At 36.1% G+C, this 144,179-nt stretch overlaps 6 protein-coding genes and 1 non-coding gene across 14 annotated transcripts; 4 read left to right on the top strand and 3 right to left on the bottom strand.

Annotated features, from left to right (window-relative positions):
• Positions 1 to 24,164: 24,164 nt before the first annotated feature.
• LOC125671206 (transmembrane 9 superfamily member 4-like) lies at positions 24,165 to 58,455 on the bottom strand. Of its 3 annotated transcripts, none has more exons than XM_048906738.2 (21): positions 58,394 to 58,455; positions 51,529 to 51,642; positions 51,095 to 51,197; positions 48,512 to 48,555; positions 48,316 to 48,428; positions 48,044 to 48,146; positions 44,128 to 44,180; positions 43,911 to 43,952; positions 43,447 to 43,547; positions 38,335 to 38,487; positions 38,140 to 38,210; positions 37,621 to 37,753; positions 37,366 to 37,447; positions 36,614 to 36,689; positions 36,372 to 36,455; positions 35,465 to 35,560; positions 30,917 to 30,996; positions 30,754 to 30,817; positions 29,624 to 29,743; positions 27,586 to 27,675; positions 24,165 to 25,700 (listed from the first exon to the last, which is right to left on the bottom strand). In XM_048906738.2, exons 1-21 carry the CDS (start codon positions 58,403 to 58,405, stop codon positions 25,551 to 25,553), a joined length of 1,884 nt encoding a protein of 627 aa, XP_048762695.1. In that variant the 5' UTR covers positions 58,406 to 58,455; the 3' UTR covers positions 24,165 to 25,550. The 3 variants fall into 3 exon arrangements, with proteins under 3 accessions (XP_048762695.1, XP_048762696.1, XP_048762697.1); XM_048906739.2 differs by having other exon boundaries at positions 58,338 to 58,432; XM_048906740.2 differs by lacking the exon at positions 58,394 to 58,455 and adding an exon at positions 58,240 to 58,356.
• Positions 58,456 to 61,302: 2,847 nt separating this feature from the next.
• Positions 61,303 to 66,844, top strand: LOC125671213 (40S ribosomal protein S20). The gene is made up of 4 exons (XM_048906747.2): positions 61,303 to 61,444; positions 64,400 to 64,496; positions 65,952 to 66,151; positions 66,744 to 66,844. The coding sequence occupies exons 1-4, from the start codon at positions 61,442 to 61,444 to the stop codon at positions 66,798 to 66,800; spliced, it is 357 nt and encodes a 118-aa protein (XP_048762704.1). The 5' UTR covers positions 61,303 to 61,441; the 3' UTR covers positions 66,801 to 66,844.
• LOC125672473 (small nucleolar RNA SNORA53) lies at positions 65,656 to 65,847 on the top strand. Its single transcript, XR_007369008.2, has one exon. It is a non-coding gene; the product is annotated as a small nucleolar RNA SNORA53 (small nucleolar RNA).
• Positions 66,845 to 72,887: 6,043 nt separating the features above from the next.
• Positions 72,888 to 92,495, top strand: LOC125671205 (serine/threonine-protein kinase PLK1-like). 6 transcript variants are annotated; one of them, XM_056163134.1, is made up of 15 exons: positions 76,430 to 76,448; positions 76,567 to 76,680; positions 77,004 to 77,507; positions 82,146 to 82,253; positions 85,207 to 85,323; positions 86,520 to 86,737; positions 86,827 to 86,922; positions 87,058 to 87,333; positions 88,613 to 88,724; positions 88,868 to 89,018; positions 89,157 to 89,231; positions 89,325 to 89,487; positions 90,097 to 90,226; positions 90,447 to 90,566; positions 90,898 to 92,495. In XM_056163134.1, the coding sequence occupies exons 3-15, from the start codon at positions 77,277 to 77,279 to the stop codon at positions 91,105 to 91,107; spliced, it is 2,007 nt and encodes a 668-aa protein (XP_056019109.1). In that variant the 5' UTR covers positions 76,430 to 76,448; positions 76,567 to 76,680; positions 77,004 to 77,276; the 3' UTR covers positions 91,108 to 92,495. The 6 variants fall into 6 exon arrangements, with proteins under 6 accessions (XP_048762692.2, XP_048762694.2, XP_048762693.2 ...); XM_048906735.2 differs by lacking the exons at positions 76,430 to 76,448; positions 76,567 to 76,680 and adding an exon at positions 72,888 to 73,209; XM_048906737.2 differs by lacking the exons at positions 76,430 to 76,448; positions 76,567 to 76,680 and adding an exon at positions 72,934 to 73,213.
• Positions 92,496 to 97,059: 4,564 nt separating this feature from the next.
• Positions 97,060 to 109,388, bottom strand: LOC125671211 (vacuolar protein sorting-associated protein 72 homolog). The gene is made up of 7 exons (XM_048906744.2): positions 109,293 to 109,388; positions 107,620 to 107,738; positions 104,461 to 104,610; positions 102,827 to 102,914; positions 101,271 to 101,465; positions 100,908 to 101,055; positions 97,060 to 97,852 (listed from the first exon to the last, which is right to left on the bottom strand). The coding sequence occupies exons 2-7, from the start codon at positions 107,728 to 107,730 to the stop codon at positions 97,585 to 97,587; spliced, it is 960 nt and encodes a 319-aa protein (XP_048762701.1). The 5' UTR covers positions 107,731 to 107,738; positions 109,293 to 109,388; the 3' UTR covers positions 97,060 to 97,584.
• A 9,049-nt stretch (positions 109,389 to 118,437) lies between these two features.
• Positions 118,438 to 122,415, top strand: LOC125669067 (uncharacterized protein K02A2.6-like). The gene has a single exon (XM_048903513.2). The coding sequence runs from the start codon at positions 118,438 to 118,440 to the stop codon at positions 122,413 to 122,415; it is 3,978 nt and encodes a 1,325-aa protein (XP_048759470.2).
• An 18,328-nt stretch (positions 122,416 to 140,743) lies between these two features.
• On the bottom strand, positions 140,744 to 142,904 carry LOC125671208 (growth hormone secretagogue receptor type 1-like). Its single transcript, XM_048906742.1, has one exon. The coding sequence runs from the start codon at positions 142,902 to 142,904 to the stop codon at positions 141,702 to 141,704; it is 1,203 nt and encodes a 400-aa protein (XP_048762699.1). The 3' UTR covers positions 140,744 to 141,701.
• Between the last annotated feature and the right edge of the window lie 1,275 nt (positions 142,905 to 144,179).

Below are 144,179 nucleotides of genomic sequence, written 5' to 3' on the forward strand. Positions count from 1 at the left end.
AATCAAATCAGTGTTATTACAGTGGGAATGCATTACTTAGGCATAAGCCATTTTAACATGCCTTCCCAAAATGAATGCTGAATCCCTTGACATACCAAACGACTTTGGAACTGTCGCCCACAGCTAATTTGAAAATAAGGCATAATTTCTTCGTTTATCAAGCACGTTATTCTCCATGTTAGTAACGATACGATTGAGAATTTGAATTTCAAAAACGGCTCAATTATTGATAAACCCCAAAAAACCCACAACAGGACATGTAACTGAGGTGTGATTTGACTTGTCTAAACACAATTTTCATAGCAATTCCCTTGGGAGCACACTATGAATGTTGTTGATAGGAATATTGCAAAGTTTCTCAAAAACTTGAAATCTCAAACACTTCGTAGAAAATTACATGTATTCAGTAATGTAGCGGATTTCTGATTTAACATAATATGAAAAGGTGAATTTCACATTCCAAATATGCTAAAGATTTCTAAATTACCATAACAAGAAAATATAATCTATAGCGAATCTTATTTTCATTCTTGGCCTATGAACGGGATTCTCGTAAGTGGAGAAAAATGTGACAGTTCAATTTATTATCTTTACACTTCACATGCAAAAGAACCGCTTGATCGTATTTCCATGTGATTCGGACGCCAACGTTCGCATCTGTCTTGACACAAGTACATTTAAGCGATTGGCCATGTAATTGATCAAGGATCTGAAGATCACGGAATGTAAAATTGGGGTTAAATATGTTAGATTTCCACATCATCTGTGGACGTGATGAAGTTTGTACATGTTTGGATCCCTACCAGATTCATTGAAGAAGTTATATACCAATCAATATTAACCACAATTATATGCATTTATTGTTACTTAAACGATCTGAATTGTACTGTAATAAACTGTCTATGCCGAATATTGCCTTATTTCCGAAAGATCTCACACTATATTACGATACCTGCAACAAGACAAGTTGGCCTCTCTCGAAGATGCCAAAGTAAATAAAACCACTCAAACTTCGTTGCAAAGAAAACATTGAACTTCCATTTGTATAGTCCTTCTGTATAACTCTCGTCTGTACAGAAAACTTCGTTATAAACACCGAACTTCCATTTGTATAGTCCTTCAGTATAACTCGTCTGTACAGAAAACTTCGTTATAAACACCGAACTCTTCGTAAAAGTCATCGTTATACTGTACAGTGTTTCATCCAATTCAGGCATACAAAAAACCCGTGACGTATAAATGCCTGAATACTCAGTGAATATAGTTTTAGTGCAGTAATATTGAAATTCTCAATAACAGCCCAATTAGTGCCCGAAGACGAATCCCACACGGCGGAAAGGTATTATTATAATATGATTAATCACCTATTAGGATATACATTGCCTATGAACTAATTTCTACAGTTATCTGCGTTTTGTCAGTAATAAGCCACGATGGTTTCATTGTTTGTAATTCCCTATAGAAACCACTGTGATACAATTTCAATCATTGTTTGTAATTCCCAATAATAACCACTGTGATACGATTTCAATCATTGTAATTCCTGACAGAAACCGCTGTGATGCGATTTCAATAATTGTATGTAATTCCCGATAGAAACCACTGTGATACGATTTCAATCTTTGTTTATAATTTCCGATAAAACCACTGTGATACGATTTCAATCTTTGTTTATAATTTCCGATAAAACCACTGTGATACGATTTCAATCATTGTTTGTAATTCCCAATAGAAACCACTTTGATACGATTTCAATCATTGTTTGTAATTCCCGATAGAAACCACTGTGATACGATTTCAATCATTGTAATTCCCGATAAAAACCACTGTGATACGATTTTAATCATAATTTGTAATTCCCATTAAAAACACTATGATACAATTTTAAGCGACGTTTCAACTTGATATAAAATGTGAAAAATGAAGAGAAAAAGAAACAAATTATAAATCCATGTATAAGGATTGCGTGTCTAGTTTCTAGTCATATTATGGGATCTATAAACAATGTAAACATAGGAATATTTTTGTATAATCGGCTTCCCCGTTATGCAAATTATCCCAGTAATACAATAGAGAGAAAATACATATATTTATGCTTCTGTATATTTAGCTGCGATGTGTTTGTTTGACTCGTCATGCAATATAAAACACAACACGAATACTGGCATTTCGTCAACAAGTGGCTTTCGAGTAAAGTTATCCATTTCAACAATTATCACACCTCTAAAAGAACCGTGCATTTGATTACTAAAAATATGTCATGTGTTGACCCCTAAAACGATAGGGGTCAATAAAATTCCTTGAGGGTTAATATGGCCGCTAACTATCCACAGGTATCTGAATTTTGATCAATAAAATGAAAAAAGAAATACATGTATGTATAATCTACATATAAATACACCAAGTATGCAAAGACATTTTTACCCCCTTCTCGATTCAAGTCCGATTCAGAAGTCATTTTGTGACGTCACGGCATGGTGGGAATGCTCAAAATACCGTTATAGTACATGTATATCCTGTGCCGGAGAATAGGTTAGTTTCATTTAATTTAATAACATGAAATCACATCTCCGCATAAAAAATGTTGTAAAAGGGAAACCAAAACTGCACAAGAGTCAGTTAATTTAATATATTCATTAATTCAGGATCAAAACAAACAACATGCAAATAAAATTTCTTTATTTTTTTCTCTCATCACAATTATATATATTACTAGTTTTACCTAAATTTATTTGCAAATTTGATCAATCTGATAAGGTCAGATTATTCGAGTTAATGACCACCGTCTTTAATAACTTTTACCTACAAGTCACATTGATGGTCTTGGAAATACTTCAGTTACCGAGTGACAGTGGCAATAGTCGAATCTCCGGCGGCTTTAAAGTGGTTCCAACCTCCTGTGACGTCATAAGATTTTGCAAAATCAATGATTTATTTAGATTTATGCATGATAGGAAAATAATTTTTGTTGGAGTCTTTTCCAATAGTTCTTGTAAAAAATATTTGTTAGGCAAGATATATATCATAGGTCTAAGTTATATACAAATAACCAATGATATATTTAAAAATATTGAATTCAAGGGCAATAACTCTGTGTTCATATCATCTTGAATACTATTATATCGTTATAACCAGTTTTTGTGAAATTTCGATAATTATGCTGTTTAAGGAAAATTGCAATTTTCTGACATTGATATATGATTCTGTTTAAGTTATGTCTCGCATCTTAAAAAGTATCTTATTTTATAACTCATTAGTTTTGACTCCAAATAATTGAAATAATTACACTTATACTTAAATTATCAGATAATAATGTGAATATGTAGTTACCTTAAGGAATCGGAATGAGTGGCTCCGGGAAGGAAAACCCCAACAGCAAACGACCGGTACTCCGGGGCAGGGGGTTGTGCTTGGGCCACCAACCCCAACACACAAAACAAAATAACCCCGGGCCGCTACAGAAAAAAAGGTAACAGCAAAATCTACGGAAACGACCTAGGGGAGAACACATCAATTGGAAAAATCCACCAATTCACCTCCCTTATCCGAAAACTGTCTCAAGTATAGGGTGTTGGGAGTGATAGAAAACTTTATAAAATCGGAAGATCAGCACAAATATCTAGATAAGTGGACAGATATAGGCTACACATTCTAGGTGTTAGCGAGGTTAGATGGATAACATCAGGTTCAGTGGTTCTAAAATCTGGACACACTCTTCTATACCCAGTACCTGCAAATGAAAATGATAAACGTCGCGATGGAGTTGGAAAAAAAGCATCGCGTTTAGAATGGGAGGATTATTGTAGCTCGTTTCATGTCAAGAATTCAAAAACTTACCATCATACAGTATTAGTTACCAACAAACACGGCAGAGATTTTTCAGGATTGCGGCTTTAATTTGTTTGACCTTAAGAAAAGTGGGGGAATATATTGACTTTAAAAACTAGTACAAAATCTTTTTTCTAGACTTATCTCCCACTCATCTTTTGAATTGGTGGTTCTAATGCGAGATTCATTTATTCATTAATTTATACAGTTGATTTTGTATTCTAATCGTGTTCTTGCAGTAATCATATCATTATTTTTCGTTGTCGGCACTGTTTATCATATTCGATTCCACAATGGTATGAATTACCAAATAATTCTTTTTAACTTAATCACTCTAAATCATTATCTTCCCATCATTTTATTTCACAATTACGTTGTTTTGGAAGTTTTCTCTCTAATTTTTTCTAATTTCTACAATTTTGAAAAAAATAATTCTATTTTCATCCCGACCCGATGATGGTACAAACTCTCTACACCATCGTCTATAGACACGCTTGCAACGAAGACATATATTTCTTTCCATTCAGTATATCAGTGTTCCATTCATGTTAAAAATGTAGATTATTAATATTTGTTGATAGTCAAGGTGGGCAGGACACGCCCCCTCGGAGCAACTTATCCGAGGACTCCGGCAAAATGGGTCCGGGCATAGCCCCGGAGAAATTAACTGGGACCTTTAAAGCCCTGCCCAGGTGTGGATCAGGGCCCATCCTGAATTTCACACCTAAAGTTAATCCTAAACGGGGAGCCCGAATTTACCCCCAGTGCAAACCAGGGCACAGTGCCCTGAGTCACACACCCCAACCGGTAGTTACGGGAAATCCCCCCCCCCCCGAATTCACCCCAAATGTGTACTAGAGATACCCCATGGTCTCTCACCCCCCAAAACAGCACGCCAACAGAACTCCCCTCCGGGAGAGGCTTCCAGGAGAGTGATCCCCTCCTCCTCACCCGATGACAAGTTCCACACTTCCTCCTCGGCTGGGGCCGGCTCTAGGGGAAATTAGGGGATTAACCCCCCTCACCCCAAGGCTGATCCATGGACTCCCTCTCAGCCGTGACTGGCTCGTAAGCATCCTCCTGGGCCGGAATGGGCTCGAGGGGAGATTGGCCGTCCTCCTTAGGAGTCCCAGGCGGAATCGGGAGAGCCACAACCCCCGTAATCTGAGCCACTGAAGAGGGCCTCGCTCTAGTGCTTGAGGAACCCCCCGATGATAAAGCCTTCATCGAGAAGTCCCTCAAACGTTTACCATCCACCCGCTCGCTGGTGGCCAACAGCTTGTAGGCTTACCTCGAGCTAGGATCCATGTAGTCAACAGGACAGCCTGCGCCCCCCAGTGGAGGAGGAGCGCGGAGTGAACACTCTCGCGCAACTCGTAGACTGGGGTAGGAGTTTTCCCCACACTACGGCACAGGCTATCCATCGCCTCTACCAAGTCGGGAGTAAGCCCGTAGTGGACGCCAGCTCTAAAAGAGAGGCGCTCGGACCGAGGAGTGTCCTCGCCTATCACATCAGGACTCTCCCTAATGGAAGAGATTTCCCGAGAAGGGGGACACCACGGCGACAAGTGAGTTAGAGTCACATGCTGCCAGAGCTTCCGGGTAGTGACCCCACAGCCCAACGGACAGTCGAACTCTCGGTTCGAACGACCGGGACTCGGAAGATCAGCCACCTTTCCGACGTCCTGGGGACACTGGGGCGTCTCTCCTGGGCCGGAACCGCTTTCTCATCCAGCTCCTAGGGTCGAGCCCTCCTACGACTCTGTGTCCCGATGTCTTCTGCAAAGAAAAACAAGAATGGGTGAATCACCCATACTCTAAGAGAAACAAAGCGGACACACATACCGATCCATTCTCTCAGGCTCATCGGAATTCATTCCCAAACACATCTCATGAGACAACTCCTCCCACCTGTCGCACTGAATCATAAGTTTATCATTGTCCACCTGCCGGCAGATGCAATAGTGCGGTTCCTCTGAATCGGTAGCGGAGTGGACCGAAAACCCTTGGCTAGCGAAGATGCACTCAGAAGATACCTGCGAAGGTACGCGGTGTTTCCGTGGTCTTCCCCGTTTCTTAACAGGGATACGATCCTCAAGGGGGGGGGGGGGGGGCAAGGCGCAATCTGTGAATCCGGGGATTCCTCAGAGGTCCCCGTCCTTGGTGAGTCACTAGGTTCCGGACCGGCATCTGTGGGCGTTCCTGAGAGAGCTTCGTCATCCTGCTCCGAGTCCAAGTCCTTTTCTCGGGCTTCAGTGAGGTATGTTTCGATCATCGCATTTCTTCATGCAATCATGGTTACTAACATGACCGTGGTCCTAGTGCGAACACGATATATGTGGGCACTAAGCTTCTTGGCCACCATCCCACATTTCCCTTTTACTGCGACCGTAACCAGAATATAAACTGTATCTCCCTCCAGATAGGATCGAAACCAAACCTTAAGGTCATAATCTCGCTTCAAGTGCTCCTCTGTGGTACGAAGTCGGGCTCGGATTGTCTCGTGAGCTACCTGGATGAACTTTTCCATATTCACCATACAATCCTCCAGGTCAAGGTCGTCACCTCGCATGGGGGGAGTATACATCAGATCCGCCGGGGTGTTAGTCTCCCTTCCCAACATCAACTTGTTAGCCGTAAACCCAGTGCTGCGGTTCACAGAGGATCTCGGGGCACCTGCTATCTGTGCTAAGTGTATATTCCAGCTGTTTTGGGCCTTGTCTATGTAACACCTGACAGCGTCCATCAGCGTCCGATTGTATCGCTCAACCTGGCCTTTGGCAGAAGGGCGGTAAGGGGTCGTCCGCGCCTTGTGAATCTTCAGGAGCTCACAGACTTCCACAAAGAGCTTACTCTCGAAGTTGCGTCCCTGGTCTGTGAATATCTGGAATGGGCAGCCGAACCTGGCAAAGAACTGGTTCACTGCTGCAAAGGCGGTCACACTCTACCCACTCTGTAAATTGATCCACAATAACGAGCATATACTCGTTGCCACTGTCAGTCTTTGGTAATGGGCCCAGAAAGTCCAAGTGTACTCTTTCCATGGGAGCTCGAGCGTGATACTTTATCATCTCTGCTGTAGCATGTCGCTTATTCCTACTGCAGGTCCCACAAGTGCCCACAAAGCCTTCTACCTCCCTCATCATGCCATACCAGAAAAAGCGTTCCCTAAGGCGGGCTTTAATCCTGCTAATTCCCTGATGGCCTGAGGCTGGGACATCATGACATAACCTGAGGACTTCCTCCCTCAATTTCCCGGGGACTACTAATAGCCGGTTCCTCGGCTCTTCCTCCTCTACCAATTTCCGAAGGACTTGGTCCTCATCCACGATCACTGGTATTAAACTGATGATAGTAACGATCGTTACTATCATCCCAAGATGGCGGAAGGAAATTCCGGAAAGACCACGTTTACTTATTATATCTATTTGTATTGTTTATTTGCGAATGATATGTAGGTAAGAAATATCATACACTAGCAACAATTACGATCAGGTGTTATTTTATCTTTTATACGGCTCATATGAACAGAAAATTCGTCGTTGAAAAAACAGCGAGGATGATAGTAACGAAAGATCTTACGTTACTATCATCATTCATTCCGTTACTATCATCCTCGCTGTTTTTTCAACGACGAATTTTCTGTTCATATGAGCCATATCAAAGATAAAATAACACCTGATCGTAATTGTTGCTAGTGTATGATATTTCTTACCTACATATCATTCGCAAATAAACAATACAAATAGATATAATAAGTAAACGTGGTTTTTCCGGAATTTCCTTCCGCCATCTTGGGATGATAGTAACGATCGTTACTATCATCAGTTTAATACCAGTGACGATGAAAGATTCCCTATCGATCCAATAGTTCTTTAGTACAGGTCTCCCTCTGCCGGCTCTTCACCAGCTAACAACCACTGGCAGAATAACTTTATGTCAGAATCCTGCTGCTGGCTTTGCATCATTTCCTCCGAGGTCATGCCCACGAGAGATAGGGAACCACTAGAAGAGTCCGTAAGCGTCCTGACAACAGCTGGTATATGGGGGCTTGTGAGCAACCGTTCCTGGGTCCTTAACGGTCCACATGCCGCGTTGTATTTCTCGAAGTCTACCGTCTGATAGAATAACCTGAAAATTTCTCGGAAGACATAGTTCCATGCCGCTTCGCTGACCTGGGTACTGTGGCCCTCTAGAGCACCTCCAGGATTACACTGGGTCAAGTTGACTTCTTCGCCGATGCTAGTCGGCTCCACGAAAGAGTCTCCGTCTGATATGGATGCCTTTGAATAAGACAAAGTACCTGGACGGGCGAAGAGAGCCACATCATCAACCTCCTCCATAAAGGTGTTCCGGGCCTGGTGAACTTTCACGCACTTTAGGCATCCCCCGCAGGGCAAGTCACTGGAGTGAATGGCGTAAGCGGTATTAGAAGCACAGGATGAGTGCGGCAGTCTGGACAGGGCATCAGCATTAGTGTGGCGCCGTCCTGGGCGATGCTGGATTTCCATATCGTACTGGCTGAGTTCTTCCAGCCAACGAGTCAGTTGGTCTTGAGGGGACTTAAAGTTCAGCCACCAAATGAGACTGACGGTCTGTCCGGACCCTAAATCTCCTTCCCAGGAGGTAATGGCGGTACATCCGAGTAAACCTTACAACCACAATGAGCTCTTTCCGCGTAGTGCAATACTTTCTCTGGTCTATGTTCAGACCTACCGACTCAGTAGGGGTCGGCCACACTGTATACTTTCCGGACAGAGTCCAGCGCCGGCACCCGTGATTCGGCGTCCACAGACGATCTTATCACGCTGCCTTCAGGGATGGACACTTCATTGTCCGAGGCGTTGATAATACATGTCACCGCTGTCCTCCCCCGACTACAAAATCCTCAACTTCCTTATCCAAACGACAAAGACATAGGATGACTGAGGCAGCCGGTACCCGGACAGTCTTAATTAAGGAAACTTGGGCCTCCCGTCTCTCCCCTGGACGTCCGAACATCATGCGGACAGTCTCCTCTCCCAGGGTCATGGTGCCACGCTCAAGGTCCAAATGAGCCTTTTGCTGGTACAAGAACTCCATGGCCAGTAGCATTTGGTCCTGTAGAGGGTACACATGCAGATCTACACTATGATCTACGAGTTCCTCGTAGACCCGGGTGGATAACACACTCACCTCCCCCTCAGAATTCGCCACTGCCTGTACCGCACTCCTTGGACTACCAACTCGACCATAAACCCGATGGTTGGGCATATCTGCCCGATTGGCACAGGCAAGTCTCCATGGGGTTCTCCCACATGCCGGAAGGGCATGTCCTCTGTCCCGCTCTTGGCTCGGCCATTAACCACCTCCACCCCGCCTTCCTCCTTGGGCTGTGTCTGATCATGTGCCATCACTAGCTACGGGTATTCCCTAGGGTTGGACGCGGTATCCGCGCCCGCCTTCTCCCTCTAAACGGGCGAGGGTTCCAGATCCGCCAAGTTCTCCGAATCCTCCGGGGAGTCCTCCTCATTCCCCTGGTTCTCTGCCCCAAATCCTGGCAGTTCCGGCACCATGGTTTCCTCGGGGGGCTCGAATACTTCCGACATATCCCTGGGAGAGTGCTGGTACTTGTCCTCCTTGCAACCAATAATCCAGTCCTCGGATTCCTCCTCCTCCTCCTCCTCCTTCTCCTCCTCTTCCTGAAGTGCCTCCTTGAACCTCACCTGGAGTGTGCCCATGCTGGAGTGGCGCATGCAAGAGGGCGCCGGACTGTGCCCTCTTCCAGTCCGACTTCCTGTGCGAGCATCGCATGATCCTGACCTAGCTGGGGAGCACTCCGATGTCAGCATCCTGACCTCCCCCTGCGTAGGGCCTCCACCAGACAGTGGCGGGCGGGTCTTTGCTCCCTGTCCCCCTTGGTTCCGACGAACGCAGTTTTGGCCTTAGCCCTTGACCTTTGTTCGCCTACGATACCCCCGCAGTTCCGGTCAGTCCCTGTTTAACTGACCCATGGCCTCGCACTTAAAGCAGACTGTCGGTTTCTGATTGGCGCTTGATGGTGGCGATGAAGGTATCCGAGGAGAGGGGCCGCCCTCGGAGTTCCTTCTCCAATTCCTCAAGGCACTGGCTCATCTCCTTCAGCACTTTGTCAGAATGGGGGGGGGGGGGGGAGGTCTCATCAAGGGCCACTTATCTCACATCCCTCTTGGACTTGGATGACTTCGTCTGCCGTAAATGCTGATAATACTGCATTCTATCGACTGCTTCCTCAACTGTCTTGGGCTGGCCGCCCAAGGCGTATAATCCTCCGTTCCTATCCTCAGCACCGTAGCACAGCCGCGGAATGGCATGAGCGTGTACATCTGGCACGGATGAGAAGGCCTGTGTGACCCAATGTCTTAATGACTCTCCCATATACTGTGACGCCGACTGGAAGTTTAACTGATGTGAGAGATCCGGCGCCGATGACCCCAAAACGCTTCTCAAATCTCCTGAGGATGTCGGCCAACGAAAGGTTGCGATCAGTATCCAGCAACAGTGTATAATAATCGCTCGCCGTCCCCTTCAATGAAAAACAGAACTGTCCATGCTGTTCCAGCTCGGTCCGATATTGGCTTCGTGCCAGGCGATCGAATTTGTGCAGAAATGACTTCCAACTGGATTTTCCATCGTACCTCAAATCCTTGTACTTCGGCGTGTGTCTTCCAATGCCCGTCGCGTATCCCCCGCACCATAGTGCTGAGGAGCCGTCAAGGTAGTGTGGGGCACCGGTACGGGCCCCTGGGCTGACGGTCCAAGGAAGGGCGTATGTGTTTCTGGAGCACGTAACTGCGATCGAACTTGAACTACTCTACCATCATCATTCCCCAACCCACAGGCCAGAATAGGCGGAGGGCCCCTGTTATTGATAGGGATAAATCATCATGGTAGGGTGGGGCATACGTGTGCTAGCGTAACCGCCAAGCATGGGAGGTATCGAAGGTTGGCTGAGGGGGGGGGGCATTCCCCCAACCCAAGGATCTTGCGCATGGGATGGGTAGACATGTGAAGGTGGGGACACTGTAAGGAGATCATAGCCCTGTCTGGGGCTGGTAATTCCCGTGGGTAATCGCTCCAAAAATGGGGCGACTGGAGGATACTGTCTAGGAGTGGGACGCTGCAAGCGTGAACCCAAGCCTCCCTGGGGCAAACCCTGACTAAGCTGGCCTAAGGCCTGATCATCAGCCCATGAACGATTGGGAGGGGGGCGAAGGCCTCCTTGACCCTGGGGTGTAGGGATGCAGGGAGGGGGTGTGACATTCCGGGAGACTTCTCAAACTGGTTATATAACCATAATCCCCCTAACTGAAGTAGGCCTTAACAAGACATTAAAAATAACTGACCCCCATAGGGGACAAAAAATCCTCCTCCCACCTATTATAATCCGTAGACCCTGGGATGGCAAGTACAGAACATTTCTTCGATGAACCTAATCCAATTCAATTCAATCACACCTGCGACGAATACCCCAATCTGAGCTGCCACCCTCCCTAGACCCAATATGGGAGTCAGTAAACCCCACTCCCCCTCCTGGGGCACCCCTAAACCTACCCCCTCCCCCAAACAGGAAGGCAGGGACAGAGTGACAATGGTATCGTGACCGACCAAGGGTCTCCCTTGAGAAAATGGCTTTAACCCGGGGCCTGATAAGTTAGCAAGAGCCCCCCTAACACCAAGGGTTATCAAATCTACCTGAGGGTAACTATGAAAACACAGGGGTATGCCGCGTTACCGCTACGGTGTCTGGGTGAGTGCGCAACCCCAACCCAGACAGCGCTTTGTCAATAGATGTATCCATATTACATAAAATATGCACAAAAATGCAAATGTCAATAATCTAAATTGATTCTGTAATTAAGTAAAAAAAAAAAAAAAAATAGAAATTAATCACTAAAATCGAATTCTGTTTCAAAGTAGAATAATTCCAAAAAGTCCAACTTAGACTTCCCGCCAATATGGCGGCCAAACAACGCGGTGTGGGAAAGGCAAAAAAAATGCTATGACCCACTAGGGTAACCCTATGGCCCCGAGTTGGGCGCCAATAAAGTAACTACGGGGTTAAGTGACCCAGTAAATCCGTGAGTATCCCACAGACTTACCCTTGCATAACGTTGGTCTTGATCGGGCCTAGATATCTCGGAGGGAAAAACCCGTAAGTGTTTCCTTAAAGTATTATCTCAAATCACATATTTAAACTCGGCAAAGTCTTTAACATCTTTTCAAGAACCACTGGGCCAGAAAAGTGGAGATTTACATGAAAGTATCCTGACATAGAATCGAGTTTGTTCAAATCAAGGTCTCGGGAATAGGGTGGGACCACAAGAGAGAATCAAAGTTTTACATGCTGATATCTGGGGAAAATGTTTTAAAATATTCTTCTCTAGAACCACTCTCTTGATCCTTTGGGGCTAGGTTAGGGCCACAATATGGGGTCAAAATTTTTCATGGGAATAATGGGAATGAATAATTTATAGATTTAGAGATCGCAGGATGCTATAACTAAGTATTTACTGGTTCAATACTGATTCCATTGGTGCAAACAAATTACAAATCTATTACTGAACCCTATCCATGTATAAAAATTCAGTATTTTCGCCAATGATTTAAAAATTTAGTCTCTAACATCCACTGTTTAGTTTCATTTTAAAATCTAAGACCAGACCTTGAAAATTATGTAAAATTTTAGAAATTGACATTACTCCTAATATGTCCTTTTAAACTCTTCAAATTCGATATCATGATTTCTTTTTCGTATATGAAGTGCATAAAGGTAATTATCTATTTCCATTACTAGTATTAAACTTTTTTATCTCTAGTGTTAGAAGACAATATTATGTATCTATTTTATGTAATGGTTGATTTGCGTTGCTTATGTTGTGTTGACACCAACAGACAAAAAAAGTTTAATTGAATAAATTTTAAGTGCAGAAAGATCATGTTTAGAACACTGTAGCTCAATAAAAAGCTTTTCGACCCCAGTTTTTCTTTTCAATTTCCTAATTCTCCTTCAATGTAGAAATCAAAATTACACTTCCCCAAAAATTGACATTACTCCAAATCTCAGATGCGGAACCTCTTTACCCATTATTGAAAACAAGGATACTCTAAAAGTAATATTTCAAAGGTCGAAGTCGTGTGATTGATAGTCTGCATATGTACATGTATTACATATGCAATCAGTGTAGTTTCTTGTTTAGTTGGTTGATATTCCTTTGAGAATACTTAATAATCCACTTAATCCCCTATTTTGTCATGCATTGCTGCAGGTCAAGGTCATTTATCTAAGACACTTTTATTAATAACTATAAAAATGCAAGTGAACATGTACCGTGTTTTACTGTATGTATAAAACAAACTAAACTATAGAGGATTTTAAGATGTGTTTACAATATGTTAACAAGCGAATAGGGTAAATTTTATCTTTTTCTTGGAGAATCACCTTAATCATGTGGTAGATTCGACCTTGACTTTATTCATCAAATATGAAGTCTTTATCTTATTAGTTATGGCGAAGAATTAAGTTGCTGAAGACAGAAAGACCAAAACGATCTGCGGAACATATGTAATTAAGTCCAGATTGTTAAGATTGACTAGTGTTTCGTGAAGACGATAATAAGCATGATGATCGAGATCAATTTTGGTGTCAGTCATTGCATTGTCTTTATACTTCAAATGATGTGTGAGAAATTCTCGATTCTGATCCTGGCCTTTTATCGGCGTGTCTCGTGTCCATGTCGGATTCCTTCATAAGATCTGAGCTGGGTAATGATTGCATTGTTAATAGTGGGCAGGGACATATAACTCTTTTGTTATTAAAGGTATAATGCGTACTTATGATTTTTTGTTTCTGTTTCCAAACTAACAAGGTGAATGCACTTATAATAATAATGACATATAATAACCTGTATAACGTAAACTATTTGATTTCATCCCAGACTAAAGGAATAGTTCGACATTTTTAGTTCATTCTTGACTAATTACCTCTCGGGCGTCTTTGAATAATGTGTGCATACACACGTGATCCCGCGGGAAAGAAAGCTATGGTAAGTTTTGGGATCGAGTTAATCAGTTGTAGACATAGAAGTAAAGACACACGACACTGAATTCATTAGGCCAGATTATGAGTACAACACTATTATAACGGGTAGTTAGATAAGCACAGATTCAAGAATTGGGAAAGAAACTTTGTAAAAAGATAGACTGTCTTTTGAAACTATTTTGTTTGAACTTATTTTGTTAGTCATTTGTTTGATCATGATAATAAATGACATGTTCACTTAAATTGTTGTTTTTCATTAGACATTTCAATGATTATCTAGTCACCAAAATCTGAGCTACGGAATGCCAGAGTTTTTAGCTCGTATAGTATACGGGTTTTTTTTCTATTTCAAACACTTTAAACTAGAGAGAAAAGGTATGGATTAACGATTTTTAAAAAATATTCGTACAAGTCCACACTTCTTGTCAAATCTTTCCTTAATGATGGTTGCCTGCGTAAAGTTAATTTGGTTTACTGCCTTCAAGGTACATTTAACAAATTTACCAATTTCGTAATGTAAACATTGGAATATGTCAAAATAATCTCTAAATATTAAATACTTCTTCTTATCACTCAAATCGAGTCACCTGTAAACGAGGAAATGACAATTATTTCTACTATTTTAATCATTTTTGACAATTATATCTGATCAGAATCATCAGTTTGTGAATGAACAGATAAAGGGATAATTATTTGTGTTGTTATCGACTTAACGACATCTTTTCCAGAAGATCGGTCTTGATTTGTTCGCTTTACGCATTTCCGATTTCCGAGCCCGTGTCTCTTAAACTCGCGTGAGTCGTTTTATTTGCATCTCATCCGGCAGTAAATTTCCACTTCTTTCTAAGACATCCTGTCGCGTAAAATAGGGGTGTTGCACATTAACTTTCCATTTAAATGATGAAATATCAATACGTCTCGCACTCCAACGATTTCTTCAAATGAATTTTGTAATCGGGTCCTGCCATTATCGCCTCGCCATACCATGCGCCATTGGTCTTGGGAATAGCCATGACATACAAAAGGTAGTTTTGTTGTCAGAAACTATTATAAAGATAATTGTCTAATTTAAGGTAAAAAAAGAAGTGGTTAAATATAGTCCATCGCGTTTCAACGCAGCATAGAGACGTAGCTGAAACAGAAGCTGGTAATCCAATAGTAATTTGTTTTGTCTGTTGTCTATATTGATGTCATAGAATTTTCTAGAAGATTGATACTTCAATATATGTAATGACAATTCGATTTGATTTTGTGAACAGATAATACTTTACATCACAAACTACACACGTTTATTGAAACACGGAGATAAATCTTATACATGTAATTCTCGTGATTATAGACATTGTATAGAAAAATAAATAGACATTCAATATATACCAAAGTCTCCGAAATGAATAATTCGAATTTCCTTGTGTACAAGATTTAAGCCATATTTCTGGTTTGATTCACACTTGGCACCCAGTATGTCTGTTAAATACCTAGGAGTATAAATTTAAGATGATTACAAAACGCCAATTACGGGGTGCTTTCTTCAGTCCCAGAGGGGTTGGTAACTTTGAAATCCAAAATTTTCTTTCACCTACATTTAAAGAATGTTTCTCAAAGTTTTACAACCACAACGGACAGGAACGGACCACACGATGTCACGTGATAGACTGAGGCGAGGTCAGAATCATTGTAGATACAAAGTTCAAATTAACCAACAATACACTGAGCAGGATGTGCTATCTCCAATCGAACACAAACAGTAAAGAATAAATGCATTATAAAAGTACTTCATAATTTTGAAGTTTTCTTTGAAGTCTTTGTAAATCGGTCGCATAATAATATATAATCAAGTGAAAATCGCATTTACTATCATATATTGGTCGTTGTGCCGACATCATTACATCATTCCCATGGGCACTGATTCTGTATGTGTTAAGTGGTACTGTTCACTGCCAAAAACGATTGGTCATTAGACAGTCGTCTCTTGCTGGTGCATTTTAACGCAGGGCATCTAGAAAAGGATTGGTTAAACTGGGTAGATAGCAGAAACCATACATAATGACGTTCAGTAATTGGATGAAAACAAGGTGCAAGAATCCATACTTGAAAAATTAATGGAAGGAAGACACATTTCTGTAAATGAAAGACTTTCCAATCTTATCGGCATTTTCGAGTCGGTTGTTCTCGGTAATCTTTGAATACGTCCATAGATGCCCTATATAATAATTACAGGAATTTGCGTGACAAAGAGAAACGCAAATATTATTTCAACATTGGTGGTGACAGAAGTTCTGCTGTCTATAATTTGCTCTGTATGGAAACACTAAACGCGACTTTCGTTAATCCTTTCCAGTCCTCAAAATAGCCGACCTAAATTAGTAGCATAAAGTAAAGTTATCCATTCGAAAAAGCAATTTAACCACAGTTTGCTTGCCCGGATCTTGCAGAGGAGAGGAAAGAAAAGAACATTTCAACATAGATGTATTATTGTCTTCAAATAATTCTGCCATTTAATTATGTTTTGTTTCGAATTCAGCTGCGGCTTTGGTCTTTAAAACTGCTGCTTACATACACTTCTAAATGTAGGCCACATTAAGTGTCGATCAAACTTTCTTACATCCAAGTGTACATCACACAAACGTTCTTATATCCAAGTGTATATGGAGCGCCAAATTAACATAAACTCAAATAATTGAAGATATCTTTAATTATTTGAAGATATCATCAATTCAATTATTGCTCTCTTTAATTGAATTAATGCGCGCATTAAATCAATTATTGCTCTCATCAAATGAATTAATGCGCGCTTCAATTCAATTATTGCTCTCGTCAATTGAATTAATGCGCGCATCAATTGAATTAATGAGAGCAATAATTGATTTAATGCGCGCATTAATTCAATTATTGCTCTCTTCAATTCAATTGATGAGAGCATCAATTGAATTAATTAGAGCAATAATAGATTTGATGCGCGCATTAATTCAATTATTGCTCTCTTCAATTCAATTGATGAGAGCATCAATTTCGTGGAAATATTGCTCACAATAATTAATTTAGAGCTCGGTATAAATAATTTGATGATCTCTTTAATTCAATTGAAGATATCTTTAATTATTTACAATGCTTTTGTATAAGGAATTAATGCGCGCATCAATTCTTTTAAAGAGAGCAATAATTCAATTAAAGAGATCATTAATTCAATTGTGGATATGTTGAATTGAAGATATCTTTAATTATATAGTTGCTCTCTCTAAAAGAATTATTGTTCTCTTCAAATGAATTAAAGATATCATTAATTCAGTTGAAGAGAGCAATAACTGAATTTATGCGCGCATTAAATCAATTATTGCTCTCATCAAATGAATTAATGCGCGCATCAATTCAATTATTGCTCTCATCAATTGATTTAATGCGCGCATTATATCAATTATTGCTCTCTTCAATTGAATTGTAGCGCGCATCAATTCAATTGTTGATATCATTAATTCATTTGAAGAGATCATTAATTCAATTAAAGCGCGCTTCAATTCAGCTGAAGAATTAATGCTATCATCAATTCAATTAATGCGTGCAATAATTCAGAATTGAAGATATCATTAATTATTTGAAGAGATCTTTAATTAAATTGTTGCGCGCATCAAATGAATTGATGATCTCTTCAAATAATTGAAGATATCTTCAATTATTTGAGTTTATGTTAATTTGGCGCTCCATAAGTGTAGGCCACACGAACTCACTTATATCTAAGTGTAGGCCACACAAATTCTCTTATATCTAAGTGTAGGTCACACAAACTTTCTTACATATAAGTGTAGGCCACACAAACTTTCTTATATCTAAGTGTAGGCCACACAAACTTTCTCACATCTAAGTGTAGGCTACACAAACTTTCTCACATCTAAGTGTAGGACACACAAACTTTCTTATATCTAAGTGTAGGCCGCACAAACGTTCTTTTATTTAAGTATAGGTCACACAAACATTCTTATATTTTAGTATAGGCCACACAAACGTTCTTATATCTAAGTGTAGGCCACACAAACGTTCTTACATCTAAGTGTAGGCCACACAAACTTTCTCACATCGAAGTGTAGGCCACACAAACTTTCTCACATCTAAGTGTAGGCCACACAAACTTTCTCACATATAAGTGTAGGCCACACAAACTTTCTCACATCTAAGTGTAGGCCACACAAACTTTCTCACATATAAGTGTAGGCCACACAAACGTTCTTATATCTAAGTGTAGGCCACACAAACAATCTTCCATGTAAGTGTAGGCCACACAAACTTTCTCACATCTAAGTGTAGGCCACACAAACTTTCTCACATCTAAGTGTAGGACACACAAACTTTCTTATATCTAAGTGTAGGCCGCACAAACGTTCTTTTATTTGATTATAGGTCACACAAACATTCTTATATTTCAGTAAAGGCCGCACAAATGTTCTTATATCTAAGTGTAGGCCACACAAACGTTCTCACATCTAAGTGTAGGCCACACAAACTTTCTCACATATAAGTGTAGGCTACACAAACGTTCTTATATCTAAGTGTAGGCCACACAAACGATCTTCCATATAAGTGTAGGCCACACAAACTTTCTCACATCGAAGTGTAGGCCACACAAACTTTCTCACATCTAAGTGTAAGACACACAAACTTTCTTATATCTAAGTGTAGGCCACACAAACTTTCTCACATCTAAGTGTAGGACACACAAACTTTCTCACATATAAGTGTAGGCCACACAAACGTTCTTATATCTAAGTGTAGGCCACACAAACAATCTTCCATGTAAGTGTAGGCCACACAAACTTTCTCACATCTAAGTGTAGGCCACACAAACTTTCTCACATCTAAGTGTAGGACACACAAACTTTCTTATATCTAAGTGTAGGCCGCACAAACGTTCTTTTATTTGATTATAGGTCACACAAACATTCTTATATTTCAGTAAAGGCCGCACAAATGTTCTTATATCTAAGTGTAGGCCACACAAACGTTCTCACATCTAAGTGTAGGCCACACAAACTTTCTCACATATAAGTGTAGGCCACACAAACGTTCTTATATCTAAGTGTAGGCCACACAAACGATCTTCCATATAAGTGTAGGCCACACAAACTTTCTCTTAAGTATCATTTTCAGACGTTTCTTCCGTGTATGGTTAACCCCATTTACTCTGGGAACGAATGATCCGCTGGAAAACGCCAGTCACGATATCGATGCTGGTGGCATAAAAATTTACAACACTATGTATGAGTGACATTTGTCATAACGATCACTTTAACTTACAAGACACTAAGAGCAGCTTGATGCAGATGTTGCATGTCTTTACTAAACTGGACGTTGTGGACTCCTTTGTTTGCTATTTGAAATGACGATATCTAACACAAAACATGGGGAGGGGGGGGGGGGTGTCTGTTTGCAGCTTGCGACCCATAAATATGAGGTTAAGTACCGGTAGTTGGTACTTGTTCTTTGGTAATTTGCAATGGGCATTCACGTGGATACATCGATGGACAAATTATGCACACGGTTCGTAGGAGGTTCCTGGTTCTAACACTCCTGCCAACGCTTAACCTAACTTGTTGCACATCGAAAATGCATACAGGAACATGATAAAAAGGCACAAAAATTCTTGGAATTTCTTGTCTCACTTCACGCCCTTCCTGCTTCTTCTCCCTTCCTGGTCTCAACTCACACCTTCCTTCCTTGTCTCACAATACACCTTTGTTCCCACTATGTTAGTAGACTTCTTTCCTAACGACTTGTACTTGTGTGAGCTGGGAGAATAAGAAATCTGTTGGCGTCGATATGATAGCGGAAGATCACAACACAAAGCAGAACATCTGCTCAGAGTAGAGAAACAAAAACATTTAATGAATGAAAAGAAACGAGAAACTGAAGTATTTGTAACACTATTTCAATGACCCGTCATACTTATTTCTAACCTTCAGACAGGAATTTAGTATGCATGAATAATATTTTCTTTCGATGAATCTTTAACACACATTCATGTGTTTATGTGTACTCTGTCAGATAAAATTAAAATACATCGGTTTCGTTTCAAATTCATTCAAAATCAGTTTAAATTTTAGGTCTTTTTTAAGTCTTCAATTTTTCTTTACAAATATCAATTATTTTAGAATCAATAGCACTAAACAAGATGTTATTTAAGTGTTTAACACATAAACACTATATAACAAGTTTGTCCCACCCTGGGGTCAGAACTCTTATTCCGGGGATCATGAAATTTACAATTTTGGTAGAGGCCTTCCTGCTCTACATCACTATGCATTTAGTTTTTCTTACACGTGTGCGGTTCTTGAGAAGATTTTTGAAAATTGGTCAATTTGGGACAGTTTTTGCCCCGCCCCTAAGGCTGCAGGAATCCTGAAATTAACAATTTATGTCCACCTTGTTCCAAATATGTTTCATACCAAATTTAAAAAGAATTGGAATGATAGTTATCAAGAAGTTAAAAATGTCTATTGTTCACACATTTAATAACTGATCATTTTGGCCCAACCCTAGTATCAAAACCCCTACCCCTGGGACCATCAAATTTACAATTTTGGTAAAGTACTACCCAATCTTTCTAATATCTATTTAGTTTCAATTTAGTATCAATAGCACTAAAGAAGGTGTTATTAAGTGTTTTACACATAAACACCAAGTTTGGCCCCACCCTGCAGTCAGAACCCCTACCCCGGGGATCATGAAATTTACAATTTTGGTAGAGGCCTTTCTGTTCTACATTATTATGCATTTAGTTTTTCTTACACGTCTGTAGTTCTTGAGAAGATTTTTGAAAATTGGTCAATTTTGGGTAATTTTTGCAATGCCCCTAGGAATCCTGAAATTTACAATTTATGCCCCCCTTGTTCCAAATATGTTACATACCAAATTTGAAAAGAATTGGAATGATAGTTATCAAGAAGAAGTCAAAAATGCCTATTGTTCACACATTTGATAACTGACCATTTTGGCCCCACCCTGATGCCAAAACCCCTGGGATCATCAAATTTACAATTTTGGTAAAGGACTACCTGTTCTTTCTAAATATCTATTTAGTTTCAATTTAGTATCAATAGCACTAAAGAAGATGTTATTTACGTGTTTTACACATAAACACTATATACCAATTTCGGCCCCACCCTGGTGTCAGAACCCCTACCCATGGGATCATGGTACAATTTTGGTAGAGGCCTTTCTGCTCTACTTATGCATTTAGTTTTTCTTACACGAGTGTGGTTCTTGAGAAGAAGATTTTTGAAAAAAAAAAATGTGAAAAGTTCACAGAAGACAACAAATTTTGATCAAAGAGCCTTTTGATTAAGTGAGGTTAAAACTTTAACCAGCTGTCCACAAATGACACCAAGGGTATGTAAATAGCTCTCCAAACAGTGTGTCCCAGAGATCTAACAAGAGGTACTGTGAGCAATGCTCACTAAGAATACCCCCCGCTTACCCCAATCTCCCAAAGGGTGTTGGTAATAGGTATAAACTACCTCTTTTCTGAGTGTAAAAAACAAATGGCATGACAAACCGAACCATATTGCTACTTCGATGTCCAGTGCACGTGACCTTTTGACCCCAAAATGAATAGGGAACATCTTCATCCCATGGGTAGTCCATATGTATGATATGGTGACTGTAGGTGGAAAGGATAACGCTTTAGAGCCTGGAAACCATATTGCTACTTCGATGTCCAGTGCACTTGACCTTTGACCTTTTGACCCCAAAATCAATAGGGAACATCTTCATCCCATGGGTAGTCCATATGTATGATATGGTGACTGTAGGTGGAAAGGATAACGCTTTAGAGCCCGGAAACCATATTGCTACTTCGATGTCCAGTGTGCTTGACCTTTGACCTTTTGACCCCAAAATTGATGGGAACATCTTCATCCCATGGGTAGTCCATATGTATGATATGGTGACTGTAGGTGGAAAGGATAACGCTTTAGAGCCCGGAAACCATATTGCTACTTCGATGTCCAGTGCACGTGACCTTTGGACCCCAAAATCGATAGGGAACATCTTCATCCCATGGGTAGTCCATATGTATGATATGGTGACTGTAGGTGGAAAGGATAACACTTTAGAGCCCGGAAACCATATTGCTACTTTGATGTCCAGTGCACTTGACCTTTGACCTTTTGACCCCAAAATCAATAGGGAACATCTTCATCCCATGGGTAGTCCATATGTATGATATGGTGACTGTAGGTGGAAAGGATAACGCTTTAGAGCCTGGAAACCATATTGCTACTTCGATGTCCAGTGCACTTGACCTTTGACCTTTTGACCCCAAAATCGATAGGGAACATCTTCATCCCATGGGTAGTCCATATGTATGATATGGTGACTATAGGTGGAAAGGATAACACTTTAGAGCCCGGAAACCATATTGCTACTTCGATGTCCAGTGCGCTTGACCTTTTGACCCCAAAATCAATAGGGAACATCTTCATCCCATGGGTAGTCCATATGTATGATATGGTGACTGTAGGTGGAAAGGATAACACTTTAGAGCCCGGAAACCATATTGCTACTTCGATGTCCAGTGCACTTGACCTTTGACCCCAAAATCGATAGGGAACATCTTCATCCCATGGGTAGTTCATATGTATGATATGGTGACGGTAGGTGAAAAGGATAATGCTTTAGAGCCCGGAAACCATTGCGTCTACAGACGGACGGATTGACAGACGGACAACCCGATTCCAGTATACCCCCCCCCCCCCACAACTTGTTGCGGGGGGTATAATAAGATTGCTATGCGTAGCAATAAGTCCCCCACCGCAGCAAAAAAAGTTGAAGCAAAAAAGTCCCATATCTCCTGTAATATTTGTAGAATCAAAATTGCGATGGAACATGATCAACTACATATTGTGATCCTGCAAAATTTGAACAAAATCCGTACAGTGGTCTCTGAGGAGTTGCATCCACAAAGTGTCCCTATAGTGTACCATGTACAGATTCAACAAAGTCCCATAACATCTCTAAAATTTGTCGAATCGAAATGGCGGCGAAAATAATCAACTACGTATGGTGACTAACAATCCTACAAAATTTGAACAAGATCCTTTAAGGGCTGTTCCAGAAATGATCAAATGGGGGGGGGGGGGGGGTTCGGGCGGCAAACGATATTTTTTTGTGTGGGTGGTCGTATTTTTTCATATTTTAATTGGTCCGTGGTTGGACTGTTAAAAAAATATTTATTATGGGTAGTGGGTAGTTTCTATTGTTTTATTTTGTGCCACGTGGGTGTTGAGTTTTCAGAATATTTTTATTGTCGCTCTTGTCGTGTTGGTTACAAAACGTCGGAGGGAAAATTGAAAACGTGCTTTCGAAATCGGAAGTAACATAGAACTATTCGAGTTGTCGCTCTTTTCAGCGCATAACTTTCCATTACGGCACTCTTCAAATTAGAGGCGCGTTTAGTAGGGTCTCTTTGGACGTGATGGCGGCGAACTCTGTTCTGTAGATTATTACAGTTTACAGTGCATCGATTTTGGAAATATTTTGAAACCAATAGGTATTCCTTTTTCTAATAAAAATAGGCAAACCTTAGTTGATTTATACGAGGGTACCGATGCGTTATATTTATCAGTCGGTGTGATGGTGATATAGAGGCCTCCGGACGCGCGCGGGCTCCATTAGAAGACGAACGATTCGTGGAAAAACATATCCATACCCATTTCATGATAATAGCATCGTTTGGACTCCCAGTCTTTCTAACATTCCCGCCATAGATGCCTTTGATTGTTGATGTGACATCGTTTCTTCAGAACTACTGTGATACAATGTCGCACAGGCATTACCGCGTCATTGACTAGAATGTTTGTCCCGAAAACCTCGCGAGATTTGTACCGTTTTCATTTTTAAAAATATTTTTGTGGTGGGTCTGTTTAGTTTTTTGTTTTTTTTTATTAGATGGGTCATTGTAAAATGAGTTTATTAATTTGATGGGTCATGGGGTAATTTTTTATTTTTTTTTATGAGTGCTTGGTATATACAAAAGGTGCCTCCCGACCCCCCCACCCCCATGTATTTATTTCTGGAATAGCCCTAAGCAGATTCGTCGGAGTTGCGTTCACAAAGTCAAGTGGGATGGAAGGACGCACAAACACCGGTATTTCTATGTCCCCTTCTGCGTTGCAATGGGGGACAAAAAAAAATAATAGAAATTCCTGGATAGTAATCAAATATTGCTGAAAGATGTACATCAATAAAAAGAAAATACAGGCTTGAATTTGAATAAACCAGAATATCATTTATATACACTCATTTATTCTGTATCATGAATGAAAGTACTAACATTTACTAAAATGGAAAGTCAATAGTATTAGTTTATGTGATCATAAGAAATTGGATTGTTTGTTTTCACTTGCAACTTAAAAACTAATGATTCAATATTCACAACAAGAAGCATTCTCAGACTCTTCTCTGCTAGCATGCACGTACAAACACACAAAAATTCTCAAAACAATGATGTTCTTTTATCACAATGCTAAGACTGCTTTTCATTTCATATATAATGCAATGTACAAGGTTAAAGTGATTGGCTGTATCCTAAATTATACTATACAGGATTAATGCAAGATTAATACTTAGGATAGGGAATGTTTATATCATTTGTAAATTCTTTAATCAGATCATGGCTATTCTGAACTGAATATTAACATAGCAAGATAAAGTACAATCCATCTGGAAAACTAGAATAGCAAATCATTCAAAAACTTTGGAAAATCATAAAAGCTGAAGAATTCAATACATGTCCTAATATTTAAGTTATATCAATGACATTGAAAAGTCATTATAATACCTGATATTGAAAGGTTATACTTCATACAGGTAAAATTTAACACTTCAAGCAAATGTTCATATACATGTACAATCTACTCCAAGGTCTCCATTTATAGTTCTCTATCAAATTGTGCATACAGAGCATATTGACTTGCATACCACTCACTCCATCATCAAAATGATGTATGACAAATACAGTGTCACACTTCAATTCTTACTCTGTCATGAAAGTCAATTTCTTTCACGTTACTTTTTTTTTAAACAATAATAAATATAAAAAAAAAGAAACAAGACAAAACAAACCCTCTCTTCTTTGAAGGGAGCATAAAAAAGCAATTAAATAAATTTCCATCACTTTGCAACCGTTCTATTTCCAACAATAAAATGTACATACATTCAAATCGAGAGAAAATGAAAAACCACGTGTCAATGAAAATAAAACTGAAGTGTATGCTAAAAATATCAACTCTTGAAATGAAACCCACACTTATATCATAGTATACTCCCTCAAACCAGCACTGATGAATCTGGCATAAATAAATGTACATCAAATCTTAACCTTTAACTTACTCATGTGGAGGTGAATACAACTACAGATCACATAGCATTTGTAGACATTATATATGAAATCACATTTGATTTTATCATGAAATACCCCATAGTTTTGCATTTCTTTCATATAATGTAAACAGGAGCCATTTTGCACTTTATTCGACTTCACATGTAAGATTCTTGACCATCTCCATCATGTCTTGTTCCCGTATGATTAAGAACAAACCACATATTCCTTAACTGTCAATATATCAGAACTGTAAATTATAATTTCAGTGGCTTATATAAGCACACACGTTGATCAATCTATTTTTATAGCCCCATATATTTTTCGAATGAAGAAATATGCGGCATAGAATCCAATGGTTCCTGTTAGAATCCAGAAGGTGAAAACCATCAACAAAGTGTAACCAAAGTACAGAAGTGTAGGAATGAATTCTGTGATTTCCAGCTGAAACATAAATGTCACATCATTTGATTATTCATGTTTGACATATACCAGGGTTGATACTTAACTAAAATTTCCAGGAGCCACATGGGCTCCTGAAACGTTATTTCTGGGAGCCCATAACAAAACACACTAGACCACATCTGATGAAATATAATGCAAGAAATCCACAAGACATGAGAATGGATCATACAAGTATATTTTGTATGCGTTTGATTCATTATTGTTTGAATGCATTGTAATATTTAGAGAGGCTGAAAATAGGTGTCCATACTTTTTTATTTTATATAATACGTATAAATATACTATACCACAAAAATATTCATCATTAAATTATTTGCATTCGAACCCAATATTTTTTCAATTTGTTCTGACAACAACGCTGCTTTCTTTGTACTAACACTAGCTTTCTATTTTTTCCTATTTGTCATTATTATCATGAAGACTGCAATCGTGCTCTCTTTTTTTCAGTAAGCTCAAAAACTTCCAGCTGTTTTGACATTAGTGATCTTGCCGATCAACTTTAGTAAAAATCGAGCATGGTTTTTTGTTTTATAAGAGGTCTCCAAAATGCTTTAAATTAAGCTTGTAAATAACTCTAGAAAAGTGTCTAGTCGCTAAAGATATACATGTACCGATTACCAAGCCCAATACAATTATGAGAGATTCCTGTTCACAAAAATCACTTGCCATGTGGGTGAGCTAGAACACCAATTTAGGTGCCCACACAAAATTTTACTCCCAATTGGCAAGTGGGTGAGTGCCAAGTCTAAACCCTGCATACATCATTTTCTACATCATGATATTCTCAATAATTCATAAAGCATGCACACAGAAATGTGAATTTTGCAAGAAATTATAAATTTACTGTATGTGTGCTTAGTTTAGCAGGATTCAAATTTTAGCGCCTTTGGTGGCGAAACAGGAGCGCTAAACCATGGTTTCACCAAAATATGAAAATTTCGATTCCTTCAATATCAAACACAGAACAACCACTAAATCATGATTGTGCCAAATTTTGAATACGCTAGAATAAGTACTCATTCAGTCATTGATAGTGATGGGCAAAAACCATCATCGATTATCGGTAATAATCGGACACATGTAATCGATTAATAATCGATTATAATCGGTATTCTTATTTAAGTGGTTTTTCCCTCTCAAAATAGATAGAAGAATCATTAAACATTTGAATTCTTCTTTGTTTCTTTGTTCACAGGTAAATAAATAAGAATTTCAATATATTAAGTAATGGAATTTATTTATAATCACAATGTCTCAAAGATATCAGAGACAGACTCCTTTATTTGACTTTTGAATGTCGTTGTTGTTAACGTCCTTCACTTCTCCTGCCATTTTGTTTGCTTGTTTTTTGATTGGGTTTGACACACAGAAAATAAAATCTGAACAAAATTGAAGTGATTTACAGATTGTTTTTATTTTATCAACGATGTTGGTGACTTTTATTTTGTAATCGATTATTAGCATCATAGATCTCTGAACGACTAACAATCGATCATCAGCGACAATTGATTCATCACTAGTCATTGCTAAACTGTTTATCAATTCATCTATCAAAATGTACACAAAAGTGAAGGTTGTAAAACTTTTATAAAATCATTCTCATACTCAAATGGAGTACATGCTCAAGATTTTTTGAGTATGCCTTGGAGCTTGCTCACAGTTGTATTCAAAACAAATGTGGCTGAGTTTAAGTATGAGTATGGTAAAAGTTTTATAACCTCCAGGCCAGCAAACATTTTGATCATTAAAACACCTATTACACCATGTACTCTTGGATCATTCATGGTAAAACTCTGTACTGGAGTAATGTCGGTATTTACCAGTTGTATTTTTAGATATATGCACTCATCAAACCTTTACATACCTTTGTTACAAAGTAAAATATTGAGTATGCAAACACATAAACTGCAGATCCTCCAGACACAATAAACGTCTTCCACCACCAGTGGTAATCCTAAAGAAAAAGTATAGTACATGTATGTAAACTATAAAGAAATGAGGTCACAGGCCCTTAACTGCTCACATGAGAATCACATGACAGAAAACTAATTAGAAGTACTGCCTTTTGAAATCATCAAGTGTGAATCTTTTGAACTATGTTCAGTGGATGTTGTCTGATTGTTTTTAATTTTTTTTTTTTTGGTGGTCATAAACAATGATCATTACTTCTAATGTTACCTTGACCAAATGACATTCTTACATTTATCAAGTCGCAAACAATCTTTATGCTAACTGCTTGTAATGTCTCGCCCATACAGAATTATCACATTCACTCATACAAAAGTGTTGTTAACTAGAGGTGCAAATGATTCACCGCGATGCATTGTAAAACCGCGATTCTGTCATCAAATTGAATTTCTATTCACAACCAAGAAAATTCAGTTCAGTTCAATATAAATGTGTACAAGTTATCTATCTACTTCCTTTATCTTTTCAACGATGCCTCTGAATTGGTTAGAAAACGTCCCTAAAACAAACAATATGGTGGGGCATGATGGTAATCCAGTGCTCAAAATTCCTTTACCTAAATCGCTTAAATCGAAAGTGTGGGAGTATTTTGGTTTTAGATAAGTAGTAGAAGATCAGACAAAATATGAGCTTTGCTTTGATTATTCCCAATGATTTGATGTAATCATGTAATATGTTCCATTGGGTGGTTAAACAACTTTTCGAGTCAAAGATTTGTATCTATTTTACTGATTCTGTGGTAGTATAAACCCTAATTTCTTTAAGCGTCAAGGAGAATACTTAAATAGTTAAACAACTTTTTATCAATTCAATTTAGTCAAGAATGTTCAACATTTGTTTATTTTTTTCTTTTCCTTTTTTTTTTTTAATGATGACATTTTATCAAAATGTGTCCTTTAAATGATCTATAATGTTTGTGCATCATTGTGATTGAAAGTAAATGTGGAATAACTAAGTTACAATTCAAATACAGTGGGCATGTAAATCGAATCAAAAAAAAAGAAGAAAGAATAAAAACAGCTTAAATTGAAACTGAATCAGTTGTGAATCATTGCAGCGATATCTTTAACTCTTTATACATGTAGCAGTGACCTTGACATTGGTTAAGTGACACTGACTCAGAGTCAAGGCAGACTGTCTGGCCATAAATAATCTTTGTGTCATGTACATGTATGGGCATCTTGTTTTTCTCCATTACAAAATTGTGGCCAATGAGCAATATCTTTACTCTTTCCTACAAGTAATGTTGTCCATGACCAAAAGTTATTGTTTGGTCCTAAGGAACCTTCAAGCCTCATATGAGCTGATGCATTTCATTTAAAAAGTTGTAACCTGAACAAATATTACAAATAATTCTAACTAGTGGCCCTCAACTTGGCCAAATGACCATGGCTAAAGATAATGACACATTATTTGATCATAAGCAACCTCTAGGACAAATGTTAGCTTATAATAGTTTCAATAAAAGTGGGATGGACGGAGAGACAGATGGATGGACATACCGAGAGACATGGTGAATCCTATGTCATCCAAATTTAAAATGCAGGGAAAACAACAATGTGCCCAGTTTGTCATTTAGTTGTTCAAGAGGATATTCAAAGATGTAATACACTTACATGTATCGGTTTCTATCTATAATTTCATACCAGTTTCCTAATCTCCATTCATGTTTTAATTTGCTAATTATACATGTACATGTAGCTTTTCAAATTAATATTTCAATAGCATAAAACACTCCTGAAAAAGTCTCTATGCATATTATTTAAACATTTTGATAGAGTTCTAAGGTTAAATGATACAAACCAAAAATCTATGCACATCTGTCATAAAAATGAACATGTCAAAGACACAGACAGTGTGACAGTGAAAACTTCTTATCTTACACAATACATGTGATGCTCAGCAAGCTGGTAGCATGATGTCGCAAATCTTACCTCACCACAGAGTTGGAAGTACACCATCACAATGGAAATCTGAGACACAGAGATGACCAGAATGATGAACACGAGAAACAGGAAACCAAACAAGTAATAAAACTGGTTCTCCCAAATTGCCTGTAAAATCAAAAGTAAACACTAAAACTGGTTCTCCAAAACAAAAATAAAATAAATCGAGATGTGTTTGTGAAACACTGATGCCCCTGTGTGGCAGCAAAGTAATTCTGGTACTCAAAGGAAGGTCTTGTTACAAGGAATACACATGTGAAATATGAAAGCCTTATCACTAACCATTTAAAAGTTGAGGCCTAATTTAAGTATGTCAAATTCGAAGGTCAAAGTCATGAGGTCAAAAATTTTGGAACCAAAAGAAAGGTCTTGTCACAAGGAAAAGATGTGTGAAATGTGGAGGCCCTAGCACTAACCATTCAAAAGTTATGGCCAAGATTCAAGTTTTTCAGTACATCAAACCCTAAAGTCAGAATCAAAAAATGTTGCTACCTAAAGAAAGGTCTTGTCAAAATAGAATACACATGTCACATATGAATGCTCTATCACCAAACATTCAAAAGATAAGACCAATGTTAAAGTTTTTCTAAAGTATGTCAAACCTCAAGGTCAATATGAAAGCCTTATCACATCCATTCAAAAGTTATGGCTAAGGTTAAAGTTTTTGCATACCGACAGACTAAAAATTATATCCCCCCCCCCCCCCCCCCCCAATTATGAGGCATAAAGTATACATTCAAGTTACGCTTATGAACATTTTCACAGAAACTGATGACGAAGCAGGAATAATTCTTCCTAATAACCCAAGAAACATTTATTCATACAGAGATATTGAAGGATGTGGTAAGGGATTTCAAAATTTCTTTCAACCAAGATTTCTTTATGCCATAAGCACTACTACTACATGAGTATTAACATAAAGACTTGTTTTCTGAAGTGGATGATTGGCTCAATAAATGTGTGATGTTTGAACAAGAAAATTGATGAAGTATTTTTTTCAAGTCTGAAGTATTTAACATTGCTGATCCATTCAAATTCATCCATTTTAAAGTCCAAATAAACAAGAATAATATACATGTATAATAGGTATCAAACTTTGTACTTATTCATAAACTTACTGTAAAAATGAAGAATAATTCTATAAACATAGCTCCAAAAGGCAAGATACCAGACATAATGATCCTGAAAAAGAGATGCATCTTTAGAATTCCTAATCCAAAGCTGATTTTACTTAATTTGAAAGACATTTGAACTTACCATATACCATTATTTGAGACTTACCCTAGAGCTGGGTTCATATACCACATTTGTTCAGGGACCTGTCTAGGTATTTGGTTTGTTCTTACTGGATGCTCATATGGCTGAAAATAGTAAATAAAGACATTAACTTCATTTTTGTTCCATTTTGCTTAAATGTACAATACTGCTACCACATTGCAACAGTGTTGATAGTAGATGTCTTACAAAAAGCAAGGGGCATTGCCAAATTTTAACTCAAAATTTTATTCTATTCTCTTTGATTGATTGTTGATATAAACAAGAGGCCCAAGGGCCTTAACGGTCAACTGAGTACCATGTGCTGAACTGCATATATATAGTATGTAAATTGGTCATAGTTTCTTCATAATTCATTGTCAAAGAATTGATGATAATACAACTGCTCTGATAAATATCAAAAACATCATCCCAAGTAAATAAAAAAACAAGAGATGTTTGTAAAACACATATGCCCCCCATGGTGCAAAATTGAAAAGGGTTATACACACACACATCATTTAATTGAGAGTAGTATCATCAATTCAAAATATTGAGCAGACAATATTTTCCTATGTCAAGAGTGGATTGACCATGTGACCTAAAAATCAATAGGGGTCATCAACTCCTGAAGATGTACCAGTGTACCAAGTTTGATGTCTGTCAAGCAAAGGGCTCTCAAGATATTGAGCGGACAGTATATTCCTATGTACAGTTTAACCCTTGACCTTTGACCATGCGACCTCAAAATCAATAGGTGTCATCTTCTTTTGAAGATGTACCAGTGTACCAAGTTTCATGTCTGTCAAACAAAGGGTTCTCAAGATATGGAGCAGACAGTATATTCCAATGTCCAGTTTGACCCTTGACCTTTGACCATGTGATCTGAAAATCAATAGGGGTCGTCTTCTCCTGAAGACGTACCAGTGTACCACGTTTGATGTCTGTCAAGCAAAGGGTTCTCAAGATATTGAACGGACAGTATATTCCTATGTCCAGTTTGACCCTTGACCTTTAAACATGTGACCTCAAAATAAATAGGGGTAATTTTCTCCTGAAGATGTACCAGTGTACCAAGTTTGATGTCTGTCAAGCGAAGGGTTCTCAAGATATTGAACGGACAGTATATTCCTATCTAGTGTGACCCTTGACCTTTGACCATGTGACCTCAAAATCAATAGTAGTCATCTTCTCCTGAAGTCGTATCAGTGTACCAAGTTTGATGTCTGTCAAGAAAAGGGTTCTCAAGATACTGAGCAGACAGTATATTCCCATGTCAAGTTTGACCCTTGACCTTTGACCATGTGACCTCAAAATCAGTAGGGGTCATCTTCTCTTGAAGATGTACCAGTGTATCAAGTTTGATGTCTGTCAAGCAAAGGGTTCTCGAGATATTTAACGGACAGTATATTCCTATGTCCAGTTTGACCCTTGACCTTTGACCATGTGACCTCAAAATCAATGGGGGTCATCTTCTTCTGAAGATGTACTGGTGTACCAAGTTTGATGTCTGTCAAGCAAAGGGTTCTCTAGACATTGAATGGTCAGTATATTCCTATGCCCAGTTTGACCTTTGACCATATGACCTCAAAATCAATAGGGGTCATCTACTCCTTAGGATGTACCAGTGTGCCAAGTTTGATGTCTTTCAAGCAAAGGGTTCTCAAGATATCGAGCGGACATTATATTCCTATGTCCAGAGTAGATTTACCCTTGACCTTTAACCTTTTGACCTGAAAAACAATAGGGATCCTCTTCTACTCATAACTAACCCACATATGAAATATCATTATCATCAAGTGAATGGTTCTCAAGATATTGAGCGGACAACACATGGTCTACAGACAGACCGACAGGTGCAAAACAATATGCCCCCTCTTTTTCAAAGGGGGGCATAAAAAAAACCTGTATGAAGTTCTTCTTACCTGTTCAATTAAACCCCTTAAACATATCTAGTTTGCAATTGCAAAGCTCCATACTATTTTCAACAGTTTTCCAAAGAAATATGGGGGCATGATTTTTTCTACAGATATCCCCTCCCCAGAAAAATTCTTACTATATAAACGATACTAGGGGATGAAGCAAATTTGCAAAAAATATTAGTAAAACTGTAAAGTCAAACTTGGGGGTATTTTTATATTTTCTAAGGAAAATAGGTTAGTGACTTATTAGGACATAAAACTGTTGCTATCATAAAAATATCCTAGGCATACTACATCTGTGATACAAGGCAATATTTAATTGAATAAAGTTACTCATCATTGTCCTCTACAACAAGTGTAATATTGTCAAAACTTTGAACAAAAACTTGCATAGTATTGCCCATGTAGCCTATTTATAACTTAGCTGAAATATCATATCCAAGAGAGAAAAAACAAACAATTTTTTGTGTGTTCACCTAGTATTATCAAATCTTTGACAACTCATTCAACCTCTACCAAGCCCATTACAGAGCGACAACTCTCCCTGTGGCAATTCTGTTTTTGAACTGAGTACAGCAAGGGAAATAAATTGAAGGCATTTTATATACAGTTGAACTTTGGTATCTTAAACACCGATATCTCGAATATCATGGATATGTCAAAGTGATTCGGAAGTCTCAGCCATTTATTCTTTAAGTGTTTTACCCTTCATATCTCAAATCCTTGGATATCTCAAAGTTTTTTCTCAGTCTTATCGAGATAATGAGGTTTGACTACTTTCTCCAAGTCATCACTTGTACACATTCTAAGTGCCGCATTTCATTTTAATGCACAGATATGTGATCCACCTGTATATCTACGCTATGTACCATTTTTGTTTGACGTTAAGAAGTATTACAGAGGCAACCAACAGCTAATTTATCCCACCACAAAAAATTACTAGATCAAAATTATTTAAATGCTTAACCAGTTTAACATTCAATAAGTGGAAAAGTGTCTGAACAAGATGGCAACGTTTCCTGTTTACAAATGGCTATGTATGAAAAAATTTCCTGGCGCCAAACTATTACTATAGCTAAGCACTTTCTCAAAGATTATATTTCATTTACCCTGACAGTATCAAAGAAAAGACATTCTATATAATACTAATTGCACTAAAACAACTCAATACCTAACACAGATCACGGTTCGGTACATTCACCAATATGAATATGGAACTTGAGCTTATATCAAACCTACTTGTGAAAGCAAATCCCAAGTGAAATGTATTTAATGTCCTCATCTATAATGATATTGAGTAGGACTGTGTGGTGCACCGAAAATTTCGGTGCACCACGATTCATACCATTCGATTCGATGCATCGATTACAATTTCCGGATTTTGGTTCGGTTCGGTTTAGATTTTACATACACCAAAACAACAAATATGGCGTCCGAGTGATGTGCAGAACATGTGGTTTTTTTATGCAACAGGGATTTAAATCACTACTGTGTTGAGAGTTAGCATTCTCACCACTCGGATACTAACAGAATATGGTCCGTAAGGTCATTGCAGTTTATCTTTACATGACATATAGCATTTCTGTCAGTGGTGGAGTGAAATCAACATCGTAGGTAGTGACACAGATTTGACAGATAATATGAGAGAAGTAAATCAATAAAGGAGAGATTTTCAAAGACTTTCAATTGATAGTATTGTTGAATTTTTATGTATCAATAAAAAAAATATCATATACATTTTAGATTCACTATAGATTTGTTTAATAATCCAAAACTTATGCAGCACATTAATATAACAAATTTTAATAGACTATCAATGTTTTCTTTTTTCTATCAAAGTTATAAAATGCCATTATAAATAGATATGATGTTTACAAATGACGACATATAGTAATATATAACTTGAATAAAATCAATCAAAGATGCTACTCATTAAAATTGTTAATTTTTGTACTATTATTAGGTTGATTGATTGATTGAATATTGTTTAACGTCCCTCTCGAGAATATTTCACTCATATGGAGACGTCACCACTGCCGGTAAAGGGCTGCAAAATTTTGGCCTATACTCGATGCTTATGGCCATTGAGCAGGGAGGGATCTTTATCATGTCACACCTGTTGTGACACGGGACCTCGGTTTTTGCAGTCTCATCCGTAGGACCACCCCATTTAGTTGCCTCTTACGACAAGCAAGGGGGTAGGTACTGAGAACCTATTCTAACCTGGATCCCCATGGGACCTATTATTAGATAAATTGGACATACATGAACCGAATCGAAAATAATCGAACCATGCTGTTCTGAATTGAAACTGAACCGAATCGAGCTAACCCTGAATCGTCCCAGCCCTAATATTGAGGTAAACTAATGCATTTTTTGTTGCTTATTTTTACTCTTGATATGTTTCTAGCAATTAGTATGTGCATTCTTAAGTAAAGTTTGGGCCCCTATTTGGGCTCTCCGTACCTCAGGGCTTTTGTGAAATTTGATTCCTTTTTTCAATTATATGTACCTTATACTTCTTCATTTCAACTTTTAATAATGAGTGCAATATGGATATTGTGCAAGCAAACAAACTTATTTGTACAAGACTAATTTACAAAAAGTGAGATTGCAATCTTAAATCATCCATCCAATATTGAGGAAAACTTGCCTGTTTTCTGTAACCAAAGTAATAGCCCAGGAACACCAGCGGCACAGATATACCAAACCACATACACAACAATGCCAACATGGTAGTAAATGGCAGCTGAAATAAACAAGGTCAGTTTCATACACACGTATAGGACAAACATGAAATTCATCACAGTTTATATAAAAAAAAGATTTAAAAAGTTTCGACTTTCTGCACCAGATATCAAATTTGATACACAGCAGTAAATGCAATGATATAACAAACATAAAATATTTGTGTGTATTTGTGACTGACTCAAACACTTTATCATAGTATAGCTAATATTTTTTTAGTAACAAAATGTACCTAAATTCTTGAGAATTTCAGTTTGCAATACTTGGGCAAACTTTTCATACAATAACAGGTATAATATGTTCCAAAAGGTTCCAAGTACAAGTCAACATTATTGCACACTAACTCCTAAACAAATACGGTGGACCACCTACTGTTTGGTAAGCTCTGGTAGTCAGTTTTAACATTTTATCTATTAACCTTCAATTAAGTTTTGTAATATTTCAACTCTGATTTACAGTTTACGACCAACAAATATTAATAACAATTTGAGACTTTTCACATGCATTAATCAATGCATTTGGATAAACGTTAGAAATGTGCATGACTGTGATATTGCATGCATTTATTTCAGTGCATGTATTGCTTCAGTTTCAATTTGATGAGAAAATGAATAAATTGTCAGCACAAAACAAATGAAATATAGTTTAGCTATATAATAAAGGAGTTATTGAACTTATGTTGGTAAATATTGGCACTCACTCAGTAATTCACTCCCAAGTTTACAAATTTTTTAAACCCAATTTGGCCAATATTAGCCAAAATAAGTTTGATAAGCCTAATAGTATAATATTTTCCTACAATGTAAACTTACCGCACCAGATGAATGCTTTCCCCATATAAAGAAGTTAAGCACAAACACTGTTCCAAACATAAAACCTGGATACAAAGTTGCTGTCTGTAAAAGAAATGTCCTTATTAAAAAAAATTGTCATAACAGAATTCTGAACCATATACACACCTTGCAAATAACTGTTCCTTGTAAAGTGTAAGTTTGTTTGGACAACTTTACAGACAAATGAAAAAAAAGACTGTGTGACATCAGTAGACCCTGACCTGGAAAGCTGCCTTTTTCCACTGTTGTCCTTTCATTGTCTTGTATATTCTCCCAGACACAAAGCCAGCAAAAATTCTAATGAAATAAAAAAGAAAATATATTAGTATCAAATCTGTCCTTTGCCTCGTATCATATTGTCCCACATACTAAAATGTACATATCCATACAAAGGCTGTACTGAAATACAGGAGAAAATTAGCCTTATCAACTTAATCTCCCAGACTCAATTGTTTGGTGTTTGATGAACTAAGGACTGATAATCTACAGGGTTTTTTATTCAAAGACCTAATATGTATGTCAAAATGGAACATTAGTCTTTTTGGACTACCAGAAAGACCATTATCATAACTAATTTGTCTAGCGATATCCATTTTCATTCATTTGAAATAGCCAAAACTAGCTATTTAAAACCAAACAAAATGTTGGTACCTACGAAAAGGTCTTGTCACAAGGAATACTCATGTGAAATATCAAAGCTCTAACCCTTGCTGTTCAAAAGTTATTAGCAAGGTTAAATTTCAGACAGAATTACAGAATGACAGACAGGACAAAAACAATATGCCCCCTGATCTTTGATCTCGGGGGCATAAAAATCAAATCACAATTTGAAATATCATAACAGTTTTAAAAGGATGCTCAATAATCTATTCCACTGGATTTTGTATAAGAGTATTTACGTACAGATATGCAAACCATCATGTTATCATAGTTACGAGTGTATAATAATACTAAGTTGGATGAATCAACTTACCCCATGAAAACAAATAGAAAAATGGCAGCTGTCATTAGAGCTCCACGAGAGGCAGGTGACAACATTCCTAACATGGCAAAGACTATAAGAAAGATAGAATCAACACATTACATACAAAATAAATTCGGCTCTAATTTCACATTTGTTAATAATTGTGACCTGTTCTTATTTCTTTTTCCTCTAGTACTAAGTGAAAATCCCTTACCAATTTTGAAATGTTCAATATATTTTTCCAAAACTCATGACATATCTTACATATCGTGATAACAGCCATGAAGAAGGTCTGCATCCCGGCCCCCAGTAGGGAGGCAAGAGTCTTTGTGTGTTTGGGGGGTCTGAAGACATCCCCGTGAACCAGTTTCCATCCTGTCTCTTCTAATGTCTCCTCCTATATAGTGGTAGAATTCTTATTCATTTAAAAGACTATTCATACATCCACAGCACAGAAAACTTTCGTATTATCAATATTTCTCACAATGTTATCAGAAATCACCAAGTCTTACAGCATACAAAATGAAATGAAAGTCAATTCAGCAGTTAGCAACATAAAGTCCCTTGCCATTAACTGTAAAGAATGGTCCGAATCAACAGATATTGATGTAGACCTACATGTAGGTACACGTAGCTTCCAAATAATAACCATTTCATTCTCGCAAGAAAAAAGAAATGAACTAAGAAAGACACTCTTTGCTATCTATAAACAACATAAATTTGCAATTAATAAGTCAAAATGATTTTTGATTTGAGAGATATATTGTTTACATATTCACTTACTATATCATCGTCTCTGTTGTATCGAGCAATGTCCTTTCTCAAAGTCCTAACCATTATCATTGTTAAAATTCCTGAAAAGAAAGTTCAATTAGTCGAATGTGTTGAAGTCATTGCGAACATCTCCATTCATAGATGATGCATATATGTCAATTGAATTAAGATTATCCTCCGAGACAAGAAAATTGGATTCCATACCAGACAGAAAGATGACAACCACCACAGAGTTGATGATGGAGAACCAGTGAATTTGCACGTCACTCATGGTCAGGTAGATGTCCCATCGTGATGCCCAACGAATGTCACTGTTTTCCCAAAGCACATCGTATGTGTAGAGAATCTCATTTTCACCTATAATGCAGGTACATGAAAATGATTAAAGCTGAATGTAATTGAGCTACATGTTTAAAACATGAATGGATCACCAAATTTTTTTATCAACCTCTTTCTGATAAATCTACCATTATATACACTTGCATATATGTCTGGTCGTATTTTTGGGGTGGGGGTGATGGAGTAAAATTTTGACTCTGAAATTTATGTTCAACTTATACACACTGTGACACATACTACTGCCTAAATATTTTTACCGCACAACTTTCAACTTTAATAATGCATTAATGTCAGTTTAATTTTTAATTGGTAGTAAATCAATGTGAGCAATAAATAGAAAAACAACAATACAGTGTTTTTACCACTGTTATGTTATTAATGAAAATATATTAAAATTCAACATTTTATATATTAATGAAAACAAGCATTCTGAGAGTATATACATAGTCCCCTACCGGTCACAAAAATTACTGGACCACAACAATATTAGAAGTTCATTACATAAATGTAGGTTATGGTTAATGCGAAAATTGGGGAACTAGGATAGGAATGGTTGGAAATCAACTACTATTCAAGTAGAGACTAGACCAGGAAAAAAGACAAATTTATAATTAGGTTTAGGTTTTTAACCAAGTCAATGAACTGTGAAATGTAGGCGATCATGAATAATTTAGCTACATTGTTGTATTACTATGCTAGAAGTTTTAATGAGTATAGTACTCTTATCTACAGAAATAAGAAACTTGAATGTAAACTTTAAGGCAAACTAAAAATGTACCAATTATCAAATGAATATCTGCAAGCATAACCAAAAAAAAAAAAACCAAGAGGCCCATGGGCGACATTGTTCACCTGAGCAGCAGTTCCTAGCAATAAACAAGCTTGAGCAAAAATATCATTATACAAGCAGCTTGGTTCAGAAAAAAACTTTTCAAAGGTAACAATTAAAGATTTACCAATTAACAAACTTTTAAATTATTTAACTTGACAACAACTTCATCAATTATCATATGCCCTTGTAGACAGATTTGGCCTTTCACATTAACAAATTTCATCTAAGGATGCTTTGTGCCAAGTTTGGTTACCCTTACATTTGCATGTAAAACTTTCATCCCCTATTGTGGCCCCTTCATAACCCCAGGGGTCATAATTTTTACAAACTTGAATATCCACTTTGTCAAAAAGTTTTCATTTTAATTTCAGCTCTTCTGACCCAGTGGTTATTGAGAAAAAGATTTTAAAATGTCCCCACCCCATTTTTGTGATTATTTCCCCTTTTAAAAAATACTTGAATTTTCTTCATCTAAGGATGATTTGTTCCAAGTTTGATTGAAATTGGCCCTGTGGTTCTGGAGAAGATTTTCCTAAATATCAGCTTGTAAAACTTTAACCCCCCCCCCTATTGTGGCCTCACCTTACCCCAGGGGACATGATCTGAAAATATTTGAATCTACTCTATATCAGGAAGCTTTCAGGTATATCTCCACTCTTCTAGCACAGTGGTTTCTTGAGTAGAAGATTTTTTACAAATTTTCTTTATACATTTGCATGTATAACTTTGATCCCCTATTGTGGCCCCAACATCCCCCCTGGGGGTCATGATTTTAACAAACTTCAACCTCCACTATGGCAAGAAGCTTTCCTGAAAATTTCAGCTTTTCTGGCCAAGTGGTTCTTGAGAAAAAGATTTTTAAATGACCCCACCTGATTTTTGCATTTTTGTGATTATCTGCCCTTTGAAGGGGGCATAGCCCTTCATTTGAACAAACTTGAATCTCCTTCACTAAAGGATGCTTTGTGAAAGGTAAAAATAACGAACAGTGATCAATCTCATAACTCCTATAAGCAATACAAATACAAATAGAGAGTTAGGCAAACAAGGACCCCTGGACACACAAGAGATGGGATCAGGTGCCTAGGAGGAGTAAGCATCCCATGTCGACCAGTCACACAAGCCGTGAACCCTACATCTTGATCAAGTAAATGGAGTTATCCGTAGTCAAAATCAGTGTGTCAAGAACGGCCTAACAATTGTATGAAACACGTCAGACTGCATTTTACCGAATGATAGGTTGTATTGGCAAATTAGATTGTAATAATAACCTTAGAATTTGCAAAATGCTGACTTCAAAAGAGACTGTTGAAACCCCTGCACCATCAACTTGTTTGTCAGTAGCCCGCCTCAATTTAACAAGAGGCCCATGGGCCACATTGCTCACCTGAGTCACCTTGGCCCATATCTGAAGACTTTCCATATATATTTGCATGAAAAACCTTAGTCCCTATTATGGCCCAAACTACCCTTTGCAAACTTGAATCTACACCATGTCAGAAAGCTTTCATGTAAATGTCAACTTCTTTGGCCCAATGGTTCTTGAGAAGAAGATTTTTAAAGCTTTTTCCTATATTTGTATGTAAAACTTTGACCCCCTCCCCCCAACTTGTGGCCCCATCCTACCCCCCGGGGGCCATGATTTGAACAAACTTGAATCTGCACTATGTCAGAAAGTTTTCTTGTAAATATCAGCTTTTCTGACTCAGTGGTTATTGAGAAAAAGATTTAACTATATATTTGTATGTAAAACTTTGATCCCCCTTGTGGCCCCATCCTACCCCCGGGGGCCATGATTTGAACAAATTTGAATCTGCACTATGTCAGAAAGTTTTCATGTAAAACTCAGCTTTTCTGGCTCAGTGGTTCTTGATTGAGAAGATTTTTCCTATATATTTGTATGTAAAACTTTGATCCCCTATTGTGGCCCCATCCAACCCCTGGAGGCCATGATTTGAACAAACTTGAATCTGCATTATGTCAGGAAGCTTTCATGTAAATCTCTCAGCTTTTCTGGCTTAGTGGTTCTTGAGAAGAATATTTTTAAAGTTTTTTCCCTATATATTTGTATGTAAAACTTTGATCCCCCCTTGTGGCCCCATCCTACCACCGGGGGCCATGATTTGAACAAACTTGAATCTGCAATATGTCAGGAAGCTTTCAGGTAAATTTCAGCTCTTCTGGCCCAGTGGTTCTTGAGAAGAAGATTTTTAAATGACCCCACTCTATTTTTGCATTTTTGTGATTATCTCCCCTTTGAAAGGGACATGGCCCTTCATTTGAACAAACTTGAAAGCCCTTCACCCAAGGATGCTTTTGGCCAAGTTAGGTTGAAATTGGCCCAGTGGTTCTGGAGAAGAAGTCGAAAATGTGAAAAGTTTACGGACAGACAGACAGACGGACGCCGGACAAAATGTGATCAGAATAGCTCACTTGAACCTTCGGTTCAGGTGAGCTAAAAACTGATCATACACAAAGCAAGCTCTTGCGTATCGAATCAGTTGAGAGATATAAACACCATATGCAGGGGATAATGGAACATTGCTTCATAGATATGGAAAATTGACGATGGAGAAGCTGAAATCATCCCGTATGTCATAAAGTAGAGTTGTTAGTTAGCTGTTAATATCTACTTTCAATAAAATATCTAAGTATAAAGTAGAAGTGGATGACTCTGTGGTGTCTTTTATTTCGAGTTCACAGGGATATATCGAATCGACATATGACTGAAAATTATTATTGTGAATAGATAATATGTCGTTGATATGTCTAAATGTCGAATTGAAGGCCGCATCAAGAGATTTTTTCTTCTCACATAGAAGTTTTTAAATAAATTCTGTTTCATACGAATCTAAAAGCAGGTCAGCTAACAATGGAGCACAATTCATGTACATGAGAATTCCAACAGACTGTTGGAAGACTTCATCACCAAAGACTACGAAGATATTGTCAATGAGGAACTCCAGTATATCTTTTATTTCAACTTCAGAGAACTTGTGCATGGAATCAGAGTGGTTTTTGGGATGACCGATCACTAGATATGAATATTTCCATTTTTGTTGAAGAAGCAACTGTCTATGATGTCAAAAAAGTCTAGCCTATAATTTATCATGAGGAATGGTCATGTAAAGTGTTGAAAAGTCATACGTTTTGATGTTGTTGATTTGAGAAAAGTTTTGCGACTTTAAGTTTACTAAAAGTTCTTTAGAATTTTTTTAGAATCCACATTTGATTTACATCCAAGATCTGTGCCAAGTTTGGTTCAAATTGGCCCAGTGGTTCTGGAGAAGATGATGAGAATGTGAAAAGTTTATGCTGCTGACGATGCCCACAGACAACGGACAAATTATGATCAGAAAGCTCACTTGAGCCTTCGGCTAGGTGAGCTAAAAAGTCTGAAAAACAAACGGTCACACTATTTTTTGAAGTCCAAGGGCTGTAACTCAACAAAAAAATCACAAAATAAAAACTTGATCTTAACATGTTATGGCAAAGCAATGTACCAAATATCAAATGAATATCTGCATGTATAAGAAAAAAAAGTCCGAAAAACTGATAATTCATGCTATTTTTCTAAGTCCAAGGGCCATGACTTAGTGAAAAATCAATGGACCGAGATGAAATTCAAACTTGATCTGTAACTTGTTATGGCAAAGCAATGTAACAAATAGCAAGCAAAACAACAAAAAATTCCGGATTAAAAATGATAATTCATGATATTTTCAAAGTCCAAGGGTCATAACTTAGTAAAAAAAATCAATGAACCAAGACGAAATTCGAACTTCATCTGCAACTTGTTATGGCAAAGAAATGTACCAAACATGAAATAAATATCAGCAATAACAGAGAAACAAAGTGTGGAAAACTGATTTGCAGGACTGACAGACAGACAGACGGATGGAGTGCAAACCCAAAGTTCCCTTCGATTTCATCAGAGGATGACAGGCTCTCAAATGACAATGAACAATTCTGAAAATTTTCTTCATACATCACTTAATTAAAAAAAAAGATAATTATAATCAACTTTGCAAAGAACAACAAATTAAAATAAATAATGTAGAAAAAGACAAAAATATGAACTGTGCTCAATGTTAGTAAAATACACTCTTCATATTCATCTTAAAGATAAGTTATGTAAAAATTACCATCTTCTTTCAGCTCTTGAAGTTGAACAAGTGTACTTTTTTGTCTATTTTTGAAGTCGCATCTGCCTTCAGCATCTGTATTCAGTTCTCCATATTTGACACTATAAAAAAATAGAAAAATAAAGCATCTGATGCACGAGTAGCAGATAGATAATAAGTGAAATGCAATGAAGCATGAACATTTCATAGATTTTAAGTTTCAAACTGGAAACCACTGTTAAGATACTTTTTCTCCTACATGGCCTATGAAATGTAAAACCTGTTTTTGACTGTTAACATAGAGGATTATGCTTTAATAATTTTAGTGCAAACAGAACATACATATTCATTGACTGTTTTGAAAAGATTTTATGTAAGAAACATGAAGCAAAATTATAATTGATATTCTCTGCAAGCACTCTGCACATGAGGATCATCAAATGACTAGTCGAAGAAAATAAATTCACAGAAAACCAACAACTTACCTTTTTGCATCAACTTCAAATCCTACTACTCGGAAGTCCGTACTGTTAAAAATATACAAAAATACAAAGTACACATTGACAAATCTCTCAAAACATGCAAATAGAAGCTGCCTATTTATACAGACGATTGATTGCAATTGATAACTTATAAAATGTACATAAATGTATATGGTAAGACAGGTGTCTTAAATAAGATACTAACACATTTTGTACTTACTTATCATCAGTGTGGTATTTGAGCTGCATCTTTAAGTGGTTATTGAGATAGACCTAAAAACAAACAATTCATCACAGATTGCTAAGAGTAGACTGTCTATAGTCAATGAGTGGTATCTTCAATCACTGATTTGGAAACAATGGTACCACACTATTACAAATACAGTTCAAAGGAATTCGACATGAAAAATATTGGTTTTTCATAATTCATTACATACATAATCATAATACAACATGTATTACTCAAAAGATAAAACATGCAAATTCCAATATAGATTTTGTATGATAACATTATACTGTCAGAGATTTATTGCTTATAGTGGGGGGAAAAAATAATGCACATCATATGATCTCTTCAAATTTTCTAATTATCCTTCGAACATGTTCATATTTATAGGTTTTTAACTCAGAACAATATTGGAGAATATGTCTGCACTAGGTGGTACAGTGGATCAAGCTTGCAAGGTCTGCTTTTACTCAATGACTGAGTGCAGGCATATTTCCCGATATTCAGTCACCAACCTTTTTAGATTGTGTTGATTAATCAATACTTATCAGACATAACTAATCAGCATGCTCTGACACATGTAATGTCTATATGGGCATTCACATGTAACCTCTGAACTCAAGATTTGCTGGGACTCAACCTTTTCAAAATCAATGAGTAAAGTACATGTCTTCATCCTGTAATCACCCTCTCAGGAAGCTTCCATCAATCATTTATTCCAAGGCCAAGAGTACATCTCATTAAATATTTTTTTCACTCAAAGAAATGAATTTCATCTCTTCACAGTTCAGAAGGATTTCATTATAACCCTATTTGTTGAAACCATCACTTTCATTAAAGAAATATAAAGAGATTAAGTCATGACCCAACATTATCTAATAATAAGTCATGTCTGAGAATATTCAATCTCGTATCAAGTCCACTGTACTCAGGGCTCGTGCTGCTCATCGCATTTGTCGCATTTTGCGATTTTTCAGGAAAAAATGCGACAGAAATTCCGGAAATGCGACATGGACATTTCATATTTTAGAAATCACGGCGCCATCTTGATTTTCAGCTGTGGGTGCAGAATGTGGATACCCTGTCGCATGGGAACAATAGACTTAGGGGTGTTTTGTTTATTTAGCAGTTTACACAAGACAAAAGGTTGATACTCAGTGTGCAGGTAGGTGTGAATGAAATGAACTTTACATGTGCGAGTTGTCTACACATCGTAATGAAAATAGAAATAAAGTATTCTCAGGGATTTTCCACCCTGTTGTAGGGGTCCGAAATTCGGCCCCATTCCCAATGCAAAATAGTAATATTTTTTCCCAATTTGTGTACAAAATTTCCCAATTAAAGTCAAATAAAAAATTGTCTTGTTTTGCAATATTGTCTTGGGGAAAGTGGAATGATTCAAAGAAAGAGTTATTAAATGAAAAAATATATTTATTGGTTTGACACAAATTGTGGACCAGAGGCCCGAGACCACCAAAAGTTCAGAAGGTCTACCTGAAATTTTCGTCCGAAGTGCAGTATATTAACTAGATTGTTCATTTTCTTTGTTACATAATTCTATTGTCTTCAAATTTTCTCCATAAAAATAATTCAGCAGCACTACCATCATAGTTCATTATATAAAACACTCTAGAAATATCTGCAACTGTTCGATAAATCCGAATTTCCTCCATTTTTCTCTTTGATTATTACGTGCTATATTGTTGCTTCACTTATTATACCCACTTCCTTAACCTATCTGAGAGTTATTAGGTAAATATCATATATATTTAGAATGTATCTTCAGTGTACTTTGTGTGAAAATAATTTTTTTTAATCTTTGAAGCAGCACATTGGTTGGAGAGTCTAATCACCAGAAATGATGATATTGTATGCTGCATTGTATAAAGCAGCATTAGTTCAAATTTAGCTTACTTTTATCATTAATATTAACATAATATACATTTAGAGATATATTTACTTTACAAAATGATTTTATTGGATGTGAAAATATAACTTCCCAAGCCTGGTGCTTTTCTTACTGATTGAACAAGTGTATTGGCATAGATAGTATCACAGAGAGTTTCATGATGAACTAGATCATGATTTAAAAAATAATTTATATATGGTTGGGCTGTTTATGTCAATTAAGAGTAATACAATATGTATTGCAACTCCATGATTAAATCTAAATTTAACACAACTTTTATTTTATTTCCTTACTTTTAATATTTCCATTGATTTTTTTTTCTATTGAAAAAAATTTCATCTAGTATTCAAAAGTATAAATACACAATATTATTAGCCATGATGCAAGTAAAATGGGGAAAATGCTGTCTATTTTCTCTTCCTGACATTTTTGAAGAACCATCTGAGAACTAGAAGCTAGGGTCACATGGAAATTTGAAAGCTGGTGTTCCGTCAGTCCATCCACCATTGAAAAATAGTTTTAAGTGTCATTTAACCCTGATTGCAATGAAAAAGACTGTTAAGATAAGAAAAACTTCCATGGATGAAGAGAAAATGTTCATCTTTTTATTGAAAAAAGGCGTATTTTAAGAAATATGTTGTAAAACTGTGAATTTTTAAAATTCCCAATTTGGACAAAACGCCGTTAAAATTCCCAATTTTAAAGTCCCAGGCCCCATTCCCCAAATGGTGTGGAAAATCCCTGATTCTGTGTAGCTTACTGGGGAGCTACCTGTTTTAGACTGGGAGGAATAAAAAGTGTGTGATTATGCACACAAGCTAGTTAATGGAAGATACTTCCGTGTCAATAAAAACATATAAAGTGTTGGGGAAAATGATATGAACATTTTTAAGAATCATGAAAAAAATACATCAACCAAATTCAGGAATTAGTTATTGTTTTCAAAACCCTTTTAAAATTTGAACTGACATAAACTTTTTCAACTACATAGATTTAAGTAATAAATGTACAATTCATGTATATGGATGAATGAACTATTGAACCAGTATCAGTACATACACAGTTATAGCATCCTGTGTAGTAGTGCTCAAAAGTTGGAAGAAATGTTCAGCTACATTGTACATTTTCTAATCCATTTGACGGTAGTATAGTTTATAAATGGGAGAATGTTGGGAAAATTGCATAATTCTTTAGGTCTTTGGTTTGATCTATATGGAAAATGGCCATGAGGAAAAGCAAAATTGTAGGTTTTTCTGAAATTGCTATGCTCTCATCTTTTGACTTAAATTCACATCATCTTAAGCCATTTAAAATTTATTTCAGACTTCCTGAGTTCCCTTCTCCACAACATGATGTCATTCTGGATTTCAAGATGAAAACAGGATTCTTCAGTAAATTCTTTGAAGAATGTGATGTTGTGAAACTATGATGATGTGATATGTAATTACAGTAATTAATCTTCAATAACTTTGTCATCAGTGACTTTTTATAGACTGCAATTTTAATGTTAATGATGAGTATTATATGTCATTTACACTACTAACATGATTAATAAACATAGAAATTCATTTATTGTCTTTATTCAATGTAGCCAGTTATAGGCTATGAAATACTCCTATTTTTTTTTTCTGGTATGAAATAGAATTTAATCAACTAATTAGCCAAAAACAATATTTAAAAATAAAACCATGATTGTGCTGCAATGTCATCTAGACTGACTGATAAGCAATCTGTTGAAATGCAATTTTCACAATATCATAATAGTGATTTATGATAAAAGCTGAACAAAGCTATGTTCTAAGAATAATCAGAGACATACATGTATATATGATATATTGTATATGCCCTCTTGAATAATATACATGAAATATAGATCTACAGTAAACAGTATGAGTCGATGCACGCGCGTCAGGTTGCGACACAAAATTTTGGTCCAGTGTGAGCCCTGGTACTGCTAAGTATAATTAATCTAGCTGTAACCAGTTTTTCATAATTTCTCACCTTTCCGTCTTTTACAAATCCAAGCTTGTAACCATGTTCATATTGGACCTCATTTGAATCCATCAATTTGAACTGTGTAGCACATGGTAAATTATCCACAATTCTGCAATAAGAAATATCATGAAAAATGGTTATGAACAATGTATATCTATGTCTTTATCATATCTTATGATCAGATAAAAAAGATGCAGTGCAACTTGGATGTATTCACATCATCAAAACATTTACAAGGTAATAAACGTTGAAAGGACTAAAAATTATATTCAACTCACAAGTGGACATAATAGTTCTTTCTAATTCTTTCTGCCATGAGCTTTGATTCCTTTGCTGTCAGTTTAATTTTATCACAGAGAACTTTACATTCCATATTTGTGGCCATTCTTATCTGAAAATTAAATATAGTGTCAGTCAAATGCTTGTACAAAATGCATAGTTAGTTGTTTAATGGCGCAGCTACAAAAAACAAACCTCGTATGGAGTATTCACTATTCTGTCACCCCTCAACACTTCACCTGAAAAGAAATAATAAAATGGCTATTAATAATCAAGTTTTTTAAAGAACTCGGACAAATTTTAAATCTAAAACACAAGGTAAACAGTTGTCAAGCTAAAATTATAAAATGAAACTTGAATTGTATCGAAGTATGTTGGGAAAAATTTTTCTAAGGTGAAAAAATTATTTATCCCAATTTAGTGAGGCAAATAAAATCCTTGTATGAATGTAATCCTCTTCATCTTTTTATTCATGTATTTACTGACAAAAATATATCCAGGAAAGTTTATTGCTGAATAGCTGTGTGTATATATCCAGTATCTGTACATAAACAGATACTATTGTCATCTGACTACACACAAATTTATACCAGTCGCGGTAGCTCAGTGGTTAGAGCGCTTACTTTGGAACTGGGAAGTCGTGAGTTCGAGCCCTGCTTGTGCCATGGCCACATTAAACCTAAGACGTTAAAAATAGGTAGTGAATGCTCCTTCACCAAACGCTCAGCATTTAAAAGTGAGAATCAAGGGTCTTTCGGATATGACCTCAAAAACGGAGGTCCCATGTTGCGGCAGGCGTTGGTACGATAAAGAACCCTCACTGCTACAGCCCTGAGCGCTAAGCGTAGGTATAAATTTGTGGTACTTCACCTATACCTGGTGACGTCTCAATATGAGTGAAAAATTCTCGACGAGACATAAAAACAATAAATGCACTTACAAGATATAATAAATGCAAAGACTGAAATGATACACCCACTATTTATTAATGATTTGCTATTTGTTGGATGTTTCTAATCACAGCAATGCATTGAACCAAACCAAAATTAGCAAAAATATATAGATAGTAGAACATTACTCTACACTAGAAAAAATTAACAAAATCGATGTACATTGTTCAATAAATGAACCTTTTAAAAAATAGCAATTTCAATTACTTTCCGATTTCAAGTGCTTTCCACCACAACTATCATAAAATATATTTACAAACAAGATGTGCCTTTGCAATACTGATGCCCCTGATTGGCAGCAAGTAATTCTGGTATTAAATGAAAGGTCTTGTCTCAAGAAATATACATGTGATATATGAAAGCCTTTGCACTAACCATTCAAAGTTATGGCCAAGGTAAAAGTTTTTCAAAAACCGGTCAAACCCAAAGGTCATGAGGTCAAAACTTTTGGTACTTGAAGTAAGGTCTTGTTAAAAGGAATACACATGTGAAATATGAAAGCCCATCACCAACCATTCAAAAGTTATGGCCAAGGTTAAAGTTTTTCAAAAGCTGTTAAACCTGAGGTAAAGGTCACAAGGTAAAAACTTTGGTACCAAAAGAAAGGTCTTGTCACTAGAAATATGAAAGTCTTGGCATAATCCATTCAAAAGTTATGGCCGAGGTTGAAGTTTTTGCAAGATATGATTACAGGGGCATAAAAACATTTTCACAGCATGTGTGTTAATTGTTTTAAATTTTGATTCACTGACAAAGCATGTCAACAATGAAAGACTTATTGACAATTCTAAGCGTGGATTTATTAAGATTTGATACAATCCGTGTGACACACTTGTTCTTTGCCTCCTACACTCAGGCTGACAATAAAAGAAAATTTGTTTGATGTACTCCCACTGACCAATCAAAATCACCCCAAGCCGATCATTTTTTTTTCAATACAGGGGTGCATTTTACAAAAGAACTTACGACTTATGACCAACTTTACATATTGGAATTCTCCCGCTTATTCTAAGATAATTCACCCCAATGTAAAATAGTGAAGAAATAATGTTAAAAAATAAGTTTCAGAACGTTTTAATCCTTCATTCAAACTAATAATTGTGTAATACAATTTAAGACTTGTGACTTTGTCGTAAGTTCTTTTGTAAAACGGGCCCCAGTACTTTGAAGTTTTTTTTGTTTTTTTTTCATTTCCAGGAAAATACTGATCATCTGTATTAGTTTTAAACTTTAGGTTTCCTGTCTCAGTGAAGAATATATTTTGAAGCAAGTGACATTGCTTTGGAAATCAAGCCTTAGATTACAGAAAGTGATCGTAACTCTGTTGGAGAATTCTTCAGACAGTTGACAACTTTATTGTTGGATAAATATAGAGCATTAATAATTAATACTGCCTGTTAATTAAACAAACAACTCAAACTGTGAATTCTTTAAAATAGATACAGATGCCAAGCGTTGCTGAAAGACTTCTGGCCATGAATGAACGCATTTACAGTTATGCTTTCTTTATCCGTGACAAATACAAAATGTCCTGTGAAAATTTCAGAAGAAGGTGCAAGGTTTAGGAATATTATGAATACAATGAATGCTGTAAATTCTTTATCAATAAATATGAAATCGGTCTGGATGTTACATGTTTAATGAAAACATTAGAAAATTTGTAAATCTGATTTTCATGACTTGAATCAATGTGTTGCATCATTCACAACAAAATAAACAAAAACAAACAAAAAGTGCCTACCCATCTTGAAAAATATAGATTGGAGTACATCAAACAACAAAATTCTTAATAATGGCCTCACATCATTGTAAAAACTTACACACATACCAAGATTTTCCACTTTGTATTTTTTCCCATCTTTTGGCTCACAGAATCTAAGAGAATAATATTCATATGGTAGCTGTGTCCTGATGCTGGTCATCTTCACAGCCTGAAATGTAAATGTCAAGTATATTACTAAAACATAGGCAGAACAATTAAAATCCTTATATGAAATGCTACAATGATTAGCTTCATACCAATACTATACAACTATATGTATGATTGTTCATCAAATCATAAATGTCAAACATTCAGATCATTTGCTATATTTTATAACACAAATTATCTTCCAAAAAACGTTCATAGCACTTGCTATTACATGTACAGTATCTTCAAAACTTCAAACCATATGGAATTCTCAAGGTGCAATGGAACACTAGATACAATTGTATCTTTGTATTTTCATTATTACAGGTGCTTCATAACCTGGTCTCACTCACCTTGACCTCTACAAGATCATTTTTCTTAAACTCTTTTGGTGCTACTCCTGGAACATAGAATCCAGAACACAGACTTGGAACCGACAGGAACCAAAGTATTCCAAAAATCATGTTCTGTAATAAAAGCCACAAAAATGTCAGATATATATTGATTAATTTCAATGAACTTCAGAGATACAGGCACTCGACAATGTTGCATACTTAAAAACAACCGCACTGCTGATAAGTACAACTTATACGTGTTATAGGGCATGAGAAAAATCATCCAAAAGAAAATCCACTCATGTCAGGATAATACCAATGATCACTTTAATATTATAAACAAAATCACTCAATCTCATTTCTCTCCCACCATGATGAAGAATGCAGGTACATGTACAAGAAACTTTTCGGTCATACCCTGTATTTGTTATGGCAAGCAAACAGAACAAGACAAAAAATATCAATTTCCTCCTATGGTTCACTCTGTGCACTACAGCTGGCTAAACAAGTGTAAAATAGTATGCAGAGTTTTCAGTTTTGGTTGTCAATTGTTGTAGAAGATTTCTAACTAAGTATTGACTATGGCTATTACATTCCAGTGATTTTTTAAAACCCATTTTGGGTCCACATATTAGCCCTTCCCCCTCCCAAAAATTACTAATTTCCCCCCAATTTAACTTGCACTTTTCCCAATATTTCCCAATAATAAAAACTGGCAAAAACGTATTTGTTAAAAAATGAGTTCGATGTGAATAGTTTACGTACAATGTGACAAAGATGTATCAATTCTAGGTGATTAAGATAGAATAGTTGAAAATTTTAAGAGGATAAAAAAAAAAGAAAGTTGAATATGTAAAATAAAGGAAGAATGACATCAATTGTGTTTCACTACTTGTTTGATATGATATATTTAGCTAAATATTTACAATAATATCGTTTTTTTCTTCCCAATTTGACCAAAATGTTGACAATTTTTCCCCAATTCAAAAGCCACAGGACCCTTATGAAAATTGTTGAAAAACCAAAGGCCATACGGGCCTTTAACCAATCAGAGACTTGTACGGTTGCACCAGTTCCCATTCAAAACTACAATATCCCCTACAGACTACACCAAACAAGCATGGTAGGAATATTACTAAGTATAAATAATTACATCCGGGTAACAAACATTATTGAAGAGCTTGATTAGTTAACATAGGGTTAATATAAACAAGTAAGTAAATTTCACAATATCTGATATCTTGTTCATGAGGGTTAAACATACCCTGTTTTGTGTGTGTGTGAATATAGTAACTAACAATGATGTCATCAACAAATATAATTCCTTTAGGTATGACTGGTTACAGGTAATGCATAATGAATAACCAAGAGGTTTCAAACTCAAATCAATAAAGGACATTAGTGCACATGTTTAAATGATTCATATAATAAATCCTATCTCATAAACATCATAAATCTCTCTGACATCAAAATTGGAAATGACAAGTAAATCTGCACTCAACCAAACAATAAAAAAAAAAAAATGATAGTAGCCAAAAGCAATAATTATAACTAGAAATCAAACAACAAATTGCACTATTGAAACATATATAGAAATCAAATCTGACATGGCTTCGTAAACAGACCAACCTTTACAGAGGTTGTATTTAGTTCAAATGGAGTTCCATTACTATATGTTTGAGATTAAATCCCAGTGTCATAACATATATATAGAGGAAAAATTTAATAGGATTTTTTCTATATCAAAATTATAAGGCGACAAAGAAAAAAACCCAGAGACCTGGAACATGTGTAGAAAATGTTGTCTTGTTAATCAAAGGTTTTCATAGTGGTAGAACTGTAGCTCTCTGGTCGTCCTATTTTTTCTGAGAGAGCTACAGTAATGCAGCTATCATTAATGGTTTCTAACCAAAGTAGTGTACAGAAAAATGAACAAATTCAGGTGATATGCAGTCTATGCGAAAGACACCAGACCGTCGGACCTGACCGATATGCATGCCTCAGGTCTGATGCGTCATTTTTTACACAGGACCGGAATGTCTGATGTCTCAGTATCCGGTTTTGAGCTTAATTATTTTGATGCAGAGTCATTTAAATGTTTGTTATAAATAAAAAATATTGCACAAATCCAAATACATAAATGAATGTGATTAAAACCACAGTCTAAAGTATTATGCGGGAGCGATCCCTGGTAAAAGAAAAGCTGTTAGGCCTACTCAAGAGAAGAATAAGGACTATGAGTCGAAATAACCTGCGAGAAAATTCAATACAGATTGGAACAAGAGGCCCATGGGCCACATCGCTCACCTGAGTCACCTTGGTCCATATCTGAAGACTTTCCATATATATTTGCATGTAAAACCTTGGTCCCTATTATGGCCCACACTACCCTTTGCAAACTTGAATCTACACTATGTCAGAAAGCTTTCATGTAAATGTCAACTTCTTTGGCCCAATGGTTCTTTTAAAGCTTTTTTCTATATTTGTATGTAAAACTTTGATCCCCCCCCCCACTTGTGGCCCCATCCTACCCCCCGGGGACCATGATTTGAACAAACTTGAATCTGCACTATGTCAGAAAGTTTTCTTGTAAATATCAGCTTTTCTGACTCAGTGGTTATTGAGAAAAAGATTTTAACTATATATTTGTATGAAAAACTTTGATCCCCCTTGTGGCCCCATCCTACCCCTGGAGCCCATGATTTGAAGAAACTTGAATCTGCACTACGTCAGAAAGTTTTCATGTAAAAATCAGCTTTTCTGGCTCAGTGGTTATTGAGAAGAAGATTTTTCCTATATATTTGTATGTAAAACTTTGATCCCCTATTGTGGTCCCATCCAACCCCCGGAGCCCATGATTTGAACAAACTTGAATCTGCATTATGTCAGGAAGCTTTCATGTAAATCTCAGCTTTTCTGGCTTAGTGGTTCTTGAGAAGAAGATTTTTAAAGTTTTTCCCTATATATTTGTGTGTAAAACTTTGATCCACCCCTTGGGGCCCCATCTTATCCCCGGGGGCCATGATTTGAACAAACTTGAATCCGCAATATGTCAGAAAGTTTTCATGTAAAAATCAGCTTTTCTGGCTTAGTGGTTCTTGAGAAGAAGATTTTTAAAGTTTTTCCCTATATATTTGTGTGTAAAACTTTGATCCCCCCCTTGGGGCCCCATCTTATCCCCGGGGGCCATGATTTGAACAAACTTGAATCTGCATTATGTCAGGAAGCTTTCATGTAAATCTCAGCTTTTCTGGCTTAGTGGTTCTTGAGAAGAAGATTTTTAAGTTTTTCCCTATATATTTGTGTGCAAAACTTTGATCCCCCCTTGGGGCCCCATCTTATCACCGGGGGCCATGATTTGAACAAACTTGAATCTGCACTATGTCAGAAAGTTTTCATGTAAAAATCAGCTTTTCTGGCTTAGTGGTTCTTGAGAAGAAGATTTTTAAAGATTTTTCCTATATATTTGTATGTAAAACTTTGATCCCCTATTGTGGCCCCATCCAACCCCAGGGGCCCATGATTTGAACAAACTTGAATCTGCATTATGTCAGGAAGCTTTCATGTAAATCTCAGCTTTTCTGGCTTAGTGGTTCTTGAGAAGAAGATTTTTAAAGTTTTTCCCTATATATTTGTATGTAAAACTTTGATCCCCCCTTGTGGCCCCATCCTACCACCGGGGGCCATGATTTGAACAAACTTGAATCTGCAATATGTCAGGAAGCTTTCAGTAAATTTCAGCTCTTCTGGCCCAGTGGTTCTTGAGAAGAAGATTTTTAAATGACCCCACCCTATTTTTGCAATTATCTCCCCTTTGAAAGGGACATGGCCCTTCATTTGAACAAACTTGAAAGCCCTTCACCCAAGGATGCTTTTGGCCAAGTTAGGTTGAAATTGGCCCAGTGGTTCTGGAGAAGAAGTCGAAAATGTGAAAAGTTTACAGACAGACGGACAGACAGACAGACGGACGCCGGACAAAATGTGATCAGAATAGCTCACTTGAACCTTTGGTTCAGGTGAGCTAAAAATGGCTGACCATGGCTTACTTATAGGGAGGAGGTAGGCATGACTTGCACTTTTTGTTCAAAATATGCTGATAAAACCACAACATGTATATTATACCCAAATCCATTGGTTAGTGAACAGCATATATGAGCAAGACCTTGAAGCAGAGGAGGAAAATTGGAAGTCTGTTGAATACTTTGTCAGAGAAGAATAAAATATCAATAATATTACTAGTATAATAAATAAGATTAACTTGGTTCTTCATTTTCACGTGTTTCACTTTTTTACATTAGGTTTTTCAGTCGACAAAATTTGGTTCGGTCCTGTGTGTTCATTGATTACACAGGACCGAATGTCCTGTGTGGTCCAAAAAACTTTCGCATAGACTGGATATGTAGCTATGTATAGGAATATTTTTGAACAGAGATGCTGACAAAGAAAAATACCATGTCTGCATTATTCTCATTTCTCTTAATTTCATGAAAAACTGTTGAAAGAGCATGAGAATTTCTGCATATAGTTAAAATAAATTTTTACTGCCACAGAGGGATGTTCACACCATTGAGGGATCTTGCTTCAGTGGAATTGTGCAATGCTTGATAATGGTTGAACTGTAAAATTTTAATAAGTGTATCAGTGTAACATTTGGACCGAGAGAAGCATGAAATGGTTATTGGCGCAGTGATTTTTCAACATTTTTGAAAAGGGTCCTGTGGTTTTGAATTGGGAAAACCTAGTCGTTAATGTAAATATGCTAATTATATCATATCAAACAAGAAATCAAACACAAATTGATGTCATCCTTTTTTTATTTTACATATTTAACTTTTACAAAGCTCTTAAATTTTTCTACTATTCTTTCTAAATCATCTAGAATTGATGCACGTCTTTGTCATGTCGTACATAAACAATTCACATTAAACTTATTTATTCTACAAATCCATTTTTTTTTCGTCAGTTTGTATTATTGGGGAAAGTGCAAGTTAAATTGAGAAAAAATGGTAATTTTTGGGAGGGGAAAGGGCCGATATTCAGACCTAAAATGGGTCTTTAAAAATCACTGTGGCGTGTCCTAAGTGATAATCATATCCTGTAAAGAAATATTCTTTCACTTTTACAAATATATATCACTTATGAAATTCCTCTGTTGCTAGGTGCAAACTAATATCCAAATATTAGCCTATAGATTTTTTTGTGTTGGCTTTCTAGTGTCCACTCAAAGGGATATTAGAGCATGTAATATTACAGCTCCAGATTGATTGTTTAAAATGTTACTGTAAACTTGTATGATCAAATTGTATTTTACATCTTGCAACATGACTAAGGCATTTGATCCCCCTATTCATTTAATGCAGAAAATGTAGATTATGATAACGCAGTTGATGTAAACAGTGCATTGTGACATCATATTATCGATAACAATAAGTATGAATGAAGGTATTAAAAAAACTTGTCTTCTTATAATAAATGTTTGTGGTACTTTCCAAACAATTCAATTATTCTATTTACAAGTTTTTCGTTGAAATACTGCAGTCTTATATTTTAATTTAAAGAAACTCATGAACTTGTTAATCTATCCAATCGTATTACTGTTACTCTATATCATGAAATCATGATTGCTAAAAGCTGTTACAATAATAATCATACAATTAATTTCGAACAAATTGAGGGTTTGAACTACAAATTGTATGTCTGAATCTTGTATTTTTGGTATTAAATCAAATCTAAAACTCAAATAACTGTTGAAGCAACTACTGAAGTGAATTGAACTCAAAACTCCTGGTGTGACGTCATACAAATTAAACTGGAGACAGACCGAGGATACCAATAGTTGAATAAAATGGTGGCAGCACCCATATGACTCACAGCATTTTCAGTAAAAGTATGTGAAGATTATCTGTATTCATTTGCTGATTTTGTCTTTCACATACATGTTACCTTTAGAGCCTATTTCCGGCTGAAATTCGGCTTGGCTGAATATTTGGACTGACGCCTTCACCAAATCTCGGAGCAGTCCTTCATAATTCATGTCTTGAAATTAATTTTCAGCTTCGGCCGGTTCTAACAATTAATTTACATTAGGTCATCATTGAACAGAAAGTTTTGTGACTCTTTTCATTTTAGGATTTTCATACCTAGATGGTAAGCAATGCAAACTTAATAGTGACAGAGTTAATTTAACAGTGAAATCACTTAAATTTGAAGCAAACAGCAGTGTCACCTAAGTGCACATTAATTGCTAGAACCGGCCGAAGCAGAAAGTAAATTTCCAAAACTTGAATTATGAAGGACTGCTCCGAGATTTGGTGAAGGCATCAGTCCAAATATTCTGCCAAGCCGAATCTCAGCCGATATTATTTAGAGCCTAGCTTGGTGTACATTGGCATGTATAAGCTTCTCTCGGTATTAATGCTATGGATTATTCTCCCACACTGGAGTCTATGTAGTTAGAGATTAAATATAGCAGGAAATTATTCTGTTAATGAAAAAACCCTGACATTGAGAGATGCATCGTTACTCGGTGTCAGGGTTTGGACTCCCTACCGAGAATTTCACATCTCTATATAATAATATAAGCCATTAAAATCTCAATATATGTGACTAGGCATACTGTAATCTCAGTGAGATTCGGCGTGGCTGTGATACTGTGACTGACGCCTTCTGTCAAAATAAATGAATCTGGCCGAGATTAGGCGTAATGTGTACCGACTTGGTTAAACTCACAATATAAGACACAAACAATGCACTGTTGTATCAAACGATATATTCGAGGTAAGTATGTTTCAATAACATCACATGCGGACAGAAAATAGTTTGCCGACCATTAACGTGTTTGTTGTACAACAAGTCTACCGGGATTTGTTGACAGGATCCTTACCCTTGTCGCCATCTTTCAAACGTGGAACCACGGGAATTCGATCGTAAAGTGCAAATAAAATTGCACTCGGATTTTATCGGAATACGGCGCACTTTCGATGGTGGTGACCCGAGACAGTATTCGCGGGTGCTTGTGCAGTGGTTAAACTTTAAGTTAATCTTATTATTGGAGCGATAAACCCCATCACTAGTTTCTATCAGTCAGTTTCTATAGCTGGTTACCCCATCACTAGTTTCTATCAGTCAGTTTCTATAGCTGGTTAGTTTTCTGGTATGATCAAAAATGTGTATGGTGGTTTTAACGACACAAGTTGATACGAACTTTTTTTCAAAAATGATGAAAAATGAAAACTTAATTAATGTGTTTCATAAATAAAATGAATACAACTTACGGTATGGGGTGTAATTCATTCCCATGATTTCTCAATTTAGTCCAAAACAGCGGGGGAAATGCCACTACAGTTATACAGGGAGAGATAACATATTTCAACTTTTAAATATCATAGAAAATTTACAGGTCCCTCAACTAGTATAAAGAATTTTATATTGTACTTATCACAACCAAACTAAGCCAAAAACTATACCAATTTATGCATCCATATTTTTTATCGTTTCCCCCACATGCTGCAGTCTCTGTACATCCACATGAAGTTTGCAGTTCATGTAATCTGTCGTAAACTTTTTTGAAATTTCTTTCTTTATAAGCTGTCTTGCTGTTATGTCCTCTGGGCCCAAAATTGGAATTAACTTATCTTATCTTATTAAACACGTTTTGACTCTGTGAATTTATAATAAATGTATAGGTGTAGTAGTTGGGTATTCGGCCACTAACTATCAAAATGTTTTTTACTTTGCGTTGTGTTTAAATTATAGGTTTTATGTAAACTATTCAACCCTTTAAATACTTCCAGGTACGTTTGAGTCTGCTTAGAATGAGGCTAGTAATTAAATGATAAATAAATAAAGTTTTAAATGTTTAATAAAATTCAACAATTACATGATAAATACCAAATAGCAAAATAATAATCCCGGGAAATGAATGTTTGCTACACCAGAGAAATTTGATATGGATGAAAAATGGAGAAACAATATTTTGAAATTGAAAACTTTCAAATTTACTTTATCTAGTTTTTAAAAATACAGTTTTAGTAGAAAGCAAACTAAAAAAAAAAATAAATAAAACCCCTACTGCATGGACTCGAACTCGCGATCTACAGCTCACAAGTCCACGTGCTTTTTTTCTTCTTTTATTGACAAGTCAACATGCTAACCGTACTGAGCTACTCACCTAGGTGATGATTTTTTTTTAAATAAATAGACAAATATAATGCTGATGTTTATAATTTCATTCATGTTTTAAAAGAAAGTCAGCTATTCTGACGATGTAGAGTACCTCCTTAAGAGAAAAATTAATATAACTAAATAAGAAAAATAAAGAAATAATAATCAAATTAGAGGGTGAAACAACTCCTGATATTCACCTTTTTGCAATGTTTGGCTCAGCAGTAGCCCTGAGCACAGTTGTGCTCATTACACCAAAAGTTTATTTCATGGCCCGTTAAAACACCTCTTATGAAGTATGATTTCACCATCGAAAGAGTGATACAAGCTCTCAAGTATTTTATATGATTTTGTGTAATTTATCCCGGAATGATAAAAAAGGTGCTTTGTTTGCAAATAAGATTGATTCCGATTGATTCTTTATTTCCTTAAGCTATACAGCTTATCGGTTATAAATACAAAATATTTACAAATATATACAAATAAGATAATAGAGGGTGAGTAGACAAATACAATTTTGAGGATATAAAATCCATGCATTTCAACGTACATATAACAATACAAGTGAATAATATGTCGTAGCAAGTACAGAATTCATAAATTACATGAAGATCGAAACTTTGTAGCCTATTGTAGGAGCTTTCCTAAATTATTCTTTTGTATTATTTATGCACTAAGAAGTTTTACTAATTTGAAGACACTGGGTTTCTTGTAATAAATTTTTTTGATATATTTAATTCTTAAACCGTTATAAAAAGGACATTTTAAAATAAAATGAAATTCGTCTTCTAACTCATTTAGGTTACAAAATGTACAAATCCTATTACTTCTTGAAATATTTTTATGCCTGCCATTCTCAATGTTCAAAGACGTCCGAAATTTTGTTATATATTTCTTTCCATTGGGATGAAATAAGATACCCAAGAATCTAAATTCGCTGTGATTTGATGCATAATTAATATATAAGAAAACATGCCTAAACGACTCAGAAAGAAGTTCAAAATTGAAAACGGTATTTGCTTTTTTTTTTTTTTTTTTTAAATCTACTGATAAAACCTTCAAAAAACATGTCAATTAGAAAAAAAAAATATATATCAGAGAAATATATATAAATTAGAACGTTTACGGGGGTAGGGTGAGGCCACAATATGGGGTCAAAGTGTTACATGCGAATATATAGGGAACATCTTCAAATAGGGGCCAAGGTGACTCATGTGAACGATGATCATGTAACCCATGGGTCTCTTGGACCTACATGTGCTATATAATAGTGCATGAATGTGTGTATCAATGTATCTTTACCTATCACTTGGCTTTCTTTTCTATATTATGTAGAACATTTTAAATTTTCCAATTTGAGTTCTGAATTAGAAATAAACATATCATTCTATTCTATATCTGTGTTCTAATATTTTACACGTGATCCGGAAATATCAGAATGAAACTTTTCATTACCTAAAATGTCTGAATCAGGACTGTTCCATTCGATGACAGAGGAATGGCACAGCCATCAATACATAAGCATACACAATTTACATTTCGTACCTTGGTAATATCACATATTCGCACATGAATACGATGTTTAAAATAATTTGATATATCGCCAAAAGAGAGAATTCAACCTGTTCCCCCCCAGAGTACATTAAAATGAGATTTCCTCTTCCGGATCCTTTTGCATCGACCACGCGTGTTGAATAGAAGCGACTGGCTCACCACTGTTCAAAGGAACCAATATTTTCTTTGATTAAGTCGGCCAGAGTTAACAGAAATGGTAATTTTTGATACAGTACTCTTTTTTTTTTTACTGATATAAATATGTAATTTCAATTTCTTTGAGGAATCGTGCTTTTTCATGGGGGGGGGGGGGGGGGGTGATAAACTGATTCTGAAGTAATAAATTGATTATTAAACCTGTGTGTGTAGTAGTACTACACGGTGAAGTATAGTTAGAATACAGTGTTCGAAATTGGATTAAAACTTAGTATAGACCACAGGTCGATGACAAAACAAGATGACGTAGACCTCATCTAATTGGCATAGACCGCAACATTGAAAAAAAAATATCACAAATTTAAAACGTTTTCATTTACTTCTAATGTACTTAGGAAACCTGTTTTCTTTCCATTTCCATAACAGTATCCTCCTTTCCTCATAACATTTATCAGACGTCAACTGACCATGCAGGGTCTTTTGGGATAACTTTATTGCTTTAAGTCTAGAAAATCTGCTTAGACAATTTGGTCCATCTCAATTACAATTGTCATAGACCAGTGTCATTTGACATAGAATCAGTGAATTTTGAACACTGAGAATATTATAACTGTGTCTCTAGACAGGCCCTCACAACAGTTAGAATGCCTCCCATATACTGGAAATGCCTCCCATATGAAGCAGAAAATTGCAGAATCGCTCCAAAACGATTTTAAAATCACCAAAGAGTAAACGCGTATATTTGAAGCTAAAATTGAATACAACTAATCTCTCTGATAATTCGTAAGTCCTTAACACTAAAAAAATGCGTAAAATACTATAGTAAACTGGACACTTTGAAATGTCACTTTTCTTGATTCAAATTGACTACCATTTTTATTTTTACCGGAAACTGTTATTTGAACACCCTCCTGTATTCCAAAACGAATGCTCAATGAAGAACTGCCCGCTACAATATATGGAAAACAGTGAAACGTACCTTTTGCTAAGAGCTTGAAGATAAAGAAAGAGAACGATGTGCAGTGGACACAGAATTACTGTGTAGAATTGAAAGACAAACAGACAGAAATAATCTCTGCAGTGCTAAAGGGAAATGATCTGTGTTTGCCAGTGCAATCTGCTTAATTTTCTTCATTCAGGCCTAATGAAAGCAATTTTCATCAAAAGAAGAATATTAAACCTTCATATTAATTTGATTTGTTGCTGCAATGTTGCCTTATCTTATATTGGAAGCTATAAGTTAATTTTCTTGTAAAATAACGGCATAGGAAAGATCTTGGTGCATTTTTCGTGAAAGGCCATATCTCCATATTTGGGAGCTGTTCGCTTACATAATTACAGCGAAAGGTTTTAGTTCTCTTTCTATGCTAAGGCGAACGACAAAAATTGTTGAGTTTCCGCTAACGTTCCAGAGAAAAATAGGGTAGGTAGGTAGGAAATAAATTTTATTTTATTTTTAAATTTTAATTTTTCAAAGTATGCGAAAACATTGTAAACTCTAACAAGTTCAATGATCTATTGAATTTTATACTTTCAATATAAAATTTTGCTTAAATTGCATTGCAAGTAAATTTTCATTCTTATCATTTCACTTGTTATTGGCTGAGGATTATTTCCAGATGTTTTAGAAGAAACAATATTTTTCAATGAAACATATAGCATAAAACACAAATTAAAGTTAACTCCTTTATGCCCCTATGCTATACAAGTACCAGATACATTGTTTCTACATTGAGATTGGTTGTCAAAGCAATACTACTATTGGATATGTTTGACAGGAAAATAATGTGATGATTTTGATAAAAATATGAAATCATCACCAAAATATCAACATCATTAACATATTTTAAGTTTATTAATTCATTTCTGAATGCACTTTCACAATCTAAATGGAACAAGGGTAGGAAGACAGTCTGGGCAGATCCCACTTATTCTAATGGGATCCAACTCTCTTCCAGCTAAAACTTTTTACCGGACATAAATTTTTATTTTAAAAAAAAAGTCTGCACATCTTTTTCCCCCTCGGCTCTCAACAGCCATCGACAACTCGGATGCGTTCACTGCTTTATTTGTGGCCTTTTTCATAGTGTATTCATTTAGAACTGCAGTAGAAACCATGGATGTGCATACAAATTTGATAGACTGGACATTCAAGTGCACTATATAACGTCTGTCACTCTGCACCATGACCTCCATATAAACAATGCCCGCGAAAGCAATAGCACAAGACGGTGGCTATTTATGAAAACACCGTAGGAGTTGGCAATTCTAACAAAAGAAAGTCTTCTATGGAAACATGACACTTGGCAAAGTCTCTCGGTCGTCTGTTCACTTCAATTGTCAAAGCACCGTTGCGTGAGGCAAGCATGGAGGTACAGTACTAGGTCAACCATCATGCCATGCTGTTAGTTATAAACATTATCAATGTTGTTTAAACGCTTGACACAATACCATGTAAAACTTGTACGGTACCAATTTTGATGCACCAGATGCGCATTTCGACAAATAATGTCTCTTCAGTGATGTTCAACCGAAATGTTTGAAATCCGAAATAACTATGAAGTTTTAGATCTAAATATAGCCCAAAACAGTGTGCCAAACAAGTGGAGCCAAATACCATGTAATTTTGTACATCGTTAAAGCGTTTGAATGACTTCATCCCAATGTCTAACTAAAAGGAAAACCAAGAACCGAGAATATATTTTTTCCGGAAAAATGACGATTTTTTTTTTCAAATTAGCGGAAAAAATTTCTAGAGTCGGGGCTATAATTTAGGGTCGGTCGGGTTAGCGGAAACACAACATATTTTATCAGTGGCCTAATTAAAATGGAATTAATGGCAAATCAGTTGTGAAGGTAACGTTTTTGGTTGTATATTAATATGTGACATGATTTTACGGAAACATGTTCTGAGTGCAATTTTATTTTGCTACATTGCGGGTATATGGGAGGCATTCTATCGTTAAACTGGGTCCGTAGAACATTATCGTTTTTACGATAGAACATTCCATTGTAGTCTCACTTTAAAGACACCAAGGCTCCACAAGAGGAGGCTCCCATTCACAGAATTCGCATCACGTTGACCAGCAGGAATGTTAAAAGTCTGGAAAAGGGTAGGCAGCTTGCATTGTACTGTACATGTTTTTTGTGAAGAAAATACGAAATAATGGTGAATGAATGAACGTGGGTTTTAGCATAGAACTTTGATTTTGCTACATTGCTTGAATTTATGTATTTAGCAGGTTGGGAACACTTCCTCTACAGTGAGATATTCTCGCAAAAACGCGTTTATTGTTCTCTACCGAGAGTAAAGCTATCCCATAGAACCGAGAAAAACACCTGTTGGGTACATGTCTTCGTGTTTCACGTGAAAAGAAGAAAAAAGTGCTAAAATGTTTGATACTTCTGCAAATATATATATCAAATCAAAAACACTCATGATGTACATTGGATTTCAGTTTCCTTCCCTCTTGCGCAGCAACTTTGATTTTTCGACTGTGTTGTCAATTTTGTTAAAGACAATTCATGTTGTGTTGAGTGTGTGTCGCACTCATTCAGCATTGCACGGTGTTTGCCATTATTTTAATAAAGACACCAAAACACCTGTTTATGGTAATGATTACTTTCTTGCCAAAGAGGGATAATCGCGTTTTAGCAAGATCTCACCATAGGGGAAGTGTTCCCAACCTGTTTAGCAAAGAACATCAGGAAACGCACTAATTAAGGATTGTCCTAATATCAGCTGAATATGTGGACTGACGCCTTCACTGAATCTCGGAGCGGTCCTTCATGATTCATCTCTGGAAATTTACTATCGGTTTTGGTTGGTTCTAACAATTAATGTGCAATTAATTAAGTGACACTGCTGTTTGCTTCAAATAAGGGATTTGGCTGCTCAACTCTATCACTATCAATTTTGCATTGCTTACTATCTAGTTATGAAAATCCCAAAATGAAAAAAGTCACTAATTTTTTTTGTTCAAATGCTGACTTCTATGGCGCTTTATTTTGTCTCCTGAAATTGAAAAGTTCATATAGTCTGTTTTATCAAATTACTGATACATGGTATATCAGATCTCCACATACATACTTGTATATCAGTAATTTAAAAAAGAAACTAGGAGCTGTTCAATTTCGGAAGATAAAGTATTCTGCCATAGGAGTCGTCATTTGATAGATATATGTATTTTGGAGACTTGGTAGTCTCTATGTGCTCCTGAGGATTTTGGTTCTCTTCCTTATTAGATATGCAGTTATTGATACTTTGAATTCTACACGCTCCTTAGATCCACCTTTGGGCTTTCTGTCTCTGACAGAAGACCAGCAACTTTATCGGTTGTTTATCGAAGGTGCATGAGTCATAGGCGTGTGACATTATCATACCTCAGATTTGCTACTGCTTTTCAAACATTTGGGATACTGTTCCTAGTGTGTGGTTTGAAAAAAATAGTGAACTGGGACACTTCAAACATAGGCACTTCACATGTATATATACATATATTATGGTGTATGGACATAATTACACTTGTCAACATCCTCATGGGTTTTGTTTGTCTGTTTTGTTATAGTGTGTGCTGATTTGATCAAAGGAGCTAAGGAGAAGTCCCTGAAGGTGAAAGGACCAGTGCGCATGCCCACAAAAGTATTGCGAATCACCACCAGGAAAACCCCTTGTGGAGAGGGTTCCAAGACATGGGATCGATTCCAAATGCGCATCCACAAGCGCCTCATCGATTTGCACAGTCCATCTGAGATTGTCAAGCAAATTGTATCCTTTTACAATACTTGAAATAAAAGCTTAATTTTCTCAAATAGGGGAATCAACATACTCAAAATCAATCTCTACCCAGAGTTATCGTTCCTTACACTCACTTGCATCTCTGTAAACGTCTCAAGGGTTTTACAAGATTTTTGTAAAATGGCACGTATGCTCAAATAAAGTATGGTTTTGACTTCAGTTACAAAAATATACGTAAATAAATAAATATTGAGCAGATGTCAAGTCTATTTGTGACACAAGAAGCATTGATTTGGGTTGAAACGTAGATATTGGGTAGTTCTATTGCACCAGGCCTATAGATAGGTACATGAAGAATATATAGTAATGAAAAAAAAATATACAAATAGTTGCTTGTCCTACATTTTCCAGATATTTTATAAAATAGTTCTTAGTTTTATTAGCCGTAAAAAGGTGGATTTACATGTGGAATAACATTGCTTATTTTGAGACGTTAACAGGGGTGCAAGTGAAAGCAAGGAACGACAACTCTGGGTAGAGATTGACTCAAAATGTGTCAGCAAGTGTCTTTCCAATATGAGAGTTACCTCCCGTTGAATATGACTCCTTGACAATCATTTAGACATCCATCAGCATCGAACCCGGAGTCGAGGTCGAAGTCACAATAGCTGATGCTTGATCATATGTGACCAAGAGAAAAGAATAAAAATAGTAAAATCAAAACTTTTGTTTTTATTTTTAATCGAATACTTTGTATTCCATTCGGTAATGATGTCGAGACAAATAGTTGGACATAATAGTGGTAAGATACAGTGTATGGTAACTTTTAGATGTGTTTAGTTTCCGTAGTGTATTTGTTGGTAAAATTTCATTTTTTAATGTAATTAAACCGCTTTTTGTAAGTGTTGCTACTTTAGTTTAACCTAAACATATATATTTGATGAGGATTAGGTCTTCAGGCGTACGTTCACATTTTTGCAACAACAAAAATAAAGGGGGGGGGGGGGGTATTAGAAATATCAAAAGATAGTGAAGGGCAATATTTATGACAATTATATTTGTCCTCTCCGGAATTGTTATTAACGGATTCAGTTTATATCTACTCTTATAGTTTACAAGGAGTGTTTCCGATATTGCTCCATGTTGAGTCTGTCATGGCAAAACAAATGAAGATATTGGAATTGTTTTCGTATTATACCATACGTATTTATTTTGGGGTTTTTCTCTTCAAAGGTCGGAAATTGTAGTGGGTTCGTCATACAACGATATTGGACAGATCCTTTCTCATTTTTGAGATTTTACAAGTGTATGTCCGCATTTCGTACAAAAACGGAACAGACCTCGAGTATGGCTGCGTAACAAATTTTATAAGCGTACGAAAAATGCGTTCAGGAGGGTCGAATATACACATCGAAATCGTCTAAAATTTACCAGCTTACGGGGGCTGGGTCCCCACCAGGGCTTTGCCCTGGACCCATTGGGGCCTTAAGGCGACCCCCTACCTACTCGGGCGTCCACATCAAAAGTAACCTGGCCTTATTTCAATTTATCGTTTTAGATTACAGTTTACTGTTGGATCCCGATCAAATTTAACAATATATTAGCATAGAAATACTAAAGAATTGCATCTGAATTTCTAAGGTTATGCCTTTATTTTTTTTAAAAGTCTTTACTGTCCACTGAAATTGGTGGGCTTTTAAAAAAAAAAAAATATCTTCTGTGCCCATTATAATAATTATATGATATCATATTTAGAGTTGATACAATTGTATCAAATTTAATTTTCTACATCATTCGAGATTATTATATAAAAATTGATTGATGAGCATAAATTTCATTGAAATAATTATTTGGATTTAGTATAAAAATGAACTAATTACGTCTATGCAGATAACATTGATAATGATGATTACCACTGTCGTTTTAGACACTGAATATACAGTGTATATCAAGAGAAACTACCAACAATTTGATTGACTTGTATCAATTATTGGCCAGTGAACCTGTAACAAACATTTAAAATGATCATGTTTACCATCATTCACAATTTATCAAAAGAAATAAAAGCTATTAACATGTATTACATATACAAACAAAAAGGAAAAGATAACAAGAAAATCTACGATATGAATTTTATTCCAGTAGCTATCAATCAGAGATGAAATTAATTACTGGTGTAATAATAATTATGTAGCATTGCCCAATACTTTCTCAAAACAAAATTAACAAAGGTGTAAAAAAAAATTCTGGTCAAGATATCGCTAAAACATAATTTAGACAAATTGTGGCAATATCATTCTATAATGATATTTATATAAGTGGTATACATGAGAATAAATAATCTAATTCCATTAAAATGAAATTTTACCAGCGTACTCTCTTTAGTAGTAACTAAGCTTTATTATGCAAGAGTGAAATGAAATGCTCGAGTCTTTCGCAGATGACCTTGAAAACAGAAGTCCTGTGTCGCGGTGGGCGGTTACAGAAAATAAATGCCGCCAGCAAATGGTTTTACAATGGTAGCGAACTAGAAGTTGTTGACAGCTTTAATTATCTTGGTCTTACTTTAAATTTTAATGGTAAATTTTTAAAGTCTCAGTGTATTATCGCCGAGCAGGGTAGAAAATGTATGTACCATATTCTTCGAATTTGTGATAATCTGTCACTGAATATTGTAACAAAACTTCATGTATTTGATACTTATGTTTCAAGTGTTTTGAATTATGGTAGTGAAATTTGGGGTTTTAACCCAGGTAACGATGTTGAAAAGGTACATGTGGACTTTTGTAAGCGAATTTTACATGTAAAGAAGTGCACTCCAAATTATATGGTTTACGGGGAACTTGGTCGTGTGCCAATGTATAATTTACGTATGATAAAAATTATTAAATATTGGTTGAAAGTTATCAAAACCGACAATTGTATCCTTCAATCTATATATGATGACATGTTGATTTGCAATCACAAGAACTGTAATTGGCGCTGCCAAGTTAAGCATTTATTATTATCGAAAGGATTTGGTGATGTATGGTTTAACCACTATGTTAATAATGAAGTTTTATTTCTAGAATGTCTCAAACAGCGTTTAACTGACAACTTCATGCAGTCACGAGATGAATTTTTTGATAATTCACCCAAATGTTTTCTGTATAGACACCTTATTGATAATGTTACCATTCAATTTTACTTGACAAAATCTATTCCGGAAAATCTTATTAATCTTTTAGCAAAATTTAGATTGTCTGCTCACCAGCTTAGAATTGAACAAGGTAGATATAATGGCACAGCAAGTGTGAATTTTGTAATTTGAACGAAGTTGAGGACGAATATCATTTTATTTTAATATGTCCTTTGTACAAAAACCTCAGATCTGCATATATAAAAAAATATTATTGGTCGCATGCTTCTATGTTTAAACTGGTACAATTGATGTCAATTCATAATAGAAAACAAATCTGTAATCTGGGTAAATTTTTAAAAGGTGCTTTACTCTTACGATCTAGCCAAACTATCGTCTAATGTATATGCTGGTTTTTGTTGGTTTCTTTTTTATGTAAACTTGTCTTATAACTCTCTTCATGTATGTCCATCCTCTAATATTCACTCCACTTTTCATACTGTATACATCTTTTTTGTTTATATTTTGTAATTGAATATGTATTATGCTGATGAACCGTAAGGCTTAAAGCCAATAAACAATACAATACAGCTGTAAGCGTCATGCATAGGTCGAACTTTGTGGCACTTCATTTTCAGCTCATGACGTTTATGCAATTTGTATAAAGGAGGTAAAGTAAAACCATGTTCAATGTCGCGATTGTGGTAGTGAACCACGGTATTGCATTTGTACATTGTTACCAGAAGTTTAAATCGATACTGACAAGTGTTTTAATTACAAAGTGGTTTACATTTCATTATCAGTTTTATCCGAGAAAGAATGGAATTGATTATTTACTGAGTCAATGCTGTATGCGAGGTCTGAAGCCCTGTTTTACGAATGAACAATGTGAACTTTCCTACTGGGACGGATGGTGTGACACCATTGTACTGCAGAAGTAATATTTACGGGCAAGTGTCAATTGTCATGATTTACATTTTAGCGTCTGACCTTTTAATTGAAATGACTTAATCTGTTTCATAATCCGTTTTGTCAACCTGTCTGCAGGCGGTATTGTCATCAGTATAAAAGCTATTTGTTATTTTTATGCGAGTACTGTACCATTAAGTGGGATTTTCATATCCATGTCGTGTTTCCAAAAATGAGTCTAAATTGGTTTACAACTTTCATTATAGGTAACAACATTGATATGACTGTGTCGGTATCTGTTTTGATGGAGGAGTTCTTTAGATCGTAATAAAAAGTGCACTTTGCGGAATGGGTCAACGAAATTCGACGTCTTTCTGAGCGCCCTTTTGTGATGGTAATTGGTGATCCAGGGACGGACAATACTAGTCTCTTCGTTCTCACGAAAAAAACCGTTAGAATTTTCCCACTGGAGTCCCTGTCATTCCCCTGGGTCACCGACGACAATCATTTTTTTTTTTTTTTTTTTACCGAATGCCTCAGTTGTTTGAGCGCAAGGAGGATGTCCATGTCTTCAGAAAAGAAAGAAAAAACGAGGCTAATTTTGTCCGCCTGTTAAACCATCAGGAAACCATGTTTCGTCCACCCTTTTTCATATTTTTTCCCACAATAACGATAATCTTGTGTGTCCCATTAAACTCTGAAATCTACACCCATTTCTCTCAGTGGAACAAGTCTCGGGTGACATGCTTGGATCCACTGAAAGGCAAATGATCATAATCACTTCTCTAATCGACTTTCGTCAACTGGTGAACGACTTCTACAAATATGGGTTAGAACTTATAAGATGATGAATATGATAGTTTTTGTCCAACTATCGAATCATGAAAAGAGAACATGAAATCGGACCCAATGATTTCGATGTGTTTGACGTGGTATTATAACCACAAATTAATATTAAATGCAGTGCTACTGGGTTTTGGGGTATGAATTATACATATGATTAATTGATAAATGGAAGCGATAACGAATGGTCCAATTATGATTTCTATTTAATCGTTTTTCCGGTTTTATTGAACGTCAGGCAAAACGGAGAAACTATTTATCCAAATATAATACGATGTTTGTGAAAGCTGGCAGTTATTCTTCCAAAAGGTTTTTAATTTTTAACGTTCAATTTCGAACAATTTAAAATTAGAGAATTGGGGAAGAACAGTATCAAATAACTAAAATATTGATGTGAATGGTGTCGGGTATAACGGAATGGTTCGATTGCCACAGAGGTCATTCGAATAGTTCTGGTAATTTGTAAATAGATTGAATTTTGTGAGATACTGTCACACTCTGAATTGCTTTGGCATTATTGAAGTGGACGTGTTCTACCGCGAAGTCGTGGGATCCGAATGCGAGTGTGAAACCGAATACGCAAAATTCTGTAAACACTTGGAGAAAGTAGAAATAAGTAGGCCTATAGCTGACCAGAGGTATCCTGATGAAAAGGCATCCCTATCCCGGTATTTGATATATACATGTACAAGTGTTTTTTATCGGACCACACTGGCGATATCCGCATTTTGTACTGACATATCCCTTAAGGACGAAGATTTAATTGTGAAGTCATAATTTAATTAAGGTATCTTAATTGCTATAGTAAGCAAAATTGATTATTGGAAAGTATTTTACGCTGAAGGATATAACGATGTTAAAAGTCATATAAATACATGTACATATATATATATATGTGTGTGTGTCTGGAATCTTCATTTGTGGGAGCTCAAACTCCCCTTATCACTCCCAAGACCATTTGAATATAGGGCCTATTACTAGTAGTGTGAATCCGCAAAATAGTCTTGCATCCACAAAACACTGGACACACGTTTTGTATTTCATGAATTAATAAATAGATATAAAGTAATACATTGAACCCAAAGCAAACACAGTGCAAATTGACAACTCTAATGGTTATTACATTTTTTATGTTACATGTATTTAGGCTTGATTAAAAAAGACCACCCCCCCCCCCAAACCACAAACAAACAACAAAAACTAAAAATACATAAACATAAATCCCGCAGAAACAAAAACATTAATTCCGCAGAAACACATGTACAGTGTACATGATCAGTTTGAAAAACCTCATCAGAACAGACCGAACTTTAGCGCGGCCTGTAAGAAACGCGTTAGCACTTCATGAAAAGTATGATGGAGTGAAGCGTTGCTGTTCATACCCTCATGTATTTTCAAAAAAAGGGGGGGGGGTGGGGTTGGGAGGGGGGAATTTATTTCCTTTATTTACATTCTACTTTCATTTCTGTCGGATTTTCCAGCTGTTGAAATAGACGAACTATATACATGTACATGTATATCAAAATTCTTAGGCACATCTGTATTACATAAATTCATGAGGAAATACAAAATACATTCTAGATATCTCTCTCTCTCTCTCTCTCTCTCTCTCTCTCTCTCTCTCTCTCTCTCTCTCTCTCTCCATAGTGATGTGTATTAGGAATTTGGGGTAAAATCATTCAAAATTGAATTTTAAAATGTTTCGGGATATTTATTTATATATATATTTTAGAATAATGAGTCATGTTGAAACAATCGTATTATTTGAATGATATGTGTGCAAGCATTGCCAAGCTTTTGGTCATTTTTTAAAAGAAATGACGATCGTGTGAAAATAACAGTCGACACGGAGATTAAGTTAAGTATTAGTACTTTAACAGTCAACAATGACTTCTTGATTTTGCACTCGTCCGTGGATAGAAAAGGGAGAAGTGCTTACTTCACACAAAAGCTTGCACGGTTTAAGACATGGTATAATACGACTTTAGGACTTGATCCCTATTAATTTTCTTTGTGTGTCGTTAAGTGAACTTTCCCTGCAGGGATAAGGATGTGAGATTTCTGTGATTCAGAGGGGATCTAGGACTAGGACACGTGCTAAATCACGCACGAACGGCCGGACTTGCAAGCACGTTGTTATGCTCTATTATTAACATATTTCCTTCTGTCTTCTAGCCATGTCTAGTCGCCGTGATTTATAACAGCGAATTGCATCACTGTAAGTAAGTCACATGTACCTTGAGCACTATTATGCCGAATGTTGCTGATGAAATCAGGTTGTATACATAGTCATCTATGTCATGACAGTCTTTCACATACGAATCGCATATACCGTATATTTTATTTTTCCGTTATCTTTTATCATCCAGACTTACCATAAAGGATGCAAGTTTGTTGTAATGAAAGGTCATGTCCCCCTCGAAGTGGAGATGATCAAGAAAAAAGCGAAAATATGGTGAAATGCATTAAGTAACTATATATAGTGAACATGAAAACTTCCTTATATAAGGAAGAAAAGGGCTACAACATAGGTTCAAAGTTTTACATAGTCCCAAAATATATAAGAAAGTCGTTTTAAAATCTATGCAGGAACCGCAAGGTTGTAATTTGTCAAATTGATACGCAATCATCCGCATCTATAGTTCTTCACACCACAATTCCGGAGCCGCAACAGAGGTTAAAACTTTCACATGGGAGTTTAAAATACAATACTTACATTTTTCAATGTTTTTGCCTTCGATATCTTTAAATATACTAGTTGAAATGATAGCCATTTTCTCATGAATACAATGCAGTGTTGAACAATGTGCGTATGAATCTTAATGAATATAGTATGTTGATCTACTTTAGCGACTGGGAATCCCGAAAGAGAAAATATAAAACGATGAATTGAACTTTTGAAAAATACATGAGGGTATAAAGAGCAACGCTCCACGCCAGCATACGGTACTTCTCATGAAGGGTTAACGCGCATTTTGAAGTGCTCTGGCGTAAAGCGTCGCAGTTCATGTCCTCATATATTTTTTTTTTTAATAAATTCATTTCTTTAGTTTGCGTACAATCCTTCTCATAGATATCTTCTCATGAATAACAATTGTACTATCTGCCAAAATACTTCAATATACATTTCCAAGGTTTTTGCTTTTGATACCTTTGCAATGATAGCTATTTTCTCATGAACGCGCTGCAGTTGTAACCAGTGCGTGTATAAATCTTGATAAATATAGTACGTCTATTTTCTCGATTGGGATTTCCGACAGAAATCATTTCATTTTTGAAAATGCATATGGGTATGAAGAACTGCAATGCTTCACGCCAGCGTACTTTTCAGGACACGCATCATGATGTATGCCGGCGTCAAACGTCGCAATTCATGTCCTCCTTTCATTGTTCAGCTCCCCTAGGCTTCGATGCACTGCGCGCATGAATACATTGCATCAGGACTTTGGTGTGATTCTATTCACACCCTCGTTTTGTTTGAAATAACGTATGTCCCAGAAACGTTCTCCAAAAGATATGGAATTTAAACCAAAGAGAGCTTATTTTAAATATTATGAGCAGTATATATAGATAGAAATGTTTGTTTTACAAAATGATAGGAAAATATACCACATGAGTTGTTGATCTTTCTAACCAGCATCGCATGCTTGGGCACTGTGTGGAAGAATTGATCGCTAATTAGAGGGGTTGAAGGTTAATACATACTCCATAAAACGCCTGAGTCTCTGCATATATAGTGATTAGATAAATTCATTGAACTATAGTCTCTGCATATATAGTAAATGAATACATAAATTCATTGAACTAATGTTAGCTACGAAAATTTAATTAAAATAAATTAGTGGGGTTACTTTGATATACTTATAGTAAATGGTTTTTCTTTGCTATTTACAAAAATCCCAGGAGTACGTTCTGTACTTTGACTTGAATGAAGCATAGATCCACTTCTCAAGTACCACGAAGTCAAATGAATGCGCAACAATCCTCATTCAAATTTTGTCCACACCGAGTTCACATTTCACAGGGGGAAAATCTTTTTTAAAAATTTCGAGTTACGAAGCAAAAGGATAAGATATATTGAATTAATTAATATACAAGCATCCTCGCGTAGTGTAGATTTAATTAACCACGGGGTATTCAATTTTACATAGAAATATACAGTACAGTCATTTTTTTTAACGAAAATTTCTCAAGTACCGCAACTTGACAATCCTCATTTAGTATACATTCAAGGATGTTCACAACATCATCAACGGGGGTCTTAATAAGGGTTTCAAAACTTTTATCTTTTATTCAACAATTAAGAAAAGAACTCTTCGAAAATCAATATTCTGCAATGCAACCTTTAAAATTTTTTTTAGTAAATACGTAATATATTGTCATATATACTGTTCGTTGTTTATATTGGAAATCGGTAACGATAGGTGAAGAATTTAATAAGCGCCGTCAATCAATCATACAGAACAGGTCGTATTGACAGCCACCAGGTGATCAACAAACCTAGACATGTTAGGTCCGTCAAATAGTGCACAAGACAAAATTGCTACAACTGGTCTTTTTCAAAGAATTTATATGATCAGTTTATTTCCTTCCTTTTTTTACTTTCTGGCGGTGATAAAATACATTTAAAATAGTGGAATCTGGAATATCCAATGAAACAAAAATACTTTCGTCTTCAGGCAGAATTTCTAAGAGTTAGGATAACTCATATAAATGTGAAATAAAGTTTGAAGAAATCCGCGAATTCCTGCCAGAGGTCGAACTACAATTATCATCTTTTAAGATGAAGTATGAATAAGGCTTCGTTAGATACAGAATAACTGTGTTATAAAATACGGATATATGATAACTAGTGATTCAAGGAGGATAAAACCGTAGGATATCTTGCGAAATTTGGCGGCGTATCGAAAATAGTCTCCACGTGAGATCCAATTCAAAACGCGACCCCTAATGGACTAATTACTTCTGTCCAGGGGCTATGTTAGAATTATGTCGTTAAAACAAGATAAGAGACACGTAAGTTTTAATGTCCGACATCCAAAAATATACCTGTACACACCGAAAACATCGATGATTCGAGCTTACATAATGGGAATGATATGTAAAAAGAACTATTTCTTTGTGCTGTCATCTTTCTAAAATATTCTTCTATTTTTATACTTGTGTAATTTCCTGTATCTAGATACATAAACATGTAAATAGGCGTGTATATATTTAACGTTCGGTGACGGAAATTTCCTTATATGGGACGATGACTCGTTACGGAATTTAACGAAGTTCAGCTATTGTAAACAGAATGACAATATCCCTCTACAAAAAATCAATATTTTCTGCTGAGTTTAGACATCACTGAAAATAGAAACCTTGTAACACATCTCAATCTCTGATGCAGCTGTTGTAAAGTCAAAATTGCAAGAATACTAGGAAGTTTACCTGAAAGGGGGCGTTTCCAGACAGGTAAGGTACTAATTTTAGATATCATTACCTTTTCTCGCATGACGGCGCACAAGTGGACTATAGTAATATGAAATACGAAACCGAGCTGACCTGTTTCGCAAATCCGATTGTTATTTAGGAAATGAAAGTCAAACGAGACGGATGTATGTGTGCGACTGCTCAGTGTTACAGTATTAGAATATAAGTGTAACTAACTATTATGGACTACAACTGATTATCTGGGACTATACAGGTAAGACAAGAATACACCCTATTTCCTGTCTGATAAACAGTGCTCTTGTACACCTGTACAAGGTAAATGATTCATGCCGTAACAGTTTTGCTCTTTGAAAGGCATGATTCTTTCAAGAATTTCTCACGGAGTTACAAATCCACAGATATTGCCCCATGAATCGTTCTATGGTGTATATATTACTTGTTTTTAATCACAGTTGAACTAGGAAGATTTGAGATAACACCGTCAAAGTTCAAATCTCACCGAGGAGCTGCAACGAAAGAGTAGAATGGCAGTATGAAACATATGGGTATTGATGTAGGCTCTAATCTTTTTTCCAGTAGCCTGGTGTGAATTGTCGCAGCTGCCTCCTGTTTAAAAAAAAAAAGGAGTTGGAAGTTTGTCCTACAAGTGGAATTCTATGAAAAAGTGTGACAAAGTGACAACTGATATCAGACAATACCTCTACATCGTGTTCAGACGTTTTGTGTGGTGGTTCAGAAGTGTGATAAAGTGACAACTTTGTTCACTGATATCAGACAATACCTCTACATCGTGTTCAGACGTTTTGTGTGGTGGTTCAGAGAATGAACTTAGGGTAGTCCAGGGTTAGGATGTCGGTGGATATATTACCCCCAAAGTTTTCTCAACTCCCCACGGTGTTCACCTACCCCCATCTACAAAAGATGAAGGAGACACGGCCCCAGTCCCCTCTTGTGATTAAAGGGAGGGTGCAGGTCGACAATGCCAATATCAAAGTCAACATCAACAACTTCGATCCAAACTATATTGTGTATGACCAAACTTCAGATACTACTTATATCAGAGGTCGTCTGCTTGGTAAGGTAAGTCGATTTTTCTAAATGTATTGATTGAGATGCAGCATGTTTATATTTGATGAGAACTGAACACTTTATCTATATACATTGATATGCCAGCGGAAAATTGAGGAAAGAGAGAAAAAGAGAGAGTATGAGAGATTTAGACGTTATAAGTGTTCTTTGATAGTTATGGGTGCTTAATACACCGCCGTCAAGATGTATTTTCTTTTATTTTAATGAGAACTAACATGCAGAATTGCCAAGTCGAATAAAGATTGCTGAAAACCTCATGTTAGACAGAGATTATGTCTTATCAGGATTATAAGAGCACTTTGTGTCGAACTTTCACCATTCTGAGAACAGACAGTACGCGATGTCCTATCTGTGTGATCTTAATGCTGTGTACCGATATGACGATATGTATGGATCCACAGTGTTTTACTTTCCTACTCTTAAAAAAAAATACAACAATAAAAAATCTACACCATGTTTTGTATCAAATTTTGATAAAACTTGATGTTGTGTACTTAAGTGAACAGATACTGGATGGCAGAAACTTATCGACAACACTAAACTTTTTTGACATTATATTGATATCACACGTGCACATTGCAAAGATAAATTCATTCAAATTCATTTTTCACTTCTCAGCGCGCCCGAAAAGTGATTGGTGTACCGGATGTGAGAACTTAAAAGGGTTCATCTGCCCTGTTGATAAGGATCTTTAAAAAGAAGATCATCGATTTTGACTCGAAGTGGAGAACAAAATTGCATTTCCCTATTGTCAATAAGAAGGAATACAAGAAACCCCAGGGCGCGTTAATATGATTATAATTGTATTATGAAAATAACGAGAAACTTTTTAACAGGCCAAGAATTTAATATAAAGATACCCAGTGGCAAGATGTATATATATATATATAATTCTCAAAGGATATAGAAGCCAAAGAATATATAGGCAAATGGAACAAAGACGAGGGCTAAAAATTCTTGTCGCACAAAGAGGAAAATATGCAATATAAAGAAGTGATAAGTAAATTCCATTGTTAAGTGGCTTATATATTACAATGAACAGTTATTTTGTCCACTAGTACCTTGGGGGGACGATCAACATAAAATATGCGAGGGTCATTTCGTTCTACGCGATTTTCATTGTGAAGTGACACTTCCAAAATTTGATATTTATTTAAAGGTTCAGAATGAGTTGTATATTTTTCCTTTTGTGACATAAGATTCGATTTATATTCTCGCCAAATCTGACAAATTTGCCACCCGTGCTTGTTTTCGCCTGCATAACAAATCATTTAGTCCGTCCTCGTGGCCTGAAGACACCAATACATACACAGGCCGCGGGCGATACTCAGTTATCTCTGCCTATTAAGCTATCACTAAATATAAACACATGTAATGACTAAAAGGTGGATTCACTTGTTAATTTAACTAATTTGGTGGAGGATTTGTAGAGTTCATTCAAAAGTCGTGGATCTCTTTGATATAGCAATTACATATAGTAGTCCACTGGGCCTAGAGAGCCGTTACTGAAACCCCTCCCAGCAGTAGCATAAACACAGACGATACCTCGCTTCAACTCTCTCTCTCTCTCTCTCTCTCTCTCTCTCTCTCATCCTTGGTCCGCGAAGTGTTTCATGCTATTAACCCCGATAATGAGAATTTTCCTCCCACTAAATCGCCCGATATTGATAATTTATATAAGTAACTATACAGGAAATATCAACCGTTCCAGATAATTTGTTGAGCAATATGACTGGTTTTTAAGATTGATTCCCGATATAAAACACCCCGGTTAATTTACTGAAATGCTACAACCATTTAAAAAGAAATGAAACTTCTGAACTTATCAAATTTATACTACTTTAGGTGTCATGCAAGACTTGGGAATGTTGAGTCAGTAAGGTCTTGATTTGGTGGTCGACCCCGAACCTAATCACGTCATAGGACACCATCGTTCATAAGTTATTACCGAGACATAAAAACTTCTTATAATTGGCCAATCTTCACTTCCGAGGTTTTTTTTTTTTCATTTGGTGTCATCAAGAGATCAACGGTATGATTTTTTAAAAAAAAGTTATGTCGTTTTTTTTGTCTATGGTGGGGAACAATTGCATTTCAAATGTCAGAAATGCGAATTAAAAAGATTTTTGTCACAAAAACATTTGGCTCCTAGCGACATTGGTAACCTTCAGACATATGGCAGTTTTTATACGAATATTATGTTTTATATCTCTCAGTAGCAAGGGTCGTGAGAATGTTTTCAAAATATAACCCTAAATGAAAGTCAGCTGCTTTTGATTCCTGTACTTACGGAATCAAAGGGAAGTACTTCAAGGACGTGAAAGAAAAACAGTCACGCGGCGTAACCCAGATTTCCTGCGATTTGGTAAAATTTTCGCATTTTAAAGCAAAAATTGTTTAATTTATAAAGATCGTATTTCTGATACTTCCCAAGGGCAACAAAGATATTTTTCTATATCTATTCATACTACGAGGACAAGACAACCGTGAAGAACAACTCCATTCATAAAACGTCACCTTACATTGCTTCATAAACCTTACACTCCTAGACGCCGCTCAATCGTAACGTGTTGTTTTTTCACAAGCAAACAAAAACTCTTCTTCCTTATTTTTGAATGATATAAACAAAGTTCTAGTTTTATATACCTTTGATTTTTATTGAGTATTTTGGATATGATAGATAGATTTAACACCCACGGAAAACGGACCCGTGAGATTAAATCTCTGTGGTAGACGGTTTTGTTTGAAATTTGAGTCACACATTCTTGACATATCTTTATAATGGACCGCAGTGATACATACAAAGATTTACATGTATAATATAGACATTAATCCGAAGAATAAATCCGTAACTGGTCATGGGAAACTGATCACAACATTCGAAAAGAAAAGTACATGTGTTTAAAATATAAACCTCTTAACCATTGAAAACTCTTATATTTACACTCGAAGCTTTATATTTACTCAGAAAAGGCAGGGAAATTGAAAACCCTTTGATCCACCCATTTAATGCATTTGCGTGCTGTTGCTTACTTTGTTGGATCTTTCTGTATCTACCTGCGTATTTCATCAGGACTAAAAATAGCATCGATCGTTTGGATAGCCTTGACTGAAAATGTCGCCTGAAACATTCCTGCATATATAATTGACAAAAACAATATATATCTGTTATTGACCCGCCTTAACTTGTCTTAGCTATTCGCTTCTGGGGAAATGGGAGAAGCGTCTGTGTGAGAATTTTGCAAGTTTTGATTTTATCACAGAATATATTTTGAACCACGTACTCCGCTATATCAAGTCTTATATATCAAATGTATAAACCTGCTCGTCTGATCTGAGAGTTCTCTGGAGAAATATTTGTTTTATGGTTTTCGAGATAACCTTCTTCATATCTTATGAAAGTTCACCCTTTTTACGAGGTGCACACGCTTGCTTTAGCATATACGCTGTCCCGGGGAAGCGAAGCTGCCGATCCAAGCAGATGACTTATCAATTAATTAATTACAGAGTTCTCAGAGTTTTAATCATAGTGCTGACAAAATCAGCTGACTCTTCCATACCAGTATATGCTATTTCAGAGCATTGCTGGGTGCATATCCTTTGAGTTTGTTTATTGCTAATGGGTGGCCCATCCGACCCCGATACTCCTATTGTATTGAAGAATTATCATTAAGAACGTCACGCGAACATAATCAAGTGGAAAAACAAAGAAAAAGGAAGAACAGAAACATTTTACATGGTCATTAAGTTTATCAAGTTTAAAATACCCAATGGCATGGATATTGGTTTCCGATACAACACATTTCATGCATCTGAGGTATTTTTCACCATTTTTGGTGACTAAGCTATAAAGCTATCCCCCTCCCCTGAAAACAATAGCATTCGTCTGAGAATTCCGTGCGATTCATAAGACGATATATAAGTAAAAATCGGTGGTGGGCATCAGGATTATGATCGTATCGAGTTCCCCTCACATCATCAATTTACCTACTATTGCACACACAGAGCAGGTGATCACGAAGTTTAGACAACAATACGGACTCTTTGTCTTTGAATGTATATAATGTGATATAGATTTTTTTTTTTTAAATCCAGAATGCAACATTGCGTTCATTTGAGTAGGGACACCTGCAATTTATGACGAAGTCTGATTTACTGGAATGCCATGATCAATGGTACATCTGTTGTATCTAATTGGATTTTTTAGGAATGATATTTTGTAGGATTTTGAATAATCAATAACAAAATTGTGTGAAATTGAGCAAAAACATGTCAGACAGGCTCTCTGTCGTTTGTCTATGCAAAACACGAAAAAGAGGAATGCAATACGAACGTTACACAATTCAGTAAACATCTTACTATTGAGTGCAAATAATTTATTTCAAAATATTGAAAAATAATTTTCATCTTTTAATATATATATATATATATATAATAATATTATTATTAAAAAATAAAAGGATCAAATCTGCTACAAAGTTCATTGAATGGCATGTTTGAAATATTATAGTACATGTATTTTAAGAGAGAGAGAGAGAGAGAGAGAGAGAGAGAGAGAGAGAGAGAGAGAGATTTGCAAGTTTCCTTCATAGACAGAAATCAATGTTTTTTATTTTATTGTCTTTACAGGGTGGTTTTGCAAGATGTTACGAGCTGCTGGATTTGAATACAAATAAAGTGTATGCTGGAAAGATAATATCAAAACAGCGACTTACAAAACCACATCAAAAACAAAAGGTATGGTTTGGCTTTGAGTAAAAATTTTGTGTTTGTGGAAATAAAAAAAAGACTGAGGAACAATTGGGAAATCATCCATGTTGCCATTAAGAAATAATCACAGTTGAGTATACACGGTAACACTGTGTTTTACCCAGTGTAAAATGCTTGGATAATCTTTAAAAAGAATTCGCTGACGTTCAGCGATCGTTGCAATGACAGTTTTCAGGTTGGAAAAAAGACACTAAATGTAAATGCATATGAGAATGAAATAAAATATGGCACAGAGATGTCAATGTTGGTCAGATTGGCTAGTTCTTTGATTCACTGACGCGTATAATTGGCCGTGTTTCCCTCCGTATCTCTGTTGAGTTATCCGAAGACCAACGTTTCATTTTTTCCATCTGCCGTCGTAATCAGTAAAGTTCATTTCCTGGAGGGACTGAGACATAAGAAACGTAACGATTTAATCAGTGGAATCTAGAAGTGGGATAGCGAAAGACAGCTGTCCGAGCCACAGAACATTTGATAAGATTTCTTTTCTTTAAAAAAATGCTTCCTTGGCAAAATCCAAAAATATTCCGATTTTCATAATAAAAATGGCTGCAGTTTATTAATGAATGAAGTTTTTGGCAACAGTTTTTCTGATATGTCTCCTATAATGAATGCATGTTTTAATTGGATGAAAGGGAAAAGGAATTGAATGCAAACGTTGTAAAAACGACACATCCTTAAGCACGTTTTTTACAAACTGAAATGTTGTAGATAAATGCATGTTTAGGTCCTTCAGACAGACCTTAGATTTGGTAACAAGTTTATTCAAATAGTGAATGAAACAGAGTGAGAACCCTTGAAAAAGTCGGGGTGTGTAGAACCGGGGATTTCATTGAAAACTTAAATGTAACCTGAATGAAACGGGCAAACAAAGACCGAATCTTTTGAAAATATTGATTGGAAGTTTTAGAATGAGTCACCCTCCTTTGGGCCGGAAGTCCATCCCACCTTAAGTTATTAAGGTCTTGTTGGGTTGTGTACCCGTATTCTCATTTTATTGGTCTGCTTTTGGGAAGAATCTTTTCTTTTATACTTCGACTCTATGATATTTGTACAGGAGAAATCCATTATCAATCTTCCTTAGAGCGCGAGGTGGCCGTTATAAAGCAAACAGTGGGGTGTCGAACATCTTGGGTCACCCCGATAATTCATCAGTTTAAAAGTAACAGACGACAAGTTGATTTCTAGGCTACCCGGTCAATGTCAACAAAGAAATGACAGACGTAAACATTTTTGTGAGAAAGGAGTAATTTTACCACAAACATAAAGCAACGTCTATGCTTTGTACATAAAAAGTAAAGACATTAGAAATAGAAGAAAGGCTTTCAGTAACATGTAACGAGCAAAATGACTCGAGCCAAAAAGTTCCTAGGACGTTAGTTTGTTGGGTTTTGTTTTCAAATCAATTGCAGGCTTGATTTACTTTCTCGGCAATTTTACATTTCCATCGCATCAAACATCACAGTTAGGTCCTGGCACTGAATAATTGATAGCAATCAGGCATATCGTACTCTCATCACTTCCCTTTGGTGCTCATCTTGAAGTTCATTTTTGACATGCACAAGTGGTATGTACATGTATTAAAATTCACAATTACATTCAGAAGTTATGATTACATAAAGAATTTGTAATTACACATAGACTATATTATCACTTATAGTTAACACATTGCATTTCATATAGTAGGGGTTAAAAAACAAAACACTCAACATGTACATGTGAGAACTATATACAATGTAATCTTATAATCTCTGTAATATCATTATTTCATCACCCTTTGGTATCTGAAGTAGATTTGTTTGCCTACACATTTCAGTGAATAGCAAGAATGAGTCCGGCATAAGAACATAAGCCCATATGGAATGTCTGAATCGGCAGCAGTCTTTTATAGACCGTGTTCACTCATGTTCTACACAGAAATGGTCTTTGGCCCGGTGTAAGACGTTCATTATTATTCAATAATATTCATATAAAACTGTAATAGCACAATGACCACTGTAACAAATATGCCATTAACAACACAACTTCGTATCTTGCTTACTTGCCGTTACAGGAATAAATAAAAACTGAATTATGGGAAATTAATTCTCCGTCTGTAAAAAGTAGTTTATTAGCTGTTTTAAGCTGTCGTTTATTGTCAAAAGTGTTCGTTTACTTTAAAACGTTCAACGTTTATGTTGACCATTAGTATAGAAAATTGGAAAGAAGGAGAATTTAATAGCCACTGAAGTCAAAGTGATACTGGTGTCGTGCTTTAATTTGGCTATTTCTGTGTGCGTTTGCTCTTGAAGTCCAAGCAATTTTGATCTTTGTACTTAGCATGTTGGTAGTAATAGTGGCGTATTGCCCCAGAGACACCCGAAATGGATTAGTCTACTGTGGAAATTACTCTTTATGGTTCTTTAAAACAAAATTTGTTGAACAAAAAAAAAATACCCAAGGACTTGATTTATTCGCCAGTTCATTTGTTTGTGTATTGAACTGCAGTATTATGTCGTCTGCAATGAAATATTACAATGACGGATAGAAAAAAAGACAAATAAAGATCTACCTCCCCGAAGAGTCATCATTATTTACAATTGCTAAAAAACACTTCACAGGCAACAGTAATTCAGACAAATGAAGAATGCGATACAGTATCTCAAATGTGTTTTAAAGCACTTGATTGATAAAAAAATATATATAACATCAAAAAGTTATTGTTTGTTTTCAGTGCTATTTTGTACTTTCGTAAAAAAAATTTGTTTCATTACATTGTCCCAAAGAAACGATTCACAAAGAAATGTCTCATAACTGCAATTTGTCATTGTTGTGTTCATGAATTGCAGACATTCGATTGCCAGTAAAGGGATCCTAAATGTTTGGGTTTGTATTTTGGAGACGTCCTTAAAATTGAAGAATTTGTATTTTATCTTCGTAGATTGCCCGAGAAGTGGACTTACAAAGAGACCTCTCACATGAACATGTAGTGGGTTTTCACAGTTACTTTGAGGACGAGGACAACGTGTATATTGTCCTAGAGAACTGCAGCAGAAAGGTAGAATGAAGACTCCTGTCCAATAATCAATTTTTGATTTGGTATTCAAACCAGTGTTTACGGAGATAATGATCTTTCTTGGTCATAGCGGATATTTAATAATAATATTGTAACTTCGTCATTGTGTATGAGGTTATATGACAATCAAGTCCCCTCAAATGAACACCTTGTGTGTGTTTACCCACAGAGAGCAGTACACATACTCAACTTAACAATACAGTGCTGACAAAGGCGCTCTATATTCTATATAATTATATATGTCCTTTATTTCAACAAGGGCATTCAAAATATATCACTCTCTATATGGTTTACAAGCGCAATAAAGATTATATCAACATGGTAAAGATCAGCAGACGACACAGTAATATATGGGGACGTGTCAGTTTTAGTGCAATTTTTTTTTTAAAAAGAAAGGCTTCAAGAAGAGAAGATGGGTTATAAAAGAACTGGGAAATCCGAGTTTTTATCAATGTTAAACGTTTCGCTGGCGTCTCGTTAAGTATTCAGAAAATTCAATTCAACTGACTGTACCATGAAACAATACCAGCACAACATTTCAATATGACACTGTGTGGATTTGTTCCATTATTGCAAATCTCTTAGACAGGATTTAAATATCACCCAAATAAAAGACAAACATTGTAATTTTTTGCATCACATTGTATTTGTGATAAAACACTTGTTACCAAATCTAAGAGATCACAAAGCTTGTTGAAACAAATTACCTAAGTTTTTTCTAATATGAATGCATAATTTAAATTTTGAATTCAGAATGTAATCGATACAAGATGCCATTCAAATCACACATTCTTTTCGGCATTTTATAATCACTTCGATTCAATTAAGGACAGTCAAACAAGTTACATGCATCTACTTCAACGATATCGAAATAAATTTCTGACATCTGCGAAGAATCGGTCAGCTGTACTAATTGTATTTTCACAAGGATAATAAAGCTCTAAGGATATAGAATTCGTTCATTTATAAACATTTATTCTAGTCACAATGACAGTGATACCAGAGCGTTGTTTTCCTGTTAAAATTAATGCTACATCTATAATTGTTTAGAATACGCCTTAAATATACTATAAATATACCCCATTAAAATTACATGCAAGTTGACATCTGCGTATGCTAGAATACGAAAGTGTGCAAACAGGCTTATCATGTAATGATTTTTAAAAAATTGATTGCAGTCACTGGTCCACATGTTGAAACAGAGAAAGACCTTGAAAGAACCGGAAGTTCGATATTATCTACGTCAGATGGTGGAAGGAGTTAAGTACATTCACAACAATAACATCATTCACCGTGATCTCAAACTGGGCAACATGCTACTGAACGAGAAAATGCAACTCAAAATCGCAGACTTCGGTCTGGCCACAAAAATGACCTATGAAGGCGAAAAGAAAATGTAAGTTATACTGCGAATAGTTTGACAACTGTGTGGTATAACTAATTCTCATTAAACTTTGAATCAATGCAAGAAATTCCACATTTCAGGACCGTGTGTGGAACCCCCAATTACATAGCCCCTGAGGTTCTACAGAAAAGAGGCCACAGCTATGAAGCAGATGTTTGGGCAATAGGATGCGTTGCGTGAGTTTATACACAAAGACATATAAGAAAAATAAAGGAACATCAACATATTGTCATATACTGGAGTCAAAATCTTGCCATGACACGAAATAATGTGAAATTATCTCTGATTGAGGGATTTGGATTTTTTTTCAGTTATGCCTTGTTGGTTGGACGTCCCCCATTCGAAACTTCAACTCTTAAAGAGACGTATGTCAGAATTGCAAACAACAACTATGTTCTTCCGCAAACCATGTCACTTCCCGCGCAGGACTTCATCCGTCAGTGCCTGAATCATGAACCCGAACTTAGACCTAGTCTGAACGAGCTATCGAGTCACGAGTTTTTCAGCACTGGTTTCTTGCCAAGGTCGCTTTCCCCTTCGTGCTGTACCAACGTGCCAAAATTTCCCATGTACACCAAGTTCAACAGGTTATTATGCTAATTCTAAAATTCATGAACATTCTCCAATATCAAAGCACATTTTAATGCGAGAAAAGCTTTAATATCAAACATTAACGTTTTATATTGAACACCATTTGCGGTAATCATGAGAATAAAAACATTACAAGTAGGTGAATTTAAACGACATTTAGTTTGCATTCGGGTTGATGGATATTTTTTTCCCAATGGCTTAAAAAACTTAATGTTGGGCAATTGATCAAAAACGTTAATGAGTTAAACTATTTCGTTCAGACACAGTGCAGAAATACTTTGCAAGGAAAAAAAGAAATAATTAAAGCATTTAAAAGTATGCAGACAATGTTAACAAGCGCTGATACTGCACTTTTTGATAGCATGTTTTTACACACGCTAGAATCCGTTTAGAAGATTAGAAGTAGATAAGCTATCTATGTCCACAAGTCGTATGCTTCCTTAAGACGTACAGAATATTTCTCAGGACTATCATTTTTGCTATCTCAATAATGAAAACTAAGCAGAAATCTTTTGTCGATCATGTAACTTTCAGTTGTCTGGGTATTAGCGTGTTTTATTAAGAAAAGTATCCGGTATCACTTTAACCCTGGCTCAGTGGTTCTACCCGAGTGACTTCTGTCATAGATAACTGCAATGATATCCTTAGAAAGTTCTACATGTAGAAAGATTATTTTCATTTTTGAGGCGATAGCACACAAATTTCGTCACAATGGAACGAATAGCTTGCATTGTTTTACAAAGTACATGAATGGGACTGTCAATATTTACCTGGTTGAGATAAAACCATCATTTGGTCCTCATTGATGAACCTTGAACATAAAATGTCTGATAATTTCTGGAGCTTTATTTGTACCATCGCAGCTGTTGCCTGATCGTAAAACAGCGATGGAAAACCTCTTGTTTTTATAGGCGGCCGATATTATCCTATATTTCTTCTACCATAAAACAAACATGACCGTTATGGTGACCCGAGACTACATCGTACACGCATCTGCTTAAAGTGCAATCATTTCATACGATCTTGTCGGAAAATCTTAATGGATTCCTTTTGAATTTCTCTGAAAATACAATCTCGCAAGAAAACATGAATTTTTAATATTTTACAATACTGTGCAAACAACAGGAAAAAGAAATAATGATAAAATAATAAGAACGGACAAAAACAATCTTCGTTTTATGCAGTTTTAAAGAGAAAATGAATAGAAAAGGAATAAGACAGAAAAATAGTCGATATACATGTACTAAATTTCTGAATTGAACAATTCATTTCCAGACCCAAGTCGTATGCCGTTCCAGACAAACCCGATACAGTTGAACGTATGACATCACCACTCAGGAACATCGAAATCCAGACAGACACTAGACCGGAACGACAGACAACCGAGGTCAGATCACAGAATCTATTAGATTTAACATAGTCAACGCGGCAAGATATATCTATCTTATTGACTTCTCATTTGTTTTCAAGACGACTGTTTTTACTAATTTGAATTTGTTCTTTTAAAACCTCTCTGTTTTTCTTTGACAGTATGCAGAACGCCTTTCCTCGCCTCCTCCATTTCCGTCAGTCAAATCCCCCATTACCGTATCTCCCCCTGTATCCTTCCCTTCCGTCAAGTCTCCCGTCAGAGAAACTGTCAACGAGAGAGTCAACCGCTCAGAGTCGCCTCCAAGCAGAGGTAAATACAAAAAGAACACCAACGGGGGAAAATCCATTCTTTTTCAACTAAAAGCAAAATTGAGAGAGAAAAAACCCTGGTTTTTTATTTATTAGAATCTTTGTTTTTTATTATTAGCATCTTTTTTTTATTTATTAGAATCTTCACCCAAACCACGATCAGCAGTGACTTTACTAGATGTTCTACACACGTGCTTGGAACATATGCCCAAAGGTAAAACTAAATTTGTAATATTTTCATCTTCGCTTCAATTGACCACAAACATCGACATGTTCAATACTGATGATTTCCATTTCTACACTTTAGACGTCCTAGAAAATCCAGCATCCATATCCGATTCCAACATTGTCTGGGTGACAAAATGGGTCGATTACTCCAACAAATATGGCTTTGGTTTCCAACTCTCCAATGACGTCATTGGCGTTCTCTTTAACGATACGTCCAGAATTGTGATGTCACCGGACGGGAGGTAATTTCTTTAGAACTACTATTTGTTTATCAAGCGACTATGGCTACAGCATTTAATTTACAGGTATTTTAATTTCCTGATACCGTTGTTTGTTTATTAGCAATGCTATGATGCCATTGTCAGATATACACCCTTTGTATTTGTAATAACATAATACCTGTAGTTTTAGGTATCAGGGCCACATGATGATCTATGCGAATACTTCTTTAATTCTATTTAATCCATTATTTAAATAGTATTATCAGAATGATATTCCAAATATTTATCATTTAGATTTTGGGCGGAAATTTAAACTCAATATCTTCCTGTAAATGAATAATAGATAAGAGGGAAAGGAAACATTTCAAAATCAAATTCTATGAAAAATTATAGTGGAAAAATGGAAAATGGAATGTGAAAGGAAAATTTTCTGAACGAAAAAAATGCTAGGAACTTGTTAAAGGATGAATTTAATTAACAAAAGGACAGGTGCTCTTTTGCCAAACAAAACTTCCATTGTACTGGAGTTAGAAAGGTAAATGAAAGCTAAAGGTGTCAACTTTTGGCGCAGGTGGAACAGAAACTTTCCATTAGAATTTGACTTACAATCGGTGAATGTTGAATTTACAGAGCTGTGCAGTATTTTGACGTCACCAATAAATCGTCATCGTTTACAGTGGAGTGTGTTCCTGAGGAGCTAGAGAAGAAAACCACACTCCTCCTCTACTTTGCTCGGTATATGGACGAGCATCTTATTCAGGTTCGTATATGATATTCACAGTAAAGTTTACAGCGCAGGGGCCAAACCCAAATCAATGTAACTATATGGAAACACCCCCTGTGACATATATATGAAACAGGCATAGCCCTGATAGGCAAACATGGGGAATCACCCCAAGCAATTTCCATTTGATTAAATTAATTTGTCCGGAAATAACTATAAAAATGATAAATGCATTGATATTTTGTATGACTTTCAGGGAGGTCGTGTGGAGTTGTCCAGGGACTCTGATGATGCCTGGTACGGAAACGTGTATTTGAAAAAGTGGTTCAGAACCTCTAAAGCAATCGTTCTCTACCTTAGTGATGGAACTCTTCAGGTACGGGGATATTTCTCAACAAATGGACGCTAATACTAACTTTTATGAAAGTCATGACTCTTCCGGTACAGTGATCTCTGTCACGTGATGGCCTTGGTTTTCTTAACAAATGGATACTAATTCTAAATTTTATGAAAATCATATATTTTCTCTTTTTCAAATAGAATGAATCTTAGTGTATTATTCTAAGAGCAAAGCAATGCCTATAGGACACAGTATTTTATATATAATTATGCTATTACTATATATATGCAATACTAGTACACAAATTTGTATGCATTTTTATGAAAACTTTGGTCTGCTTGTATTTACCAGTATCTCATATTTGCAGGTGAATTTCTTTGATGACCATACCAAAATTATAATGAGTTACATGAAGAATGATTACTATGTGACCTACATAGATCAAGAGAGAACAGCTAACACATACTGTATGATGCAAATCATCCAAGACGGCTGCCGCAAGGATATCGTACAACGCATGAACTTCGCTAAAAAGATGCTCAAAAATTTGGTAGATATCGAGGGAGTAGATATTTAAAAAAGGACCTTCTGATATCAGTAGATATCTCACAATGACTTACTGATATCAAAATATCACGTCCCATTTGTCTTTCAAAGTACAAGTCTACGAAGAAAGGTATTGGACGAACCATGCCATGTAGACTTATGCGTCTATCATACAGAATAATCTATCAAGTGCCTAGGTTGTACACACACACACATATATATATATATATATATATATATATGTCATATATATATATATATATATACTTCAGATCTCGGATAATATACTGATTTCCCTTTTAAATTGGTGCATAATATATAATTAGCTAATGCCTAATTATTAGCATATAGTAAGGATAGACCTAACAGTAGATTTATATAGCTCTAGAGATGGTGAGATTATTGTTGCAATATGTAAGAGGACTGACGTCTCGCAGCGATCGCCCGTCCCCCCTTATAAAGTTGCACGGTGCTACGACTGTAAAACTGAATGGGCCACGAAGAAAAAAATAGGCGTGGTCTCACTGATATGCAGTTAGAGAAATATTGAAGAAAAAACATTCCTGCCAATGATTGAATTCGTGTACAAACTAGTCTTGTCTTTCCTGTCCCAACACATACATGATAGTTGGGCAAAAATGCATTTAATTGAAACATTTTTGGGCGTAGAACGCCGGGACAGACTAGATCAATCTTGATAACATGTGATAATAAAATCGTGGACCAATATATTGATCTCATGTTGAAGACTCGGAAGAAATGTGCATATAGATAATGCCTTTTTTGTTTCATTGTGCAAACACCTGTGATTTTTTTGTACATTCAGTGATTTTTTGGTTATATGTTTTGGGTGCAATTAGCAATGGTTTTTAAATTGCCCCTTAAGAATATATGTATTTTGTTTCGAAATGGTATGAATGAACCACGGTTTATTTCGAAAGGAAACGCCAAATTAAATATCTTCTTTGTGTTGCAGTATTATGAAACACAAAGGTTAACATTTGGTTTAGTTTAATCACTTGAAAACAATGTGGTTTAAGTGATAATGTAGAAAACTACTGCTTTTTACAATCAGGGATCTCAGAGGCAAATGGTAATATAATAATCAGTGACGTGCATGCTAATTATGGTTACATAAATCTTGGTATTTTCGTCTTACGACGCTGATGCAATCTTTACTTTTTGTGACGGTGTAATCTTGACAACTGTATATGCAATGTTTTGTGGGTTTTTTTCCTTACCCTTAATACACCTTTTAAAAAAGGGTGTAAAATTATACTGTTTTGTATGCATGTCAACTAAAATCACATCATGAACTGCATTTATTGTGTAAGATAGAGTGTGGTTGACTGAATGTGAAATCTTGAAGTGATGTGTGATTTAAAAGGAGTTTTGCTCTCAATAAAATGTCTTGCAATAGCTGTTTTGTGATATTTTCCCCCCGAGATCCAACAATGGTTATTCAGCACACAATGGACTAGAAGTTCCTTGTCAAACAGAATAAACCTACCCGATCTAATCATATTGATAGTACCCACTCCTTCCCAATGGAATATATATAAATGAAATTGATTGAACGCCCTCTTGAGAATTTTTCACTCATATGGAAACGTCACCATTGTCGGTGAAAGGCTGCAAAAAAGGCCTATACTCGGCGCTTACGGCCTTGGAGAAGGGAGGGATCTTTAAATATCGTGCCACACCTGCTGTGACCTCGGTTTAAGCGGTCTCATCTGAAGGACCGCCCCATTTAGTCGCCTCTTACGACAAGCAAGGGGTACTGAGGACCTATTCTAACTCGGGAACCCAATGGAAGGAATTTTGAATCAATATATTTTGTGATTTAGAAGTCGAAAAGTTGAAGGGCTGGAAATTCAAACACAAATTAAATTCTTCTATAAATTCAAAATTGGCAATAAAGTATCAACAACAAAAAAAAGGTCAGTCAAATAAATGGCGTATCTTGTGGAACGAGTGGAGAAATGCACTCGTTTTCACTTGGATGATATAAACAGAATTTTGCATCTCTCCCTTGACCGTCTTTTGACTTAGAAAATATGTCTCCATGCCTTACTTTATTACCATGATTCATTGGTGTCATCATCTGACAGACACCGAACAGAGGTTAATCTAATGAAGACATCGGCCTCTATTGCAGAGATAACCACGATGATGTTCTATTCATCAATGGCGGATTTAGTGAGGGGCGCGTATTCAAGGTCTGTTCTGTTTTCGTATGAAATGCGGACTAACACTTGTAAGATCTCAAAATTGAGAAAGGGTCTGTCAAATAGCGTTGTATGACGAACTCACTACAAACACGTATGGTATTGATCCGGTTTAAAACAGTCAGATAGAGTGGTTAACTGGTTTAGACAGACCAAGTAATTGACTGATCTCTCTCTCTTTCATTTTTTTTTTTTTTTTTGGCAAAAATGATGTGGACGTTTGTGCGTACAAATATACGCCTGGATACGCGCCTGTTACATATGATGAAAAGAGGTGTGTGTAGCGGGGATTCAAATCCAAGAAATACAAATAGATGGACTCAAATACGAACAAATAAGTTTGACTAGAAAGAAATTTACTGATGATAAATTTGGCCTCATTTCATTGATAAAGGTGTGTTTCTGATGCAACTTCACCTATGAAGGCTAATTATATGGTTAAATTTTACTCTTAAAATCACTAAAAATCCAGGAGCTTCACCACCTGGGCCCCCACCAGGACGCTTTGCCCTAGACCCACAGGCTAAATCACTAAAATTCAGGAGCTTTCTGGAGGGCCTTAGGGTGACCCCCAGCCTCTGGAAAAAATGCCACGCCCCCCTAACCAGAATTCCTGGATCCGTCCCTGTACATAACTTCTTAAGGAGTCCGCAGTTTTTCCTGGCAATGCGTGTAGTCTTTATCAGCTGTCTAGATGACCCAAAATGCAGCATGCAGTCGGGCTAATGTATTGAGGGAGTTTTATCGTGCAATCACCCAAAAGCTACTGGGTTTGGAAAATAAAGCTGAAATATCGGACTTGGCGATTCCCTGTATTAGACAGTGGTTTGATTGTCTTAATATATATATTTATTAACGTCGTCTACGATAACCCTTAAATTTCACATGTACATTGACAATGTTTTTGCCTGTCTTTAGAAATCATAATGATAGCCATTTCCTCATGAATGCGATGCAGTTTGAACAATATGCGTATGAATCTGATACATAAGCCCCCTACAGTACGTCTATTGAAGTAAATTTCATTTAATGATCTTCATGAAGTATACTGGCGTGAGCGTCGTTATTCATACCCTCATGTACTTTCAAAACTTCTTCAACAAAAGATGTAGCGTGGATCAAGCGTGAAAAATGAATTATTTTGATTTTTAAGCAATTTTATGCATGGAAAACGTAGAAATAACCATTTTGCACTGGAAAACGTGTTGGACTCTTCAGAGAAATTGTCAAGCATAGTCTGCATGGATGTAGGCTATGCCTGTCCACTTCTCCAAAGAGATTGCAATTTACATATAAAATGCTCCAATAGATCAACTCATCCATCCCAATACGTAAAATCAAAATGAACTGTCAATGAACATACATCTTAGGTTTCTGACACAGTACTAATGTCAAATAGTCAATTATCATTCCCAAGTACATGTATTTAGAGACCACAAAGTGAATCTGAAATGACGCATCCACACATTTATATACTCCAGTCACAAAATTCAAGCAATCTTGATATAAAAATAAGAGAGGGTGATTTGATATATCAACATAAATAATCTGTGCAAGAGCACCTTTGTCATTCTATAACGTGACAGCTGTATGAAAGTATAAGGTTGCCACCCACTCGATATATGGTCCACCTTCTCGAGTTCCGTACTTTAAAACCACATTTCCAACTAAATAAAGCAGGGCTGACTCTGTGTCATTGCATGTACTTCATCATCCAAAAACTAAACTATAAATCTCGTGTACTTTACAATGCCTTTCAAGAATAATACATGAACATGTATCTGCTTTCCCCTTGTACATTTCCAAACGAAGTATGCATCGTCATGAGAACGTTATTTACTAAAATACTTGATTGTTGAAAACACTATTTATTTAAAAGGCCAGTGAAGAGGGTTGTTTTGGTGAATTTTATACACTGCACTCAAAATTACAAACTCTTGAATGACTGGAAAACTGACCAGTCTGTAAGAGCCCAGTATTCATAGTAAAATTGTAATCCTCATTGAATAAGGTTATACTCTGTTTTCTCAATGATATTGACCCAGTGCAATGACTTGATTAGAGTAGAGTTCATTGTACACTGGAAGATATAAGTAACCACGGTGTCGCGTAAAATTCTAACGTCCTCAGATTCACATTATACGTGACCAGCAGTAACAATGTTGGTGGACAAACAGGGTTGATATATCTGCTACAACTTCGCGGTGGGAGTGTAATCACGACACTCAAAAACCGATTACTTTGGGAAAACAAACTTTCAAGATTCCTGAAATATGAATAAGACAAGAATGGCAGATTGTCAAATCTACATAACTGCAAGTATGTGAGCAACAATAGACTGGTTTATATCAGTACATTGCGAAATATCAACATTTTTGTATTCTATCGCGATACAAAATAGACGTAACCCCCCCCCCCCCCCCTTCAAAATATTGTGTGAAATTACCTCTCATTGATATTATCTGTTGGTTTGGTTCTTTTCATGTAACGAGAGTTGTCAGAAGACAACATATCTAGACCAATAGCTTGCCGGGAAGCGTGACCTTACTTACCCTAAACCAAGGTTACAAGTTTTTGAAAAGTAGATAAGAAACTAAGGTTACTAGATCAAAGGTCTTGAAACCGAATGAAAAGCATGGTCATTAGGAATATATATGTGAAATATCAAAGCCCTATATCCATTGGTTCATAAGACATATTATAGCCAAGTGTTCCCATTCAAGTATGATGCTGACATCTGGACCATAACAATAGCTATCGTCCTCACGAGCTAAAAATTAAAGCGTTTATCGAAAAGTGAAGATAACAAACAGTGATCAATCTCATAAATCCTACAAAGAATACAAAATTTAAGAGCAGGGCAAACAAGACCACTGTACACACCAGAGGGGGGGGGGGGGGGGGGGGGGGGTGTCAGATGCTTCCCCAGTTGAGCGCTAGCACCCGCAACGAGCTCTATATCTTGATCAGGAAAACAAACTAAACTGTAGAACGACTTAACAATTGGTATGAATCACACCAGAGAGTATTTGACCTAATTATGCAAATTTGATAATTATGATGACAATAGAATTTGTGAAATGATGATTTAAATGAACTGTTGAAAATCCTGTAACATTAACTTATTTGTTAGTAGCCTGCATGGACTAAACAATTGATCATACGCAAGACATGCTCTCGCATAACGGATCATTTGAGACATTAACACCATATGCTGGTGATAACAAAATACTGCTACATATTAAGGGAAGTTGATTATGGAGAAGATGAAGTCATCCCATTTGTTATAAAGTTTAGTTGTTAGTTTGCTGTAAACATCTTTGTTCAATAAAATATCCAATTATGAAGCAGATATGGAAGACTCGTGGTGTATCTTATTCCGAGTTCACTGGGATATATTGAATCAACATATGAATGAAAATGAGCATTGTTCATATATAAAACATCATCAATATATCTAAATGTCCAGCTGATGGCCACAGCAAGAGAATTTTTTCGTCTCATGTAGAAGCTTTTGAATAAATTCTGCCTTATAACAATACAAAAACAGGCCAGCTAGTAAAGGAGCACAATTCGTGCCTTTGGGAATTCCAACAGATGGTGTACAAATGATAGCGGCAGAATCAAAATCGCTTAAAAATTGAGAACTAAGACCAATTATAAATAATTGTTAAGAAGACATTAAAAGTTGTTTATCTTTCAGTACAAAGATGAAGAACAATATTGCATGTTAAGCTGAATAATAGTAGAATTGATTAAATATGTATCCTTTATTAAGTCACTTCATCACGATACATATTGTGATATGGTCAAAATGAAAAAAAATGAAGATAACGAACAGTGATCAATCTCATAATCTCTCGATAACCTCGTGATAATCTCAACTGTATCGCTACATCCCCTTTACTACAACTTGCATCCTTTTCACGTATTTCACTGATAATAGGCACACCAATATTTCATTAAAAGTCTAAGACATACTGTAGGAAAATTGGTGTTCACAATAAAAGGTGGTCAGATGGATGAACAGATAGACAGACTAAAAATGATGGCATTCCTGTCCCTTCAGTCCCAATGAAAATAATGCCTGAATAGACAACAAAAGTTGTCAGAACTGTGTAGGTTCGCCCTGTACTGTTGGAATATAACCCAACTCAGATCTGAAAATCTGTGATTCTTGTATCTCCCTTCTAAAATTCAATAAGTGTATAATATATATAGTATGTCTTCTGTACCAGCTCCAATAAAGTTGATGAATGATATGTAATGCCAAAAAAACTTTATTTCTTTCTTCGCTGGTTAGAATCCTCTGCTAACTGTTGGGCATATGCCTCTCTGATACACTTAAATGCCTTTAAATTAGCATATGGTGTCTGTGTTACAGGATCAAAGTATTTAGCTGATAACTTAGTGACTGGGCAGAACTGTTTGTGGGGAACTTTCAATTTACACTGTGAAAAACATTCACGGAAGTTTCTTTCATCTGTGAAAGTTATGAATGTCCTTGAACACTTTTCATTTTCATCCAGCCTCCTCTGTGGTTCAGCACTGAAAATATATAAAAATAGATCACCTTTAAAAGTCCAGTAAGTATATTCCAATTTTTGGCCCAGAGGGCATACAAAGGCACAAGTTACAAAATTAAGGACGTGATGTTTCCGACATTTTCTCTAAAATGATTTCTTTGACCTCGTTGATATGAAGTGCTCTCGTATTTTTTTCTATATTGTAGTAATATTCAAATCAATACTTTGTATGTCCGACAGCCTGGGTACCTCAGTGGTTAGATCACCTAACTAGTAATGCAAAGGTCCTGGGTTCGAATAACCACTTGTTCCAAAGATTTTTCTCACCCTTTGCTACAGTAACGGTACAGTAACAGTAATGTCTATTTATACAACTTACTGTAATACATAAGAACTGACTTTATATTCTTACTTGTAACAATCAGGAACTATCAAAATATACCAACTCTAAAACAAACATGGTAATATACCCCTCATATTTTTTTGTAGAAATGAGACAGAATGCAAGTAAATTATACGCGAAATGTCACGAAAATTATATATCATTGAGAAACGTCCATAGATGAGAGATTCTTAAATGATGCTTAAATAAAGAAAATTATAATGATACATAATCATACAGATAATGGGCACTACATGAAGATGGTAACACCACAGAAATATATCCAAATAATGGACTCTACATGAAGATGGTAACACCACAGAAATATATCCAAATAATGGACTCTACATGAAGATGGCAACACCACAGAAATATATCCAAATAATGGACTCTACATGAAGATGGCAACACCACAGAAATATATCCAAATAATGGACTCTACATGAAGATGGCAACACCACAGAAATATATCCAAATAATGGACTCTACATGAAGATGGTAACACCAGGGCTCAACATTAACTTTTTTTCCTACTTGTCCATTCGGACAAGAGACAAAGATATTTACTTGTCCAAACTTTAACTTCACTTGTCCGGATTTTTTTTAAAAAGGATATAATATCGTCAACTTGAAAACTGTATTTAATTTACTTAATATATAGTCTATTTTAATACCTGCTTGATTGATTGTTTTTTATCTTATTATCTTGATAAAAACAACAAATGCATAAAACAAAATTTTATCTAGACTTCCCATCTTGAATCAATGACTTCGTAAGATCCATGGATGCATTCTCTCACCATCTCACCAGAGGGCGCGCTACGTTGTGGAGCGTAGCGTAACGCTCTTTGGTAAGACTGCATGATTGCAATGGGTGATTGAAAGTAGTACGCAATAAGTGAACACCAATCCCGATTGAGTTTGACTCAGCTAGTTTACATAGCGATCGAAGTTCATTTTCCATGCATTATACATGTACTTCCGACTCTCAACTACCGATAAACTTTTCACAAAATTGTTTGGAGACTTCTTTACATAAAAAAGCACTTGTCCAATCGGACAAGTGCCCATCAATATTCACATGTCCGAAATGTTTTTCCACTGGTACCGGACAAGTGGACAAACATAAATGTTGACCCCTGAACACCACAGAAATATATCCAAATATATGGATCGTACTAAAATGTCAATTCACCAATGTAGGTTTCTCTAATTTTATGGCATCACGTTTCAACTCAATTTGGTAATTAATGATTTGTTTTCATTAATCTTGAGTCATAATCTTTATTTGATAAGTTATATAAGATTCTAGCTTCTTACAAACATCATAAAAGAACATATTTCTCTCATCCTTCTATAATTGGACAATCAGTAAGGAAATGAGATTCATCATGCGATTCTTTTTTATGTAATCAAGGCTCGTGCCATATTTTTGTTTACATATAGATTGCTTAATAGAAAATAGCATGTTTAAACCAAAATGAGATGTGCTAAACGCTAGAAACTATTTGATTGTGTTCAGAATAAACTTTTAAATTAAAAAAATCTCCTTTAAACAAAACTTTTACTAATATATTCAACCTATGTAAATAAAAACATGGCACAGGCCTTGTTTACATAACAAAGAATTGTGAGTTCTGTATCTGCCACGTACCTTGACAGCTGACATTCAAATTTTTGTTGACTATTAGAAATGTGTTAGTTAAGCATTTTAAACATTAAAAATGAAAAAATAAAATTTGACAGCACTGAGTAACATGGAAGATTCTGTACCATTAACAAGTCTATGCCAGTATAATAAAATATAATTGAAATAACTGCGCAAAACATGGGAAATCTACCTAATTATCAAATTATTGCAAAATTAGTACATGTATTCTTTCCAAAACACCCAATATTAAAGTGTTTACAAAACTTAATCTTTTCTTAGTGTTTCCCATATCTCACAGCTGCAGAAGGTGATAAGTTTTACCATATGATCAAAAAGATGTAAAAATATGTCATTGGAGGATCTGTTAATTTTATGTCTTGGCAAAGTTAAACACTTTGCTTTATAAATTGGAGAAGTCAGCGCAAAACCAAAGAAAGATAACTCTATAAATAAATTATAGCTATTTGTCAGCCTCAAAGCTAGATCTCAGAGAAAGGTGTATGTAAGATATGACTGAGCCCACTCTACACACACAAGACAACCCTATAATATTGTCTAAGATATGACTGAGCCCACTCTACACACACAAGACAACCCTATAATATTGTCTAAGATATGACTGAACCCACTCTACACACACAAGACAACCCTATAATATTGTCTAAGATATGACTGAACCCACTCTACACACACAAGACAACCCTATAATATTGTCTAAGATATGACTGAGCCCACTCTACACACACAAGACAACCCTATAATATTGTCTAAGATATGACTGAGCCCACTCTACACACACAAGACAACCCTATAATATTGTCTAAGATATGACTGAGCCCACTCTACACACACAAGACAACCCTATAATATTGTCTAAGATATGACTGAGCCCACTCTACACACACAAGACAACCCTATAATATTGTCTAAGATATGACTGAGCCCACTCTACACACACAAGACAACCCTATAATATTGTCTAAGATATGACTGAGCCCACTCTACACACACAAGACAACCCTATAATATTGGGAGTTGTCTTACCTGTCATCATCCACACTGATTTCTGGTTCTGGGGGGATTTCCTCTATTAGGGGCATTGTCAGCGAATGATAACGAATGATTGGCCCTCTATGCATCTGTTTCTGAATGCGGTTTTTCTTCTTTTCAAGTTCCATTCTTTGGTAATTTTCTTCAATGATATCAAGTTTAATATATACATACTCATATCATTTATCGATGAATACCGTCCCTCAAAAAAAAAATCCCCACCTCAAAATGATTTCTATGACTGATTTAATATGTATTTCAAATATGTATAAGCATGATATTTATCTAGAAAGCCAGAGTGCTGCTGAAGATCAGTCACAGATTTGATCCTACTCCCCAGCAGTCCTGTACACTCACCCAGAGACGTCATGTTCTCCTCCTCGGTAATCTTGGCCTCCTCCAGCAGCTCCTCCTGTGTTAACCTCCTGACCTCTGACACCCGTTTCTGAGCAGCCATTTCCTTCAGCATCTTGGCTCTGGCTTCTCTCTGTTTGTCTCTCTGTTCCACAGCTTTGGATTTCTCTGATGTTGTGTTTCTTAATTTCTTCTTTTCTAGTAATAATAATAACATTTATTTTACAAATAAGGTCAATAAACTATTGTTGAACTCTGTTCTATTCTATGATAAATCTATAGTTACATTCATCACCATCAAATATTGTCCTAAATGTACATGAAGTTTATATATAGTGATTTTTTAAATATAATTTTGCTCTGACTTATTGTAATGTTCTAGGACAGCTGCAATATACCTGGAGTATGTTATGCAAACAACATTAGATATATTTTTTTCAAGAATTAGAGATATAAATCAATCAAGAGGCTCTTGAGAGCCTGAGAGTTGTCCAAAAGCTGAATGTGTCAGCCAATCAAAATCCAAAGCAGCTATAATTCAATTCAAATAACTTCAACACATAATAACACTTCATCAGGACTATTAGAGCTGACTAGAGCAACAATGTTATCAGGTAACTTAAAATGAAGCTGTTTTGGAATGATTAATTTTTCTTTCGTCAAACAAAGACAATGGTTGCCATTTTGAAATTACGTTCACTCAGAAACACTACACCACTTCTAAGGAATCACTAGATATACATTCATATAGATTTTCGTGACTGGGTATGCAACCTTTCTGGAACTTTGTTAGCTTATACTGGGATATAATCAAGGATGCTAAAAATATGCAATACCAATACAACACCTGGGGAAATGACAACATCAGTCAAAGTCCCAAAGCATCTTTCTTTAATCCCAATAATCTTGTACATTTTAAAAATATATATTCATTGTATCTACATTTGTTGTGTCATTTTGTTACATAAAATACCAAGAGCAAATATTCCCAATTTCATATCTATTTTTTGTGGTACATGTATTACATTTTTTATATGAAAATATAGAAATTCCAATTTCATGTGAACATTTCCAAAGGTCAGAGGTTATAGTATTTCAGGTCAAAGATGTCATACTGTAGGGCATATTGTTATGCATAATTTGTCTAATACAACTGTATGCCTCAGATGTAAATACATGTATAGGTAACATAACTAAATTAAGAAAAGTAACCCCCCCCCCCCCCCCCCCCCCCCCCGGACAGGTAAACAACCAAATCTACCAAGAAAGTCTTATGTCTACATGTGACTATAAACCCAGTCCATTGTGACTTCTTTTTTTTTTTCCCACCTTATTATCAACACTAGCAAGGCGGAGAAGAGTGCACCCCCCCCCCTTTTTTTTGGTCTAAAGCATTACATCCCACCCCTCCTAATTTTCCTTCCCAAACTTTGTGGATGGTATGATGTCCTTTGATACCTGTATATGTATTTGCTCAATCGCCTTCTCATCCTTTTAACTCGAGATTCATTTCACAGTGCATGTCAGATTATTCATGTTTTAGTGTAAACCTGCTTTACCTGGTGTATGGTATATTTGTACTTTTGAAACTTTTTCTGTTTTGGGTTTGGGCTTTTTCTCTTCAGTCTTCTTCTTCGCTGGTGGCTCCTGTATAAAACAAAATAATAAATCTATTACAAGGTTATAAACAATGGGCAATATACATGAACTGATTTCTGCTTCAAATTATTCCATTATGGAGAACTTTGTCATATCAAATCCACAAACCTTCTGGTTTAAAGATTGGTGCCCAACCAACAAAAGCTTCTCAGCAAAGAGTAACTCCAACTACCCCCCACTTTTTAAAAACTAGACATCTTTAAAAAGGACCCAATAAATAAATAATCATATACCTGAATGTACTGGTAACAAAGACTATATATATATCACATAAATAGCAATGAACTCTTAAATGAACATAACTGCCCTAAGTGAAGAAATATTTAATATAGAGCACAGAAAATTTCACTTTATTTAGATACCCACTTCCGCCCCTACCCGGGGTTGAACTCACGACCTGCAGAACCAAATCTCCTAGCAGCATGTAACCAGCGCGCTAGACCGCTCGACCATCTAGGCAAGTCAAAAAACTTGCTTTCGATGACGATGGAATTCTCGCCACGCTGTCATACGCTACACGGTCATTGAGAATGGAAATGGGATACAGTTATTAACGTACATTTAAGAGGATCATACATGATACACATTGCAATCGAAATATTTATATATAAAGCACGGAAATAGCAATGAACTCTTAAATGAACATAACTGCCCTAAGTGAAGAAATATTTAATATAAAGCACAGAAAATTTCACTTTATTTGGATACCCACTTCCACCCCTACCCGGGGTTGAACTCACGACCTGCGGAACCAAATCTCCTAGCAGCATGTAACCGAGCGGTCTAGCTTTTCATCCAGTATAGAAATGCCAAAATAATCTCCAATCTAATTTTATAAAAAATCAGATCTAACCGTTACACTGGAGAAGGATCTGACATCATTACATTTGAGGTCATGTTATTGACCCCAGTGTCATGAATAAGTCAATAAATATTGGACCAATAGCTTGACAAAGAATCAAGGACCAATCAGGAATTGTTTTACTGAAGCAGATTGTAAGTTCACAAAAAATAAAATAAAAAGATGTCGATCCATGAAAGGTTTAAACGAATTCCAAATATCTGTGTTAAAGGAAGATCTTAGATATTTAAAAATTATAAATCCATTATCATTAAAATATATTTTATGTGGCATTCTAACATCGCTCATGGCTGCTGCCATCTTCTTCGATTATTCTCTCACGCTTCTCGGTAATTATTGACATGCATATAATAAATAACAAGTATGTTCCAATCTAACAGCAAAATTTACATGTTAGCAAAAGCCGTCATTTGATTGGTCAATGTGAAAGGTGAAATAACATGACCTCAATGCTGTCAGATCCTTTTCCAGTGTATTGATCACAGATCTGATGAAATTGGGTAAATCTCTGTCTGGGTTTGATTTTATTGAACTAATGTATGTGAATATATAACGAGTCTGTACTTTTACAATTCATAATAGGCAATGTTTACAAAATCTTGTGTTTAGTGTTTTTCTGGTGTAAAAATGCACAGAGCAATCCCAGCAACAGTCAGCAAGTCAAGCACATACCTTGTAAGCTTTGGTGACTACTCTTCGCTTTTTCTTTGGACCCTCTTCGTCATCATCACTTTTAGGTTCATCATTTTCATCTATACTTATATCTGAGTCTGTGTCATCGTCATCAGATTCCTCAGACTCATACACACCATCATCTTCTTCCTTCAATCAACAGAACTACAATCCTGAGTAATGTACATATACATGTAGATATATGCAATATTCAAATTTGTATTATGTGGATATCATATATCATATTCAGATCTAAAATGGATGCAAAGCTAAAAATGTGTACATATAGTAAAATATTTCATAATATGTCATGAATCAATCGCAATGACCATTGCTTAATTTTATTTACTTAATGGCTCATACATCAGTTATGCCAAGTTTCATTCTCATACTTGTTGCTGCATGTTGCATCACATATTCTGTGAATTAATAAGCATGAAACACAAAACTTGTTACTTTCTTCATCTAATTAAGCAAACATTGGCTCAGGTGTCCATTGATCGCTGGTCAATATGTACATGTAAGTAACAGGACTAGCTGTGTTTGTGTTTCTCACACATCTGCCTGCTTGTATTCATGATAACATGTGACTACCTTGTTAATGGTGAATGTATAAAAAGTAATCAATGTCTGGTTTTCAGGAATGGCCAGTATCATGAGAATTTCTGTGTAGAGAACAGATAAGATTCTGGTTGGGACTTTCAAAATAGGCTGATTAGAGGGGCTGGTTTTGAGAGTTCCGGGGGGAGGGGGGGGGGGGGGGGGGGGGGGGGCTGGTTTTCAGAAGTGTCACTGTAGTTGATAGTTAATGTGATTTTGTCACCTTGAATGGTGAAACAGTCATCATCTGTACAGTGAAACGCACTTATAACAAAGTGCTGAGGATGAACAATTTTGATTTGTTATAAAATGTAATTTGTTATATCTAATGAGTTCATAATATGTTTTAAAACTACAGAGAAGAAATATCATTTTGCTGTAAGCATGAATTCATTATAAACATGATTATAGTAAACATAAATTACTGCTTTTATTGGTTAATTTGCAAAAATTTCCAACTGCAGCAAATATCTATTATACTGTATTTGAATTTGATTTTTTTCCCTTCTTATAATATGATTATAAAGTATTAAAATGAAAAATATTTACTTACCTCATCTGGCAACCATATTATTTTCTATTGTCCACACATGAATTTACTTATCCCGCGCAATCTGACACCTGTTATTAAATGTTGATTGTTGGGTTATCAATTCATATATGTACAAGATTTTTAAGTCTGTATCAATGATTATCCATTCAGCAAAATATTCATATGCCTTGTCCTTATTCTTCTACATAAATTCAGATGGATCAGAATCTACATCAACAGTTGTCAGACTGTTTGGACAAGTAAAATTCTCAAAGCGAATTTGTGAAATGCTGATATGGTTGCCCTATCAGGCAAGCGACATTAATCCTACCTTTGAATATTTTGGCAGTTTTATTTAGTGCAGATCTAGCTGCAATAATGTAGCCCTCACTGATTTTTTTTATTCTGACATTTTTGGGAGAGGACTACAATTCCACAGGATCTTTGTAATGGTGCAAAATATTTTTATGAATAACCTGCAATAAGTTCTGTGTATTTGTCTCCAATGTTGTTTACACTAAAAAGAGTACCAACTTTGTGCTTGAGCATGTCTTATAAAGGTGTTTTTCATTAAATATGATCATGTACCACATGTAAAATTCTTTGTCTGTCCCGTCATGCTTGTTATCGCGAGATCTCATAGGTGGATTAACTGAAAAACCTAAACATTGACAATCAACACAAAAATGTAGTTACTCCAGTCATTCCGACAAAGAAAGGAAAAGGATACGGTGCCGATGAATTCGTTTTCTCCTCTGTACTCGTCCATTGATGTAAACACTACCTAATATGGGTATATGCAAATAACTTGACAACCAGAAGTTAAGCTTCAGAACATTAAACATGGCGCACAAATTTGAATTGAGAAATTGGAATATATCGAAATTGTTAAAAACAGTAGAATAGAGCCTCACAAATCATAAGGCCAAAATAAAATATATGTGTGTTTCCTATTTCATTACCCACATAAAATAGGTAGGGTAGGTAGGTAAAACATTTTATTTTATATCAAAACATTCTATTTGAAATCTTAGTTTTTGATACACTTTGAATACATGTCTATATACATTACAATCACTTTTCAAACATTTTCAATAATTGTCAAAATGTAAATCAGAGAAACTTAAATGCGAAATGAAAAAAATTCCAGTTTGAATACTGCAGAATTTTATTTCATTTACATATACATTGTCAATAAAAAAAATTTAAGGTTGGCAGCAAAACTGTAGGTAAGGTCAGGAAACACACATATATTTTATTTTGGTCTAAGTTGAAGGCTGTAAATGTATATATATTGACTAAGAAACATAGAATATCATTTTATTTACGTAAACAAAGCCAGCACATGTTTAGAATGATCGAAAAAGTTGAGTGAGTGGCACCATTACAGAGATTCTAAAGAGTTGTAACCCCCCCCCCCCCTTTTAAGGTAACTCCATACTCGCAGTTTTATCTGATACAAGTTTGAAAAATGTATTTATTTCCATTCATTAGAGTTAAAACTAACAAATTATGAAATAAAATACATATGTCATCACACTTTTTAAGATACGAGACGTACATAAACAGAATCATCTATCACCGTCAGAAAATTGCAATTTTCCTTAAACAGCGTTATCAAAATTTCATACAAACTGGTTATGACGATATAGCAGCATTCATAACAATTTCATGAAAGTGTATCTTCACAAAAATATACAAAATGTCTGTAAAAATAAAGGAAATCTATCGCATAATAGACTTGATAAAGAAATCAATAGAAACAGAGTTATTGCCCTTGGATTCAATATTTTAAAACGTATCATTGATTATTCATCTATAATTTGGACTTTTGAAATAGTCTATTTTTAACAAGATTTTTTACAATAACTATCGGGAAAGACTCAAACAAAATTTATGTTCCTATCACGCATAAATGTAAAGAAATCATTGATTTTGCAAAATCTGATGACATCACAGGAGGGTGGAATTACTTTAATACAAGTTTCAGTGTAACTAAACACATTATTTTATTTCAGTGAATATACCTCATTAAAACCTCCATAGGTGGTTTTGTAGAATTCATCCTCATCTTCTGCTTCAAGCAGACGGGCCATTTTGCTTCCTGCATTGATTCTCTTTTCTCTGCTACTTGCCATTTTTATGCCTACAACATAGTTACAATATATCAAAACCATAGTGCTTTGTGATTTTAAAATTAATTAAAAAAAATTATTCTACATAAAATATAATTTTACTTTATATTCACATTATTGACTTATTCCTGTACTATCAGACTATTAATTAGCATACAGCTTTTTCCCCCCCTTATATAACTGGTACTGATAAACGGCACCATTCCCAATGCCATAAAAACATTGATTTTTCCTCAAGTTTGAAACTAAAAATTCCCAATTCACTTGCCGAAAAATTTACCGCTGACATCATGATTTACTTTAATAATCTGAAACGTACGAGTTAACTAAAATGTTCACTTTCAGTATTAAAAGAAAGTACAGATCATGGCAGTGTGTGTGTTGTAGAGCTACAACGATTCTAGAATGAGCGAACAACAGTTCCTGATGTCACATAACAGCCAATATTACCGTAAAAAATTCTTTTTTTTTTAGTTGAAATCATTTGCCGATACATTGGTAGAAAATTCCCAATTTGTTTGATTTTGACCCTAATTTTCCTAATTGAATGGGTACCCGTAAAAAAAACGCTGGCATACTTGATTCTGATAAAATCCAACCGAATCAAACTAAGCCGAGTATACCCAGCGACATGCCAAGAATGAAGTGACCCGGCTACAGTACACCAGTAATGAAAATGTTGACATTCTATAATTGTGCAAACATTATTTGACACAAATGACCAACATATTTACAGATCATGTTTATTTCACCAGCGTACCTGGACTAAAAATATTATGTCTCTCGATACTACTGTTTCCATGCCTTGGACGCCAGCTTGAAGCCACTTTAGCCTATCAAAATTTTCCAGCGGAATGCATGCGCAATTTTGGCTAACAATTAAGTGTCGCCAGCTAACCTGAATGCGCAAGATCGTTAGAATCAAGTATGCTATATCTGTGTACTAAAACTTATTTACACAACAGAACCAAGACAGGAATTAATCAAGATTCTTTTGAAATGCACTTGTAAAGGGTACCATTCCTCTTTTGACAAAATAATCAATATTTCCCTTTAACAGTTTAATTGTTGATAACTAAATTGGAGGAGACATAAGATAGTTCTAATTCCCACAGGTGCTTGGGTCACAACATATGAATACACATTCAACCTTGTATACATGTAAATAATCACATATGTATAAGGTTAAATGTGTACTCTTATGTTATGACCCCATAGGCGTAGCTTGGGTTCGAATATTACCGAGGCAGGGGGTCTGGGGGGCACAGCCCCCCAGAAGCTATCGACATTTTAACAACGTAAAAGGTGTTTTTTTTTTTTTACCGAGGCAGCTGCCTCGGTTGCCTCAATGGAAGCTACGCCACTGGACCTAAGCACCTGTGGATTATGTTATACTAGCCAGTACTAGTGCCAGTAGTTTGTTTGTAAATTGTCGAACGTCCCTTGGAATATTAAATTGACAGTACACTATTCCATAGATCCATTTTTCTGAACTTATTGATAAAATTGTTAACTCCTTTGCTTTATATTCAAAGTACATGTTATTCATTGTATACAGTAATTACCTTTATTTTTCAATTTTTTGTGTGAAATTTTTCTCCGGCGATGCCGCTCATGCAGGAAAATTATCAAGAGAACGATCCCGATGTGATTTACAATGTAACTCAAGCTCCCATGCCCGACACAACAGAATTTTTTTTTACAGAATACCATAGATTTTCTCTTCTTGGACTAAAGATATGAATAATTGTGGCCCCCATAACTCGGAATAAATATCTCGAAAAGTTCAACATTGTTGACCACAGGAACTGGTGCCTGTGGTGATTTAAAAAGTGAATAAACGAGAAAACCAGACTTAAAAGTTAAAAAACTAAATAAATAGCACTAATCTTTTCAACATATCTGTATCTTCATAAATTTATCTACAAATGCGCTATAAAAACGTTAAACAGTAAACCTAACATCACATAGGCCTAGCATTGACATCCGATGCATCAGTGGGAACACAAGGGTCACTTAAATACTTTCTCGAAATTATGAATTTTTGTAAAATGTTTCTTCCTGTTATTGTGAAACTGCATCTTTTTTCTTTTTCTGTGTCTGTTCCTACATTTGATATTACGATCAACTTGTCCCTGATGTAAAAACATTTGAGCAAATATAAAAAAAACCATCATTATTCGGATAGGGTAAACCAAACAAAGGCACCAACTTTTGATCCCTATATATTGGTATCAGGAGAACTCGTGACCAGGGCAAATCAGATCTTAGGACGTTGTTGTACTCATTGCATTGTAAATTTAAAAAGAAAAATGGGTATTAGTGCTTCTTATTGAATATTCAAAGTATGTTAAACTTGACCTTTTTGCACTTAAAATTTACACGTTGGTGTCAACCCAACATAAGAGACATAAATCAATCTTTAGACTACATCAAATAGATATACGCACTCATGTCTTCTAAGGGATAGGTCAATATTTATTGGGGGTTGGGACCGGTACATTCCATATTACCATTTTTCTAAAAAAAAAAAAAAAAAAAAAAAAAAAAAAACAAAAACAAAAAAAAAACCCTATGTCCTATCTTCTAAGAATACAAAAGAAAGTTGCTGTCCAATATCAGATGTGTAATAAAAAAAAGTGTTTGTCCTATCTAATAAATAAATATATATGTATAATTATTTAAACACCATTTCTACTTCATTTCAAAAAGGTATACGGAATTATCCGTAGTCAAAATTAGTGTGCCAAGAACGGCCTAACAATCGGTATGAAACAAGTCAGACAGCATTTGATCCAATGATAGGTTGTATTGACACACTGTCAATTTATTAAAGATGTGTTTAGACTTTAGTTAAATTCTGGTCTGTGTATCCCTCAAGTTATGACCAACATGATACACCATTTTTATTTTCTATAATTGAAATCCATACTCCATGCATATGGAGCGCCAAATTAACATAAACTCAAATAATTGAAAATATCTTCAATTATTTGAAGATATCATCAATTCAATTATTGCTCTCTTTAATTGAATTAATGCGCGCATTAAATCAATTATTGCTCTCATCAAATGAATTAATGCGCGCTTCAATTCAATTATTGCTCTCATCAATTGAATTAATGCGCGCATCAATTGAATTAATGAGAGCAATAATTGATTTAATGCGCACATTAATTCAATTATTGCTCTCTTCAATTTAATTGTTGCGCGCATTAATTCAACTAATGAGAGCAATAATAGATTTGATGCGCGCATTAATTCAATTACTGCTCTCTTCAATTCATTTGATGAGAGCATCAATTTCGTAGAAATATTGCTCGCAATAATTAATTTAGAGCTCGGTATAAATAATTGATGATCTCTTTAATGCAATTGAAGATATCTTTAGATAATTTACAATGCTTTTGTATAAGGAATTAATGCGCGCATCAATTCTTTTAAAGAGAGCAACAATTCAATTAAAGATATCATTAATTCAATTGTGGATATGTTGAATTGAAAATATCTTTAATTATATAGTTGCTCTCTCTAAAAGAATTATTGTTCTCTTCAAATGAATTAAATATATCATTAATTCAATTGAAGAGAGCAATAATTGAATTAATGCTCGCATTAAATCAATTATTGCTCTCATCAAATGATTTAATGCGCGCATTATATCAATTATTGCTCTCTTTAATTGAATTGTAGCGCCCATCAATTCAATTGTTAATATCATTAATTCATTTGAAGAGATCATTAATTCAATTAAAGCGCGCATCAATTCAGCTGAAGAATTAATGCTATCATCAATTCAATTAATGCGCGCAATAAATCAGAATTGAAGATATCATTAATTATTTGAAGAGATCTTTAATTCAATTGTTGCGCGCATCAAATGAATTGATGATATCTTCAAATAATTGAAGATATCTTCAATTATTTGAGTTTATGTTAAATTGGCGCTCCATACATGCAAAACTTACATGTAATTTTTGCAATTTTATTCACAGCTGAATACTTCTTTCGTGATTTTCAAAGGTCCAGTATTTTATTGCAAATTATCTCCAATATATTCAACTTGGACATAAAATAATAGATGCATACAATTCAGTATTATTGTTTGTAAGATAGTTGAATTAAAAGTTTGAAATACATGTACTTTATGATATATTTTGTTCATTGAAACATGCAAAAATATATATATAGCTGTCTTGGGTATCATTGTTGAAAACAAAAAAGTCCTAGCCGTATGTAAGTCAAAATAAATGTGTGCCTTTTTGCATTTTGCACCGGTCCCAACTCCCCAATAAATATTGACCGGTCCCTAACAATATAAATATTTTAAAAATGCTAGTATATTGGAAATAACTAATGACCTTTTTGCACTTAATCTATCGAAATTCATTACATCGAATTTGAGAATTCAAAAGAATACATTAAGAGTATTGTCAATTTTTATACCTGCACTTTCTATGTCCGAGAGGTTAGAGCGTTCGCATCGCATGCGGAAGGCCCGGGGTTCGAATCCCGGCCGCGACAGACCTAAGTCGTTAAAACAGGTGGTGATAGTTCCATCGCCAAACGCTCGGCATCAGGTGTGAATGTCACGGGTCCTCGGAGATGACCTTAAAAACGGATGTCCCATGTAACAGTAAGTGTGGCACGCTAAAGAACCCTCACTGCTCAATGGCCGCAAGCGCCGAGCATAGGCCTAAATTTGAAGCCCTTCACCGGTCTTAGTGACGTCTCCATATGAGTGAAAAATTCTCCAGTGAGACGTTAAGCAAGATACAATCAATCAATCTATGTCTTAGAGGTAGAGCGTTCGCCCCGCATGCGGAAGGTCGGGGTTCGAATCCCGGCCGCGACAGACCTAAGTAGTGACAATTCCATCGCCAAACGCTCGGCATGAGGTGTGAATGTTAGAAACGGATGTGATTGTTCCGTGTCACAGTAGGTGTGGTACGCTAAAGAACCATCACTACTCAATGGCCGTAAGCGTCGAGCATAGGCCTAAATTTGAAGCCCTTCACCGGTCTTGGTGACGTCTCCATATGAGTGAAAAATTCTTGACAGGGACGTTAACTAAACAAGATACAATCAATATAAAGAAAGTATTGGCGTTACCCTAGTCCGTCCGTCCGTCTGTCAAATTTCTTCTTCCTAAAACTCCTCTTTTATTTTAAGCAGTAACCAATTAATTTTTTGGAATATGATAGATGGTGCCCTGTAGATGTGCAGTAAGGTTTTGGAATATTCTATTTTACCCTGGGGCAAAATGGAGGTAAAAAAGACGTTTTTCTACAAAAGCCTGGTTCCCAGAACTCCTCTTACATTTTACGCAGAAGCCAAATAATGTTTTGGATAATGATTGGTGACGTACTGTAGATCTTCGGAATTTTCCTTTTCGCCTTGAGGGGCAAATAGGGTGGAAAAACAACGAACAAAATTTTGGTACTCAGTGCAGTTTGTCATGTGCAACAATAATATATTTGCATTAGGTTTTGAAATCTCAACCATTTTAAAGATGATCAAACAATTAAAAAACTATGGGATAACCCCGGGCATTTACCCATCCGAATATTCAATGCATCTTGATATGTGTAGTAGGAATATATATATATATTACTTACCCAGCAGAATACACAAGAAGAAAATTTAAAGACTGATGGACCAGGGTAAGAACAATATATCCGAACTTTCTTTTTAGAAAATGTGGGTATGATGAATGGTATTCGAATGCATTCACTTGTGACCACAGAGCGGTTACGAAGTCTTTGCGTTCAGATAAATCGGTGTCAAAAGAATCTCTGAAAAAAATGTCCAAATTTTTCAGCTGCTGAAATATCAGCATTGACGGACGAGTTGGAGAAAATAAAAGACATATATTTCAAACACAAAACTGCGGAGTTTTCAATGTTATGAAGGACACTTGGGGAGAAAATTCAACAGATTATGCCCGGTTAGGGTAAGAAATGAAGAAAAAGTGGACATGCCTAAACAGCGAAAATAGGAAAGGGTTGGCTGTGGGATATTCTAAACAAATATTGAAGTCATCACAAAGATCACACGTTGCGGTATATGAAGCTTATTAGTGATATCCATGTCCAGAACATTGTTTCTGTCCCTAAAACCACCTTCCTTACCTCTGAATAAGCTACCTGTATTTTTTTTTTTTTTTTTAGAGTAAAACAAATCGCTACCATGTTCAGTATAAACTTCAGACAAGTACATGTATCAAGATCTAAGATTTTAAACGATCTTAATTAAGATTATCTTATGATATGACAGTTATGTGAAAAAGCGGTATGATTTTGGTCTGAAGACAGATCTTAGTCATATTTTGATGGACCCGTACGATTTCACTAGGAGAACTCGTACATGTATTCTGTCTGGGTAAAAGTTCTGTGTACGAAATCTCCAGAAGTGGTATGTATATGGTATATCTATACACACATGCCCCCATGTGGCTATCTTCTACATTTTATTTGTATAAAATTTGCTTTTCACCTTTCTAACGAAAACTACATGTACATGTATACAAAATGTACATGTATTTTCAGTATATTTGGATCTCGCCTTTTTTTTACCAGGATATTTTTAAAATATTCAAGAAAATCACCAACATCCATGTAGTCCCATTCTAGACTTACTTACTTACTTAGGCCTGCTGTTCCGTGAGGAACATAGGCCATCGACGACAGTCCTCCAACGAACACGATTCTGGGCTGCTTTTGCTGCGTCGTGCCAGGTCATGTCCTGCGCTTTTAGTTCTGCCTGGGAGTCACGCCTCCAGATGTTTCTTGGACGTCCCCATTTTCTCTTGCCCTGCGGATTCCAGGTCAGGGCCTGGCGTGTGGTGCTGGGAGGTGGCTTCCTTAGGGTGTGTCCAATCCAGCCCCACTTCCTCCGTCTGATTTGTATGTCTAAAGGTTCCTGCCCTGCTCTCTTCCATAGTTCTTCATTTGTGATCTTTTCAGGCCATCGGATGTTGAAGATGCGCCTGAGACAGGTGTTGTAAAATGTCTGGATCTTCTGCAGAGTTGTTTTGGTCGTTCTCCATGTCTCTGCTCCATACAGTAAGACGGACTTAACATTGGAGTTGAGGATCCGCAGTTTGGTATTAATGCGGATGTTCTTTGAGGCCCATATGTTCTTTAGCATGGTAAACGCTGCTCGTGCCTTGTCGATTCTTGACTTGATGTCGCGGTCTGTACCACCCTGTCTGTCCATCACACTCCCCAGGTAGATGAAAGACTCAACTTCTTTGATGGGATCACCACCAGCTGTGACTGGTAATTGGACAGTGGTGTTGATCTTCATCAATTCTGTTTTCTTCAAATTGATCTTGAGTCCCGTTCCTACTGATGTTGTTACAAGGTGAGTTGTTTTGTCCTGCATCTGACTGTGGTTATGCGAAAGGAGAACCAGGTCATCGGCAAAGTCGAGATCGTCGAGTTGTGTCAGGAGTGTCCACTGTATACTATTGTTCCTGCCTGATGTGGTAGTCCTCATGATCTAGTCAATTACCAAGAGGAATGGTGACAGTGAACATCCTTGTGGAACTCCTATCTTGACCTCAAAACTCTCGGACATCTGGCCAGCATGGGTAACCTTGCATGTCATGCCTTGGTAGTTGTTATGAATCAGGGAGACGAGCTTCTCGGGTACTCCATAGTGTCTCAGTATCTTCCACAGTGTCTCACGGTCCACGCTGTCGAACGCTTTTTCGTAGTCGATGAAGTTGATATAGAGGGGTGACTTCCACTCCAGTGATTGTTCGATGATGATGCGCAGACTGGCTATCTGATCAACACATGATCTGTTGCGTCTAAGACCAGCCTGCTGGTCACAGAGCTTTGGGTCCACTGCCTCTTTCATCCTCTCGAGAAGGATCCTGTTGAGGACCTTGCCAGGCACTGACAGGAGCATAATTCCCCGGTAGTTACTGCAGTCCCTCAGATCTCCCTTCTTTGGTAACTTAATGAGGATACCTTCTTTTTATTCCTCCGGGATGTTCTCTTCCTCCCAGATCTTCTCGAAGAGGTTGTGCAAGATGTTAACAGCTGTCTCTGTATCAGCTTTGATGGCTTCTGCTGGTATCTCGTCAGGTCCTGCGGCTTTTCCATTCTTAAGTGTAGTAATTGCTCTCCTGGTCTCTGTCTTTGTTGGCTTGTCACAGTCGATCGGGAGGTCTGTATTGGCTGGTTGTATGTCTGGAGGCATATCTGGTGTTGGTCTATTCAATAGCTCCCCAAAGTGTTCTACCCATCTCTTCAAATGTTCTTCTGTTGTTGTGAGAGGATTCCCATTTTTGTCCTTCACTGGCTTGTCTGTCTGCTGGAACTTGTTGGAGAGCTTCTTTGTGACCATATACAGTTTTCTCAAGTTTCCCTGTCTCGCTGCTTCTTCAGCTTGTTTGACCAGGTTGTCAATGTGATCCCGTTTATCTTTCCTGACGCTTTTCTTGACTTCTTTATCTGTGGTTGTGTATTCCTCTTGAGCGTTTGCCCTTGCTGCTCTTGTCCGGCTTGTGTTCAGTGCCGCTTTCTTTTCCTTCCTCACATCCAGTTTCCTCGTGGTATCAACAGATATCCACTCTTTGTGTTGAGCCTTTCTTCTGCCGAGGACTTCTTCACATGTGTCTCGCCACATTTCCTTGATGTGCTGCCATTGGATCTCGATGTTGGTATCATTATTTTCTAGCTGGTCTTGTAGCGGCTGGAATCTGTTGGACAGGCTGAGGTGGAATGCTGTCCTCTCTTCCTTTGTTTTGAGGACACTCACGTTGTACCTTGTCCTCATGTTTGTCGTGTTGTTAAACTTTTTAAGGCGTAGTCTTACTGCCGTCATCAGAAGAGGGTGGTCTGATGAAATGTCTGCTCCTTTCATCACCCTGATATCTTTACATGCTCTTCGAAATTTCTCGTTGATGCAAATATGGTCGATCTGATTCTCTGTAACATGGTCAGGGAATCTTCATGTAATTTCAGGTGCCCAGAAGTGTTACTATACATATACATACATACATACATACAGTGGAACTTCTCTAAAACGACCAGCTCTTGGACTGAAAAAAAATGGCCGATTTAGAGGGATGTTTGGTTTACCGTGAACTTGCATTTAGAGACATTTTATCTCAATTTTCATTGGATATTTATTCCTCGTACCACGAACCATATAATGTAGTATTTAAGAACTATATTCTCTCTCTCTCTCTCTCTCTCTCTCTCTCTCTCTCTCTCTCTCTCTCTCTCTCTCTCTCCCTCTCTCTCTCTCTCTCTCTCTCTCTCTCTATATATATATATATACATAAATATCACAAAGTCGATGGAATATACTCGACTAGTTTCTTCAAGAGTATGAATATACAGTGTATATACACATGTATATTGTTATTAGAAACGCGGTGTCCACGATTTTACGGAACAACCCTCAATAAACATGGAAGAAAGTATTGATTGGCATTCATCATAAGAAAAAATCCATAGTAAATTTAATATAAAAATTATGAATAAAACATGGGAACTTTAATTAAGAATCAAAAATAGCGAATCTCCTTTAAAAAAAAAAAGTAATAATTTCACAAATCAAAACGCGACAGAAATTACTTGGTAAATATATCCATCATATTTGCAGACTCTCAAACAATACCTGTAATCCAAATTGGTTAAAGTCAAAAGTAAAAATTACTTCACTCGATCAATTTAAACAAAAATGGAATTCAGACTATCAGATTTTATCAAAAGATACGAATTCTAAAATGTGCAAGGATGAAAGGTGAAGACAACGAACAGTGATCAATCTCGTAACTCCTATAAGCAATACATAATAGAGAGTTGGGCAAACACGTACCCCTGGACACACCAGAGGTGGGATCAGGTGCGTAGGAGGAGTAAGCATCCCCTGTCGACCGGTCACACCCGCCGTGAACCCTATATCTTAACCACGCAAACGGAGTCATCCGTAGTCAAAATTAGTGTGCCAAGAACGGCCTAACAGTCGGTATGAAAACAAGTCAGACAGCATTTGACCCAATGATAGGTTGTATTGGTAAACTAGATTATTATAACGACCATAGAATTTGCAAAATGCTGACTTTAAATGAGACTGTTGAAATTCCTACACCATCAACTTGTTTTTCAGTAGCCTGCCTCGATTTAAAAAACCTGATCATACGCAGAACAAGCATATCGAATCAGTTGAGAGATGTAAACATCATATGCAGGTAATAATGGAAGATTGATACATAAGTATGGGAAGTTGACGATGGAGAAGCTGAAATCATCCCGTTTATCATAAAGTTGAGTTGTTAGTTCGCCGTTAATATCTATTTTCAATAAAATATCTAAGTATGAAGCTGAAGTGGACGACTCTGTGATGTCTTTTATTTCGAGTAGACAGGAATAATATCAAATCGACATATGGATGAAAATGCTAATAGATATTACGTCGTTCATATTGTTTATAATATATTAATAGCATAATACATTTAAAGATTATTTCCCAGTTTGAATTTCCCGCGATATTTCATGTGTGTATTGAACTATTCCCAGAATGCACTGTATTTTGTTTGACTGCCATTTTTATTAAACTTGTTAGACTGTTCACACGTGTTTCTCGAGCTCCCGCACTAAACATGGTGTCAGAAGACTTAACACAGTAAGGAAACGCCTAGAGACTGTAAGTGTTTTTCAGGTGACATTTCCGATATTCTGAACCATTATGCCTAAATTCAACCCGCCAGAATCGTTCGTCTTTAGCCGACCAAGCGAGTGGCCGGAGTGGAAACAGCGATTTTGCAGGTACCGAACCGCCACGAAACTTGACAAGGAGGATGAAGCCATCCAAATTAGTTCATTGATATATGCCATGGGACTGCAGGCGGAACACATAGTTAAGTCTTTCGTATTTGGTGACGGGGAAGATGAGACAAAGTTCGAGGTAATTCTGAAGAAGTACGATGACTATTTTGTACCCAAACGTAACGTGATTCACGAAAGGGCCAAATTCCACCTGAGATCGCAAGCTCAAGGAGAATCAGTCGAAACTTTTATTCGTTCACTGCATGAACTCTCAGAACATTGTGATTTTGCTAACAGATCCGAGGCAATCCGAGATAGACTTGTTATTGGCATCAACGACAAAGGACTATCAGAGAAACTGCAGCTAACCAAGGATTTGACTCTTGAGAAAGCGTCAGAAATGGCCAGGAATTCTGAATTAGTGAAATCTCAAATTAGAGATCTACAATCCAAAAATTTGGATGCGGTACGGGTGAAACGTCATACTCAAGATCCGCCACACCAAGTAAATCGTGGAAGAGGTGCGCAACGGACTCGCGGTGGACAGTCTAGTCGCGGCAGAGGATCTAATAATCAGAACCGACAGAATGCGAATTTACCGTGGTGTGGAGCGTGCAATCGTAAACATTACGAGGGTCAGTGCCCAGCTCATGGACGGCGATGCAGAAAGTGCAACCGTAGGAATCATTTCGCAGTGTGCTGTCGTTCCAACACTGTTGCCGGTGTTCGTGAAATTGTCGACGACGACAATGATCATCATGACTACTTTCTAGGTTCAGTGACCGCGTGCAACGAGGGAGAACCGTGGTTTGTTAAACTTAAAGTTTGTGGTTCAGAGATTCCGTTCAAGATTGATACTGGTGCTGACATTTCCATCATGTCAGAATACACGTACAAATCGCTACCATTTCAACCAAAATTACATGTGAACAACAGCAAACTACAAACGCCAAACGGTGATCTTCACTCACTTGGAAAATTCAAGGTTACTACTCGACATAAGAATCATCCTTATTCATTTCATGTAGTTGTGATTCCAAGCACCGACTCTCAGAATAATCTTCTATCAAGATCAGTTGCGTCTACCATGGGTCTCATTCAGAAGAGAGGAAGTGTCATAGAACATCACGGTACTATGAAAGGTGACCCAGTGAAAATTGTTCTCCGATCTGATGCGCAACCGTATTATGTTACGACTGCTCGACGAATACCGTTCGCTCTTATGCCGAAAGTGAAAGCAGAACTCGACAAACTAGAAAATGATGGTATCATTCGTAAAATTAATGAACCTACTGACTGGTGTGCACCAATTGTTCCAGCAACAAAGAAAAACGGTGATGTGCGTATTTGCATCGATCTGAAGCGTCTTAACGAAGCCGTTAAACGTGAGTACTACATGCTACCGAATCTGGACGATATCTCTCCGAAATTAAGCGAAGCAACCATATTCTCTAAATTGGATGCAGCATCAGGATTTCATCAACTTAAACTGCACGAGGACAGTCAAGAATTGACTACATTTATTACTCCTTTTGGAAGGTACTGTTACACGCGCGTACCGTTCGGAATCTCGTCAGCACCCGAGATATTCCAAAGGCGCATGGGAGAAGTACTATCTGGGTTGGAAGGCGTAGAGTCGATAATAGATGACGTCATCATCTATGGATCTTCACTCAATGAACACGACCGCAGATTAAAAGCAGCATTGGATCGTATTAGAGATGCAGGGATCAAGCTAAATCCCAACAAGTGCGAATATCGAAAGGAGAAAATTGAATATTTTGGACACATCATCTCGAAAGATGGTGTTCAACCTAGTCCAGAACGTGTGCGCTCTATTCTGGATTTGCCACCACCGACTAACATCAGTGAGTTGCGTCGTATTATCGGGATGATCAATTATCTTGGTCGATTTGTTCCTGATCTATCCAGTATCATGAACCCTATCAATAATCTGTTAAAATCAGACACAGCGTGGACTTGGGATGAATCTCAGCAAAGTGCGTTTGACCGTGTGAAGAAACTCATTACAGAAGCGCCAGTACTTGCATTTTACGATATGACTCGACCCACTATCGTTAGTGCGGATGCAAGTAGTTTCGGTATCGGTGCAGCGCTATTTCAAGTTGTGGATGGAGAGACTAAACCAATCGCATTTGTGTCTCGCACACTTACCGAGGCAGAGCGTAATTATGCGCAAATTGAGAAGGAATGTTTGGCCGGAGTGTGGGCATGCGAGAAATTCGACCGATACCTCATGGGAATTGGATCATTCGAACTGATTACGGACCATAAGCCGTTAGTACCGCTGATTAATACTCAAGATCTCAATAAAGCGCCATTGAGATGCCAGAGATTACTGATGAGATTACGTAGGTACAATGTCGTAGCGAAACATGTTCCAGGAAAACAGCTCGTGGTTCCGGATACGCTTTCGAGAAGTCCTCTCAAAATCAGTGATCAAAGCAATACTGTTGAAGATGTTACCGCATACGTAGCGTCCGTGGTCAATACGAAACCATTATCAGATAAGAAATTGGAAGAAATTCGTAACGAAACATCTTCAGATCCGATTCTACCTGACGTCATGAGATACACTATGCAAGGTTGGCCGCAAAAAGAAAATTCATTGTATGCGGAGTTGAAACCATATTTCGCGCCAAGATTCGAATTCTCAGTGTCTGATGGTATACTGTTCTATAGAGACAGACTAGTGATTCCAGAATCCCTGAGAGCTGATGTACTCGCAGCGATACATACAGGCCATTTGGGACTGAACAAGTCAAGAGAGCGTGCAAAGTCATCAGTATGGTGGCCTGGATTATCAAGTGATTTGGAACATTTGATCAGGTGTTGCGAGTTTTGTAATACCAACCGTCCGTCACAGCGTAGTGAGCCACTTAAAACTACTCAGCTTCCTAGTCGTCCCTGGGTAAGGGTTGGAGCTGATCTTTGCGAATTACAGGGCAAAAATTACCTTGTAGTGATGGATTACTTTTCTCGGTATTTGGAGATTGCCTACCTGGACAATATCACAAGTAATCACGTAGTTGGCAAATTAAAGAATATGTTTGCCAGATGGGGCATACCCGAGGAACTTGTTAGTGATAACGGTGGACAGTTCAGTTCGAAATCATTCAGACAGTTTTCGATTGATTATGGATTTCATCATACATTCTCCAGTCCTCATTATCCTCAAGCAAATGGAGAGGCAGAGAGTGCGGTTAAAGTAGCCAAACGAATACTCAAACAGCCGGATGTATTTCTAGCCCTAATGGCTTACCGCAGTACCCCCGTACATGCGACAGGTACTAGTCCATCTGAACTCATCATGGGACGTAAAATCAGAACTACCGTTCCGATTTGTTCTGACCAACTAGAGCCTGGATGGCCGGACCTAGGAAAAGTTAGGGAAAAGGACAGACAATCCAAAAACAGGATGCGTGTAAACTTCAATCGTATGCATGGAGCTCGCACTTTAAAACCACTTTACGTAGGTGACCGTGTTAGGGTGAAAACTGATAAAGAAAAGTCTTGGGATGAGGCAGGAATCGTCACATCTGCTGATTACGCGAACCGCTCATACTTTGTGAAAACTCTCAGTGGAGACCTCAGGAGAAATCGTAAGCACTTGCTTCATGTCAATGATGAAATGCAAGATTCATCTGTGCCAAGTGATTTTCAGTGTTCTTCCGCTATGGAACCGGAACCGGAAATTCCGATGGGGAACCATAATTCAGAGGAATCGCTGTGTACCGAAACAACCACACCACTTACCAATGAAACTCCGAGTGTACCTGTTACGAACATTCCACAGAGTAGCACTCCACCAGCTACCGTAAGGCGTAGTGGTCGCGAAATAAAACGCCCCAAATACCTAAGTGACTATTTGCTGTGAATTTATTCATAAGTCATGTCAGACATTTTGAACAGTTTTGCTATTTTGCTATTCATTTACTTTAATGTACATGGTATTCATTTTTGCACATTTCACTGGAAGTGAATAGAGACATTACACAGTTGTATGTAATTATGTTATAAAGACAGTCAACTCTAATCATTATATAAAGATATTTTGATACATTGAAAAATTCAATTCCTATGTACTGTACATCTATTTTTGCTTCAACTATTCCTAATTTTGGTAAAGATAAATTTTTGAGATTTATAATCTTAAGGAAGGAGATGTTTATAATATATTAATAGCATAATACATTTAAAGATTATTTCCCAGTTTGAATTTCCCGCGATATTTCATGTGTGTATTGAACTATTCCCAGAATGCACTGTATTTTGTTTGACTGCCATTTTTATTAAACTTGTTAGACTGTTCACACGTGTTTCTCGAGCTCCCGCACTAAACACATATACTTGTATCTATATGTCGCATTGAAGGCCACAGCAAGAGATTTTCGCTACCCAGAAAAGATGCTATAACTTATAGTAAATTTCGAATCTGTAATCACCATTCATTGAAAGTGGACGCTGGCGAAATGAACCCAAAGAAACAAGACTGTAATAAATGCGATATAAGTGTAAATGGTGATGAATTTCACTACGTCTCTGATATCTCGGTGAAGGCGTCAGTCCAAATATTTAGCCAAGCCGAATCTCAGCCGAGATTCTTCAGTCCAAATATTCAGCCAAGCTGAATCTGCTCTGACTGTGGTAAGGGAACAATGTTTATCACCAAAAACAAATACATTTTAAAAATATTATCACATTTAAAGATTTGGTTACCACCACTTTTATGTCTTGTATTGTTTATTTTCAAAAGCAGTACTGCTTATAGGTTGCAACTAACATATATTACAATAAAAACATAAACGAAAAAGACAAATTGTAAAATTATATAATTGTGATGCGATAAATGAAAAATTCAGTTCAGTAGTAGTAAGCCCCTGTAATTTACATGAAGAGCCAACTATAACGGTGATCAGACAAGTTTCACACCTACCGTCATAATTATGGAAAATGTGTACGTATAATTGGGATACATCTAGGAACCAAGCTGCAGTCACATACTGCTGGACATTGTTATCAAAACACTAGAAGCTAGACCTTTAGAACTGTGTATTCTACCTGTACACCAAAGTATATTTAGTAGATACCAGTACACAGAAACTTGTCGTCAAAATACTAGGTGCTAGACCTACAGTAAGAAGTATCTCAGACACTGTCTCGTCATATCCGAGAACGTCTTTGACTGTTTCCTTATTCTCCTCTGTTCATTTTCTGAATAATTATTGAGATATTCCCCCGACATCAGATAAGTGGTGGCACCTTCCATCGTTCGAAGTAGAATAAAAAATAAAGTTAACGATTCTTGGCCGGAACGAAAATTCCAGTGAAATCCAGAACCCAAAATCTGATTTTAAGGTTCCGGCTGGAACGTGAAATATTCGGAACGTAAATGTGATACCGGTGTAACCGTGGTGGCGGTCGCTGGTGACCAGGGTCGCTCTTAATAGAATATATAGGGAAAAGAACGACTCGGATCACCGGCTTCTGCGCATGCGTGGTATTTAACTCGAAGCGGTGCCCTACTGGTTTTAAATCCATAGTAATAATAAACCCCCTTCTCAGTTTTCTGTTTCGTATGCACATCATAACTTGAAAGATACAAATTAACTTGTATTATCCAACTCCAAAATTGATATTTTAATGCATAAGATTTCTGAATTATGTCTAAGATATCTAATAACGAATAAACAACTTGAAAACAATGGCTGTTTATTCAAAGCATATTTACAATAGTGTTATCTCCATAACAATTCCTAAGTCATCTTTTATATTTTAATCACATGATAACAGGTGTGAACAAGGCACAGCTAGACGCCTTAAACTTGGATTAACGTGCAGGTGTAAACAATCACCTGTAAATAAAATAACACCAGGTTATTCTACCGTGACCAACCTTCGTAATCATAAGTACAAATACCACTCGCCCAATTTACGAACAATACGTAGGCACATATTCAACATTGTTTTATTATTTATTTATCTATTTTGCATAGTATGTTTCTTCTCTTACCCTCTTTCATTTCAAATATATTTTCTGATTATCTGAATTCAAATTATCTCCGATATGCGAACAACCACACATCTACTGTATACAACTTGGAGGTTTACTTTGGGTGTTTTTGTACAAAAGTGGAAGACTTTCCTATTACGAGATAATTCTTTTTGTGTTAAAATTTAACCAACTAGACTCTATATACATGTACATATAGCAGGATCGTGTATAGGAACCAGCAGGCATGAGGGATCGTGCCATCCTTCTTATTCCCAATAAAAACCATAAGACAACAAAACTAACGTCTGGCGGCTTTTTTCGTCTTTATTTACCTAATATCTATTTATTTATTTTCAAGGTCAACGTATATATCTGTTCACTTATGCCCCAACTATAATTGCTTACGAAGGACACGTTTCAGTTTCACGAAATTAGTCAAAATAGGAAGTCACAGGATAAACGTCACTGGACAGAAAGTCACAAAATATGTAGAAAAGTCACAAAAATGACTTAGCAAATGAGACCCCATATATACTTTTAAGATAATAATAACAGGTGGTACCCAAATGCTCACTAAAGCTGTTGTTCAGACACCAGACATTTCTTACAGTGGATAGGAGGTACAAGGGAATACATGTCATCATTATTGATGTTTGTTTTGCCACATTTAGCACCTTCAGTTCATTATTAAATGTTCATTATCAGATAATAAGAAAGGAAAAATCATTAACTTGTTTATATATCAATTATTATATGATAGTTCACTTACTTCTTGTTTTGACAATGATCTGGGGTGAAAGGAAGCCAACCATAATTCTGTCATCAGATTTTGTTTTGACAATCATTACATGTAATATGTAGTATACTAAACCAAATGATCATCAAGCTTATTTCATCGAAATAAGAAATCTCTCTTTTTAAAAATCAAAATGATATTTTACAATAAATATGATAAAAGGAATAACAATTTTATAATTATTATCAAAATCTCATAGAAAATATAAACTTTGCATATATATTTTCTTAAACTTTACAAAAAGAACAGATATCTTTTCAAATATATATAAAAAAAATCAATAGTTTTTTATTTTCTTATAAACTGTGACTTTTTGTCCTATGACATTTTGTTCTACTATCATAAAATTGTAATTGTGAGTTGGTTTTATTTTCTTATAAAATTGTGACTTTTTGTCCTGTGACATTTTGTCCTACTTTCATAAAATTTCTTATTGTAACTTTTTGCCCATGGTCATATTGGCCGTGTCTTTTGTAATTTGTAAAGCTGTAAATGGTTTGAAAGGTACATAATTTCAACACAATGTATATATTAATTATGACTTTAAAAGTTAAAATATTTTCATGATCCTGGTTCTAATTAGGAACATTTATTTGAATCATTTTTTATATATCATAAAATTACAATTTTCTTATATCAAATTCTAGCTGCAATAATGTAGCCCTATCCAATTTTTTTTAATTCTGACGTTTTCGGGATAGGGCTACAATTCCATAGGATCTCCGTAATGGTGCAAAATAATTTTATGAATAACCGATAATAAACTCTCTGTATTAGTCCCAAATGTTGTTAACACCAAAAGGAGTACCAACTTTGTGCTCGGGTATGTCTAATAAAGGTGTTTTTCATTAAATACAATGTACAGCATGCAAAATTCTTCGTCTGCTCCGCCATGCTTGTTATCACGAGATCTCGTAGGTGGATCTAATGAAAAACCTAAACATTGACAATCAGCGTGAAAATGTAGTTACTCGAGCCACTTCGACAAAGAAAGGAAAATCATATTGTTGCAGAAAGAATTTACACTCTGCTGTTCGGTTTTTAACTTGATATTAAATTCAAACCTTTTCAATACCGACGAAATAGCTTTCGCCTCCATACTTGTCCATTGATGTAAATACTACCTTATATGGCATATGCAAATGACTTGACAATCGGAAGTTGAAACTTCAGTACATCAAACATGGCGCACAAGTATGAATCGAGAAATTGGAATTTATCGAAATTGTTGAAAACGGTAGAATAGAGCCTCACAAATCTTAAGTTGCAGGTTGTAAATTTATATATTGACTAAGAAACATAGAATATCATTTTATTTACGTAAAGAAAGTCAGGAAATGTTTAGAATGAGCGCAAATGTTGCGGGAGTGAATCACTCCCGCATTTGCACCATTACGGAGATCCTAAGGAGTTGTAGCCCTCTCCCTAAAAAAAAAAAATCAGAGAGGGCTACATTATTGCAGCTAATCAAATTCATGACAAGGAACTACGTAAAAATGAGTAGTACTTCGAGTGAATTGCAGTCAGCCAATAATATGATAGGACTGGCTTCACGAGTATGTACAAAAGCCACGGTATCGACGTCCAGTTGTTTAATATCATCATGAAAGCTGCTGTCTTTGGATCGTCTTTTGTCTCGCGTCTCGGAAGATCTACCGAAGCAGACCCAAGAATAAAATATTTTGGAGTTGGTGGCATGACAGCAAAGGAGCCAAATCAAACCTGCCTGCAAAACCTGCTTCAGTATTCCCCTGATCGAGTTTTCATTCATCTCGGTGGAAACGACATTAGCGTTGACGGACAACCTAGGAAGGTGGCTGAAAACGTCCTACAACTGGTGCAGGTCCTAGAAGACAGCGGAGTTGGAACTGTTCTCGTGGGACAGATTCTAGACAGAAATAAGAAGACCTAGGGGAGGGGACTCACCCCCACCCCCTCTAATACCGCAACTGCATAGATATGTAGACTTCTTTATATTTTGAATTAAGGTATGCCATGTATAATGAAAGGATAATGAACAATTTTGAAGGATGTAGATCAACATAAATGTTTATTGTTAAATAATGATGAAAGTGAAGCAGATGAAATTCACATGACTGGTGAATGATTCGAAGCTGACATTTTTGCACTTAAGACTTTTTAGAAGAGTTGTCTGCCCTTTGTATAAATAAGAAAAATCTAATTTTCTAAAAATGTGTGTGGTCAATGATTAATTTTATTTCATATTTTCATTAAGAGAAAGTGTATGTAACTTTCTACAAAGAGATTTGTATGAAACTATAACTTCTTTTTAAAATATTGTAATAAAACATGCTTCATATTTTGTCAGAACTGACTAGGGTATGGTCTGTAAAAGTTGCACAAGGTGCAAATGGGTGGCGGTTTGATTTGAACTAGATAATTTAAGTGTAGCTTCAGAATTCAGGAGAGAAAAAATGGGGAAAATAATTATTTTGAATTAATTATGAGCGTCGGTGTCTGGGGTCGCTCTTCAGAATGACCGTTTCATATTTTGTCAGAACTGACTAGGGTATGGTCTGTAAAAGTTGCACAAGGTGCAAATGGGTGGCGGTTTGATTTGAACTAGATAATTTAAGTGTAGTTTCAGAATTCGGGAGAGAAAAAATGGGGAAAATAATTATTTTGAATTAATTATGAGCGTCGGTGTCTGGGGTCGCTATATATAGCCTATCAAACTCCAGTAAGATGAGGGTGATACCAGACAGTCAACATTAGAAAGTGCACTGTTTTAAAATTACTTGTTAATATATTACAAATATGCGTGATGCTGTTTTATAACTGACCTTTAGGATGTTTCTTGGTGTTTGAAATTAACCATAGACCGAGTCTATGTCAAATGGCACTGGTCTATAACAATTGTAATTGGGATATAACAAAACATGTATGTTAATTTTCTTAGTTTAAAGCAATTGAGTTATACCACAAGTCAACGTCTGATAAACGTTATGAGGAAAAGAGAACACTTTTTTGGAAATGGAAAGAAAATATGCTTTATAAGTACTTTAAAAGTCAATAAAAATGTTTTAAATTTGTGTTATTTTTTTCAATGTTGCGGTCTATGCCAATTCGATGAGGTCTATGTCATCTAGTTTTGACATAAACCCAGTCTGTACTAAGTTTTAAACGAATTTCGAAAACTGCTTTTCTGTTACTTTAATTCAGAAAAATATACTGACAACACGTCACACCAGCATATTTCTTTTCTGTTTTACCACACCCAAACATATAAAAGATGTTGTGACTACAAATGAAGGGAAGAAATGCATTAAAATGCACCATTTTAAATCATTTTTTTTAACCTCCCCCCAAACCTCACAGTAAGGTATAGATTTGCCACTGTATTTGAGTGCAACCTGATGTTATTAAAGAACAGACGTAGCTCAAAATTTGCAAATTCACATGAAATTATGCTACTCTACAGATTACTTCGAAAAAAATGTATAATTCAAATCCAACAAAAAAATCAACAGACTGATTGAAATGGATCACAGATTAAAATGTATCACAATGAGGGAAATTGGGATGTTTTGGAGAATTGACAAATTCAATGCAGAAATAATTAAAAGGATCAGTAAATGATGTCATAATACTTGCCCTTTGACCTCTAAATATCAAGGCTCTACCATATAGAAATTTCATGCAAATGATTATGCACATTTTTACTGTATGCTCGAGAATGTCCAATATATAGGATGTTCTCTATTCGTTTTTCACAGGGTAAATAATTCATATTGTTCATTCCAAAGATAATTGATTATTGCATTAGTATAAATTTTCTTCTGGCATGTTTTCAAAGAAATGAATTTAAACTAATTTCACGTGTTTTGAACTACGTGAAGTAAATTATTTTAATGGGATATGAACTCCACATCTCCATTCTTAACATTAATTCAACATAATTTATCCACTTTTCAAATACTGAATGTCTGATATCATCATTGAAAAACACTAGATATATCTATAGATGTGATGTTTACCTAGAAATGTAAACATGAGTCGGTCAAAAACAGGCACCTATCTTCTTAGTCAGGTTAGTGTTACATAACCATGATAAGTTTATTGGATTGGCTAGTTGTGCTTTGTGCTCATTTAATTACAAATGAAAATTAGTCATGGGGCTTGGATTATTCTGACCACAAACTATGTCGAAAATCTGCTTTAAATTCATAATTCATAAGTAATTGCGCAAAAAATTAAAACTAAATACCTAAGCATTTCAACACCTACATAAAAATATTTCATTGACATAGCTGATGGCTTTTCGATATTAAAAAACACAATAGAGGAAATTCGAGTAACAACTTTGTTTTGAATTAAACTGGTACAGTGTGATCATGATTCGCATTTATTCATACTAGCAATTAAATCATAGACAATAAAAACAATATTATTTACTTTTTCTTTTTAAACCACTATCTTACTTTCAAGGTATTGTTATCATAATCATATATAATGATATAGATCAGTCGAGACTCGATCGCTCGAGTACAGGACGACATTGGTGGGATGCCGATCTCGATGATTCTTGCATGTAAAATGAATAATTATTAGTAAGTTTCTGTTGATATTTTTGCTAAAGGAGCTGCACTAGTTATATAATTTAATATATTAGTTAAAGTGCACGTCTTCTTATTAAAATATGTGCATAAATGAAGTTCATATGCCGATCACAATTTCAGATGTAGAATTAAAAACCAAAGCATTTTCTGGTTTTTAAAACAAAATAATTCAATAATACCAATTGTTTTATTGTCTTTTGGTTTTTTTCATCACCAAACTTCACACTAATTGCTGAACACAACCATATAAAATGTTTACAATTACCTATGGGTCGAATTATGCGAGCGTCGAACAGCAGGGCTACCGCTATATTTAGAGCGACCCTGAGCACCAGCGACCGCGATCACCGCTACACCGGTCACGCCCTACGTTATCCTGATAAGATAATAAGTTGTACGTTGAATTACATTTAGCACCAATGAGGGACTAGAATAAATTATTGTTTCAGAAAACAAAATTAGGTGAAAGAATGTGGAACACACCAATAGTACGATATGAAAACTATATAACTATAACCAAACACTCAAAGAACCTATTGTTAATTGGGATCCACTATGCCTGTTTTACACACGCACACACACACACATGTACGTACACACATTTGTGGAAGTAATATTAAAAAGCATTCGTATAAAGCATACATTCATGTTTGTTTAAACCATGAAACCTGAGCCAAGGGCACAGGCGAGATAGGGGTTTGAAATTTGGAGAATCTTTGAATATCTCCCAAAACGTCATGTAATAATTCGATTTTTCAAATCAATATACAAACATCCTAATATAGTGTAGATTCAAAGTTATTTACACCATGACCCCAGAGTTCAAAGTGGGACCACAAGAGGGAGTGGGGTTAATTGAGATTGTATGTTTTACATAGGAAAATACAGTAAATCGGGTGAGCTATGTGACCCAAGGACCTCGTGTTAAAAGAATTTGCTAAATTAGATTTTAGGTACATGTACTAGAATATGAAAAACGGGCATATTTGTTGAAATACGAATGCATATATAGAGAAATATTTTTTTTAAAAATATTCTTCTCAAGAAACACAAGGGATCAATATTTGCGAAAGTACAAATGTAATTCGAAATCATTCATTTAAAGTGTAGAATCAGGTTTGTTCACACCTGAAGCCTGATACACGGGCGGAGCCGAGATAAGGGTTTGAAGTTTTATAAAGGAATATAAAGTAAAACCATTCGTAGATCTTCTAAAAAGCCACAATAATTATATTTTTCAAATCAACAAGTTTATTTCCACCAAAAGGAAGAAGGGGATAATGATATTTGATGTTTTAAATGTGATGATACAATAGTTCCGTGAGCGATGTGGCCCATGGGTCTCTTGTTAAAAGAATTTGGTAATGAAGTTTTAAATATGTGAAAAATTGGGCATATTGATTGGCAAACATGGGTTTCGGCGATAATAAAGCACAACCCTAGAGGGTCTGGAGAGGTTCCATTATCTACATGTGTATAATAGTGGGGTGTTTGTGGACGACCCATATATCTATGAAATGCATACCAAATGAAACATTCAGACCGTTATTAGTAAATTTGCCACGTGTTGTTAGAGGTAAAAAAAAATTGAAAATATCTAAGACTAACGACGTACACAAAAGCTCTCATAAGGCAAACTTCATTGTTTTGAAGACATTCTTAGTCTGTATATGCATGCATTATAGTTCTGTTAAACTTAAACACAAACTAAAAGGTTATAAAATCTCCAAAGAAAATGACGACAACGTTAAACACTCCACCATTTTACAGCTTTGTTTGCTTTTAATGGCATGTACTACTTCTCAAAATGACCCATCAAAATGCTGCATTTTCCAATAAACACAGCAATTGAGACCCACTTCCTGGGCACTCCCCATTAATCTCCTTGTATAAAGGTATTCCGGATATCAATAAAGTGACATGGTCTGTTGTTCAGCAATCATGTTGTACTTCAAACATCGTCTTACATAACTTCTGTTATTTGAGATAAAGCAGTACCAGCTTTACTTACACGTGCTTGAAATAAGTTCTGTAATATATACGTTGTTCTTGATTCTTGCTGCTGACATATCAAGTCGGGTTCAGTTCGCCTTTCGGTCATCTGTTAACCCACAAAGTAAAGATAACTCAATCTAATCAAAACAGAGCTTCTTATATCTGCTCTGTAAACTCCAATTCTTACAGAGAGTGTTTACCTATTATACGTGTACTCCTATCACATATTCTTCGTATGTAATAAATATTATCATGTTCAGAAATCTGCTACAATTTACTCACCTTATAAACATCAGTGATGATGGTTTTGTGGTAACTTTGACATTACCGTCCCATGTTGAGTAGTTTACCTGTAACAAGGGTACATCTATGTTGCTCAATTATTGGCCATATTATTGCCTTACAATGATAATTAATTTACAGGAGTAAAAAGTCGTTTGGAAATGGGAAACTGTACTTTGAAAAAAAGGTGAGATGAGTCTATATTTGATTATGAAATAGCTAAATCTGGAATGTGAATAAAGAACTAATTCTTGTTCGTAATGAAGAAAAGTATATCAAAATCAGAATTTAAAAACACTTTAAAAACGTATCCGAATTTTCTTTTAACAAAAAAAAAAAAAAAAAAAAGAAAAGAAATACAAAAAATAAAAAAAGGAAGAAAAATAAAAGAACGATTTTGTGGAAGTAAATTGAAGCGATAAAGTGCATGCCTTCAAGTCTAGTTGCATTTTGAAAAACTATTTTCATAACATAGTTTATTGGTTCCCAAAATTCCTCTTACAATTTACGCAGGGGTACTTGTAAAGTGCGAAACGAAATCTACTTAAACGAAACGAAATCTACCGAAACGAAACCCACTGAAACGAAACGAACCCTGCCGAAACGAAACGAAACCTACCGAAACGAAACATATTGTAAAACCCAACTCTTTTAATTAAAATAATTAAAAATGGTATCTTAGGCCCCTGTGAAAGTTACCACATATAAAAAAAATTCGCCTCTCCTTTGATGCAGGCTTTCGGTTTGACTGATACAAAGTTTTAAAAGTTGGAAGTAGGGTGAGTAAGCACAAAGTACATATCCGAAGTGAATTAAACACCATGTACAATTAGTTTCGGATCCATAAATTTCAGAACGGAGGGTTACAGTCTCACAGGTCAAAAGTCTGGGGAAACACACTACACGAGGGATGGGATCGCCGGCGTTGGATCCGCCTTTGGGCATAAATACATGTTTCAGTATTTTTTGCTCTGAAGACAAATATATGTATCCATGTGGATATTGTGTATTTGTATGTAGTATATCAAACGGTGGATTATGAGTATGTCCTCCCGTTCTCCTTGTAATTTATGCTTCCCTTGCTCATAAGCCTTTTGATTTTACAAAATGCTGACCTCCTCCTGATATTATTGCATTAAAAAAAATCCGTTTTCCGTCCCGTTTTCAATTCCCCGTCATAGCAACACCTCCAATGTATAGAGTTATATTTAGACTCACTACATACCAATGATAATTTTTAATGATACATGTATATATATCTTACCGAATTGCATTCATATAATATGGTATACTATTAAATTTTTTCCATTATTGAAAGTACTCGCACCTCAACAGTTAGAGATAAAAGCTCTTCCTGCTTTCAACTTTCTCCGACACCAGCTTCTTCAAACAATGTAACTATGCCCAAAGGCGGATCCAGCGACGGCGACCCCACCCCTCGTGAGTGTGTTTCCCCAAACCTCTGAGACTGTAACCTCCGTTCTGAAATTTATGGATCCGAAACTAATTGAACATGGTATTTAATCCACCTCGGATATGTACTTGGTGTTTAACCCCCCCCCCCCCCCCCCCCCCGCTTTCCAACTTTTAAAACTTTGTATCAGTCAAGCGGAAAGCCTACATAAAAGGGGAGGCGAATTTTATTTATATGTGGTAACTTTCACAGGGGCCTAAGATACCATTTTTAATTATTATAATTAAAAGAGTTCAGTTATACAATCTGTTTCGTTTCGATAGATTTCGTTTCGTTTCGCACTTTACAGGTACCCTTTACGCAATAGCTAAAATCATCTTTTGAAAGATAATTGGTGGTATCCTGTAAATGTGCAATAAGTTTTCGGAATTTTTAAATTTCATCCTGGGGGCTAAATGAGGGTAAAAGAAAACCCAACGTTTTTGACACCCTCCCACCGGTTCTCAGAACTTCACTCACATTTTACGCCAGATCATCTTAATCATTTTCTGAAAGGAAATTTGTGGTGTCCTATAGATGTGCAATAAGGCTTCAGAATTTTCATTTTCACTCTGCGGGCCATTTCGGGGTAGAAAAACCTTGCTCTTAGAACTCCTCTTACACATTTTATGCAGCAGCCAAATCATCTTATGGGAGATGATTGGTGGCGTCCTTTAGCTGTGCAATAAGTTTTCAAAATTTTCTTTTCACCTTAAGGGGCAAATGGGGTGGGAAAACGATTCAAAAAATCCTGGTGCTCAGTGCATTGCGTCATGTGCAATAAGAATATATATTTGCTTTAACAATTGGAATCTGAACCATTTCAAAGAAATTTGAGAATTGATGGGGGTTAGGATGGCCCCGGGTTGACTGGTTGTACATGTATATTGTTTAACGTCCCGCTCGAGAATTTTTCACTTATATGGAGATGTCGCCATTGCCGATGAAGGGCTGCAAAAATTTAGGGGACCTATTCTAACCCGGATCATCACAGAAATGGGATGACCCCGGGGCATTTCCCCATAAGAATTCTCAAAGCATCTTGATATGTGCAGCTGGAATATATACGACTTAGAGGTTAGGACCTCAATTGTTTTAAACAAATTGAAACAATTATGAAATAGGGTTTGGGATCGTCCCAGGACACTTGCTCAACAGAATACTCAATACTCTTGACATATGCAGGAAGATTGATTGATTCTTGTTTAACGTCCCTCTCGAGAATATTTCACTCATATGGAGACGTCAACACTGCCGGTGAAGGCCTGCAAAATTTAGGACTATGCTTGACGCTTACGGCCCTTGAGCAGGGAGGGATGTTATCGTGCCACACCTGCTGTGACACGTAACCTCGGTTTTTGCTATCTCATCCGAAGGACCGCCCCATTTAGTCGTCTTCTACGGCAAGCAAGGGGTACAGAGGACCTATTTTAACTCGGATCTATACGATATATGTATATGGAATAACTTGTGTGCGGGTATTACTGTGTTATGACAGCATCAAGTTTATTATTTTTATTGTTTTAAAGCTAAGTTTTCTAACAATTCTAATTTATTCTAGACTTACATATTCAAACTGATTTGTTTCTTTTTTCGACGATCAATTTTAGATGACATATATGGGGCTCACGGCGGGTGTGACCGGTCAACAGGGGATGCTTACTCCTCCTAGGCACCTGATCCCACCTCTGGTGTGTCCAGGGGTCCGTGTTTGCCCAACTATCTATTTTGTATTGCTTTTAGGAGTTATGAGATTGATCACTGTTCGTTATCTTCACCTTGCATACAAGTCTATAAAGGATTAGACTCCAAGAGATTATAGACGCAAAGAGGACAGTTTGTATTTATTTGTCTACAGATCAGACATCTAATGGGTGTTGAGAAGTTCGGTCCACAACGCCCATTAATTCTTGGAAATAAATGCGATAAGTGATATTTCATGTTCAGAGAGACCACTCCCGCTATTGCGATTGTGATAAAAGTTTAAGGTAGTGTTGGGAATGGAATAAATAAGGAAGGTAGATAACAGGGAAACACATACTTTACATGATTATAGATAGACAAGGACTATTTGTGAAAATCTTCAATAGTATTCCTTTGGCTTTGAATCAACTGACAAAATGATCCATCATGCAAAAATAACGTTTGTACTTACCAAAATTCATAAATCTTGCAACAAATATTGTAACATGAAATCACCATTCAGTACAACTACGTGTAAACGAAATCCTCATCTCCCATGATGTTTCTATTAACATTTTTCTCGTGCGCTTGCGCAAATCAACCATAAACGTCATTCCGTCATAAATATGCATTAGAAAGTTATCGTCTTCTCCTTACATTGAGTAGACCAGTACATTTTTAATACCCGTATTATTTTTCAAAGCTTATCATACTGGTGGTCTACAGGTAGAGCGTTCGCCCTGCATACGGAAGGTCGGGGTTCGAATCCCGGCCGCGACAGACCTAATAAGTCGTTACAACAGGTAGTGACAGTCCCATCGCCAAACGCTCGGCATCAGGAGTGAATGTCACGGGTCCTCGGAGATGACCTTAAAAACGGATGTCCTGTGTCACAGTAGGTGTGGCACGTTAAAGAACTCTCACTCCTAAATGGTCGTAAGCGCCGAGCATAGGCCTAAATTTGAAGCCCGTCACCGGTATTGATAACGTCTCCTTATTCATGAGTGAAAAATTCTCGAGAGGGCCGTTAAGGTAACTCCATACTCGCAGTTTTATCTGATACAAGTTTGAAAAATGTATTTATTTCCATTCATTAGAGTTAAAACTAACAAATTATCAAATAAAATACATATGTCATCACACTTTTTAAGATACGAGACGTACACAAACAGAATCATATATCACCGTCAGAAAATTGCAATTTTCCTTAAACAGCGTTATCAAAATTTCATACAAACTGGTTATGACGATATAGTAGCATTCATAACAATTTCATGAAACTGTATCTTCACAAAAATATATAAAATGTCTGTAAAAATAAAGGAAATCTATCGCATAATAGACTTGATAAAGAAATCAATAGAAACAGAGTTATTGCCCTTGGATTCAATAATTTAAAACGTATCATTGATTATTCATTTATAACTAAGACTTTTAAAATAATTTATTTTTAACAAGATTTTTTACAATAACTATCGGAAAAGACTCCAACAAAATTTATGTTCCTATCACGCATAAATGTAAATAAATCATTGATTTTGCAAAATCTGATGACATCACAGGAGGGTGGAATTACTTTAAACAAGATGCACTCAATCAATCATTATTATCTAAATGTTGAGATACAATTTAGATTAGATATAAACTGCCAGAAGTCCTCACTATTTAAGATTGGAGTGTTGTGGTCACTAAGCCTCTGTTAGTTAAAATTAATAAAACAAACACAAGATGTTTAACTTGTTGACTTAATAAGATCATGAATTATCGTTATTACATACCACATTCCCTGTTGTAAGTACACACATACACAGTATTATGTGTAAATACATGTACATGTGTGGTAATGACGTTTTGCTACGGGGAGTGGGGGTGGGGGATATAAACCACGTGTGTTCTTTCCTTACTCTACCCATAGGTGTCGCTGCTCGCTAACACCTCTGTCAATGCCGAACTTTCTAAATTCTTGTAAAACGCTTTGTAAATTCTTATACAAACGTGAAACTTCGCGTAATCAATTTATGATGCAGAATTTTAAGATAAAATTGTTTTACCGCTTGTAAAGAAATTCCCAAAATTTGAGAATTTTAAAATCCGAATACCCCCCCCCCTCGATTTTTCGTAGTATCTTAGCCATATTAATCATTATGATATTTAAATCCCGTTCCGTTTCAAGTTGCGTTCCGTTTCGAGTTTTAGCACCACCCCTTAACAATTGGTATGAAACACGTCAGACAGCAAACTGGGGCTCGTCACGAATTGACCCTCTATATTCTATATTTACACAAGAGAGGAATCCAGAATCCCAAAAATCGGTAACTCAAATCACAGGGGCTCGTCACGAAATTTTTGTCTTATTAAAATTTGACATCGTCTATAGAATAGAGAGGGTCAATTCGTGAGGAGCCCCTGTGGACAGCATTTGACCCAATGACAGGTTGTATTGACAAACTAGATCGTTATAACGACCATAGAATTTGCGAAATGCTGACTTTTTAATCGAGACTGTTGAAACCTCTACGCCATTAACTTGTTTGTCAGTAGTCTGTCTCGATTAATACTTTCTCTAGTATGACCTTGTTAGTATACATGGTATTCGTACTAAAACAGAAAGCAGTGTTTCTTCTCAATAAAAGAGTGAAATGCAAATATTCAGTGTCTTTAATAAAATAGTATTTATTTTTCATCCAGCAAGATATAAAATATACTACGGTGTAAATAGCATTGAATTGCCCTTAAATAAGATTAAAGTGCCATTTTCATTACATTGCATCTTCGTTTTCCCTCTGTTTTAAAGATTGAATGAAAAATCTCGTAAAATTGTTAAGTCGTACGTAAATTAGATCCCTTGCGTCGAACAGAATTTCAACAATGAAATCAATTAGAATTTTCACATCATGCATTTTAGGAGAGAGAGTGCATTGTTCGAAGACTGAAATACTTTGATTATATACGGTAATCAGATACGTAGCCTGTTGACGAAGCAGCTATGTAATATATACACGTGTACAGTATTCACATTTCAATACACTTTTATATTTAGAGATTTAAGTTTATTAGTGTATCATTTTTGTTAATGATGTAGGTTATTAATATTTGTCATTTTACCGTAGCGTGTAACATGTGATATTTATGCCTCCGTTCTTTCAAAGAGGGACATAATTGCTTTGCACCTGTCGGTCGGTAGACCACATATTGTCCACTCAATATCTTGAGAACCATTCACTTGATCGTTATAATATTCCCTGTCTTGTTCAAGAGGACTTCTATTGACTTTTAGGTCCAAAGGTCAAGGGTTAATCCACTTTGGACATAGGAAGATACTGTCCGCTCAATATTTTGAGAACCCTTTCCTTGACAGACATCAAACTTGGTACACTGGTATATCGTAAGAAGTAGACCCCTATTGATTTTGAGGTCACATAGTCAAAGGTTAAGGGTCAAACTGGACATATAGATATTCTGTCCGCTCTATATCTTGAGAACCCTTTGTTTGACAGACATCAAACTTGGTACAATGGTACATCCGAAGGAGTAAATGACCTCTATTGATTTTGTGGTCACAAAGGTCATCGGACAATCCACTCTGGACATGGGTAGATATTGTCTGCTCAATATCTTGAGAATTTTGACCCCCTACTTTGGACCCATCTTACCCGTGGGGACCATGCTTTTTACAAACTTAAATCTGCACTTAATCAGGAAGCTTTCGTGCAAATGTAAACCTTTTGGGCCCAGGAGAAAAATTTTAAATATTTTTTTCCTATTTATTAGTTATGTAAAACTTTTATCCCCTAATGTGGCGCCATCCCAGCTCTGGGGTCATGAGTTTAACAAACTTGAATCTGCATTATGTCAGGAAGCTTTCATGTTAATCTCAGCTTTTTTGGCTCAGTGGTTCTTGAGAAGAAGATTTTTAAAGATTTTCCCTATATTTGATGTAAAACTTTGATCCCCTATTGTCGACTCAACTTACCCCCCGGGAGCCACAAGTTTAACAAACTTGAAGCTGCACTATGTCAGGAAGCTTTCATGTAGATTTCCGCTTTCCTGGCCCAGTACTTTTTGAGAAGAAGATTTTTAAAGATTTCCCCTATATATTTGTATGTAAAACTTTGATCCCCTATTGTGGCCCTATCCTACCCCCGGGGGCCATGATTTTAAGAAACTTGAAGCTGCATTATGTCAGGAACCTTTCATGGAAATCTAAACTCTTCTGGCCCAGTGGTTTTTAAGAAGAAGATTTTTAAATGACCCCACCCTATTTTTGCATTTTTGGATTATCTCCCCTTTGAAGCATGTCCCTTCATTTGTACAAACTGGAAAGCCCCTTACCAAAGCGTGCTTTTGGCCAAGTTTGGTTATAATTGACCCAGTGGTTCTGGAGAAGAAGTCGAAACTGTAAAAAGTTTACAAACAGACGGACAGACGACGGACAACAGGCGATCAGAAAAGCTCACTTGAGCTTTCAGCTCAGGTGAGCTAAAAGTATGGTAAAACAAGCCGGAAAAGAATTTACTTATTAAAATGGGAAGAACCATTGCTGTGGGTAAAGTATGACAATATGTACAGCACCTTTTTGCTGGAATTCCCTACCAATGCGAACACAAATAAACCACGTGTTTTATACTGGGTGTGTAATTTATTGTTTCGGTAGGGCAAGTGAATTTCAAGGTAAGACAAGTAACTTAACTTGTCACTTGCCCATGGACAAGTGAATAAAATAAAACATTGATATTTGTCAATGTGTTATTTTTTTCAACGTTAATAAAAAGAGTACAAGTTATATGATTTGTCACTTGAAACAACAATAACATTTGTTGATGGTAAAATGAGCGTAGCCTTCGAACCGAATGGCGTTTTCGAAGAAAACACAAATAAATAAATAAATATATATATATATATATATTACATGTGCATACCAACCCCTGTTAAAATTGTGGGATCGAGAAGAGCCACCAGCAATACTGGTATCTTAATCTAGGCTAAGTATGAAGAAATTTTGACATTGTGCACGGATGAATATTGTAAATTAGGGCAATTTATCCCCAGCATGGAGGAAAAAATTGACCTGGGCCCGTTTTTCTGGGGAAAATTGTATGCTACAACATTATACCAGTTTATGTTGGAATGTTTTTTAATACTCTCTCTCTTTCTGTGAAATGAAAATATTGCCGTAGTATAGAACTTTCAGGAACTTCTGTTCAGAGAAAGCTGGGACAGATTCACATTCACGTATTAATTCCGTGTTTGCCCAACTATATATTTTGTATTGCTTATGGGATTTATGAGATTCATCACTGTTCGTTATCTTCACCTTTCATTTGTATTTACATTTTACCAAATATCAACGTTTTGTATACAGTTTCATTAAATTTTATTTCTCTATAAAAACAACATTTTCAACATGACATAAAATCCACATTTAATAAAACGAGACAAAAATGAATTACAAAATATAAAAATATTCGAGTTGTTTGTTGTATAGGGGTTACGATACAATATTTAGTCTTGATTATAGCAATAAGTTGATTTCATTGTTGAAAAGTTATTGGTTTAGTTTTACTGAAAACATCTGTGTATCGTTATCACAAAAGTCCTTATGGTAATTTGTTTATTTTGATCGTGGTGGATCGGAAAATCAAAGGCGTATCGGAACCACAAAAGTCATCACAAAAATTGTTGATTTTACAACATAAAAATTGAGGTGAACAGGAACTATAATTAAGAATAGGGATATTCAAATTACCACATTTTTAACGTTCCCGATTGATTCTAAGCATATGCACAAGTACTTTAAAAACATGTAGTATGTAGATATTGATATATTTCAATTCAAAATAGACAAGCATCAGATTAATGCAACAAACACTTTTCAACCCACCCACCCCATACATATTGCGCTACTAATTGGCAATATATCATTTTCATACTACTAGTGCATATACCAAGTTCTATTGAAATCACTGAATGATATGTCTTGATATGATATATAGACAGTATATTAAATTTCTGCATGTATAACAGGACGGAATCCACACAAGAGTAGTTTGAGAGCAATATTCCTCATCAATGTAGAGCTACCATAACACGTAGATATGCAGCTGCTAAAAATCATAAAATTTAATCATGATTGACATACGATATATTCAGAGATGGGTATCACTTGCAGCAATGTTCGTTAGCAGAGCTAACGATTGATGTATCGAAAGAGCATATTCGATAAAGAATTAAACACAATGCATATGTACAAAAGGTTGTAAAACCGTACGATTTTCTCAATAATTATTTTCGTTCTGTATATCAAAATACGATACAGATGTGATAGAAAAAAAGAAGACTCTTTTGTCGAAAGATCGAAATCGTGGCATTTCAAATAATATCAAGCGTTGTCAGCTGCATCATCAGGCTTTGATGTCTTCGGAACCTCAGATACCTCCGATTTAGCAGGAGCGACAGCATTCTTTTTGGTTGCATGTGACTGAGAGATCCATGTCATGTCTTCTGTTTTGACCTTCATTCCGAGTATCTTCTTCAAAGTCGCGCGAAATCGAGTCGCAGACGACGAGAATACGTACAGAAAAAAGTTAATGGCAAAGTTAAACTGGTAGAAGAAGAAAAAGAATGCCCTTGCCCATTTCAGTCTCATTTTGGTGGTCATGAAGTCAACGTAGTCTGCGTGTCCGGGTGCGACTTTTGCCGAGCCGTTCCAAATCAGTTCTGTGGTCTGAATCAAGCCAAGAGGTAAAATGAGTATGACATATGCTGAAGATACGGCTAACAGCAACTTTGTAGCCTTTTCGTCGGATTTGGACATAGCATTGGCATTCGATGTCATTTCTTTTCGTTTCTTTTGGTTCTTTTTTATTTCGATGATGATCATACTGTTGAGACTCACAATAACGAAAGTTGGTAACCATGTGTTGAACGCAACATAAAAATAAATGATCTCCGGAAATATCGCTCGCCGTGTCTTGCAGGCCTTATACCCAAAAACCGAATCTCCCTCAAACCCAGAGACGGCAATCTTGTGCAACGAAAAAATGAATACACACACCGAGACAACAATGATTGCGTACATCGCCCTCCTTGGAGTTAGACTTTTGGCTTTTAATGGAAATTTCACCATGATGAAGCGTTCAACCGTGAAAGCGACTATCAGCCACACCGAAAGTAGATTGAATAACTCAACGATCACACCATGAAAAGTGCAGAGGCCTTCCGAACGTTGAAAATCTTTGTTCACGGTATCAGGATTCTGTCCTCGAAGTACTCCAATCATAAAATTCAGAGTCAAGGAGAGACAATCGTATGCTGCCAATACAGAAAGATACATATTGGTGGTGGACTTCCGCATGTGTTTTCTTGTCAGCACGACAAACGAAATGATGTTGAAAATCAGACCGAATGCAACGATGATGGACGTGCCATACGACAGCAAGCCTCGAACTAGTTCCACAAACGGCAGAAGATCTACCCAAAACACGCGTAATGCACATGGCCATTTTAATTCGTCTTCTTCTGTGATGTTCTTCCCTGCCAAATCTTCTATTTGACTGTAAGCTACTGGACACGAGGAACTCATGATTTTCTACAAAAAATAAAGATAATTTTATTATTGATTAGATTAGACGCACATGTTGAGTTTCATAAATTGTCTTTATGTTAATAATTGTCGATACTTTAGTATCTAATATTTTTCAATCCAATGCTCAAACAATAACACTCCTCTTGATCTTAAGGTAAATAGGTCTGCTCTGATAAAGGTCATCTTCAATCATAATATCAAGAGTTTTGTTTACGCAAATGTCTTCAACTTATAGTATTAGTAAAGAACTAATTACCTTGGTGCATAATGAATGGGACTTTTAGCAGATATTATAAAAATCATTGATGTGAAGTGTGGCATCTTCAGTCATGCAACTGCAAACTAGTGGCTTATCACTGGATTTGTAGAAGCTTTATCGCTACCTATTTATCTGAAAATGGGGTTTGTCGTCCCCATACATATAGCTAAACAACAAGGACAATCATATATCAGAGTACATTCAGTCTAATAAAAAATACTCCAGCCGATCTCTACGATACATTTCAACAATGAGGAACAGAATATGCGAGTCAAATTCTACTTAGATTAGGTATACATGTATATTGAAACAAATTAGGATAGAGCTATCGTGAGGGTCACGTGTCAAGTCTGTTAGGGGCGGTTGTTTCATATGGTTAGCAGGGTTTTTGTATGAGGCTGCGTTGTAGTATTTTGGAGGGAAATGTATCTATTGATATTAGAAAATATAATCTCTCTTTTATGCCACATATTTTTGACGATATAAAGAAAATGATTGTGATATATGAAAATGTAATATTTGATATCATAAAATAATTTTGTGATGTCAAATAAATGTTCTGTGATTTGTGATATCAGAAATTTCATATTTGAATATCAGAGAACGACATTTTGTTACACAACTATGTAGGATTTTTGTTACATTTCGGCTCCCTGTATGTTCCAGCTCAGATTTTCACAGTGTCCCTGCAAGCTAATGGCGATACAACAAGCTGTTGGCGGTCCAATTTGAAAAATAACACTAAATGAAATTCACCTATAAATATTTTCGTTCTAACGTGTGTCGTACAAGTATATTGCATTCATGGGATTTTTTAAAAAAGCGGTTCGATTTTCGATGAAGAAAATAACTAATACTACAATGTATGTATTTTCTGATATCCAAAAATGCATTTTTAATTTTCAAAACATAGTAAGTATTTTTAAAAATCAAAAATTCTTTTTTTTTTCCCTGAATGTCATAATAATGATTTCTTAATGAACACGTGAAGATAACACATGGTGATGAATCTC

Source organism: Ostrea edulis, chromosome 4, assembly GCF_947568905.1.
Source record: "Ostrea edulis chromosome 4, xbOstEdul1.1, whole genome shotgun sequence".
Classification (NCBI taxonomy): Eukaryota; Metazoa; Mollusca; class Bivalvia; order Ostreida; family Ostreidae; genus Ostrea; species Ostrea edulis.

What these genes read in the sequence shown, in the direction of transcription:
- LOC125671206 (XM_048906738.2), bottom strand. An exon ending in ATGATCTTGTAGAGGTCAAG is followed by an intron (nt 51,198 to 51,528) that starts GTGAGTGAGACC and finishes TTTACATTTCAG; the next exon opens with GCTGTGAAGATGACCAGCAT. An exon ending in TATTTTACTTTGTAACAAAG is followed by an intron (nt 25,701 to 27,585) that starts GTATGTAAAGGT and finishes TTTATGTTTCAG; the next exon opens with CTGGAAATCACAGAATTCAT.
- LOC125669067 (XM_048903513.2), top strand. Translation starts at nt 118,438, where the DNA reads ATGCCTAAATTCAACCCGCCAGAATCGTTCGTCTTTAGCCGACCAAGC.
- LOC125671205 (XM_048906735.2), top strand. Translation starts at nt 77,277, where the DNA reads ATGTCGGTGGATATATTACCCCCAAAGTTTTCTCAACTCCCCACGGTG. An exon ending in TATGAAGGCGAAAAGAAAAT is followed by an intron (nt 86,738 to 86,826) that starts GTAAGTTATACT and finishes TCCACATTTCAG; the next exon opens with GACCGTGTGTGGAACCCCCA. An exon ending in AGAGTCGCCTCCAAGCAGAG is followed by an intron (nt 89,019 to 89,156) that starts GTAAATACAAAA and finishes TTTATTTATTAG; the next exon opens with AATCTTCACCCAAACCACGA.
- LOC125671211 (XM_048906744.2), bottom strand. Translation starts at nt 107,730, where the DNA reads ATGGCAAGTAGCAGAGAAAAGAGAATCAATGCAGGAAGCAAAATGGCC. An exon ending in TAGTCACCAAAGCTTACAAG is followed by an intron (nt 102,915 to 104,460) that starts GTATGTGCTTGA and finishes TGTTTTATACAG; the next exon opens with GAGCCACCAGCGAAGAAGAA. An exon ending in ATCAGTGTGGATGATGACAG is followed by an intron (nt 97,853 to 100,907) that starts GTAAGACAACTC and finishes ATATATTTTCAG; the next exon opens with TGCTGAACCACAGAGGAGGC.
- LOC125671208 (XM_048906742.1), bottom strand. Translation starts at nt 142,904, where the DNA reads ATGAGTTCCTCGTGTCCAGTAGCTTACAGTCAAATAGAAGATTTGGCA.
- LOC125671213 (XM_048906747.2), top strand. An exon ending in TGTTAAAAGTCTGGAAAAGG is followed by an intron (nt 64,497 to 65,951) that starts GTAGGCAGCTTG and finishes GTTTTGTTATAG; the next exon opens with TGTGTGCTGATTTGATCAAA. An exon ending in CTGAGATTGTCAAGCAAATT is followed by an intron (nt 66,152 to 66,743) that starts GTATCCTTTTAC and finishes ACAATCATTTAG; the next exon opens with ACATCCATCAGCATCGAACC.